A 144,179-nucleotide genomic window follows, 5' to 3' on the forward strand; every position below is an offset into this window, starting at 1 on the left:
ATTCACCTTTAAAACTATAACTATTCTCAAATTAACCTTACATCCCCGATTACCGGCTCCACCCCCCCAATCCAGCAAATTCCATAATCAGCAGACCAGTTATAAACCTGTTAATCCATCCTCATAATCACAACATCACTTTCCCTTCACCCCACCCCCTGTTTACAGTCTTTTGCCATCCAGGCCACCATACAGGACCCCTGAATTTCTTCTCTTCTCTGCATATTTTTTCCTTCTTCCCTGTGGGCGTTCTGGAGTTCCAATAATACCAATCGTGCCCCCCTCAAAGGCAGGGCACTCCATCCAACTTTTTGTAGAGTAAAGTCATCATTTTTTTCGTGGTGTGCTTCATTTTGTGTTGAATCATCACAGTCCTCATCTTCATCTTTTCCTTCCAAATCACAGTCACCATCACTGTCATTCTCACATTCATCTTTTTCAGTGTCAAAAACTTCATCTTCTAAAAAATCATATTCTGCCATCACCATCTGAAATTTTTGCTGTAACTCTTGCCGTCGTGTCTCCTCTTGACATAGCTCTATTCTTGTTTCCCACATTAAAGTCAAAACAGACCGCTGGAACTCAGGGGAACACTTTTTTGTTGACATAATTCAATCCTGCCAAGGTCAAAACTTGTTACGTGGGGTGGAATATGATCACAGTTTATTTTCTCGACTCCATTTTAACAAGCTGGCTGCATTCTTCAAGTCTTATTAACAATAAAGTTCGAACTCACATTTCACAAACATTTAAACCAAAAAAAGAAATTCCACAAAGTCCAGAAATACAAAGTGAAATAAAAATTGACTTATAAATCCTGATCAACTCACTGGGTTGTCTGGGCTGCCGGCTCCCGAGGAAAAGAAAGGTTTTTCTTAGTCTTTACCTCTCATAAACCACAGTCTCTCTCCTCTTTCACCCTGCATCAAAGGGGAGATTCTCTTTGATGCCTTTGAGGGATCCTTTTAAGTTAAGATCTTCTGTTTACGGCTTCGGGTTTCTGTTTACTGTCTCTTATGTTACCGTGGGGGGGGGGGTGGCTTCCTCTTTTCCCCCTCTCTCCCAAATCCAAATTGCCTTAATTTAAATTCCAAACAATCCAAATTACTCACAGTCTATTCATTTGCTAATTATTCTTGGAAGAATTGGCCGCCTCCACTTCCCAGACTCGCAGCTTCGCGCTCTCAGAGCAGCAGTGTCAGCCTGTCCGCCGCGGTTCACCTCCTCGCTCTCGGGGGCTTAAACAAAGCCGATCCGGGGAGGAGAGAGCCCGCTTTTGGCGCCGCCAGGCAAAATCCGTCCCCAAAAAGCTCGATTTGGGGCTTTTAAGGAGGTTTTGCTTCGCTGGAGCAATTCCCTCCACCTCTGAAGCGCCGAGGTCCGCTCCGCTGATCGGACCCCCGTCTGAGCAAAGATGGCGCGGTCAACCGGAAGCCAAGGCAACTGAGATTTTAGACTCAAGGAGAGGGGTGAGAGGGCTGGAGTACCTGATAGCATGGGAGGACACTCCGCCGTCCCACAATGAGTGGATACCAGCCACGGAAGTACCTGAGGAATTTTTAGTAGAAGAGTTCCACGCCCTGTTCCCCCACAGGCCCAAGCCCTGGCACATGGAAAGGGAGGAAGAGGGGGAGGGGCGGGAGGAAGGGATCGCAGGCAGCAGCTCTCCATGGAGATGGGAAGCGGAATTTGAGGATACGGAAGAAGAGGTGTGGGTTTCACCGAGGTCGACGACATCAGAGGCAGGAGAGGACTGGCAGAACATTTTTACGCCCACCAGCTCTGACGCCACTGACTTCTTGGGATTCCCGTCTTCTCAGGGGGAGGGGGAAAGATCGCCGGATTGGGGGGAAATTTTTACACCCACAGGCTCGGATGCCACAGACTTCTTGGGGTTTCACTCGTCCCCAGCAAGCAGAGAGCCCCTAGGGAGGGGGGGGAGGAGCCTGGGAGGGGGGTGGATGTGAGGGACAAGGGATACAGGGAAGTCCCTCCCATCTTAAGTTCCAGCCCATCCCCAAGCGCTGGAGAGAGTAAGGAGAGCTCTGCCTCCAGCGGAGAGTCAGGAAGTGGTGTCCGAGGCTCAGGCAAGGTTGTGGAGCCCATGCCTCAGGTGGGACAGGAAGTTGGACGCACGGGGGGGAGGCCAATCCCCCCAACTCCCGAATTGCGACGCAAACGTAGGGGGAAGAGGTTGGGTCTGCCAAAGCTTTGGTGCTGGAAGAAAACGCGCCAATCGCCATTCGGAGGTTCTGACACCTCACCTTAAGGATGCATTTTTACTGCTCTGAACACTGTAAATAATCAGCACTTAATAAAAGCCTTAAAAGACCATGCTGGAGTCGTTACTCTAGAGTAGCCATATCAGGCCCTCTGACAACTACAATGTGGATGATGACTGGAAGCACAGAGCAGGATATTGGGGAGAGCTAGATGCTTCAAGCATATGAACGTAAGCAGGGCTTGCTGAACTAGTCCAGCGTCCTGTTCTCACAGTGGCAGAACAGATGCCTGCAGAAAGCCTGCAAGCAGGACCTGAGCACAAGAACACTTCCCTGCCAGCCCAAGGTATTCTGAAGCATGAATTTATTCCATCTCCCAGCAACCAGGCAGCAGAAGCTCTCACTGACAGTGGTGACACAGATTAATGAGGTTGCAGGAAAGTCCCATTGCACCAGCACTTTTCTTCCAGATGAGTTCTGCGTGGATACAAATGAAATGTAGGAATACAGCTTACAATCACAGAAATAAGGTAGGTTCTAAAAATGTACATTTCAAGCGTCAAAAGCCAATGTAAAGTGGTGTCTGAGACAGTCTGTAAGGAAAGAGGTGGTCTTTTCAGGTCTTTCAGGGGCCTGTGCCATTTAGGGCTTTGAACGTCAACATGAGCACCTTGAATTGGGCCATAACACAAACCAGCAACCAATGCGGGTATCTTAAAGCAGAAGTTATATGAGAACTAAATGGCACCGCGGTCAGTAATCCAGCTGCTGCATTTTGGTCCAGTTGAAGTTTCTGAGTAATCTTTGAGCACAACACCACATAGAGCACATTGAGGATTAAGCATGCAATGTGGAACCACAGTAATAATAGCGCTTCCACCTACCAGTGTAAGAAGAGGAATGCTTTAGCAGCATTAAAGAGCCCTGAAGCAGCCCAGTTCAGTTAGTTGACACACATAAACCAGCCACAAGAGGGCATAAAAGTACTGGCATCCTAAGCATCACATTAACGTAATACAGTGAATTAAAAAGTCTTCTTTAAGGAGTGCATTACAAGATGCTCAAATTCAGAAAGGAGAACTGGGCTAGTGGGTCTGAAACATATCAAAGCAACCCAATGGCAGGCTTACCTTAAAAAGCAGAGCTGAAGCCTGCGTTGGAGAATACACCAGGCGCTCCCAAATCACTATAAAGGCAATACAAACAGAGGGTTGTTTTTCTAGAGCTGGTGTAGCCTGGAGAACAAAGGGCCCAATGCTCAGAAGGCACTTTTGCTCCATTTCTGTTCCCGCAGGAAGTAATTTTAACTCAGCAAATTGCCAGGATGCCCTAGCTCAAGTTTCTCTCTCCCCCCCCCCACCCCATTTTTGTTTTAAAGGCTGTGATTGCTGGCTAAACCTTCACTCATTAGAAGAAGAAGAAGAAGAAGAAGAAGAAGAAGAAGAAGAAGAAGAAGAAGAAGAAGAAGAAGAAGAAGAAGAAGAAGAAGAAAGCCAGTATCCAGTATCAACAAGAAGTATACCTAAACAAATTCTATTTGGCATATTGCCAGGCCTAGCAATATAGCACAAGAAATATGACCAAAATTTATAAAAATAGGAACACTTGTGAAATGAAAAGGTCAGCAAGAAACTATAGGCCATACACTGATTGCTGCTGCTGACATGTGACCGTCTGGTAAGTTTGAAGAAGGTGCAAATTGACTTGAATGTGGGAGCATGTATTACCATTCCAATTCTATCAAGAGAAAAATAATCATGAAAACACATTAAAAAGATCATCTGTAATTTGCCTGCCCTTGCCGCAATGTGGCCCTCATTGTACTGACTTTCAGAAGTGTTCGTCTTTTCAAATTCTGTTGCCCAAGGTTATATTTCTGAGTAACAAGAGCTGGTGAGAAAACCACCAAAGGTTCAGCCTTTCCTAACTGTAATTTCAGCTATGAAGAAAGGTCATGGTACTGGAGCAAAAGAAGCCTTGGGGTAGGACAGAGGAACAAGACTGATGACAGAGGTCATTTGGACAACCATTTACTTTGGCTTAGAATCATAGAATCGTAGAGTTGGAAGAGACCACAAGGGCCATCCAGTCCAACCCCCTGCCGAGCAGGAAACACCATCAAAGCATTCTTGACATATGCCTGTCAAGCCTCTGCTTAAAGACCTCCAAAGGAGGAGACTCCACCACACTCCTTGGTAGCAAATTCCACTGCCGAACAGCTGTTACTGTCCGGAGGTTCTTCCTAATGTTTAGGTGGAATCTTCTTTCTTGTAGTTTGAATCCATTGCTCCGTGTCCGCTTCTCTGGAGCAGCAGAAAACAACCTTTCTCCCTCCTCTATATGACATCCTTTTATATATTTGAACATGGCTATCATATCACCCCTTAGCCTTCTCTTCTCCAGGCTAAACATACCCAGCTCCCTAAGCCGTTCCTCATAAGGCATCGTTTCCAGGCCTTTGACCATTTTGGTTGCCCTCTTCTGGACACGTTCCAGCTTGTCAGTATCCTTCTTGAACTGTGGTGCCCAGAACTGGACACAGTACTCCAGGTGAGGTCTGACCAGAGCAGAATAAAGTGGTACTATTACTTCCCTTGATCTAGACGCTATACTCCTATTGATGCAGCCCAGAATTGCATTGGCGTTTTTAGCTGCTGTATCACACTGCTGACTCATGTCAAGTTTGTGGTCCACCAAGACTCCCAGATCCTTTTCACATGTACTGCTCTCAAGTCAGGTGTCACCCATCCTGTATTTGTGCCTTTCATTTTTTTTTGCCCAAGTGTAGTACTTTACATTTTTCCCTGTTAAAATTCATCTTGTTTGCTTTGGCCCAGTTGTCTAATCTGTTAAGGTCATTTTGAAGTGTGATCCTGTCCTCTGGGGTATTAGCCACCCCTTCCAATTTGGTGTCATCTGCAAACTTGCTCAGGATGCCCTCAAGCCCATCATCCAAGTCATTGATAAAGATGTTGAATAAGATTGGGCCCAAAACAGAACCCTGTGGCACCCCACTAGTCACTACTCTCCAGGATGAGAAGGAGCCATTGATGAGCACCCTTTGGGTTCGGTCAGTCAGCCAGTTAACAATGCACTGAATGGTAGCATTGTCTAGACCACATTTTACCAGCTTCTTTACAAGACTCTCATGGGGCACCTTGTCAAAGGCCTTGCTGAAATCAAGATAGGCTACATCCACAGCGTTCCCTTCATCTACCAGGCTTGTAATTCTGTCAAAAAATGAGATCAGGTTAGTCTGACATGACTTATTTTTCAGAAACCCATGCTGACTTTTAGTGATCACAGAGTTTCTTTCTAGGTGCTCACAGACCGTTTGCTTAATGATCTGCTCTAGAATCTTTCCTGGTATTGATGTCAGGCTGACTGGGCGGTAATTGTTTGGGTCCTCTCTTTCCCCCTTTTTGAAAATAGGGACAACATTGCCCTCCTCCAGTCTGCTGGAACTTCGCCTGTTCTCCAGGAATTTTCAAAGATTATTGCCAGTGGTTCGGAAATCACCTCTGCCAGTTCTTTTAATACTCTTGGATGTAGTTTATCTGGCCCTGGAGACTTGAATACATCTAAACTAGCCAAGTATTCTTGTACTACCGCCTTTCTTATTCTGGGCTGTGTTCCCCCTGCTGAATCATCTGCTCCATATTCTTCAGGTCGGGTATTGTTTTCTTTTTTGGAGAAGACTGAGGCAAAGAAGGCGTTGAGGAGTTCTGCCCTTTCTCTATCCCCTAAATCAGAATCTTGGTTGTGCCATATCACGGGAAGTAGAGTACGGTATTTTTCTGCCTGCAAGGCTTGAGGGTGCCAGGACACAGCTGTACCTGAGCTTTCAGATGCTGAATGACTGAGGCTGCAAACTATGCACATACAAGGAAGGAAGGAAGCTCCATTTGTCTCAATGGGACTTACTCCCAAGTAAATATGCTTAGGATCATGCTACACATCTTGTTAACTAAAATTGTTTGACCAGATCTGAATGACAGATCTACTCTCTCTGTGTGTTTGTTAATCTTCACCTCTCTTTTCAAAACAGCTTGCGAATCTGTCAGAATGGACTCTGGTACATTAAATCTTATGCCTCATTAAATTATTAGTCATTATTTTTGAATACTAGAAAAAAGAGGATGGTCTAATTTCATGTAGTGATTCATGGTACCTGGTATGATCAAGGAGCCTTTTCTTTTCCCCTGACAGTCAAAGTTGGCATTGGATAGTGCAGAGAATTTGAGAAAGAGAGAGAGAGAGAGAGAGAGAGAGAGAGAGATTCAGTTATTGTCATTTATTTATGTAAGAAGCAAATATGCCAGTGATTTGTTCTCAAATACAAAGTAGTGATAGATGGAGTAATTCCATTTGCATTCCGCCACTCCACCAAAAAGTAGAGGGAGTCAAATGGGTTTTTCTTCATGAAACAATCCTGAGAGACTGCTTAGACAGAGAATTCCTGGCACAAAGTTCCCCACTGAGTTTCATCCTAGTTCCAGATACAGAAATATGTACACAAACAATGCTATGGCCACCCTGACTATAAAAGATCCTTGGCCAACAAACTTGCAGCCAGTCAACTGGTTATATGATTCCCAGACCTCAGTATTAAAACATTTCTTAAATGGAAATGGATACTGCACACTCACACCACCACCCCCTAAAAACTCCCCACAACACTATCTTTCCCCCCATTGTGAAACATGATAACTAAGGCGGGTGACATTTGGCCTTGCACTCTTATGTGCTTTCTTTTTTTGAAAGTGTGCAGATGCATCAATACAGAAATACCTGCATGCATGTCCAGAACAACAACAAAAATAGAGGTAGTGGAGGTTGGAGGAGGAGAGGACGGGGAGGACGGGGGGGGGGGGGAGAGAGAACCAACAACAACAACAACCCAGATACATTTTGCTAAGCTCTTTTCACACAGTGAAATAGCAATGAATCTCCATGACTGAAAAAAGGGTATGTGCGGAAACTAATGCACACAGAGAGAAAAATCTAATTTCCACCCTCTACCCCGCCAGAGGGGAAGTCAAAGCGAGGAGGAAACGGACATTTGCCAAGAGGCTGCTCTGCTATAGAGGTGTCAGCGCTGCTGCCCAGGGGTGAGGCGGCGGCCCTTGAAGGGTGCTGGATCTGACACCCCAGGCAGTCGCTCGCTTCCCATTGCCTGGGTGGGCTGGCCCTGCTCCCGTCCGGGCCTAAACTGCTCCTCACAGGATTTTTTTGGGGGGGGGGGGCAGGAGGCATTGTACGTCAGGATGGACAGACAGACAGAAAATTAACCGGAAAACCGAGTGGCGGGGGTGGGGAGAGAGACAGACAAGGGCAACGAAGACCACAGACCCCGGCCCCGTGCTGAGGCAGCCCCGCTGCCCCCTCAGCTGCCCTTACCCCACTCGCCGCCCGGCTCCCCCAGCTCCCCCGGCTAGGCCCGGGAGAGTAGTAGCGGAGGAGGGACGCCTCAGAACGGAATCCGACGACCCCTTTCAGGCGCTACATCAGGCGGGCTTTACAACACATTTAATAAAAGGCACACCAACAAATCTCCCCTTGAAGGGCCTGTGTTTCGCTCTGCCCTCTTGCAGATCCCCACGCAGCAGCCCCGCGCTTTCAAAACAACAACACATAAAATCCTCCCCCCCCCTCCTCCTCCGTGTCCCAACCTTTCTTATGGCGTCCACCTCTTTCCTGGGAGGTTTTCCAGCAGAGCTTAGATGGCCATCCATCAGGGATCCGTCAGTGGAGATTCCTGCATCAGGTTGGAGGAGGTGACCCCCGAGGCCCCTCTTCCCATTCTACCAATACTTTGAACCGGAACCCTCAACCCATTGTATAGGTTTCTGCATTTTCTGCTGTACCAAACACGTTCTTCCTAGTATATAGGTCTCCTATTTATTTTCTTTTTCAACCTTGTTTAAGCTGTTTATTAGCAGAACACACACTGGGCAGGAACTGAAAGAAACTGGGATGAGGCGGTCTAAGGGTGAAGTCCTGCTCCCGCCCATCATAATACTGGACAGATTAACTACAGGGTGTTGAGAGGGGTTATTTATTTTGAACTATTAAGTGAGAAACAGCAGCCATAGTTTAGGCCAGAAGTGCTTTCCCTTGGTGACCCCGCCATGTTGAAAAGGGCGTGTGTTTGCGAGGTGTTTCCTGTCCTGTCCAGGAGTACACCGCTTAACCCACTGCTTAAACCACTGAAAGATATATTTGAGAAGTAAATGTTAAGGGGAACAATGCCAGTTACTAAGCAAGATAGCTAAAGTAACGGGTCATGTCCTCCATTATGACAGGTCCCCCCTGCTGAGTGACTTGGCTGAGAACTTTGGGAAGAGCAACCATTTGAGTGAGGAGAGCAAGTGAGAGGATATTGTTAGGAAAAATGAAGAGACTCTCTCCGTCTCGAGTGTAAGTAGGATTTCTCCTTCTTTCTGCATTCTGTTTCTTTCACGTTCCCTCAAGATTTAGAAATGGAGGGTAGGGTTACCTGCCAGATGCCCCAAATTCAGCACAGAGATACGTATCTAGAACCCATTTCCTAATTCCCTCCCTCTTCTTTCCTAGGTTCCGAAGTCTGAGAAGGCTCCGTGGGTTGCTGGTCTCCTGCTGCCGTTTGCCCAAGATACATCCCCTGGTCGGTGAGGAGGAGGTGGATGAATGGAAGGAAGAAGTAAAAGTAATGAAAGATGGGAAGGAGGAGGTGTTGAAGATCAGAGAAATTTTTGTAAGACCATTCGACCAGGGGATGGAGTCCACTGATACCAACGTGGAGGGTGAGTGTTGATCTTTCTTCATCAGGAACAGGGAGGCCAGAGACAGGACTGTGGTGCAAAAAACCCTCCGGCACCCCACCCCCATTTCCCTCCCGGTGGGCAGGAGCGTGGCATGGCGGAGGGCAGAGAGCTGTTGCTGGGAGGCGCAGCGTTGAGCCTCGCCTCTTCCTTGGCGCCCTCCAGAACTTGGCGCTGCGGTGCCCAGCGCCACTAGCTCCTATGGGCAAGATGCCCCTGGCCAGAGAAAATCTGGCTGTGGGGCGGGGCGGGGGGAGAAGAAAGATGGGTTATGAATATAATAATAAATTAAATATTAAGAATCTTTTCTCTTCTTTTTTGTTCCAGGCAGCGGCAGCAGTGAGACCAGCAGCTAGAGCGGAGCTCTTATGCCCCCCCCCACGCCCAGTTCCCCGTTCAATTGTTTTGATTCAATTAAAGTTTGTGATACAAATATGCTAGTCTTGATCATGTTTTTATCCCTGGGGGTTTTTTTTTCCAACAGTTGTGAGGATGGGTGCATCTACAGCGGCAAGAAAGTTACTTGCCCAAAAATGGAAAGAAGAAGAATACGTCCCAGCGAAAGAAGAATGGATAGAAAAACTTATAGAATATACAGAAATGGCAAATCTTACTGGAAAATTAATAAATCAAGATAACCAACTTTTTATGAAAGAATGTAAATGGTATATTGAATATTAACAAATAAACTATAAACAGATAAGAACATTTTTACGGCTAAAAATTGGCCGCTGTTTCTTTAATGCTGGGGGGAGCTTGAGTCAGCATGAGTCAGTACTAGTCTGCGTTGACTCATGCAACCTCTCACCTAATTGTATTGTACCTGTATATATAGAGTGGTGTTTTGCTGGGGTTTTGGTTGGTTGGTTGGTTGGTTGGTGAAAGCTGGTGGTGTTGATGTCTGTACAGTTAATCATTTTGCAGTTAAAGACTTTTAAGAATAAAAGCAGTATAAAAGGACACTCTTTTCGTGGAGTCTTTTGTGCCAGGCAAAGCAAGTCAGAAGCTTTGCCATATTTTTTCAAAACACTGACAGAACATTGTAATAACCTGCAGTTTTATAAGAGTTGGAAGCTATCTATATATATATATGAATGTAAACTGGCCATGTCCGTTAGTATCCACTAGGGTGATGACTTTTTTACAACCTCATTTCCCTGTATCATAATTTGATGAGCTTTGATTAAAGATTAGATAAAATCTTACTTTCAAAGAGATTTGATAAAAAAAACCACGCACAAAATTATTTTTTAAAAATTATTTATCAGTTTTTTGACCATTTTTGAAGCCACTGTAAGCAGATATAAAATTGAACCCAAGCTTTAGAGTCACATAACTACATCATTATATAGGGTCATCAAACACACAAGCTGCAGTAACAGTATAGACGCCGCTAGAGGACGATGTTTTGCTACCTCTCCAGTAGGTTCTTTCCCCAGCATGTCTGGCAGGGTCTGCTGGCTGAGTTTTGAGGACCCAAAAAGGGGCTTTTACCTTGCGCAGGTATGACATTTGCATACCCTATGTTGCTAAGAACACTCCCCATTGTGGAATGTGGTGTTGTGTCCAAATTTAGTAGCTTTATATCAACTGAAAACGTTTTGCTGGGTTTCCTCCACATCACCCCGCGCTCTGCCATGCCCTCCTCTGGTTCCTAAGCCATCTTCAGAAGCTATTCTCGGCCATCCTGAGATCTAGGGATGTGCTTAGTTTGAGGATGCCAATTTCTGTATGTATGTATATATATATATATATATATATATATATATATATATATATATATAGTGTGTGTGTGTGTGTGTGTGTGTGTGTGTGTGTGTGTGTTAGATGTCTTGCAGTGGTGTTACACCGAGAAAGACACCCCCCCCCAAAGAAAAATCCCTAAGCTGCCAAGAATCTAGAGTTTTGGTCTTTAAACAACCAGCACCAAGCTGCACTTGGACTGCGCGTGGAGTGTTTTATTCTCATTTTAAACCAATCTTAAAATTTAAAGCAATCCAATAAAGAATGCATCCTCTTGAATTATGGATATTCCAGTGCCATTGTCTCTTGGCTATACTATATAGCCCAGAGGAACATTTTTAATTACAGAGCCCATGGCAGAGTGGATAGGAAATGCTTTGTTTTCTGCTCCATCAATTAACAGAAGTGTGCCTTTCCACTAAAGATTCAGATGAAAAGTCACACACAACAGAGGCTGAGTGCTCAGCCGGTGTGAAATCACTGGAACTCCTCCATTTTGCATGCGGCAGAATGAGGTGGTGGAATAGACTAGAGAATACAGAATATATGGAATATAACGAATGCTCCATCATGTAATAAAACAATTACCTGTGTTATGTATTGGTTTAAACTGTGTGCATGAATCTCACTGTTAAGTTCTGTAACTACCTTTCCCGCTCCAGGAGGATTCAAACGGGTGTGGTGATTGTTGCTATTGGTTAACTTGTTAGTACAATTTGGATCCTTACGGTACTATGATTGGGTCCCGCCAAAATATAAATGTACGGTATCCTTTCCCCAACTCCTGTTCCTGAGAGTATAAAACAAGCTCGTCCTTTCCCTCCACCCCAGTTAAGATTCTACTGTAAATAAAGATTGTTCTTGTTAGACTTGACTCCTAGCATATCCTTGCTAGCATGCTGAATCACTACAGAGAGCTGATCACACAGGAGCTGACATCTGCACCCAAAACTTAACAACCTGCAAGTAAAAAGCTAGCTGATCAGGGGAAAATGGTCTCTCCAGCCTCCTCCTTGCTATGTTAGTTTTTAATTTGACTGGGAGAGTTTTCATTCATCACAATACACATTGCGCCTGGAAAGGGAGGTGCGGAGAGGGGGAAGAGAGTGGCTCAAATCCTGAAGAGGCAGCATTCTGCACTGCAACGTTTTGTTACAAGTTCCACTTGTTCTCATGTATTTGCACACGAGTGAAAAACCCAAAGCTCCGATAGCGCCCCGAGATATTCGGATGAAGGGCGGCATGCAAATTTAATCAATAAAAAACAACACGGCAAACAACCCTCTGGGGGGGAAACTGCTCTTTTTTCAAAAAAATATATGCATCTGGTGCAGTTGTCTCAAGACATAGCTGACATATATACAGCTGCTTGGAGCGATTAGGGGCATTAAATCGCTTTGCAGACGCCCAATGATTTCCTTTGTCCAGTAGCGAAGTGACCTTCTCTATATGGCGGTGCCAATGCGGCCGCCTTACTTTTCCCTTATTTGTAGTGTGTGTAACTAACGTTCCGGCGGCAAGCAGGAATCGCAGCCGGAAGGTTCCGACTAGCTGACGTGGCGGGGAATGCCTGTGGGCGTGGCTATGCTAATAAGCCAGCCAGAATGATGGGATGCAGAGGCATAAGCAAAGACTTTGTTTTAGTGATAGGTGGTGTAAGTAAACCTTTTTTTTAAGCATTAGCAATAAATAAAGAAAGTCATTTCAAAGAATAAGGCAAGCAAGGGGGGGCAATTTCAAAATTTGTAAAGACAGGGAAAAAAGCAGAATGCATGAAAGATTTAGGAAACTTGATCACTCTCTGGAGGTAGGCGGGTAGCCTTTGATTCTAATAATCCTTCTTTTGTATACAGTATTAAAGTCACTTGCAGGCTGGTTTGTGTTTTGTTTCAGCTGCATCCCTAGGAATTAACCCTCGCAGGAATTGTGTAAAACTTTGCTCCAAAATGCTTGAATCAAGTTGGCATGTTGACTGGTAGATTTTTAAGCACAGGAAGGTCTGGCTGGGGGCAGGGTGTGTGTGTGTGTGTGTGTGTGTGTGTGTGTGTAAGCACCAGTTGTTTAAATAATTACATTAGTGAAGATGGGGGGGGAGGATGGAAACTTTTTATGTGACCTCCGGATAAAGGGCAGTATATAAATTAAATTAATAATAATACAACAACTGCAGAATACAACAGAAACAACTGCAAAATACAATGTGGACGACTGTCAAAAAGATGTCAAGGGATGAATGAGCCAAGCATGCATGGTTCAGAGTGTGCTGTTAGTCCTGCAGCAACTTCTCGGAGCAACTTACTTTTCAGTACCAAGAAAGAAAGGCTGAACGTTATTGCTATCCCTATATTGGGTTTTTCAAATTCTCCTGCTCCCTGGTATTTTTACATACGGAAAACTCTTTTGCCTGTTTTGTTTGTTTATTAAGGATCCCCCTCTGCAGTTTACAAACAGCCACAGGTATGTTTGTCTCTGAGCAAGCAGGCCAGGCGCCCTTTGCCCAGCTTAATCAGTGCTATGGAACCGGCTGGGACTTTGGCACAGGAGGAAGCAGGGAGTGTTGACCCAGCACAGGCTGAGTTAGTGAGCCATCAACTGATGTGGCAGGCGGACTTTGACAGCTGCCTTTGGGGACGAGAAGGACTGAGGCCGGCATTTAGAGCTGTAGCTGGTGGTCTCACTTTTAAACAGGTGTGGTGTGTGTGTGTTTGTGGTGTAAACAAGCTCACGTGTTGGTGGGAATATTGTTGCTCACCCCAGGATTTATCCTGGAGCATCCCATTGAAACTCGGTTTGCTCTGCCTAGGATGTGGGTGTGAAACAAAAGCAAAAACAAATTGAGTCAATACCATTTGTGTACAGTCAGATGTTAGGACTTGCCGCAGCTGGGTTGACAAAGATGAGGAGTGCAACATATGGGGGGCATGGGTTACTTTAAAAAATGGGCCAGTGGGGGGAAGAAATACCTTTTGCTCTTACAGAACATGGCACTTAAGATTTCTTCGCAGGTGTGTTTTGAATACAAGGATGTACCATACTAGTTGAGAGAGCAAGTAAGTGTTCAATTCAGTTCTCACTTCAGTTATGAGTTTCTTAGTTGGTTGTATGCCAGCCACAGTTTTACAGGACTGCTGTAAGCTGCTGAAATAGTGTATGTGAAGTTCTCTGAGGACTTAGAAAAAGTGCTTTGTAATTCTTGTTAAATGTTGAGATCAGTCATGTTGAATGCTGTCCATTCAGTGTTCCTAGCTTGTCAAAACTCTGTGTCTAAAATGCCAACCTCTGAACAAACTTCAAAATAAAACAAAGTGAAATACAACATGTTTACATAGACCCATCTTTTGCACCAAGTCATACCATTTTAGTGCATTTATTTAAACACCAGGTATTGAACCGGTGACCTGCCCAGCTACTGAGCTTGTCAAAGGGCTTCCTGCTTTTTACCCGGGAGCCCTCTCTACACCACTGCCCGTGTACTCTAATGCGTGTTTGCAGAGAACTATGAGGCATGGAAACCTTGGGATTTTGTGTATCTCCTTTTGAAGACGGGCTGTTTTTGTTGTGTCACCTCTCTTACAATTATGCTTATCTTTGCAGGAAAGGAAATCTGAATGAAAGCAGGCCCTGCAGAAAGTCCAAGATGGAGCCTTGGGTCCCCCCGCAGCAGCCCCAGCCACAAGGCAGACATGCTCCCCAGATGGAAGGCTATGAGAGGGGCCCATGGAAGGCAGTTCCCCATGGCATTCCACCGCCTCAATCCAGGCACGGCAGCGAGTGGCTGTACCACCATGAACCCTGGGCTAGGCCTCAGCCTTGGCCAGATGCTCGAGTAGAATACCACCATGCTGCCTATCACCCAAGACTCCAGGACTATAGGAGGCCAAACTCCAGAGCAGAGTATTATGAAATTGGCTACCCCAACCGGTCATATTCAAGGTAAGACTTGAGAAAGATAACACGGAAGGATTGGGGGGACCTTGCAGAGAGATCAGCAGAGCCTCTCCTTCCATATAGTCTCTTAGCCCTTCTCTGTTTCATACAGAGGGCCTCAAACGTTCATTTATCACTTCAATTCCAATGGTTTTTTTATATATATTAATGCAGCTGTGTGGAACCCCAAATCATTGCATTTAATCAAAGTAGTTCCAAAGGAGGAGGAGAGGGATAACTATGGTATCTCCTCACTTACAGGATCCCTCTAGTAGCTTTCTCTCTCTGTGTGTGGGAAATCTACTGGATCTGCAGATCTTTTCTGCTGGGGTGAAAGAAAGAGATTGTGTGTGGGTTTTTTTAGTTGGAAAATGCCCAGGGAGAAAGAATTACCCAGCCCCTTTCCTGCTGCACTACTCCAAACTAATTTGGAGCGCCCTATGACCTCAGTAAATAATTTTTAATATTACTGAAAAAACAATGGTCTAATTCAGGCATTGGATAACTATAGGCATTTCCAGCATGGATGATGTTGGGGTGCACACTTGGGTTCCACCCAGCACCATGGGGTACACAGGCTCCTCTTTAGACCTTCGTGTAATTAGCACAAAGGTTGCAGAGCATTTCTTAGCATCTTTTGTTGAATGTGCTGTGACCAGGGTCCCTTCTCTTAGGAGGGTTTCCAATGGCCTGTTCAACCAAATGCATCAGATTTTTGAGCTAATTTGACAGAGATCTAAAGAGGAGCCTGTGCGTCTGCTAGGGGGTGAGGATGGGGCCCTGTTCACATTTAAGACCTTGTGTGTTCAGGCCTTATGTTTTCCCGGTATATAACCAAGCTGTGATGAGTTTTGGCTGTTCTCTCCTCCCCTAATTCATCTGCAGAGAGGTTGGAAGCTTTCACTTTCAGTTTTACACAAACCACAGTTCTCAGTGATCCCCGAATTAGGAAAGTGTTGTTTGTTTAAACTAGGGTTAGCCAACCCCTACAGAAGTTGCTGTGCTACAGCTCCCCTCATCCCTAATCACTGGCCATGTTGGTGTAGAAATTGGAGTCCAACAACATCTAGAGAGCACCATGTTGGCTAACCCTGATTTAAACTATTGTTTCAGAAAACAAACAGGTCCTGAAATCATGGTTTGCTCCCAACTAGTTCTCACTAAACATAGTCTAAAACAAACCACAGTTTCCTGATTTTGGATGCTATGGGGAACCATGGTTAGTTCAGAACTGAAACTGAAAGTTTATGACAATCTCTTCACCGATGTGAAAGAATAGGAGTATATAAACAGTATGCTTGCTGCAGCTTGTTTACATAGTAGAAACCATGATTTCCTGATATATCTGATTTTTGTGTGTGTGTGTGTGTGTGTTCTGATATATCTGATTTGGGCCTACGTATCTCCTATATCACATCTAGTGTTGTGGTCACACTGCTTCTTTATCCTGAAACTTGCTTCTGCTCTCAGGCTAGCTATTCACTGCATCAATGAGGTGAAGTAAGTAATCCACATCAAGGGATTTATTTGTGGTCTGTATTCATATTTTTCAATGATCAGATACAGAGCTGGGAGTGGGAGAGAAGGTCATTTCAATTACCAAGTGGTCATTATAGCCCATTTATTACCTTCCATAGCAGTTTTTGGAACTGTTTCTGACAGCATTTCCCTCCTGAATTTTTATCCTCACAAATAACTAGGATTTTAGACAGTTACCCAAAGCAGCTTCCTCCATCTCCCTTTCTGCTCTCTCTCCTTTGGGCCACGCTTCAGGCAAGGTTATGAAGACCACCATCGGAACTTTGTGGAAGATTATGTGCATAGCGACTCCCAGAGATACCCCCAACCTGGGCAGAGCGAGAGAGGTACTGCTTTCTCCACAGAAACAAAACTGGTTTAAAAATACTTGATGGAACTGGATTGAAGAGGAATTCTAGAACCCATTCTGGTGGTGTGTGCTTGTGTACATTGTGACGATCCCACCTCTGCCACCAAAAATGTGACGATACTCCCTTCTCTATTACTAGCAGTGTGCTGAAGGAATTCAGTTATTGTTCAAACAACCCACTATTCCTTCTTTCTCCCCAAATAAACTCCCTGTTTTTATATGGGTTTGCTAGTACATAGAGTACAGTTCCAGCTTTCCAAATAACATGGCTCTGTATCCTTAAAAACTCCAGGCAAATGTTTCAGGAACAATCTTGTGCCCTCAGTTAAGGTTTCCCTCTCAACTCAGGTTCACCTCAGCAGCTGTTGCCTCAGCCCTTTAGCCACTGCAAGGCACTCTTTCCCTCCACTTGCCTCCCCTGTGTGTGACTTTGAGATGCAAACTATCCACCTGCTCCTCAGGCTTAGTTTTATCTCCCCTCTTCAGTCACCACCCTTTTGAGTTTAGATACGTTGCTGGAATAAGGAGGAACACAACATTTGACACAACATAGATGAAAGCTTTATTTAACTGGAGAACATGTATATTTCTTTATGGTTTCATTTGTTTAAACTCTTAGTTCATCATCTTCTTTTCATATAACACAGACTTGTTAATACACCTCCTGCATCCCTCTCTAACACTCTACTCTCCCCAACTGCCGACTCCCAACTGCCAACCACCATTTAGAATGCCATCAAGCTCCGCCTCCCAAGGAACACCTGCCTATAATGGGAGAGATAGATTAACCCATGATGAACCAGAATCATCATCAGGCACTATTCCGCCACATACATATTCAAAGCCTTCCTTACGCCATGCTTGTTCTCTGCCTCTGCCTATCCTTCATGGCTCTGTGTTACAAAGGGCCATCGGCTGCATACACACCACACACTGAAACAACATTGAATCCCCATTATTTTCCCCACCCCAGAAAATAAATTGTGTGAACTGTGGTTTACCCCTACAATTCCAGGCACCATTAACAAACTACTGTTCCTAGGATTCTTTGGAGGAACTCATGTATTTTAGACGTGCTTTAAATGTACGGAGCCCAACAATTCTCTGTGGTTAGATTTACCATTGTCTCATTTGCTAAGTTCAATGATCCTCCTCATTTGATAACCTTTTTGAAATAAAATTCTGGTTTTTCTTTTAAAAAAGGAAAAAAAGTCCATCTCAGCAAGAATGTGAAATTTTTGTCTCACAGGCTCAAAATTCTCAGTACTTTTCCTGAACTAGTTCTGAGCCTAAATGTCAACCCATTTTGTGAGCCCCATTTACAGGCCTTGAAAGCCCCATATTTATTTATTTACTAATACATTTATACCTTGAGTTGTACAGCAATTCTAAGAAACCAAAAAACCAGCACAGTTTTGAAATCGGTGGATAGACTCTAGAGGTTTTGAAAGGTTCAGCCTGTTATCTTGATTTAAAATGATGTCCAACACCATCCAAATATTCACTTCTTAATCTCAGGAACCATCATGCACAATTTGGATACGATATAGTAAGACAAGGGTTGCCAACCTTTTTGGATTAGTGGGCACATTTCAAATTTTGAGAGAGTGCTGGGGGTGCCAGTCACAAAATGCATACCATGTAGTGGGCATAACACAAAATGGCTGCCACAGTAGAGTTAGAGAGGCAGCTGCCCCTGGCAACCTTATACTTACCATGGGAAATCATCTATGTTATGCTGGTCCTGATTATGGAGATCTCCCTCAGAAAAAATAAATGTAGTAGCCAACACCACTCTAATTTCACAGAAATTGCTTAGAAAGTACCGGCACATTTTGCTGCATAACTTTCTTTCTAGGAGGGCTAGAGGCTGGCCACATGCAAGTGGTAGGCAGAACCAGAGGCAAAAGTGTGAATTTTACCTTTACACAGTAGGTTAGTTTCCACCCACACCCAGCCTTCTCCATCCAGGCAGGCAAGCAAAAGCGTGATCAGAGTCCAAGGACATATTTCAGTCTGGCAAAACACATTCAAGGTGGGCGTATATCGGGGGGTGGTGAGGGGCGAGAGGGTGTGGCTTAGAATGGGGTGTGAACTTGGGCAATATGGAAAGGGAAAGGCCATTTTGCCCCTACCAGGTTTCAATCTTACATAGACCTTTCTTAATCTGAAGGTAGATTTTGAGTGAGCCTTTGACTGAGGCTAACAAATTATACAGTAAATGTTCCTTCGAGCATTTGTGAGTTGATAATACTGGCACCTGGGGTGTAGCTGACTGTTCTACTGTGGATTCTGGCACATTTTAACATGGTTTTATTGGAATTGTTTTGTATTGTAGTGAACAGACCTTGTATCATTGATGAGGGGCAATATAGAAATTTTAAGAATGAACAAACATTTGTAAGTTCCGGTGTGTAAGTATGTGCACACACGTTGCATCTTTGTGCATTCACATGCGTAAAAAAAACCTCTAGTGTATATGACTTTTAATGGCCTCTTGTAATCAGATGTACTTTGTTTCTAAGCAAAGCCCTTTTGACAACAAAAGACTCCAAGGTAGCATTATCAGTTTTTAAATGTTGCGGATGCCTGGAAGTAGAGCTGCTCCTTTTTGTTTTCTCTGAGTATGTAGATCCAAGACAGAGAGATACCTGGGGCGAAGGTACAAATCACTGGGAGCAGAACTATTATGGAGATCATCATCGGGTAGAAAGCAGCGGCTTTGCAGAACATCACAATGGGACTCCAGTTTGGTAAGGAAATCCCCTGAGCTGACCCACCCAACTTGGAAATAACTAAGATCTCCTGTACCCAGTGTCTGTGAAAGACACTCGGTGACTCTCTGCTCTTGCCGTGTGCCTCAGGGAAGCATGTTTCCCCACGGGAGGCCCCTGAGACCTTTGCCAGGTGAGTATAGTCCCGGGATGCCCACTCCTCAGGCTTCTGTGTAGGTCCTGGAGAACTAGATATGTTGCCCTGTAACATTTGCAGCAAACCTGAAATCCAACCACTGCAAACATTTCATTCAATAAAGAAAAGTTAGGAGGTCATCTTTAATTGATCCGTTTTGGTCTTTCACTCAGAGTAAGACCCTGGAACCCAAACAGCCTCAAAATATGCACAAATGTGCCCTTAATGCATAACCATGCTCTCCTGTGGGGAGATGCATGAGCTCTCTGTGAGGGTGCAGCCAACAGAGTTGTAAACAAAACCTCTCTCTCTCTCCCCCACCCACCTTTTGCTACCCTTCTTCAATAAGGTCTAAGAGGCATGAGTCTTATGAAGACAATTACGTTTCAAAGAAAGATGGCTCCTATGATATAAATTACAGTTATCCTTTGCAACAAGGACAGAGTCAGGATGAATTCCAGTGGAAATTCCAGGAGAACACCAGTGTTCCAGAGCATGAGGTGCGAGCTTTGGGACTTGTCGTCCAGGGTATCCTTTCTTCTTCCCTCATCCCAGCTGGCACTACTTTATTAGGCCTGAGAGCCTTAGGAAGCAAATGCCAGCTTTAAAGTTCTTTGTAAAGGGCGTTGCAGTTCCTTTTCCCTTTGCTTTCGTCAAGACCATCGTTCCTTCCATTCCGCCTCTTTCCCGCTCCTTTTCTCCACTGTAGGTTCCAGAGCCAAGCCTGCTCCAAAAGTATAAGGAATCGGGCCTCAGCTCGAGTAGCTATGAGCTTAGCCAGTACATGTACGATCCCGCCAGCCACTACGAAGCAGCTCCCTCCAAGGACTGGAGCCCCATTCAGGCAGGTAAGGTGTTCCAACACCAGAAACATCTGGTGTGCGGGTGACCAAGGCATTTGCCAACACCTGGAGGGCAGCATCAGGGCCCCACTATGCATTCTTTCTTTGCATGGATTTTTTCCATCCCTCTAAATCTGACCCCCTATATTGAATCTGGTGTTGTTATTGTGCATGTCCAGCCCTTTTCTTTTCAACTTTTGCATTGTAAGACGCCTTGTGAGGGCTTGCCCCAAAAGGCAGGGTGGAAATATGTTAAACAAACAAACAAACAAACAAACATTTATTATTTATACCCTGCCCATCTGGCTGGGTTTCCTCAGCCACTTGGGGCGTTTTCCAGAAGGATATTAAAATACTGTACAATAATCTATTAAACATTAAAAGCTTCCCGAAACAGGGCTGCCTTCAGATGCTATTTGTGTGTGTCTAAACATGGGAGTGTTCCTGTCACCTAAAAGAGGGGTGAGGTTTGAGTTTAAAAGCAGAAGGATGGTGCAGGAGACAGATTTGGACAGAACCCTCCATGTGCCTGTGAATTACCTCCAAGTTCTTTTATAACTCTGGTGTCAGAGCTCAGCTGAAGACAAAAACTATGATGGAGAAAAGCTATGGGAAGCTTTGGCAGGAGTAGTGATCTGTACCTCTCATCCATGTACCCCTTTTGCTTGTAAAATCACATCCTCCTGTGAGACCGAGTCAGTTCTTTGTTTAGACACGTCGAACGACAGGCATCCTTCTAGTCTGGGGCTCAGATTCTGGCAGGAGGCATGTCAAACAAAGGCTCACTTCAGCCACTTACTGGGTGGCCACCGTCTTTGTGTGATGGGGGGTCCTGGCTATGCATCTTCCCCCTTCCCCGTGGATCTAAAACAAGGAAGGTATAACCTGTAGCCATCCAGATGTGGTTGAAGGCACAACTCACAACACCACTGATCATCGGACACACTGGCTTGGCCATTGATGGAAGTTGCAGAAGTCCAGCAAGATCTGGAGAGTGCCAGATTCCACAGCCCTGATCTACAATAATGTGTGATACAGGGGCCACACTTGCCTGTAAACACAAAAGCTCCCACCTTCCCAATGCTGCCCAACATGTGTCTGAACTTGGCCAAACTCTTTTTATGCTACCCCATCAGCTTCCTCTATGTCTTTCCTGCTTTCTATTGTTGAGTTGAGTTCTGTTCCCTTCACTGTCACCCCCTATGACAAGGCAGTTATTCTTCCCGCCTGCTTTCAGATTTACAGTTCACCGAGCATCTTATTTGATGTGCATTTTAGCTGGCTTGCTTTCTTGTCAGTCTGGGATCAGCCCCTGGCCTAAGCCAATGACAAGTCGCTAACGGTCCTGGTCTTGTCATTTAGCAGAAGACTTGCCAGTTCCTCTTCACCCTGTGGCACCTCTGAAGTTCCGAGTCCCCCATGTACCTGTGTGCTTTGGAGCTGGGGGGCAGCTGGTCCGAGGATGTCCTAATTACCCAGCAGATGGGCAACCCGCTCTTGTCGAAATGCACAGCCTGGAGGTAAACATTAACTTGCCCCTTGGAAGAGAGATGGATTGTTGCAAATCTGCCCTCCTTTGCTTTGACAGTTCTTTCTCCTGAGTCTTGACTTCACTCTTTCATTCCTGCCTCACCTCTCTCATTGTTTTATTTTGCTGTCAGTCAGCTATGAGCCTATTTTTAACAACTCCTTTATCTATGGATTTGGGAATGTCTTCTTTGTGCTGGCACCTCCAAACATCAGCCTGTCCCCTGATGTTTGCTTAAAGTGTCTTTTAGACACCCTCTGATTTCCAGCTGTTTGGCAGAAACACCCAACATCCATTTCAAGGTTCATCACAATCAGTAGAAACATTCTTTTTAAAAAGAAGAAAGCGGAGATTCTGCAGGCAGCTGGAAGAATTTATATTGCAGACCCTATTCTGTGATCCCTTTAGCCATGGGGATTCCTATGAAATAGCTACTCTAGTTATTAAAGGTAAAGGTAACCCTGACCGTTAGGTCCAGTTGCGGACGACTCTGGGTTTGCGGTGCTCATCTCGCTTTAGTGGCCAAGGGAGCCGGCGTTTGTCTGCAGACAGCTTCTGGGTCATGTGGTCTGGTGAACCAGAGCAGCACATGGAAACGCCGTTTACCTTCCCGCCAGAGTGATACCTATTTATCTACTTGCACTTTGACATGCTTTTGAACTGCTCTGTGGGCAGGAGCAGGGACTGAGCAATGGGAAGTCACCCCATCGCGGGGATTTGAACCGCCGACCTTCCGATTGGCAAGCCCTAGGCTCTGTGGTTTAGACCACAGTTATTAAGTTATTAAGACCCTTAGTTATTAAGAGTTATTAAGTTATTAAGACCCTTAGTTATTAAGGGGTCACAAATATCATTGTTCAAATCTCTCCACCATAAATTTTCTAGGTTGCCCCAGATAACCCTTCAGCTTCAGGCCCCCTAAGACTGTTAGGGCTTGTCTACAGAGACATTTGCTATGTGTTTGTAAATGTTTTTATTTGCATAGCCCACATCCCTCGATGACACCGGTCTCCATGCTTTGCCCCTGTATATTTGTGTTTACCTGATATGGATGGGGACAATTTGATAAATTGGGGGAAACTGGGCTCCAAACAACTCCTCTCGGGATTGCGGATTATTTGTTTTGTTGTTTTGGGGCGGGTGAATCAGTTGTCACTTTCTGGTACTCCTCTTTCCAGGCCTACTACTTCTTTATTTCATTTCTTTTCAGGCTGTGCTTGTAACTATTTCCTGTGTGCTTCTGAATGGAAGAATATATATGTTTTCCTTTTGATCCCTCAGATTAGCACGGACCCAGAAAACTGCACAAGCCAATGGCAGCTTGCACACCACACACACACACACACACACACACACACACACACACACACACACACTCTTCTGATCCATCAGATATGCATAAAACTAGAAAGCTGCACAAGCAAATTTGCAGTTGCCACAGGAAGAGAGACAAGGGCAGGAAGGTGTTCAAAGAGCTTACACAACCCTGGATAACTAAAGCAAGCACACCATGGCATACTTTCTACAACCACCTTAGCTTAAGGTTACCAGATTTTTTTCCAATGAATCCGGGGACACTTTTCAGCTTCCTACTAAATAGATGGATTTTGTCAGGGGGCTGATTTGTAAATCCAGGGACTGTCCCTGGGAAGCGGGGACGTCTGGTAACCTTACTTTAGCTACAGTGAGTGCAGGCAATTATCCGAATCCCACTCCCTGACTCTTTCCTTGTTTTCCAGGTGATCCTACATGATACAGCTGAGCAGGAAGCCTTGAGAGTCTTCCCGGGACCTCTCATCAGGTACATGGCCTCTGAAAGAGTACAACTTAAGTTTTCATTCTCAATTGTAGCCCCGAGGCAGCCCTACTCTGTAGCAAGCTGAGACATCCCAGGCAACAGACTCTGGGTGTTATTGATGGGTAGCCAAATGGAAGTCAGGGGATCTGACTCATGGGGCACTATGTACCAGGGTGTTCAGCTGTGCAAGCCCCACTGAAATGAATGGGAGCTGCTCAAGAGCCCACAAACCCTCCTTTGCAGCTCTTCTTTGTTTTCTTGTGGCAGAAAAAACAGCCCAGTGAATTGTGTTCTTTGTCAATCAGAGGAAGGCTGCTGGTTGGATTTTCTGTTTCAGGCACTTGAGTAGCCTGAAGAAAGTGTTTCATTTCTGCCATTTGGGCTGCAGGAGGCTATTTTAACATGTCGTACAGGTCACAGTGCTCTAACTATATGGGATTAGAATAAAAAGTTGAGGGTGAGGGAAGGTGGAAATAAAAGCCCCCCCCCCCCCCGGTAGTTATCATGGTAAATGCTCTCTTAAACTGTCATTTGATTCTCCTCACACCAGCACCTGGGCAAAAGCCAGAGGGTTTGCTTTTGCATTCCAAATCTTTTTTTTTAAAGCAATTTATTAAATTTTTTGAAATAAACACATTAAACACATTAAACAATAACAAAACATTCAACAACAAACACAACACACACAAATTTTCTCTTTTAAACATCTATCTCTAATTCCCAATGCTCTGCCGAGCTTGACTTCCCTCCTTCCCCTCATTTGGTTTTCTTATCAACTCTTATCTCGCAGTTCCTTTACTTCCTCTACTTAAAGTCATTTCGTAGGATTTATTTCAATCCTGCAAGTGTCTTTAAACTTCTACAGTTCCTCTCCATGTAGTCCACGAATTTACTCCAGTCTTTTTGGAACCTTGCCTCTCCCTGGTTTCGGATCCTGCTAGTCAGTCTTGCTAATTCCGCATAGTCTATCATTTTCGTCTGCCACTTTGCATTCCAAATCTTGGATCGATTGCTGAGTTGTCGGGAAGGGTGCTCTGTCACTGTTTCCAGGACGGATTCAGTCACGTACCTGCACACTCAGGTTGCACGGTTATAGTTGATTAGGAGGTCTTGCGCAGTAAGCCAGCTTACCTGCAGAATTGGACTTTTTGCAGTAAGGAAAGTGATGGGGGGAAATGCCCTGGAGAGTTGTGGGATAATACTTGCTGCAACAAGAGTCACGTCAAAGCCTTTGGAAATGTTATATACTGGTAATAATAATAATAATAATAATAATAATATAATAATATAATTATTTATACCCCGCCCATCTGTCTGGGTTTCCCCAGTCACTCTGGGCGGCTTCCAACAGAAAAATAAAACACAGTAATCTATTAAACATTAAAAGCCTCCCTGAACAGGGCTGCCTTCAGATGTCTTCTAAAAGTCTGGTAGTTGTGTTCCTCTTTGACATCTGTTGGGAGGGCGTTCCACAGGGCAGGCGCCACCACCGAGAAGGCCCTCTGCCTGGTTCCCTGCAACTTGGCTTCTCGCAACGAGGGAACTGCCAGAAGGCCCTCGGTGCTGGACCTCAGTGTCCAGGCTAAACAATGGGGGTGGAGACGCTCCTTCAGGTATACTGGACAGAGGCCATTTAGGGTGGTAGCAGGGATCTTGCCCTCCACAGCCCTCCAAACCTCCAAATCTACCCAGTCCTTGAGATCTGGGCCACCTATGGATCTGAAAGTCATTGCGCCCCTTTCTTCTCTTCCAGGGAGGATCTGCACAAGGTGGACGTGATGACGTTTTGTCAGCACAGAGCAGCTGTGGGCTCTGACCTGGACTCTAGCCAAAGCAGAGATTCAGCCTTGCTTTGGAAACTTCTCCTCCTCCTTTGCCGTCAGAACGGGGTGTGTATCTCCTACGGGGCAAAGTTAGAGAGCCTGGCTAGCATACCCCCTTGTGGTGCAAGTTTTCACCGCCTTCCTCTGCTTAGGCTTCACCTTTATCCCACCCCAATCACTTTTGCAACTGATATCGGATGTCTTCCTTGGTGTTGGAGTCTGTGTGGACCCAGACCTCTGGGAAGTGAGTGCAGGTTCCCATCAATTTTGGGAGGATTTCTCAATGTCTGGTGTCCTTAAAGGTAAAGGTAAAGGGACTCCTGACCGTTAGGTCCAGTCGCGGACGACTCTGGGGTTGCAGTGCTCATCTCGCTTTATTGGCCGAGGGAGCTGGTATGCAGCTTTCGGGTCATGTGGCCAGCATGACTAAGCTGCTTATGGCGAACCAGAAATGCCATTTACTTTCCTGCCAGTGCAGTACCTATTTATCTACTTGCACTTTTACGTGCTTTCGGACTGCTAGGTTAGCAGGAGCAGGGACCAAGCAATGGGAGCTCACCCCGTCACGGGGATTCAAACTGCCGACCTTCTGATCGGCAAGCCCTAGGCTCAGTGGTTTAGACCACAGCGCCACCCGCACCCCTTCTGGTGTCTTTACGTTACCCATATTTCTCCCAAAACCCTAGAAGAAAGGGCATGGTATTTGCTCTTCTTTCTCAAGTGTTCAGCTTTGAGGTCTGGGTATAATACCAGGCAGACCTTTTGGCCTTTTCCGGTAAAAACTGAAATAAATTTGAATCGTGCAGCATGAACCTGAAACTGTCAATCCTATGTTTTATATTCAAAATGTCAGAAGTGTTAAAATGTCACCTTTATTTCCATTTCTTAAGGAGAGGGTTTGACATAATTGGCACCATGCAATATGCATGTCTATTTAACAATCCGCCCTGCTTTTCACCGGTCAAGACCCATAAAACTTTATGCAAATCAATAAAATAAAATAAAGATGCAAGCTGTTAAGAAAAGAACGCATAGCAATTTGAGAATTTGTGTAGTGTCAGTACACAAGTTTCAGGAGTTTGAGCTGTTTGTTGTCCAACTAGGTAAATTTGTAAAATTTGCAATGTTTGCAATTACGTCTGAATCCTGTAGCTGCTGTGCTTTCTCCTCGTCCCTTTGCAGTCTATGGTGGGCTCAGATACGGCTGAGCTGCTGGTGCAAGACAGCCGGCACCGGGAAAGGTACAAAAGGCAAGATCCAGCAGCCAACCTGATCAACCTGACGGATGAGGAGTGGCCAGTGCAGGGCTGTGGGACTCCAGACCTTCTCACAGGGGAGATTGTCCCAAGTGCCGCCACACCAGAGCAAAGAGTGGAGAAGTTCACCAAACTCCTCTTCTACGGCAGGAAAAAAGTAAGCTGAAAGCTCATGTCTTCTGTGTCAGGTTTTGTGGGTTTAGTGCACAGAAAATGGCCTGGATCACACCCATACACATATCCCAGTTGCATCAAATGATTTCTCCTGTGTCTGAGCCATCCAAATTAATCACTGCAACACAGAAGCCACTTCTGCTACACTACAGCAACATTCACACCAGCAAAAACCAGTGCAAGCCCATTACTTTGAGTGGTGGCCTCCCTTACAGCATTGCTTGTAAGTGTCATTGAAAAGCAAAGCACTATGTAAAAACTGTTAACTTTGGTTGAGCTTTGTGTACAGAATGCCCAGGTTCTCCTCTTGGCACCTTTTACAAAGGATTTGGGGTAGAAGAGCTTGGAAAGACCTCTGTCTGAGACCTTGGCTAACTGCTGGCAGTCAAAGCAGACAATCCTGGGCTAGAAATACACAATGGCCTGATGCCCAACGGCATCTTCATAATTTTTTAGCTTGCTTTGTAAATAACTCTTTTGTTAAATTTTAAGAAGCACTTATGTTTTTACATCTATAAAAGTGCATCTGTTCACAATTATGCAATACAGAAATAATAAAGCCAAAAGTTATTAAATGCAGAAAAAAACAAAGGGCACTGGTCAGAGCACATTATACACTTCTTATAAAGAGAAGATTAAAGCATTGTATGTTGAATAGACATATTGGTGTACATAGAAAATAGAGAGGGAGGAGAGGGCAGATACAGGAGTGTCAAATATATTTTATTGAATCATCCATAGTCTTTTGGGTGCTGGGTGTGGATTTAAGTTGTGTGAATCATTGTTAACATACTTAATAAAATTGCACCACATCACAAATAATTTCTGTTTTGCTTTGCCCTCTTGCCACTCTTAATTGGTGTGTAAGATTTTCCAGTAAGGCTATCTCCCACACTTTGTAGTAGCATGATAAAAGGTTAGCCCCAACTAAGTCTTTCCAGTGTCTGGTGATAACGAGCCTGGCTGCTTTTAGCAGATGTGACAACAGCTGTCTACAATGAGAAGGTACATCTCCGTTTTCAAATAAATTTATAAGTGCCATCTGGGGAGAAAGGGTAAATGTATAATTGTCCCTGGAAAAATTAAAATCCAGAATGGTTGTTTTTGGCACAGGGCCACCACAAATGCATGTGGGTACCTGTTTATTGGCATTCGCATTAGTATCTTGCCAAGGAAGAGGGAACCATGTATGCCAGCTTCATAATTTCATATGAAGGAGTGGACATATAATAGAACATTCCAGTCTTTCCCCAGTGCTTCTCTTGGACTTTCTGTTCATCATTGATGCCCCTGCCTCAGGCCGAACAATGCCTTGTCTGTGGAACTCAGTGGTGGCCTCTGACCACTAAGCCAGCCCTTCTCTGCGCAGTCCCTTCTACTGGCTTCTCTTTCTTAGCAATGCTGGAGTGTGGCAGAATATAGGGGAGTTTGATGGCATGTCGAGAGCTGGCTGTTTATTGGTTCTTGCAGGAAGCTCTGGATTGGGCCATGAGAAACCATCTGTGGGGCCATGCTCTCTTTCTGTCAAGCAAGATGGACCCGAGGACCTACAGCTGGGTCGTGAGTGGGTATGTAGCACCCACTACCACAAAATCTCTCAGTGCACTTTTCTCAGGATTTCAGCAGGGCCGGCCCTAACATTAGGCAGCATGGGGCAGCAAATGCTGGTGTGTGCAGAAAACTGTTGGGTCATGTTGGAGGAAAGAGCTTTGTGTGCAATGAGGCCTGCTCTGCATCTTGTAAGCTAGCTGTTGTCCTCAAGTGTGGTGGAAAAGCAATACAAAAGTTCAATGGTCAGTCAACTTCAGTGTGTGTGTGTGTGTGTGTGTGAGAGAGAGAGAGAGAGGGCACCACCTTGTCCGTCAATTCAGGCAACAGGATGTCTTAGACCAGCCAAGCATTTCATCGCTTGCCAAGTCTATTAAAAATGCTTTCTTCCATCTCATTGCAGGTTCACTAGCACTCTGGCCTTCAATGACCCCCTACAAACGCTTTTCCAGCTCATGTCTGGAAGGATACCTCAGGCATCCCTGGTACTGACGTCAGCCGCCTTTTCTGCCTAAGTATCTTGTCTGCATCTAGGATCAACCATCTGAACCTGCCAGGGCTGGTGGTCCGGGATACACAATCCCCGGGGAAGTTTAGACTAAGGAGCCAAGTCCAAAACAGCAGCTTGATAGGACCAGGTGGAAAACTCTTTGGCCCCTTGTGTCGCCTGATCTTTGCTGAACTGGGAGCCAACTACCTACAGTAGCAGCACTCTAGCAAAGCAGAGACCAGGACAGCAGTTCTGGGTGGCTTCCAAGGTGCTGTGTGTTGCTTGTTCCTGTTTGGGTCGCTGCTTTGAGACACGTCCCCCCCCCCCCCCCGGGCACTTTGCAGAGCCCAGTGTCAGCTCTGGGTGAAAACCCATTCCACCCCTAAGGAGGTTTATTCTTGAGAAATTATTGGCCAGTTTTTATTTTCCTCCCGTATGCTCCTCTGCTTTGCCCCTCCTGCTGCCTCTCAAAAGCAAAGGCTTCCATAGTTAGGAGCTGTTATTATTGTTGCCCGCATGCCATTCAGTTAAGTGTCCACAAGACTCTGCTGGCACAAAAGGCTCCTCTTACAGTTTATGAGCTCCAACCTCCCACCATTCACCTTCAGGAAACCTGCATTTTAGCTGTTTGGATAGATGGCATCTAGCTAATTTCCTAGATTCCATGCATTCATCCACCCAAACAGCTAAAATGCAGGTATCTTAAAGGTGAATGGTGGTGAGTTGGAATGTGATGTTCTGTTATGCTGTGAAGAGAAGAGGGAGGGCATGGAAGAGCTCAATGGGCAAATTCAATTAATCCCATGTGCCAAAAACTGACATTCATACAAGGGGAATTGTTTGCTTACTGTTTATAGTTCATGTCCTGGCCAAAGCTTTTAAGAATATCATTTATGCAAAATCATCAGCCCCAAAATGCTGTTCTGTAGATCAGTCAATCAACAGCATCGAGGCAGAGCTACAGCCACCATTTCCCAGCTTCATCCAGCCCAGGTTAGGAATCAGGATGGGGCAAGTTGGCATTTTCCAGGTGTAGGTCCCTGCAGCCAATTACTGGGACTAGGCACTTGAGCAGGTACAAAGCAGCAGGCACTGCTTTGTTGACCCGGCAATTGCAGAAGGGCAGGCTTTTCTGCGTGTTAGAAAAATCTTGGCTAAGAAAAAGAAGCTTTGTTTTGCCTGCCAGTCCTACGATCTGATACTGCACTTCCAGCCCCCTTCTGTGCTTGGGGAGGGGTTCCACGCCGGCATGCACACAGTCTCATGCCAGTCCAAGCTCCAGCATCTGTGGGAGGGTGCCCTGATCCAGATACGTCCGGTACAGCATTCTGCCTGTAGACATCGCCACCTTTCTTTCTGCTGGAATCGGTGGAAAGGAAAGCACAGCACAGTGTTGGCCAGGCTTTGTCTCCTCTCCCATGACAGGGCATGGTTCCACAAAAGCACGGGTAGTCGAGATAGAGACAAACCAGGTAGGCCCAATAACCTTATCCTAAGAGCCAGGATGCCCTGTCCCAAGGTGAAACCTTGATTCAACTTTCTGTAGCTGCCACTTGGTTGCTAGGCATGGAGAGAGCAGCACAGCGTAATGTGAGGGATGACATTTTGCCGTCCCTTCCTGGTTCTCTTGCTTAGGCATAGGCCCATGTGGAACAGGCAGTGGGGGCAAAGGGTTGGCCTTTGTTCTGGCAATGCCTCCTTTTTGCTCCATTGCTCCTGAGCTCCCTGGGGGTGTGGGGTGTGGTGGCGCTGTCATGCACCAGCTCCACTGCCCGATTTGCCTTTGCAAAGTCTAAGGGGAAGATCCAGCTGTTCTTGACAACAAGTTTCCTGGCAGCTTTCTGAAGCTTCTGCCCTAGGCAGATTCTCCCATCTGTCTGATGGCAGGGCCTGTCCTGCAAAAGGAAGTTCCACAGAGGCACAAGTTTAGTAATGAGATGCTGACAGCGTCGCACAAAGTTCTTCATCTGTTGAATTCTAGCATGGAGGCAGCAGTGTTGGTATATATGTTTATAGCTACAATATTCTCCTAAGGACAAAAGCCTTGGATTTGCTCCAGGACTCAAGCATTTCCTTTCTTCTCCATTCTCTGCTGAACTTGTGAACTGAAGCGAGGCAAATCTCCTGAAAGGCAATCTCATGTGGAAACATCTATTCTGTTTCTTAAACGCTGAGCAAAGTTGAATGCATTTTAATGTTTCATGTATTTTGCGTCCTGATTCTTCCCTCCCTTTTTTCCTCCCTCCCCTCTTCGAATGCAGTGCTGCGCCGATGAGAAATGGGGTGACTGGAGGCCACATCTGGCTGCTATCCTGTCCAACCGAGTGGGGGAGGCAGATCTGAACTCCAGAGCCATTGTCACCATGGGAGATACGCTGGGTGAGGAGACCCACCAAGGACCCACAATTCCAGTTCCTCTTCTTAAGCCACGAGAGCAGCGTGGCTGCTTCCCACACCACTCCAGCTTCATAGGAACGGAAGAATCGTGAGGAAGGGGTGGGGCCCACTAGGGAAGAACCACAGGGACAGGGCCCAGGCCTAACTTTGGATACTAGCACCGTTCTTCCAATGGGATCCCACCTACCCCATGTTTTCCCTCTGTTTCTCCCTCTATTGTTCATTTATATAAAAGTTGGTACCTTTGTGGGGCTGGTGTGGCAATTAGCGTTATTGGAGAAACTAATGCAGCAAAACAGGCTATGCAGGCTCAATGATGAAAACCAACAACACTCGCTGGGAGGATTATACCAGGAGACCATTGGTCTCTCAGCTCCATTATTGGACTGACTCAGGACCGCTATAGTCACCTTGGGCAATATTTAGCGTTCACCATGGAGTTTGCGAACTGGGTGTTGGGCTCGTGTTTTATCAGTGTTAGAGATGTAAGGGAGGGAAAACCCTTTTCAAGAACAAAACCCCATATTCCCTGTATTACAGCAGGGGTATGCTGCAGTGCATATGATATAATGCATATCGTAATCTCTTCTTATCCTTCCATGATGCAATATGCTCCTCTTTTTACCTATCCAGCTGGAAAAGGATTAACAGAAGCCGCTCACCTCTGCTACCTGGTGGCAAACGTCCCCTTTGGCCACTACGGAGTCAAAACAGACCGCATGGTGTTGCTGGGCAGTAGCCAGAGGTGAGTGAGAATGGAAAGGTCCAACTTAATTAGCAGCGCTTGGCTTTTCTGTAGCTCACTTCAAGCATTCAAAATGGCACATTAGCTCTGAAGCCAGCCAAGTTTCCTCCTCTGTTGCAGGCTGGGGGTTCAAAAACGGGGGAGCAGGTGTGTCCTTAAGCCCTTCCAGTGAGGGCATGGCTGTGAGATGAGACTGGCTTAGGGCAAGGGGGGCAGACTGGCGAGGCAGAAGGACCTTGCTTGGCCTGCTCTTGTGCCTTTGCCTTGTGCCCCTTGATGTGCAATGTCATGCTGGGTACCGTATAAGGCGAGCTGCTGCTTGTGGAGGCATTATCTGCTATGCTCTTTTGCCAGGCTAACTGATTTTTACTGCATGGTGGCAACTGATATGATAATAGAAGGGATGTAGGAACTAGCTCCAGTAACCCATTTTTTTTAAAGAAAAGAAATCTTTCTGATAGGGTTGAGCGGGAGGGCTAGGGCTATGCATGTATAATTACAGCACTATGCCTGTGCAAACCTGCACCTATTCATTATTTTCCGAGTTTCTGCCCCAAGGCCTAATGAGACATTTCCATCGATAGCCAGATATATGGGCTTGACATGTATTGTGGAAATGCCAGCTGTGGGCATGGAGTGTAATGCCACAACCTGGCCACATGAGGTCACTGTAGCTCTAAACTAATCTTAAGTTTATGGGATGAACTAAAGCTCACTTTGCAGTATTTAGGAGTCTTGGACGGGAAACTAGATTTACAGCATTTAGCTTCTTCCGAAGCTGAGAGATGGCTCTTCAGTAGCCAACCAGCAAATCTTGAGATGCCTGTGGTCTCCTTGCCGTCAACATTCCACAACCGGACCAAAGTTACTCTCGCTGGAGTCAGAGCAGAACCAAACCGAAATTTTGCAATATGCTTAAATTCAGTACCACCCTCTCCCCGAATCTGAACTCAACATTTGGCAATTTAACCTTCATTGCTATTGTGTGCCCTGTTTCTGATACTGTCAAACTGCTGTACAGTGGTGCCTCGCAAGATGAATTTAATTCGTTCCGCGAGTCAATTAGTTTTGCGAAAATTCCGTCTTGCGAATCGCGGTTTCCCATAGGAATGCATTGAAATTTCTTTTTTAGCCCATAGGAACGCATTAATTAAATTTCAATGCATTCCTATGGGAAACCGCGATTTGCAAGATGAATTTTTCGCAAAACGAATTTGTCTTGCGAAAAATTCGTCTTGCAGGGCATTCGTCTTGCGAGGTACCACTGTATGTACAACAGCGCTGACATTATTGCACGTCATGTGTCAAATCTTGTATTTGTTGAGTGTGACACATAAGTCACAGTCCAGTCCTGGCCTCTGCTGCATGTCAGCTGCCCCTCTGCAATTCTATGATTCTCGGTACAAGGGCTTCCATGACCAGTGAGACAGACAGAGGTTTGGGTTTTCTGCATCTTCTCAAGTGCCCCACTGAAGTCGGCTTCTTGTAAGGTGAGACATGCCGGCTGCAAACGATTTAGTCATTCACCTTAAGAGGCTCTGCTAAGGTTAAAAATCCAATTTAAAGAGCCAACAGTTCCACTTATGCTAATGGTGCTCCGGCTAGATAAAAAGGAAAGGATTTTAACGATTCATTTCACCTTTAAACCATTCGCTCCTTATTAGAATTACAGGTCTAAACAAGCCTTGCATCTTCAAGCAACACATGTAACTGACAAATTTGGTGCTGTTGAATGTAGCTCCTTCGGAATCAGGGCACTTGTGGGGGGGGGGACACAACAGTTCTCTAAAAGGAAATCTAATCGGACTTTCTGCCACCTCAAAGCTGAGCCCCAGCTTCTGTTGCCAGAGGGGATCCAGCAGCCGCACAGCTGTTGTGGCACTCCCTGCGTCCCGTGCTGTGCTTTGTACTGGGATTAACTGGTTCAGCTACCTAAGGCAACCCTTGGCTTTGTAGGTGAGAAAATAATAAAGCTGCTTATCGTGGGAAATACATAATTTGGATGGAAAAGTTTCTAGTTGTAGTTTAACTAACTAGTCTGGAGCAGAACAAGGCAGCCGCATTTGCTCATGGTATAAATATATTATTATTATTATTATTATTATTATTATTATTACATTCTCTCAGAGGGTAGCTCCAAGTTGACCTCTCAGCTTGAGGTCTGAGAGAGAAGTATGGGGAGAGAAATAATCTTGGTGTATATTTCAAACCCACACCAACGAACGTCAGTTAGCACTACCACATTTGAAGTAGAAATATATATATATAAAATAAAAATATTGTCCAGTGGCACCTTAGAGACCCAGTAAGTTTGTTCTTGGTATGAGCTTTTGTGTGCATGCCCACTTCTTCAGATACACTGAAAGTGTGCATGCACACGAAAGCTCATGCCAAGAACAAACTTACTTGGTCTCTAAGGTGCCACTGGACTATTATTATTTTTATATAATTCTATTGCGTCAGACCAACACGGCTACCTACCTGGATCTAGAACATTTGAAGTGGAACCATGTAGACTGTTGGACAAATATCTCATAGTTCTGGGAAAGCTGTAAAAAGTTTGTTGAATGGGGCCTCTGTGACTCTGTGCAGTCAATGCGTTCTTAGCTGGAAGAGTTGGGATACAGCTCAGCTTGTACCGGTATTAAGGCCGATGAGGTTTGTAGAGAGGGGGAAATGTCGAGAGGGGGACCTCCAGACGTCCTAGACTGCCTTGCTGAGCGTCCTTCTGGTGTTCAACTGATACCATGCAGGGTTCCTGCTCTCATTTCCTGTTCTTTCTCCTTTCTTATTTGACCCACCACGGGAGAGGAGGCATTTTGTGTGTCTCCGCTGAGATCAACAAGCAAGCGCGGCCTCTTCCTTGCCTTTCCAACATAGTTAAATAAAACTAGGAGCTCTTTACTATCAAACACATATTTGCTATGATAAACTTAGCTTTCTTATTTTCCATACCAAAGGCTTCTTTGTAATTGCTTACAAGGTAAGCGTGTTCCTCCAAGGGATTTCAGTGCAAAGTTCAGACGTCCGCCGACGCATATAAACTCTGAATGCTACCAGTGATGGGGAGCTCAAAGGGAGAAAACAAGGTTCTTTATTATCCCAGCCTTCCCTCTCCCTTGGTCTTCATTCCTTTTTTTCTCCAAGCAAGCTCTATTGTAGCAAGGAAGCCAAGTCCGGCTTGGTTCAGCAGGCACTGAAGGAAGGAAGGGAAGGAGGGAGGGAGGGACGATTTAACCAGCATTGCACCGGAGAAGGGAAAACCAATGTTTAATTTATTGAAAACTTTCAGATACTTCCCTAAATTATCTCTGACTCCAATTCAAAGTTTGAAAGAATACGCCTCTGGTTCCACACACCTTTTTTTAGCTGAGTGAGGAAGAATAAAACAAACCGCAACAGATTCAGCAATAAAACTGCCAGGACATTTGCAAAGCTAAGCATGCTATGGGTACAGGTTCAAACTGGATGGGGGAGATTCTTGCATTGCAGTGGATGGACTAGATAACCCTCGGGATCCCTTCTAATTCTACACTTCTATGATACCATGAGGAGTGGGAGATTTATTTCCAAGCATCTGACTTGAAGTATTAGAACCCCCCCCCCCCCCCGGGCTTGGTATTTTGCACTACATCATAAAGAAGAAGCCAGTTTTAGCTGAGTGGTGTGGCGCCTTAAGACAGTGAAACCTCCTAGCTGCTGAGCTTCATTAGAAAAAGGAAATGCCCGTCTCTGCTTAGAGAACAGCATAGAGAAGGAAGAAAGTGGCAAGGACTCTCTGGTGCTGGCTAACTTTGCATTTACTAGGGCTTTGTGGTTTTTACAATTGGTTTGATTAATAGATTTGTCAACCAGTGCTTTAGTTGATGAACTGATGATGAGGTTCTCAAATAATAATAATAATAATTTTATTTTATTTTACGGTATTTTACGGTATTTTATTTTATTTTTATTACTTATACCCTGCCCATCTGGCTGGGCCTTCCCAGGCACTCTGGACGGCTCCCAACAAAATACTGTATTAAAAACACGACAAAACATCAAACATTAAAAACTTCCCTAAACAGGGCTGCCTTCAGATGTCTTTTAAAAGTAAGATAGTTGCTTATTGCCTTGACATCTGATGGGAGGGCGTTCCACAGGGCAGGCGCTACTACCAAGAAGGCCCTCTGCCTGGAATGTGCATGTGGACTCTATTTCATACAACAAATACTAACACAGATAAAATAAACAAAATAGTAAGTAAGCAAAATTGAAGAGTTAATAATTTAAGAGAGAGAGATAAAAAGTCTATGTAGATCCAGCAGGTAAGAATGACTGATGTATTTTATAGGCTGTCATGCAAAATTTTGCAACTAATGCTGTAATCTCTGGTTTTCCATCTTCTAGAAGCAAACTGGACAGTTCCAAACAAGAACATCTGGGCATTCTTCTAAGCAAGGGGGCAATAATAGTTATACAAGGATCTTGGTAGTAGTAGTAGGGGCAGCATAAAAGGACAAGGTCTGTGGTCTATAGGGGAAGTTGTAGCTCAGGGGTCCCCAGACTTACCCGGCTTTGGGCCAGTGCCCATCGTGCCGATCGCGCGGCGGGCCGGAGGGCAGGGGAGTGAGCGCCCATGCGCATGTGCACACACACTTACTGGTGCGGTGGCGCGCTTCCAAGTTGGAAAAATCGCCGAAAATCGTTTGTGCGCATGCGTATGGGCCTCCCCGACCCGGAAGTGCACCGGAAATGACCTCTTCTGGGTCGGGAGAGGCCCATACGCATGCGCACAAACGATTTTCGGCGCGTTTTTCCGATATGGAAGTGCGCTGCGCGCCGTACGAGCGGGCAGCGGGGGGCGTTGCGGGCCGGATTGGGAGGCCAATTGGGCCGCATCTGGCCCACGGGCCGTAGTCTGGGGACCCCTGCTGTAGCTTCTGCTTCTTCTGCTTCTGAACCAGGGAACAGAAAAGTAAATACACATTCTCTGAGTTGTGCAGACAAACTCCAATTAGCAAGGGCAAACTGGTAGGACTATAAGCCACAGAAACATTTATTTTTAAAGGCCATTTTTTGTTTTGTTTTTAAAAAGCTATTTTGGTTCTTGCGTCTTACTAGCTTTGGTTTATTAAGTGTAGGTTGTGTGACATTTCCTTTCACTTATCCGTAGGGCTGATCTACCGAAGTCTCGGTAATTTGCAGATTTGTTTAAACCTAACGGATTAACCAGTTAACGGGTGGCTGAGTAATGAACTGAACTGAATTCAGTGGCTGCTGCCAGCTCCAGGGGTTGGAAGAAAGGCTTGCAGCACAGCCCTTTCAATGTGCAGTCAGAAACGACTCTGTTGGATGCAGTGTGCTTGGGATGGGGGCATGTGATGAAAAGCTCCGCTGGACCAGAGGTTGGGTGATACAGTGCCTTGGAAATCTACCAGAGGGCTCAGCTTTAGCCTCCTTCTGATTGGCTTCAGGTACCGCTAGCCAGAGTAGGGGGTCGAGTCAGTGCTTTGGGAGGGAGAAAGAAAAAAAGAGTTGAGAGTTGGAGCTCTTGGCGTTCAGCTGCAGAGGAGCATAGCTCTTGAGCTGGGGGTGTGAGATCCACTTGCAGGAAAATATATCTTTCTTCTTCTTCTTTGGTGATCCCTCATAGCCGAGTAAGATTGTCTTCCATAAACACAGTTTTAACAGTGAGTCTGTAAGTGACTGTGGAGGCCAATTCTGGATCCACACGTCCTTCCACAGTGGGGACATTGGTTTCCGGGCGGGAGTTGGTCATTGTGTGGATTTGCCAAGCGTGCCTTCCTTTTAGCACGTTTCTCCCTTGTGTCCTGAGTTCGAGTGTCTTCAAAGCCCATGGCACCTTTGGTAAAGGCTGTTCTCCAACTGGAGCGCTTGCAGGCCAGGGTTTCCAAGTTGTCGGTGTTTCCACTACATTTTTAAAAATTTGCCTTGAGACAGTCTTTAAACCTCTTTTGTTGACCACCAGCATTACGCTTTCCATTTTAAAATTCGGAATAGAGTAGTTGCTTTGGAAGACGATAATCAGGCATCCGCACAACATCCAACCAAGTTGAGGAAGGAAGTCTCTGAGCTCGGTGTGAAAGACAGTGATGAGTGTCTTCTTAGGAGTATACAGACAAGAGAAAAACTGGGAGGCTGAATTGGGAACAGGAAAAGTAGAGTTAGGGAGAACTCTGCTTGGGTCTTCTTCAGTAAGGAGGGGAGAGATCTTCTAGAGAAAGAGAAACATCTCAAACCAGTTAGGAAGGGTGTGGGGGATCCCCTGGTCTGTTATGCTACTAGCGGAGCCTCAGGAGTGTGATTTATAGAAGGTTGGTGTTATGTACTGAGCTGAATCCTAGAACAATAGGATCCAGAATGAAGCGGTCTGATTGGTCTGCAGGAGCCACCCAATCCAGCTCCAGGTGGAAGTGAATCAGCACCCTGATTGGCCTGCAGGAACAACCAATCAGGCTCTTGGATGAAGCGAGTCAGGTCAGCAACCTGATTGGCCTGCAGGAGCAGCCAATCAGGCTGCTGGCAGAAGTGAATCCGCAACCTGATTGGCCTACAGGTGCAGCCCTGAAGTAGCCAATCATGCAAGGCCTATCAGGCATCCCCAAACTTCGGCCCTCAAGATGTTTTGGACTACAATTCCCATCTTCCCCAACCACTGGTCCTGTTGGCTAGGGATCATGGGAGTTGTAGGCCAAAACATCTGGAGGGCCGCAGTTTGGGGATGCCTGGTGTAAATAATGTATATAAGCAGACATTTTGGGGAAAGAGCCATTCTTCTCTTCTTCTTCTGTTGCTACGACAAGCCGAATAAAGAGCATGAAAATCACTCTCGACTCCGAGTATATTTCAGTTGGGAAACTGGCAGAAAGTCCCACCTTGTTTAAGAACCCAAGTATTGAGATTGAAGCTGTAACACCGATACAATATTATTAGCATAAGAAATTGAAGTGAAAAGAAGCTGTGTGTTCAACACCTCGTTCAGAAGTCTGCAACGTCCACTGAATTTAACATATATATAGTTTACTGTTTCTTGAAAAAATTCTGTTTCCTGACACATCCTTTGTTTTGCCAACTTTGTTCTGTAAATTAAATCCTTTTTCTTGTTTTAACTTCCCTAAGTCTCCAAGTACTAGAGTCCCGCCCCCCATCAAATAACCAAACATTTAGCCAGTAGTTACTCAGAAATGAGTCCTGTTTGATTCAATGGATTAAGGATGGGTGGAGAATTTTTTGTTCTTGTTTAAAGACAAAATCTGCCTAGATTTGCATGTTTCAAAACTGAAACGCTGTCATCCTTTGAAATTTGTGGTTTTCCAAATTTTGCAGTGCAGCTCTCCAGCCAAGGAATGTGTACAAAATGCATATGCTAGGGTAAGCTTTCCATAAAAAATGTGTATATCAGTGAAAATAACATACAAAATGGGGGAAATTACTTTGCAAAAATGGGTGTGTTAAGAGAAAGGCCCATTAAAATACTGATGAATTTTCACGAGGGCTTTTTTTAAAAAAACCACCACCAGCACCACAAAGTGACGTGGAAATGTGGAGACGGGAATTTAAGAGGCTGCTTTAGAGAATGCTGTTCACTTTCCATCCCTGACTCTCTGTCCACTTCTTCCTTTCAGCCAGACCTTTGCCCAGTTTGCCAGGACAGAGGGCATCCACAGGACAGAGATCTTTGAGTACTGCCAGTTGCTGAGGAGTCCCCAGGATTTCATTCCCTCTTTCCAGGTAATAGATTCCCTCTGAGTTCAACCAGTCATTTAAGAACACCCAGAGCTCATTGAAGTTTAATGGATCATCTCTGAAAATGCTTTTTAAACAAGAGCTCTTGGGTCTTGAGCCTTGTCAGGGTTAACAAAGCTTCCTCTAGGGGTTGGGCTATAGGGGCCACCTGCAGCCCATGTTTAAAGCTCCTGGTTCAGACACCAGCAACTTTCATTTGGAGGGACCAGGAGGTGTCTTTGGGCGGGTTGCTGCCAATAGGAAATGTGGGCTAATGATCTAGCCCAGAGCTTTCCAAACTGTGTGCTGTGACATGTTAGTGTGTCGGCTGCAGTGTGTAGGTGTGTCGCACGAACGCTCCCCCCGGGGCTGGAAAGGGGTCAGTTTAACCTCTGGCTTGCTAATAAAGCGGAATTACCGTGTCGCAAAATGATGCATGTCTTAAAAAGTGTGTCGCCAACATGGAAAGTTTGGGAAGCTCTGATGTAACCTGACGTTAGGCCAGTTTAGGATATTGATCTGTACTAAGCCAACATTGCACTTTGAGACCTCTCACACCTTTGAGCTTTTCCTGTTCTATCAGTGTGCGATCATTGTTAATGTGGAATATGAAGCAGGAGAGAGGCGTTTGTTATGAGCATCATGTACAGTAGCCAACAAAAGAGGTTTAAAGCCTGTCTCAAGGCAATTCTTTAAAAAATGTAGTATAAACACTGACTACTGGGAAACACTGGCCTGCAAGCGCTCCAGTTGGAGAACAGCCTTTACCAAAGGTGTCATGGGCTTTGAAGACACTCGATCTCAGGACGCAAGGGAGAAACGTGCTAAGAGGAAGGCACGCTTGGCAAATCCACACCGTAATCAACTCCCGCCTGGAAACCAATGTCCCCACTGTGGAAGGACGTGTGGACATAGCTGCCAAGTACCCCGTTTTCCCCAGGAAACCCCCAATTTTTCTTACCTTTTCCCGGCGGTCCCCCGTATCACTTTGTCTCCCGTTATTCTCCCTTATATTCTCCTGCTGGCGGCCATTTTTTTCTGATTTGCCCATCTATGGGCACCAAAAATGGCCGTCGCCGGCTTCGAAAGTCGCGTCTACGCATGTCTACGCATGTCTACGCAACTTCCGGTGTCAAACCTGCCGGTTCCCGGATTCTGCAGTCCGGGACTTGGCAGCTATGCGTGTGGATCCAGAATTGGCCTCCACAGTCACTTACGGACTCATTGTTAAAACCATGTTTATGGAAGACGATTGATCGCCAAAGAAGAAGAAGACAATTGCCACCACAATCTGAATCAAGCAAACCCCACTTAGCACACATTGTGCCGGTGCTATTCTCCCCCCTTCCTTTCACTGGAGTTTCTCCCCACCCCTTATTATCTGGGTTAGCTGTTATGGGAGGGTCAATGTTAATCCCCATTCCTGCCTCCCATAACTGGCAGGGTTTGGGGGAGTAACGCTGAAGAACAGAGCTAAGTTGCTTTGTAGCAGGGCTGGCCCTGGTATACAACCTGTTTCAGCTTGTAGGATAAATGCAATACATCATTACTAGGCCGAAGCCTCATTTGTGGAAGTGCCCTTTAAAATGCATGATTAAAATAGTAAAATAGTCCTGTCTATCACAAGGGCAGGAGGAATCAAACCTCTTTGCCTGGCCTTTGGCAGGATTTTAAAGGACCCAACGATGCTTGATGCTCAATCACATTTAATTTCCCCCTGACATTTTTGACAGATCAAAAGCCGCTGTGGAGGCTGCAATCTTGAGCAGAGGATGAGTGATTGGGGTCGGGAATGGGGAGAGAGGGGCTGCTTATTCTTCACCTCTGGCCATTTTATCTGCTGCAGATCACACTTCACACCCCTTCTGTGGTAGCTGAATCAAGCAGACTGAATCCATAAAGTGAATTTGCCTTGGCAAATTTTGCTGAGTTATTAAGAGCTAGTAAATAAGGGTTTATAGACAAAGCCCTTAGACTAGACTTCACCCCAGGCTGAAGCCCTTTCCTCTAGCTTAGTGTGACGTGCAAACCTGGTTTTTAAGAGGGATCTGCCTTTCTATTGTTGCCCAATCTCCAAGCTGTGCAAGATTCCAGGGGTTCTAGGAACTTACCCAGGATTCGGTTCCCTTGGAATAAGGCACAGGAGAGACTGTGGTGTTTTTATGATATATGGTTTCTTTACACATATAAACAACCTGAGCCTCCAGTGAGCCTCCCAGCCTGCAGCCTGCCAGCTTCTAACTTATAGCTCACACAACTCAACTCTCAACTCTGGCTTTTGGCTTTCTAACTCTCAGTGAGTTGAGGGAGGAAGGCCTAGCCATCTGATATCTGGCACAGAACCACTTCTTAGAGGGCCATTACTTCACCAGGAAGCTAGACTGGCTATTCCGGGAATTGAATTCATGCCGGATTCATGAAATACAAGTGGGCCCAGGCCTCTGCCCCCCACCCCAAACTCATAACACTATCTTCAGGTTAAGAGATAAGAGTTTCTTGTTCCACAGCTGTCTCCTAGCCAGTACACTACAGCGAACTTAACTGTAAACCAGGCATCCCCAAACTGCGGCCCTCCAGATGTTTTGGCCTACAACTCCCATGATCCCTAGCTAACAGGACCAGTGGTCAGGGATGATGGGAATTGTAGTCCAAAACATCTGGAGGGCCGAAGTTTGGGGATGCCTGCTGTAAACACTTTAAAAGAACTTAACATCATGTAAGCCGGCCTTCAGGTGCATGAGCTGTTTTGATGAGGTCTGCCCCAAATCTCTATCCTGCCACTTTTGCGGGACTGCTGCTCTCCTGCAAAAGTGGAAAGAGGGTTATCTGATTACTTTTCGGTGACTCAGCTCTCCACAGCAACCTGAACAGGGTGCCCCCCAATTGCATCTCATTCCTCCTCTCCCCCTGCAATCTGTACACGTTGTTTTTGACCCCAATTCTCTTTTGCAGGTGTACAAGATGATCTATGCCTCTCGCCTGGTGGACTGTGGCCTCCCTGCCCAGGCCTTGCATTACTGCGAAGCAGCAGGGACAGCGCTTCTTGCTCAGAAGCAGAACACGTACCCTGTCCTCCTGGAGCAAGTGATCAAGGTGGGCTTTGAGTTGTGAGGAAAAGCCATGCACTTCATGTCACAAGAGAGCTTGATCCTTATTACAAACTGGTGATGAACTGGCAAGGTGAATGCTCATATCTTTCCACAGCGAGCTAGACATGCCCCGTCCTTCCCGAGCGCAAGCGTCATCGTGTGAGAATGGATTTATTCATGTATAAATTTACCGCCGCAGTGGAGTTTTCTTTTGAAGTGTGACACAACCTCCACTGGTTTCTGACCATTACCGTTTTTAAGGGACGATTTTGTGCCCAACTGTTGCCTCACCTTCCCTTTTAAGCTATGTAAATGGCAGAAGAGCATAGCAAATCTTGGATGAGTTTCTGCTTTATGCCAGCAGTTATTCCAACCCCTAAATCACAGTATTGGTTTTGAATAGAAACCTCCCCTCAATATAGACTGCACCCCTAAAATGAGATCCCTTTGAAATGAATTTTTTTTATATATAGTCAATCTCTGGCACCATCCAGTGTTCCTTGTCTCACAATAAATACAGTAAATCCCTGGGCAAGTGGAGCCAGCTGTCTTCTAGAGTGGGTCATCCGTTTACAAAAACTACCAAAGTACAGTATGTTGAAATTCCACGTGGTTCCCGAGGTCTCGTCTTAAATAACGGTTTCTGTTTCTATAGGAGCACAATTGTAGGCCACACAGGTTTTATGCAAGCCAGATTAAAGGGTGGGATAGCACATGCTATACAGACTAAGACAGTACTGTATATGTGGACACAAGTGTCTTTTGTAGGAACACACCTGTTTATGTGCCTGATTCCTTTAGCTCTGTTTATGGGGAGGGATCTGATTACAGGTGTGCTATTCTCACAATGGCCAGTTCCTGTGAACGACTTGGGTGCCGTGTTTTGAACCAGCCCATGTTTCCAAACACTTCCCTGGGGCAGCCCTGCACAGAAAAGGCTCCAGCAGCCCCACTCAGTTGTGACTTCAAGAAGCCCAAACACTTGTATCCCAAGAAGGGGCGTTACTTGGGAGTCAGCCTCATCGTGGGCTTGTTCAGCAGATGATTGAGGAGGAGACCTGAAATTATGTCAGTCTGTAGCAAACAACCTCCGTTTGCCCTCCATAGAGGATGCAGCTGTATAAATATTCAGAATAAATGGAAGGAAAGATGGCTAAATCAGAAACAGCACAAATTACAGAAATGGCACAGGGCTTAAGTAGCTCAGTTAGTTACAGGCTGAGCTGTTAATTCCTTTCTAATGTTTCATTTGATGATAATCACATTTGCCTAATCTGTGTTTCGCACATACATTAACACGAATGGCTGAAAGCCCTGGAATTTGAGAAGTGGCCTGACATGTTCCCAGAAACACATTTCTTGTGAGGAGCGAATGACATGAATAACCTGCTAATAATTGCTGAATTCGGAGAGAGTTGTCACAGGTGGGATAAGCGCTGCAATTTAGAGAAGTAATTTAAGCAAGCGTAGCTCTTGTGGAGACAAGTCTTGGTTTTCTGTGGCTGCTTTTGATTCTGTGGGGCAAAATCTGGGACAGAAATGTGCCATTTGGGACATTCTGAGATGTTAGGTAGTGGAGTCACCAGGTATAGGCAGGTGGCAGATCCAATTCGCATGTCAGATTTGGGGGGCTGTTGGGTGATGTTCTCTGTGGGCCCAGCTTCTTGGTCCTGCACAAGTGATGTTGCAGCTGTGACACACTCTTTCCCAATCCACACACTCTGGCCCAATCCACACAACTGCTGTGTTTGGGGGTGGGGGGGGAAGGAGAATTATAGAATTGTAGAGTTGGAAGAGACCCTGAGGATCATCTAGTCCAACCCCCTGCAATGCAGGAATATGCAGCTGTCCCATAGGGGAATCGAACCTGCAACCTTGGGGTTACCAGCACCATGTTCTAACCAGCTGAGCTATATCCCAAGGCCAGTGGAGGAAGATGCTGCTACGCTCACATTTTCCCCCACAGCTTGAATGTTTGGAGAAGACAGGTGAGCCTTCTAGAATGCAGTTAAGCACCATGTCAGTGTTATCAAAAAGCAATAGGTTAGGCTAAGCTAGATGGATCAATGATTTCACTCACCATCCCATCTTCTGCTCCCAGTAACCACAACTGGCCTTCTGGAATGGTGCTGAGAGGATCAGTATTTCCCCCTTGGTATTATCAAAAGAAGAGTTTTTGTCCTAGAGACCTCTTGAAGGCAGAATTAACATCTCTTGCTTGGTTTCCCCCCCTCCCCCCTTTAGAAAAATCCTCTTTTGCCACCTAACTTAAAGAGCCCTCTGCTGACTGTTTGGAGCTGTGACTCTGGATCCTGTGAACTAACTGCTCCTCTCCTCGCTTCTTCCCAATCACACAGCTGGCAGAGCGCCTGAAACTCTCTGACCCCTGCCTGCTGGAGAAGCCTGTGCAAGAGGCCACTTGGGAACCGGGTTGGCTTTCAGAGCTGCGAACCAGATGTCGGCAGTGGGAGGTAAGACTGCTTGGGTGGGGTGTAGATGGACTGATTTGTGATCTAGCTCTTTCTGGCCATTTGGATTAAGCTGGAGAGAATCAGGCTGTCCTCGAGGCACATGGCATCCAAAGCCCGTTTTACTATGTGAGGCAGAAAACACAGACTTCCTGCTTCCTGCTCCACCTCCTGCAAGTCTGCCATCTTTGGGAAGACCAGGGAATGTGTCTCCGTTGTCAGGCAATAGTACTCCTCTGAATACCATTCCCCATGACGGACGGGCGAGGCCATGCCTCCATTGTCACTCTGGCGCCAGAATCTTGCCTCTCCTCTGTTAGTTTCCCTCCCTCGGCTTCAGTGATGTGGCTGCTTTCAGTAAAAACTTGTTTTGGCTTCACGTTGTTTTCTCGTGGTTGTATACCACTTCCAGTGCCATCCTGATGTTGGAGAGTGTCGCGTATACATTTTGCATTGATGAGCAGAAGATTTATCTGCAGAGATCTGTGGAACTGCCCCTAAAGGGCAGAAGACGGGTGACCCCCTGGGTGTGCTACTTTGTTCAGGGGATGTAATTGGGATCGCTATGTAGAGTTCTGACAAGCCCTTCCACTTCCACCTCCTCTCAATGGTGGGTGATGGAGACTGTTCACGTTGAGCCCTGGTGGTTTGTCCGTGGCCTCTGTGACTTGTCCCTTGTTGGCACTTCATCTGCCTTCTTGCTTGCTGCCCCAGAACTGCCCCCACTTGGCTCCAAGCTCTGTTTAACCTGTTTTTCTTCTTCTCCTCTCTTGTCTCATTTAAGGAGGAAGGAAGTCTTTGCAATGCCCAAAGCACCCAGCTGGAATTTCCCAGAACCAGTGGATCAACACCAGGTAAAAGAACGAAAGGATGAACAGTGGTGTGTGTTCATAGAAAGGAGCACACAGCTGTACTGGGGCCGGTTAAATGAATCCCTTTTAGATTTATTCTGGCACATCTGAGACTGTTCCTTTCTGCTATTGGATTGGGTTCAAAGACTTACCTGGAAGTATGACTTGCAGAAGCCTATTGGTATCCTTAAAGGATGCCCTGAAATCTGAACACTGGTGGACCCTGTTGCTCAGGCAATAAATGCATCGGAATAGGTTAAAAGGGGCTTGGCTTTGGCTGTTTCTGAGGGTCTCATTCTGTTCTTCCTGTCTCTAGCCTTCATTGGACAAGGGATCTAAAGTCTACAAGCCCTTCAGAAGGCCTGTTTGCTTCCTCTGTATGTATGCTTTTGCATAAAGCCCAGGAGAGTTCAATGAGTCTTATGGGGAGGATTGCAACGTTAGCTGGATCAGTGGTCTGTCAAGCTGGGGGTTTCCACTACTGTCCAAATCTAAAGATTTGGAAGGCTGGGGAAGTGATAATAAAGAGGCATGGAAGGAAGAAAAGGGGGTTGGGGGGATTGGAATGGGTCAGAACAGGGATTGGATGAAAATGTTTTTTGATTAATTCATGGACGGATTATATAGGTTTGAAATCGGAAATTTTAAGGAGCTAGTCGAGGCATCTGGGGGAACCGAAACCAGGGGGGGGGGGTTAGACATAGAGGCAAATGAGGGAAAGAAAATGAGATTTGATAATTAAAGGAAGCATTTTTGAGGAGAAATTAGAGGCTAATGGGGAAATTTAATAGATAAATAAGATTTAAATGTCTATATATAAGAAAAGTTGAATTTTTTGATGTTTTAGAGATGAACAATGAATTTAAAAAGTTTTATTTTTGTAACAATCTGGAAGCTGTATATTTGGGGATAAAATTGGACTCGGAAAGGTTGGGACGGGGAAGTCGGAATTGGTTATAATTGAGGGATATTAATTAGATTGAATTTTTTCTTCCATTTTTTCCTTTTTCCTTTGTATTTTGTTTTTTGGTTTTTCATTTTTATTTTTCATTTTTTCTTATTTCTCTTTTTCCTTCTGTATTCTAAAAACCTTTCAATAAATATATTGGAAAAAATAATCTAAAGATTCTGAGGAGTTTTAACAGGATCCGCTACTAAAGTTCCCAGATATTCGGTCCCAGTCTCTGAAAGTTTTTTTTAAAAAAGTTGAAAATATAACTGAAGCATATTCGTAGAATATAGGCTTTCTAACAGGTAGCTAAATGGAACTTCCATGGTAAGAGGCAGCTAACCTTTGAATACCAGATGCTGTGGACAAATAAAAGGAGAAGCCCTTTTCCTTCATGCTTTATCTGAACTCTAAGAGACTGGCTTCTGATGGAAACAGTAAGTGGGAATAATAAAAGGGTTGGGTTCAGCTCCTCAGACATTCTTATCTAATAGCTATTGGCATTCTTGCTTGAAGTATCTCATTTGTAGCCTTGGAGTAAAATGGGTGAAATATACTGATCTTACCCATCAAATCTTAACATTATCCAGATCTGGCTCCCCGATCTGAGTTTGCACAAAGCCAAGGCTGCTTGAAGGATCTGGAGCCTCATCCTTCGACTTACCTGCCACCCGGGGACTCATCTCAGGACCAGCCAGATGTGGGACAGAGAAGGCATTTCTATCCTGGGCCTCCTGTAGATACAACTGATGTGGCTTTGGAGACTCGTCTTCCAGGAAGTGGCCAGGGTTACGTTTCCCCTCCTGGAGGACATCCAGCTGACTTCTCCTCACACCAACCACCAGGTTAAGAGACGGTTGAAATGATTGCGATGGTGTGTGCATGGTCTCCATCTGGAAAACATATATTGCATTTTTTTAAAAAATTATTGATTTTGGTGGCCTTGGGAGATAAGGCAAGCCATGCCCTTTCCCACTTCCTCTGTCTCCAGTCCTGCTGGGGGGCACAGATATATTTAAGATGACCAGGGCGGAGGGTGGGCAAAAGAACCAGTGATACAACAGGGTTCTATTGCCGATCCTCTTTTGCAGGTAGAGGGGCTCCTAAGCATTTAACAGCTGCCTGACAGTCTATATGATGGAGAACCCTTCACCTGTAAAAATTTCAACCTCTCGGGCTGGTTTTTTTAAAAGGCATAGGAGCCCTGTCCCAACATACAACCAGGCACTATTGAAACCAGTAGGACTTGCTTCCCAGAAGACATGCTTAGGATTGGGCGGTGAGCAGTGAGCAAAGCAGGTCTCTGCTTTTGTGGAACGGCATAAGAGTTCGCTTCCTGCTTCTGCCTTTGTTTGTTTGTACCTGGCAGTGTTTGTGTCCTGGACGCTTTGGCTCCAGAGGCCATTTCCAGGGAACTGAAATGCCTCCTAACAGCTCTTGCCATTTTGAACTCCGGACTTTGGCTGGTGGGTACAATAAAACCTGTTCTGGTGTAATCTGCAGGGGGCACCGCGGAATCCTGTGGCCCGTACCACTTCTTGGGTGATCAGGAGAGCATTCCGGAGCATCAGGTGAGAGTTTGGGGAGGGGGGTAGCAGGAACTATGGAACTCACTGCCACAAGATAGGGTGATAAGGCTTTAAAGTGGGATTAGGCAAATCCACAGAGGATAAGGCTTTCAGTGGCTGTTAGGGGTGGAAGGATCTCTACGTTTCTCATTTTAATCCAATCTTAAATTTAGTTCACCACCTTTCTGAAGCAATTTGTGGATTTCCTTTTAATAGATGCTCACGAACATTCTTCAACATTTTTGTGCAAATTGCTCCTAATAAACACCACTTCATATGCATTGTTGACCTGTTTTTTCAATGCTATTTTCACTAGCATGTTAGGTTTTGATGCACACTTTCACCTAATACAGTCACTTTTGTGAACTTTGGATGGCTGGAGAGCTGCATCACAAAATCTGGATAAAGTATGAATTTCGAAGAACAGTTGTGTTTCAATTGTCATATTGTTTTGGAAAGTCAAAATTCGATAAACCTCTCCTTCCAATGTGAACTGAATTGAATCTCTCCTAGTCATGATGACACAATGGGACTGTGCGTCTGTCTGCTAAGTAGAAGGTTGGTGGTTTGAGCCCACCAGGGAAGGCTGTGGGCAGGATTCCTGCATTATCCCAGGGTGGTGGTGGTGGTGGTTGGACTAGATGACCCTCGGGGTCCCTTCCTACTCTGATTCTTTTTTGTGCCTGCTGAAAACATTCTTGTTTAGACAAGCCAACCCAGATGCTTAGAAAATGGAGGGAATTTTAACCTGTTTCAGTACTTTAACTTTTGTATGTTTTAAAGTAGGGTTGTGAATTTTTCTTGATTGTACTGCATTGCTTTTAATCTTTTTGTAAACTGCTTTGAGGTGTGTGCATGTGTTTTTTTGTTTTTAAACAATCAAGCATTATTTTATTAAATAAACAAACACTGAGCCATGTGGTGTAGTAGAATGCCAGGGGAGAGCTGTTGCTTTTATGGTTATACGACATTTTAATTTTTTCTTTAAACTATACAGCAATTTCAAAAAGAAAGTGGGTTCAGGAAACTTGGGCTCATGTCCCAACTCTGTCACAGCAGGACTTGCTTTGTGACTTGTCCGAGGCTGCCATGTTCCAGCCTCATTTGGTCCTCTCCGCTCCCACGGGAGCGATACTGATCTGTCTCACAGGACCCTTGTGATGGTGAGGAAGAGGCCCTTAGGGGATAAGGTTAGAGTATAAACCGGTCAGATGAAGCCACGCAGTTTTTTTCAGTCAAGAGAACCTGCTCCATGTTTTCTTCTTGATGCCAGAACACTTTAAATGCCCGGACCCGGACCATTTCTGAGAGTTCCACAATATCCATGGCTGAGGATATCCCACAGCTCCCAGAAGCACCAGGGGAGGAAGCCACATCAGAGAAGCTACCACAGGATGAAACAGAACAGAAAGAAGCAAAGGTGAGACATCTGACTGAGAAGGGCATCTGCGGTGTCTGAAAAATATGCCGAGGCCCACAGGATTTCATATCTGCTTTGCAGCAGATTAGGAAGGACAGAATCATGTTCTCTTGGATTTAGAGCCATGATCAAGGTCTAATTCACCTTTCAGGTGGCTGGGAGAATAATAATAATAATAATAATAATAATAATAATAATAATAATAATAATAATTAATATATTATTTATACCCTTCCCATCTGGCCGGGTTCCCCCAGTCACTCTGGGTGGCTTCCAACAAAATATTAAAATACAGAAATCCATCAAACATTAAAAGCTTCCCTAAACAGGGCTGCCTTGAGATGCTTTCTAAAGGTCTGGTAATTGTTATTCTCTTTGATCTCTGGTGGGAGGGCATTCCACAGGGTGGGTGCCACTACCGAGAAGGCCCTCTGCTTGGTTCCCTGTAACTTGGCTTCCCGTAGTGAGGGAACCGCCAGAAGGCCCTCGGCGCTGGACCTCAGTGTCCGGGCAGAACGATGGGGGAGGAGACGCTCCCATCGTGCAATTAATTAATTCATATAGAACTTCACGCAGCATTTAAGTACAGCCCAGTCCTATACATGTTTCCTCAGAAGTGACTCCTGCTGTGTTTTAGTGGGGCTTATGGGCAGGTAAGTATGCATAGGGTTTGTAGTCTTAATGTATGGGGTTCTTTGTCTTGAACATACCAGCAGCAGACGGTGTGGTGAGGGCGTGGGGCAGAAGCACTTACCAGACCTCCCAGCAGCGGAGTCACTGCCACTTACTGGGAGCGGGAGGGGAGAGATGGTGGGGAGGAAAGGGCAGTGTAAATGCGCTGGCAGGAATGCCTGAGTGGCTCACTAGGGCATTTTCACTGGGCTGATCTCATTCCGCCTGGTAAACAGCAGTGGCTCACCAGCTGGGAGGTCAGCTGGGAAGTGTCTCTGCCCCTCAACGGTGTCTCCTGCTGCACGATATGGTGATAGCTGCTAGCTTAGATGGCTTTAAAAGAAGATTTAGATTGCCATTGTCAGGATGAGGCAACAAGATTCTATTAGCCATGGTAGCTAAATGGAATCTCCATGTTGAGAGGCAGCATTGCTCTGAATGGCAGATAGCAGGGCAACAGTTGAAGGCTGCTGAACTTCGCGCCCTGCTTGGAGGCTTCCCGGAGGAAGCACCCGAATGGCATCTGTTGGAAGCTGAATAATGGGCAACACGAACCGTGGTCTGATCCAGTAAGGCATTGCTTATATTCCTGTGTCACCAAGAGGTGTGATTGGGGTTTCCTTCATCTCCTTGATATTCTCTTGCAAAGTCTAAGGGTATTTTCACAGACTTCTGCTTCTATAATAGGAACATAAAATCTATGGCTAGAACTTCACATTCATTTGTCTTCCACATTCTGTCCTGTATTAGGTGTGTGTGTGTGTGTGTGTGTGTGTGTGTGTGAGAGAGAGAGAGAGAGAGAGAGAGAGAGAGAGAGAGAGAGAGAAGGGAGGGAGAGGGAGAACATGCCTCACATGCTCTTCTTGGTGTCATATGTGAAACTGAGTTAAGAATTTGGGACATTTATTGTGTTCAGGCAGAGCAAAACAGGATATTTATTTATTTGTAAAAGTATGTGTGCCTTGCAAAAGAAATGACTGTCTACATAGCTACCGTATTTGTGCCTCTCTGTGTTCTCCACCCTCTTCTGGTGCTTCTTCTTGAAGGAAGAAAAAGCTACCAGCTCTCTTACTCAAGATTTTGGGCAGGATTCGCCTTCCAAACTCTGCCAGCGGAAGCCCTGCAAGAGAGCTTCTCCTTGTGCAACAGGGCTCCCGCACCCCTTTGAAATTGGCTCTGAAGGGACCTGGAGAACCTGCAGAACAGGAGCTCAGGGAAAAGGGTGTGTGTGTGTTGTTCTGTCTGGCAAGCTGATATGCTTGTGCAGATGCAACATTTGCAATAGCACAGTGTTGAATCCCTCCCTTTCTATTTTTCCAGGCCTCTGAGTCTGGCTGGTTCCGTTGGTTCCGATCTAAACCCTCTAAAGAAGCTGAGCCCTCCAAGAAGGTACCATCTGCTGCTGCTCCAGATTCTCAAGTAATGCAGAATCTCTTTAAGAGGAATTTCCTGCTTGCTGCAATAATCAGAAGAACCTGCACCCCACACCCAAAGTTCCTCAGCATTTCCTAACAACTACCATTGTGGTCTGCACACTGATAAACATCCACGGGGGCTCAGGGTTCTCTGGTGCACAGCCTGAAAACGGCTGCCACAGATCCATGCAAGGAGTGTAGTAGTTCATAAGTGCCTGTTGTGTGTTGGTGTCATGAGCTTACCTTCCAAGTCCCGGACTGCAGAATCCGGGACCGGCAGCCGTGTGACACCAGAAGTTGCGTCGACGTAACTTCCGGTGTCGCTTTGCGCTTCTATGGGCACCAAAAATGTCCACCGCCAGCTTCGAAAGTCGCTTGTACGCATGTCAGGAAGTGCGTCGACGCAACTTCCGGTATCGCTCCGCCCATCTATGGGCACCAAAAATGGCCACCGCCGACACCGGAACTCGCTTCCATGCACTTCCAGACATGCGTAGATGCGACTTTGAAGCCGGCGGTGGCCATTTTTGGTGGCAATAGAAGGGCAAATCGGAAAGGGAAAAAATGGCCATCGGCAGGAGAAAATAACGGAGAAAAACGGGAGATGAAGTGATATGGGGGACCACCGGGAAAAGTTAAGTAAAAACGGGGGTTTCCCGGGGAAAACGGGGTACTTGGCAGCTATGGTCATGAGACATTGGTGGACTTAAAATTGCTGTATCAGAAATATAGTGGAAAGGAAAGAAGGGTGTGAGAGCAAACAGGGGCAGAAGTAACGGATAGCAGCTCTCAATCCCAATGTCTACAATTACTTACTTTATTTCATAATTTATATACACCACTTCTGAATGTTTTTTTAAAAAACCTCCAAAGCATTTACAACAAGAACAATAAAATGATCAGTGAAAACCCAGAATTATCAGTAAAAACCATAGAACAACTTTTTAAATCATTCAAAATATAAAATCATCAATAAGCTAAAAACAACTAGGATTATACAGTATGCTCTTGGAATGAAGCAAGGCCAGTCCTGTGCTTTAAAAAGTTAGGCGGAGGAAGATATTTTGCATAGATTTTGTCTGTTCAGTAATTCACATCGCATTTAGAATTCTTTGACAAGGACTGAAACAACAGACCCGGGCTTTTAAACTAACAAAATGAATTTCATTAGAGATAAATGTAAGGGTTTGCACTTAGGAAGGAAGAACCAGCTGCACAAATATAATATGGGAGACACCTGGCGTACTAGCAGTACATGTGAAAATGATCTAGGGGTCTTGGTGGACCACAAGCTTAACATGGGTCAAAGTGTGATGCAGCAGCAAAAAAAGCTAATGCTATTCTAGGCTGCATCAACAGAAGTCTAGTGTCCAGATCAAGGGAAGTAATACTACCACTCTATTCTGCCTTGGTCAGACCACAACTGGAATAATGTATCCAGTTTTGAGCACCACAATTTAAGAAGGATGTTGACAAGCTGGAACATGGGCAGAGGAGGGTAACTAAGGTGATCAAAGGTCTAGAAGCCAAGCGGTATGAGGAACGATTGAAGGAGCTGGGTATGTTTAGCCTGCAAAAGAGGAGACTGAGGAGATATGATAGCCATCTTCAAATATCTCAAGGGCTGTCACACAGAGAAAGGAGCATGGTTGTTTTCTCCTGCTCTGGAGGGTAGGACTCGAACCAATGGCTTCAAGTTGCAAGAAAGGAGATTACAGCTAAAGATCGGGAATAACTTTCTGACAGCAAGAGCTGTTCACCAGTGGAACGGGCTCCTTTGGGAGGTTGTGCACTCTCCTTCCTTGGAGTTTTTAAAGCAGAGGTTGGATGGCCATCTGTCATTGACGCTTTAGCTGATATTCCTGCATCGCAGGGGGTTGGACTAGATGACCCTTGGGTCTATGATTCTATAACAGAATAAAGGAAGAGGAAGGGGCACAGTTCAGGAATGCCAGAGGAGGAGTGAACAGGAGTGATGGAAAAGGATTAGGGAATTGTCCAAGTTACTGACGTTCATCTGCTGGAACTCTGACTTCTCAGTTTTATCAGACCAGGGTTTCCCAAACTGTGGATTTGTGGTTGTAGATGGGAAATGGCACATCCATATGTTAAATATTCACATTGATTTCCAATTGTACTTTTTAAAAATTGCTTCTTGTATTTCCTCCAATGTGTTTTATTGTATTACAGTTTGAATTCTGTGGGATTCAAATTGTAGTAGAGTAAAATACAATATATGAAATAAAAGAGGCATTAAAGACGCAATTAAAAATCATATAGCATTATCACAGTGCATTACAATTGAGCTACAACAGGCTGAATAATCCTTTACCGGCCTGCCAATAACTTCAGCAACACCCAAGTGTTCTGGGGGGTTGGGGGGTTGGGGACATTTGTGAACAGCTTTATTAGACCTTGCTTCATATTTCCAGGGTTGTCTCCCCTGAAAGATGCCTCCTCAAATCCTGTATTCTGTTCCCAATTCCCCATGTCATTATGGTGAGCCTGCAGCCATGTGGCCTGTCATAAGTTTCCTCGATGGTGGTCAAAAAATAATGATCCGCTCCTCTAACAGCAAGCTCAGTTGGCGATTGCCAACAGGGTTGCAGGCAAATGAAGAAACCAGAGGGAGGTATCAGCATGTTTGGGAGTACTACAAGTTTGTGAAAGTACACAACAAAAGTTAGGGAACCCCCTCCCCCCCAAAAAAGGGAAGTACAGGAGCTAGTACTGAGGGATCATTTTAAAAAATGCATTTAAAAAGAAGTAGTGGGGGAATCTGTTGGGATCCTAACAAAGGTAAACTGCGGGTAAATTATACTTTGCTCCATCACTGATATATTATTTCCTTTCTGCAGCAGCAACATTCCCTTCCTCCTGTGAATGAGACGAGGCCTGCAGTACTTCCTCCTCCAGGTGTTCCTCACCTGCCGCCCACAGGTGGCAACCCTCTCCCCCAAAGCTCTCTTGGTAAGTATCTTTCTGTGTTTGTTGCGGAATCTGTTCCTGACAGGTGGTAATAAAGCCTGTTTGTTTATGAACCTTGCTGTGGCCCATAGGAGCCCCGCAAAGTAACTCTGGAGGATACGCCAGTCTTTTGTAGAAGCTTTTGTGGGGAGTGGTAAAAGGCAAAGGGGGCTGCCCCCTTGGACAAACTGAAATAATCTCATTGCACTTTTTTCGTCACAGGGGCCAAAACTCCACTAGGCCACAGCAGTGGGGAAGGCTCCATGTTTCCAGATGCCGGAGGCCAGGTGAGAGAAAGCAGGGGGGAAATAACATGTTCCTTGTGAGGAGAGGCCTCAACTTTGGAAAACTGCTCCTCTGGATCCGTGTTGGCAGAAGTGCAAATCCAGCTGCTTTGAGAGCATTTCTCCAAATATAATGCCCTGCATTTCTTTTTCTTTTTTCAAATGATTTTTGTTATTTTCTCAGATATAAACATAAAAATAAACTTAAAAGGTAAAGGTAAAGGGACCCCTGACCATTAGGTCCAGTCGTGACCGACTCTGGGGTTGCAGCGCTCATCTTGCTTTACTGGCCGAGGGAGCCGGCGTATAGCTTCCAGGTCATGTGGCCAGCATGACAAAGCCGCTTCTGGCAAACCAGAGCAGCACATAGAAACGCCGTTTACCTTCCCGCTGTAGCGGTTCCTATTTATCTACTTGCATTTTGACGTGCTTTCGGACTGCTAGGTTGGCAGGAGCTGGGACCAAGCAATGGGAGCTCACCCCGTCACAGGGATTCGAACCACTGACCTTCTGATCAGCAAGCCTTAGGCTCAGTGGTTTAACCCACAGCGCCACCTGGGTCCCTAAAAAAATAAACTTATCACATACAAAATAACATATACAGACCATCACCAAACAATTATTTGTACATTCCCACTCCCAACTACCTTCATACACTCTGATGGTTCTGCCGAACTCTACTTCTCCTTCTCTTCCCACCCATTTGGTTTTATAGCTTCTATTCTTAAATCATACACTTTCCTTCTCTTTTATTTCCATAATTTTTCTTTTCTGTCCACATCTTAGATATCACACTATATTTACTGTTGTAGGTATTATGTCAAGCCTGTAAGTGTCTTTAATGATTTACAGTGCATTTCTAGATATTCCACAAATTTACTCCACTCTTTTTGAGGTTTCTGATCTCTTTGCTCCCTTAATTTCCCAGTCAACTTGGCCAATTCTACTAATGCCCTGCATTTCAGGTGGTTCTGCTGCCCCTTCCCCCCCCCCCCAGGCAAGGGATCCTGGCATCTTCGCTGGCTTTCACACCTTGGCTCTTCTGCTTCATGTTTCAGGCTACTTTCTCCCCACATTGCATCCCTGATCATGTGCCTCCACCGCCAAGAGGAGGGGCAGTTCCACTTTACCGTCCTGCTGAGGTATGGCTTCTGTGCATGTGCGTTCCTACAATGTTGTAGTGTAGAGAGTAGTGTAGCGTAGAGAGCCAGTGTGGTGTAGTGGTTAAGAGCAGTGGACTTGTAATCTGGTGAACTGGGTTCGATTCCCTGCTCCTCCACATGCAGCTGCTGGGTGACCTTGGGCTAGTCACACTTCTTTGAAGTCTCTCAGCCCCACTCACCTCACAGAGTGTTTGTTGTGGGGGAGGAAGGGAAAGGAGAATGTTAGCCGCTTTGAGACTCCTTCGGGTAGTGATAAAGCGGATATCAAATCCAAACTCTTCTTCTCTTCTTCTTCTGTTGTATACAAATAAACTCTAGTAATGATGGCAACAACCGCAGCAGCAGCAATGTAAGAATTGTTTTCTTGGGTGAGGCCAGGCATCCCTCCTTCTTCAGCCTTCTGCAACCTGGTGTCCTCCCCATGTCTTGGACCATGGGTAGGCAAACTAAGGCCTGGGGGCTGGATTCGGCCCAATTGCCTTCTCAATCCGGCCCGCGGACGGTCCAGGAATAAGCATGTTTTTACATGAGTAGAATGTGTCCTTTTATTTAAAATGCATCTCTGGGTTATTTGTGGGGCCTGCCTGGTGTTTTTACATGAGTAGAATGTGTCCTTTTATTTAAAACGCATCTCTGGGTTATTTGTGGGGCCTGCCTGGTGTTTTTACATGAGTAGAATGTGTCCTTTTATTTAAAACGCATCTCTGGGTTATTTGTGGGGCCTGCCTGGTGTTTTTACATGAGTAGAATGTGTCCTTTTATTTAAAACGCATCTCTGGGTTATTTGTGGGGCCTGCCTGGTGTTTTTGCATGAGTAGAATGTGTGCTTTTATTTAAAATGCATCTCTGGGTTATTTGTGGGGCATAGGAATTCATTCATTTTTGTTTCCAAAATAGTCCGCCCCCCGCCCCCAAGGTCTGAGGGACAGTGGATGCTGAAAAAGTCTGCTGAACCCTGTTTGCACTATCAAGTTCCTTGAGAGCTTGGCTCGTAGTCAGGGGTGATAAGGGATTCAGTCTGGTTTGGGCTGGTTTCATGGACAGTTACCATATTGCAAGAGTCCTTTGTCAAAAGCTCTGATGCAGGTGCCTTGTTCCACTGGTTTGAGTGTAGAGCTGTGCTCAAGGCTGGCCCTGCCATCGTGCCTACTGTAGAGGGAGAGCTAAGACTACCTGAGAGGGTGCGTGTCTAAAATTCTGTTAAGCATCTCAAAATCCATGCCTATAAAATGCATGAAAATGCAGGCTTTGTATCCAAATGGGTTGCATGTGCAAGTGTTTATTTATCTTCCATGTGCTTCTGGGCTGCATTATTTTTGAAGGGTTTGTGTTAGAAATTCAACATAATTATTTCTTTAACAGGTTACCACGCCAACGGCCTCAGGCACCGGCCCAAGGATTTTTCAGCGACGCTACCCACCTCATCCACAATAATACGTGTGTGTGTGTGTGTGTGTGTGTGTGTGTGTGTGTGTGTATTAACTACGAAGATGTTTCTGCCCTCTGGCAGATCAGAAACCATCCACTTGCCTGAAGATAACTAGTCCGATCTGATTTAGGCAGCTGGCTGCCACTTCCTTCACCTCATCCTCTAGTATTGCAGTTCTCTAGCCAAAGAGTATAAGCAAAAGTTTGAGGGTGTGAATGTGTACCTTTCCCCCTTTTTGATCAAAGTGTTGTTTAAGCAGGTGCTATTCAGGTGTAACTCTTTTCATGTGCAACAAGAACAAAACGAAGGCATCCCAGGTCAGCCCTGGGGAGGCCAGAAGTTAATGAAAAGGGAAATAAAGCCGAGAAGACTCCCACTTCCTTTTATAGGAATAGAATGGGACTTTCTCCCATGAAAGTGGGGTTAGGATTGCAAGCCAATTTTTCAAGGAGATGAGAAACTCTGGGAAAAGAAAGCGGAGTTGACTCTCTCCATGGCCAGGAGACATAGCCGCTCATGATCTAGTCATAAGGAAGAATAACTGAGGCTCCTTTTGGGGAATGGGGAACTTCTGCTCCTTTAGGATGGCTGCTGCCATACTTTCAGACCCACTTGACAGTGACATATATTCAGTGTGAATGAATCTTACAAGACATGCAGCTGATCTCTGTGGATATTTCCTTAGAAGTAAGTCCGATGAGGCTTGCTCCCATGAAAGTGTGGGTGCTGAGGCTGCAATCCTACATATACTTACTCGGGACAAAAGCCATTGAACAGTATAGAACTTACTTCTAAGTAAATATGCATAGGATCACACTTTGGGGGTTGCAATTCTATGATCCTTTACTTGGGTGCAAACCACTGGAATCAGTGGAACTTAATTTGGAGCAAATGTTCCTAGGGTTGGACGTACTGCAGGCAGGAGGCTGAACCCCTAAAAGAGCTTAATCACTTGGGAATAAGTCCATTTACGTGTGAATTAAGAGTACACGGACTCGTGTAAAATGATCAGGCTGCAAAAGCTACATTTGGTTGGATGTTATTCCCACTGCCCAATGAATGACTGTGATCCTAAAAAACAGAATAATAGTAAGAAGCCCGTGAGCTGGGAGGAGGCGAAGATGGGAGAAGATTCTGAAGGCCTTTTCTATAAAGAGATGAGATGGTGTCTCCCGAGTCTCCTTTCTGCCCGGTTGAAGTGCTGCTGTCTGAGGACTTGCTGGTCTGTGAGAACTGCTATGAACACACACATGGAGAGGGCTTTGTATTGTGGTGGAACTCATCTTTCTCAGCACTTCTCCAAAACCTCAGTCACCGAGAAGCCTAGCCAACCCAGCATGCCTGAAAAAGGAAGACCTACACGGACCAACTCAGCAGCAACTACAGAACAACGTTACTTGGAGTGGCTTTAGAAGAACTTGAGAAGAGAGCCCTGCTGAATCCGACCAAAGGCTCATCTGCTCCAGCATCCTATTCTTGCAGCTGCCAACCACGTGTGGATGGAAAGCCTGCAAGCAGGGTGCAAGCACAACAGAAATCTTGCAGGGAAAAGTAGGGAAATTTCCACTGTCCATAGAGTTATTTGTAGGATCTCAATAGCCCATGTGACGTATCTCTTTGTCATGTCTGGACTTTAGGGAGTATAGTATATTAGACTACTGGGTTGGCCTTTAACCCTGTGTTATCACCCTTCTTTGTTTTTCCAATACAAATCAGTTGATGCTGCAAGTTATTGTCCCTTTCCCCCCACATTTAAATAAAAAAACAGTTTTGAAATTGAAATCCAGGCTTGTGTGTGTGTGTGTGTTGGTGTGCGTGTGCAGAATTGCCTTGTGAACACTAGTAGACCCCCAGGACCCCAACCTTTCTTTCTGCCAGTGAAGAGGTAAGAAATGTAGCCCTCCCCTGCAACTGATGGATCTCAGATGACACAGATTAGGCCAGGCACCCCCAAACTGCGGCCCTCCAGATGTTTTGGCCTACAACTCCCATGATCCCTAGCCAACAGGACCAGTGGTTGGGGAAGATGGGAATTGTAGTCCAAAACATCTTGAGGGCCGAAGTTTGGGGATGCCTGATAGGCCTTGCATGATTGGCTACTTCAGGGCTGCACCTGTAGGCCAATCAGGTTGCGGATTCACTTCTGCCAGCAGCCTGATTGGCTGCTCCTGCAGGCCAATCAGGTTGCTGACCTGACTCGCTTCATCCAAGAGCCTGATTGGTTGTTCCTGCAGGCCAATCAGGGTGCTGATTCACTTCCACCCCTGAGCCTTCAGATGTTTTCTAAAAGTTATTCTTAGGCTTTAGTTCACACATGAGAATACTTGGTTTTTTTATAGGCTGTTGTTGTTTACAAACATGAGTAATCATAAATTTGTTGAGGGTGAACTTCCTACGCCATGCATGGCACCTCCGAGGACCTGTTCATCTGCTGCATCTAGCTATGCATGGCAAGGGGAAATTTTCACTTGGAAGTTTTCTGGCCACGAGCATAAACCTTGCCTATTTGGGTGAGACTAAGGCATATCAAACAAAGGACTCCATTCTGAGATGTAGTCCGCCAGGTACCCCTGGAAGCTCACAAGCAAGGCATGGAGCGGAAGGCTTTCCCTTATTCCTTTGTTCTCTCCTATTGTTTTATGAGCAATTTGTATGGAAATGGCATACAACATAGAAACCAGCCAAATTATAAACAAATAGTTGTGGTTTTTTGTGTGCCAAGTACCTTTTATAGTTATTTGTTTTTTGGGTGGATGGACTAAAAGAGATTACAGAAGTATCTTTTTGGTTTTGTGGGCATTTTTAAAATGAACCAATCAATACACTGTAGAGGTATCCCTAGAAAACTAACCTGCAGAATTTTGGGATAGCTGCAGGAATTATGGGGTTAGGATAAATTGGGGAGTGGCGGACAGCTTCTGGGTTGTGTTCTACTCAGCTGGCAAATGATGACAAACAAAGGGGAAAGCTCATTTGGCAGAAGTGGATGCGTGGAAAAAAGCCCAAAAAATGGTGAGGAGGGGGGAGACATACAGAGTTAGTACTTTGTTTTACTATTTGGCTATTTTAAAAGTTTACTCGCTCATTGATCCTCAGTTGTGTTGTTGGCCCTAATTGTTTTTTGTTTATTGCTTTGGTGGTGCTGAAAAGCATCACATGTCAGCAGTAATTGCTCAAAGGGTTTGTGAAGCTTTCTTTCTTAACTTTTCCTTTCGAGAAAAACAATTCACTTTGGCTGTAGCTGCATGAATTAATGCTGTACTAGAAGAAGCAAACAGAATGATTATTGCAAAATGCATAAGAAAAAGAAAAATGAAAACAAGTCATTTATTTAAAGAAAGCATTTCTATGGCAAAAGTACATACGATACATTCACATTTTCCAAAGAAACACCTTTGCGTTAACAAAAAAAATCTATTTCTTATAAAGATGCTGTAAGGGGGAGGGCTTATAGGGGACAGCCCCCCCTCATCAGGTCGAGTTCTTCACAGAGCAGCTAGTCCAGTAGCGGATAAGATTACAGGAATCAGGAAGTAGAGAGGGAGGAGAGAGGCTCTGATAGCTTGAGAGAGCCTCAACACCATGTAGAGAAGGAAGCAGCTGGGGAGGAAATGACGGAATTGGCGCATGGCACCCCAAAGGGCAAGGGGGAGGCACTTTGGGGTTCCCAAGCTGTTATGTTGGGCGTGAAACAGAAAGAAGCCATTGCGAGGTTCTGACTTGGACTAAGCAGATATGTTTTCCAGACTCTTTGCACTGTAAATAATATGCACAATAAAGACACCTTAAAGACAAGGAGGTGTGGAGTGTTGTTACTCAAGAGTAGCCGCAAGAACCTCTGACAGATGCTCTTATAAAGATTGCTCAGTTTAAGTAAGAAACATTAAAATATTAAACATTAAAACATATTTTCAGTGAAATCCACATTTCAGGTAATAATACAAAGTAACGGGTGGCGCTGTGGTCTAAACCACTTGGGCTTGCCAATCAGAAGGTCGGCGGTTGGAATCCCCGCGACGGGCTGAGCGCCCGTTGCTCGGTCCCAGCTCCTGCCCACCTGGCAGTTTGAAATCATGCCAAAAAAGTGCAAGTAGATAAACAGGTACTGCTCTGGCGGCAAGGTAAATGGTGTTTCTGTGTGCTGCTCTGGTTTTGCCAGAAGCGTCTTAATCATGCTGGCCACATGACCCAGAAAAATTGTCTGCGGACAAATGTTGGCTCCCTCAGCCAGTAAAGCAAGATGAACGCGCAACCCCAGAGTCGTTCGCGACTGGACTTAACTGTCAGGGGTCCCTTTACCTTTTTAAACTGTCCTTAGAATTTCCAGCTTCTTTTCAATGGAGAAAAGCCTGCATTTTTTTCTTATTCTGTGTGAGAAATAAATGGAAAACATGATAAGCAAGATGAACTGAGGACAACAGTTAAGATGACTAAATAAAACCTGTGTAATTTACAATGACCTTGGTTTTCTTTACAAAGTTGCTTTAGTACCATCAAGCGCCACTATCCCCCTAATCATGTTGTGCAGTTTGAGAGCTGTGTAGGTAGCAGACAGGGTTAGAAAAATAACAATGCATGGCAATGGTTGCCGTCATCACCTCAATAAAACAGAGTTCAAGGGACAGCACATTTCATCAGACATGACAGCAGAACAAGTTGTGCAATTACAATGGCCCGGTTCAGAGAGTTGCAAGTTTGGTTTGTTAACTTTTCACTGCTGCTGAAATCTGTACCACTAAATATCGCCAATACAGTACCACCAGGAAGCGCGATGAAGTATTAGGGAGAGGCGAGAGGGCCATAGCCATGCTTGCTACACCCATGATGATGGACGTGGCATGGGAGAGGTAGGGGGAGGAGGGTGTTTGGGGCCCTCAGTGGACCCTTGGAGGGCCCTTCCATTCCCAGCCAGGTTCCCCTTCCTAGAAGAGGTGGGTTGTTATCCACCCACCTTTTCCAGTAAGCAGAACCGGGCTGGAACCTCATCTAGTCATGTATGACCCATGAATTTGGTTCATTTGGCTGCATCAGAAACTGGAATACACTTGGCGGCCCAGAATGGCTATTGGAAATTTGCTTCTATGGATGTTGCGTGGCGTACTTCATGAACACAATCCAGTCGTGTGTGGCTGGCACAGTTGGATAGCTTGATCATTGTGTTCCGGGGCTGTTTTTCCAGAAGACTGTTTGTGGCCCAGAATGGAAATCGGAACGTGGATTCTGTGGGTGCTTTGACGCTTATTGCAGCAGTGCCATCCAGTCAGGTGTGTCTTGTGCATTTGGTTTGGTTAGGTCAGAAGTTGCCGTTCCATCCTGTTCTGCATGTGAAGTTGTTAATAAAAGTATAACATTGAAATGAGTTGAATTATATGACATTGTCCTAAAGTTTTTCTAATACTTTTTCTGTTCTTGGCATAGTTTATATCACAAAATGGCCATTCTTAACAGAAACTCTTCAAACACAATGGATAAATATTTTCTAGCGGAATGCAATATGTAGCAGGGCATAGGAGTCATTTGCACAATATTAGCACGTTTTTAATTGGGATGCAACTGTTTGTTTGTGAAGTGAAGACATGATCATTTCTCTGGGTTTCGTAGAGCTTGATTGCTGGCTTCCTCCTGGCTGCTGAGATTTGCGGGTTAAACCAATCAGTCAGGGATGGAGAATAAAACCAGTGGAGCATGTGATTGATTTAGGCAGAAGAAGGTGAACGGGTCTTTGAGGTTTTGTAAGTAGCTGGCAAGAATAAACTTGGAGAATTTAAAACCACATTGCCAATGCTTCCCGTTTTCCTTTGCCTTGAATCCCACCCTTTACTGAGTACTCTTGAGAAGCCCCCACCCTCCCATGCCATATTTTGCTTTCAGATATCATCATCATCATCATCATCATCATTTAGTGTATTTATATCCTGTCTTTCTCCCAAATTGGGATTTCCCCACCACATCTCTGGCTCGATCCTTAGCTGTTTCCCCAGGACAGTGATTGCAGTCAATAGATCCATTGAAGTTATTGAGACTTGTAGATTTGGGAAGTCAATTAGGGGGGAGACCATAAAGAAGGCTGATCGCCGAAGAATTGATGCTTTTGAATTATGGTGCTGGAGGAGACTCTTGAGAGTCCCATGGACTGCAAGAAGATCAAACCTATCCATTCTTAAGGAAATCAGCCCTGAGTGCTCCCTGGAAGGACAGATCGTGAAGCTGAGGCTCCAATACTTTGGCCACCTCATGAGAAGAGAAGACTCCCTGGAAAAGACCCTGATGTTGGGAAAGATGGAGGGCACAAGGAGAAGGGGACGACAGAGGACGAGATGGCTGGACAGTGTTCTCGAAGCTACATGAGTCTGACCAAACTGCGGGAGGCAGTGGAAGACAGGAGTGCCTGTCATGCTCTGGTCCACGGGGTCACGAAGAGTTGGAGAGCGGAGTACTTATTATGAGCTTTCCTCTGACTGTTTTGGCAATATGAAATTTGTGAAAATGAGAACAATTGGGAATGCCAAAAACTTCCCAGCAACAACATTGGCTACAGCCATGGTACATTAAAAGCAATAAAAATAATTGCCCATGTTCTGCCCCATTTCCGGGAGGGCCGGGCTACCTAGTGTTCCTAATCATTCATCATGTTCTTCAAGGGCCCCTAATTGGAATAAATTGAAAGATATGAATACATTTACTGAAAATAGATGTAAAAATTGCACCCCCATAGGATCTTCCACCTTCTCTCCATGGAGGAGGTGCAACTCTGCTTGTTTATCAATATGCATTATTGAAATAGTATGGGGCAATCTATCTTGGATGTCATGAACCCTCAAGAGAGCGGGACACTTAGTATGAGCTTTCCTCTGACTGTTTTGGCAATATGAAATTTGTGAAAATGAGAACAATAAAGTAACTTGAGGTAATAACTTCTACCTTTGTATACAAGTTTTTTGAGAATACCGAGGAAGCTGTGGTGTGAGAAACTGGCCTTGGAGGGCCTCTAGAAACTTGATGGTCACTTGCGCTGGGAAGTCCCCATAGAGGTGGGTCAGGGCCAAGGCAGGAAACAGCAGTTGGAGGAATGCCCTGTCCTGAATTGAAGCCCCTTGCAGCCAAACCGTGAGATACTGCCGGGGTCTTAATGGTCAGAACAGAAACCTAGATGTCAGAGATAATATTTTAGCCATTTCCCCGGACATAATAGCAGGTGAGTGTGCAGAAAGAAGTGTGTGGTGGTGGTTTCTCTCTCTCTCTCTCTCTCTCTCTCTCTCTCTCTCTCTCTCTCTCTCTATCTATCTCTATCTCTCTCTCTCTCTCTCCTACCTGAGAACCCTTTTCTAATCTCCATTGGTACGCTCCGGACATAGATATATTGCCTCCATAAGAACTAGGCTTCCAATGTCCCAGTGAGCTGCGTTTAAAGCTTACAGCTAATTAGGAACCCTGCTAAACAAGCAAGGTGGTTGGCCTGACTCTCTTAACATCTCTTAATCTATGCTGATAGTAGGAGGTCCTGGGGGGGAGGAGAAGCCTTTCGCCTGGTAGCTGAGCAGCACTTGATTCCAGTGGATAAAAATTATGGATCACCGGGGCCTTCGCTGATGTAAGTAAGTACTCCATTGCATTATTGATGTGGTACAAATTGAAACTGTGCAGCTTGCAGAAATGCAACACAATGGGCATTTTGCAGCTGCAGGGGGTAGGGAAAAACGGAATTTAGTAGAGTGGGTCCTCTCTTACACCAAATAAGGGGAGGGAAACGAGTCTACTTTTAGCGGTTTTCTTTTTAATCTTAGACTAGGAGCTGTGTCCCTTTGTGCTTTGCTCTTGCCAGCCTACCCCTGCACATTAATTCACTGCAGCTTCCCCTTCCCACCCCATTAAACTACTAAGCTTCCTTTTCACCTTCTGTCAAATTATGAAACCGAGAACCCTCCTATTCTGCAGTCCTGTTTATTTCCCCACTTTCATGTCCATCTCCTATCCCCATGCCCCTGCTCCCTCCTTTTTAAGTGACTGTTTTAACCAACAACGGAAGTTTGAATAAAGGAGGGATTTGGAGAAGAAGGGTGATTTTAAGCACTGGCAGAGATTCGAACCAGTGTGGCATGATGGTTAGAGTGCAGAACTATGACCTGGGAGACCAGGGTTCGAATCCCCACTCAACCATGGAGCTTCCTGGGTGACCTTGGGCCAGTCACCATCTCTTAGCCCAGGGGTCAACAGACTTTTTCAGCAGGGGGCCAGTCCACTGACCCTCAGACCTTGTGGGGGGCTGAACTATATTTTGGAAAAAAAATGAACGAATTCCTATGCCCCACAAATAACCCAGAGATGCATTTTAAATAAAAGGACACATTCTACTCATGTGAAAACACACTGATTCCTGGACCGTCCGCAGGCCGGATTGAGAAAGCAATTGGGCCAGATCCAGTCCCCAGGCCTAAGTTTGCCTACCCATGTCTTAGCCTAACTTACCTCACAGGTTTATTATAAGGATGAAATGGGGAGGAGGAGAAACATTTACACCACTTTGAGCTCCTTGAAAGATAAAGTTGGTGTATAAAGTTGGGATGACTCTGAGGGAGCAGAAAGTTGTGGTTTAAAATGAGGTTTGAGTACAGTGAGAAAGAACTTTAGAAATGCTCTGTTGTGTTAGGTTTTAGCGTTGGCAGAGATGGGTACAAAACAGAAACTATTTCTTCTTGTTAAAACTTTTTATTTTAAAGCCACCAGGGTTCCTCCCTTCCAGTCTAGTCAGACCTCTCCTGATGTTTAATTTAAGCCACCCCTTTTCCCCACTCAGCATTCCTTTCATGGTACGGCCACTTGTATTATATAAGGCAAGCTGTCTTCTCTTTTGCTGTCCTATCTTGCCTTGACTTAATGCAAATGATGTAGCTCTACAAAGCCTTCCATGGGGGCTGTGCAATGGCACTCTTACATTTTAATTCTATGCAAGGTATGTGCGAGGGTCCGTAGCTCAGGGATAGAACATGTGGTTTCTACACTTAAAACCCCAAATTTGAAAAATAGCAGCACCCCTAGTTAAAGGCATCTAAGACCTTTCTGATGCAGCCCCTGAAATGCTAGCTAGATAATATAAGGAAGCTTCTTTTAAGAAAAATCCCATTCAAACTACATAGTTTGAGTTTATTGAACCTAATGTTCCCTTAAAGACAATTTACTGTGTTTTATATTTATTTATGGAAAACGGGTTACTCAAATCTGCTTATTTACTCAGAATGCGGGTGTTGCTGTGGTCTAAACCACTGAGCCACTTGGGCTTGCCGATTGGAAGGTCGGCGGTTCGAATCCCCACGACGGGGTGAGCTCCCGTTGCTCGGTCCTGCTCCTGCCAACCTAGCAGTTTGAAAGCACATAAAAGTGGAAGTAGATAAATAGTTTCCATGCACTGCTCTGGTTTCGCCAGAAGCGGCTTAGTCATGCTGGCCGTGACTGGACTTAACTGTCAGGGGTCCTTTACCTTTTTTTTTTTACACTGAATTTAGTGGGACTTACACACAAGTAAGTGATGACAAGCTGGTCATCACAAACACTCTTTTCCAACAACACAAGAGACGACTCTACACATGGATATCACCAAAAGGGCAGCATTGAAATCAGATTGATTATATTCTCTGCAGCCAAAGATGGAGAAGCTCTATACAGTCAGCAAAAACAAGACCTGGAGCTGACTGTAACTCAGATCATCAGCTTCTTATAGCAAAATTCCAGCTTAAACTAAAGAAAGTAGGAAAAACCACTGGGCCAGTAAGATACATTCTAAATCAAATCCCTTATGAATACACAGTGGAAGTGAGGAACAGGTTTAAGGATTTAAATTTGGTGGACAGAGTGCCACCTCATGAGAAGAGAAGAATCCTTGGAAAAGACCCTGATGTTGGGAAAGATTGAGGGCACTAGGAGAAGGGGATGACAGAGGACAAGATGGTTGGACAGTGTTCTCGAAGCTACAAACATGAGTTTGACCAAACTGCGGGAGGCAGTGCAAGACAGGAGTGCCTGGCGTGCTATGGTCCATGGGGTCACAAAGAGTCGGACATGACTAAACGACTAAACAACAAAACAACAACAACAACAACAACAACAACAACACACAAGTAAGTGGTGTGCACATGACTGCAGCTTTCATTCTAGTGTGTTGAAAAAGAACTTAGGACACTGATATATCGGTCGTTTCAAACTGCAACTAGGGGGTGGGCAACCTCAGTCCTGGGGAGGCCAAATGCAGCCCTCCAGCCCTCTTTCTCTAGTCTAGGCCTTGTGACTCTGCAAGCCACATTTCTCACTGGCGCTGCTATGTGCCTTCCTTGAGTGCTTTTGCCTGGCTGGATTGGGTCCTTCAAGCGCTATTAAAACCTCTAGTTTGTCTTAATGGAGAGAAATGTGGGAGAGAAGTGTGTGTAGAAATCTCTGACTTGTGTGTGGCTGGAATATGGCCTAGTGTTTAGAGGTAAAAGTCACACCTGCTACCCTACCCACCTTTGCCTCTCACCATGTGCATCACTCGCATGTGGTCCCAGACAGGCTGTCCATGAGGACGTGCAGCCCCCAGGCTAGAAAGAAAAGGTTCCCCACTCCTGGCACAGCCCATTCAAAGGGATGTGCCGCCCATAACCCTTTGCAAAAGGCCTGGCGGGGGCAAATATTCCAAGGGTGTGTGTGGAGGAGAAGGAGGGAGTTTGGAGGAAGGTGGTGGGGCTGGCAATGGCAAGAGAGTGACAGTTCGACAAAAGAGGCTGAAGGCATAAAACGGGGTAAGTCGGTTGCCTATTCATTATTTACTATGTTCTTCAAACACATCCCTCCTCAGAGCATAACGGGGCAGCTGAAGCTGTGAGAGAAAAAGACTGCAGGGCTCCTGGAAAGCGTTATCCTTGAGGAGGAGAAAGCCTCGCTGTAATAGCCCTTTCAAGGACCATTCAGACGAGACCCTGCCCATCTCTTCGTCCAACACAAGGTGTCTCTCTTTGCTTTAGAAGACAGCTCAGCTGCCCATTGGGAAAAGTGGATAGGCCTAAGTGTTTGCAAAACAAAAACCAGAAGGTGATACAACGTTGGCTCCGGGGGGGCATACAGCATATACCCCCCCTCCAAATGAAGATCATAGAACAGGGGTCGGCAAACTTTTTCAGCCATGGGCTGGTCCACTTTCCCTCAGACCATGTGGTGGGCCGGAATTTTTTTTTTTGGGGGGGGGGACAAATTCCTTTGCCCCATAAATAACCCAGAGATGCATTTTAAATAAAAGGACACATTCTACTCATGTAAAAATGCACTGATTCCCAGACCGTCCGTGGGCCGGATTGAAATGGCGATTGGGCCGCATCCGGCCCCCAGGCCTTAAGTTGCCTACCCCTGGCATAGAACATTATTTAGACATAGTAAAGGTAAAGGTAAAGGGACCCCTGACCATTAGGTCCAGTCGTGACCGACTCTGGGGTTGCATGCTCATCTCGCATTATTGGCCGAGGGAGCCGGCGTATAGCTTCCAGGTCATGTGGCCAGCATGACAAAGCCGCTTCTGGCAAACCAGAGCAGCACACGGAAATGCCATTTACCTTCCCGCTGTAGCGGTTCCTATTTATCTACTTGCATTTTGACGTGCTTTCGAACTGCTAGCTTGGCAGGAGCTGGGACCAAGCAACGGGAGCTCACCCCGTCACAGGGATTCGAACCGCCGACCTTCTGATCAGCAAGCCCTAGGCTCATTGGTTTAACCACAGCACCACCTGGGTCCCTGGAAGTATTTAGACATACTTCCCACCAAAAGACAATGCCTGAAGGTTCAAATGTTTCTGCTGGTCTGCCTCACCATCGGACAGAGAACTGATGATCAGATGCCTTCCATCTAAACTGGAAAGTTACCATAGTGGTTTTGCGTGTGCATTTTCCTGGAATCCAAAATCTCACGAGGACCAGTGTGAAGGTAATGCTTGTTGCACAAAAATGTTTATTGTGTGGGGCTCCATGTGACGGGCATCACGTTTGACCAAGATCACTGAAGTGTCTGCATATCAACACGCTAGCATGGCGTGCTCCCAGGTCTAGGATTCCAGGCATAGATTCTGGAATCGGATTCAAATGTTACGTTGACCATATGCAACCCTGCAGTTCTGTAGTCAATATTAGGAAGGATAGGCTAAGGTGGGGCTACCTTTGAAGGTGACCCGGAAACTGCAATTAATCCAGAATGCGGCAGCTAGACTGGTGACTGGGAGCGGCCACTGAGACCACATAACCCTGGTCCTAAGAGACCTACATTGGCTCCCAGTACGTTTCCGAGCACAGTTCAAAGTGTTGGTGCTGACCTTGAAAGCAAACGGCCTCGGTCCTATATACCTGAAGGAGCATCTCCACCCCCATTGTTGAGCCCGGACACTGAGATCCAGCGCCGAGGGCCTTTTGGCGGTTCCCTCGTTGCGAGAAGCCAAGTTGCAGGGAACCAGGCAGAGGGCCTTTCTCGGTAGTGGCGCCCTGTGGAACGCCCTTCCATCGGAGGTCAGGGAGATGAACAACTACCTAACATTTAGAAAACACCTAAAGGCAGCCCTGTTTAGGGAAGTTTTTGATCTGTGATATTTTAATGTATTTTTGTATTTGTTGGAAGCTGCCCAGAGTGGCGGGGGAAGCCCAGCCAGATGGGCGTGGTATAAATAATAAATAATAAGGATAGGGAAGCACACCATAAAAAGCTGTGCAGTCTGAAATACCAGTCAGCCCTGAAGCATATCCTTGTGTTTCAGGCCACACTTTCCCCACCCCCTCTTGGGATTTCTTGGATCACTGGCCAGTTCCATGAGTCACTACTGGTATACACCATCACACCAATCTTCCCCAACCTGGTGCCTTCCAAATGTTTTGGGCTGCCACACCCATCTGCCCCAGTAAGCAAGCTGGGGTTCATGACAGTTGTGCTTTCACACAGTTGTATCCTTTCCTCCTTGCCCCCTAAACCTGCCCCCCCCCGTGCATTCAATGAGATCAGCCGTCTGTAACCGCTGATCAATCTCTCTTCGGCACACTTCCGTATCTTACCTGCTGCAATTTGCTGTTGACTTTTAGTAGGATCTTCTTAATCTAAGAGGCTATAAAATTCTCCTTAAGAGCTCACCACTGACCGTTATGATAAGCAAAGGCAGCCTCCCAAAAAACCGAATTGTTGTATCGAGTCAGTGCTCTTTGCAAGAGCTTGTGTGCAAATTTAAAATGAGCAAGCAGGGCCGTCTTAAGCATATCTGGCGCCGTGGTTCAAAGATCCCTCTGGCACCCCCCCTTTCCCAGAGTTGCTCTCCTCCCGCGGAGGCTTGGGAGGCAAGCTGCACGCCCGCCAGCCATATGGTTGATGGGGTGCAGCTGGCGGGCGTGCAGGGAAAAGGGAGGCCGCCGGCAAAGCTTCACAGCTCCCCCACTCGCTGGGGCACCCCTGAGAGGCTGACGCCCTGGTGCAATGCACCAGCAAGCCCAGTAGGAAAGATGGCTCTGTGAGCAAGACAGAAGACTGATATTCAAATCCTAAATCGGCCATGACGATAACTACCTCTCAACCTATCTTCCTTCCTCACAGGGTTATTCTGATGATAAAATGGGGAGGAAACAGGCATGCCACCTTGAACTCTGGGTGCAAGTTGAGATACAAATGTGATAGAAGAAATCTTGTCTCCACAATCTTGAGTGAGGACAATAGCAACACAAATCACAGCTTGGATGCATGCTCATTATAAACCAGGTAACATCAGCACTGTGGCATTGAAAGAACTCTGATTCCACCTTAACAATCCTGGCTTCTACCTAATAATCCTGGGAACTGTAGTTTGTTCAGGGTGCTGAGAGTTCTTAGGAGACCCCTCAGAGAGCTGCGGCTCTCAGCATTCTCAAGAGACTACAGTTTCTGGAATTCTTTAGGGGGAACCATGACTGTTAACATGGGGTAGGAATGCTTTAATGTATGGTTTGGATGTGACCTCAGTTCACATTTGCAGTGTTGCTATGGTAACTTCTCCCAACATCATTATCTGAGGGAGAGGGGAGAATAAAAGGGGGGATGAGCCACGTGAAAATCAGCTTGATAATGCAAGATATTCCTGAGTGGGTAGAAGTGTTGACTGTGTGTGCAGCTCATTGTCTTCAAGGAAACTTGGGTAGTTTCTTTCTATACTTTTGGTGAACTTTGGTGTGTGGTGAATTTAGAAATCAAATGTAATGGTTAGTCCATCCTTCATTCTAATACTGTCAGATTTGTCACCTGAAACCTTAAAACATAGATGATTAAAGTTCACCTCTACACTGTACTATCAGTAAAAACTAATAATTGGCCCAAACTATTAATTGCCCCAAACGTTTCCCTTTTAAATCGATTTCCCCACAAACTGATATGGTATACACATGGATTTATTTATTTTTTCCAAAAAAAGAATGAGTACTGAGAAAGACAAAAGTCAGATGTGACTTGCTAGTATTTAGTATGGGATTAACTGCAAGTATGGATCTTTCTAATTTCTTGTGGTGTGTTCCAACGGGCATAGACTCAGGGAGGACTCATTGACATAGACTTAAATTCTCCCACCTTCTCTCCACCCCGCTCTGTGTACTGGCATTTTGGTTTGACCCCTGCTGAAATCTCTTGCCCTGACTCACTGAAACTTGGCATTGTCAAGTGTCAGGGAAGTCTCACCTATCCACTTAATATTACTGCCTTGGGCTTGGTATGAGGCATTTTGTTCAATAAAGCAGATACTTTGATTTGTGGGAATTTTTGTATATCTCCCCCTTTTGATCACACACCCCGATCCTCTCCCTCTCTCATGCTTTTGGGATCTGCTGTTAAGATAAGGAGGGGCAGGCTGCACTCAGCCTGGAGTCACAGACTGTAAAAATATTCAGTTGACAAAAACCTTTGGGGCTAAAAGTTTTCTGTGTAGCTCCAAAATGCAGGGAAATTACAGCTGTTTAAACGCCGTGCCCTCAACAGATGCATTATTTAGGCAATGACATACACCCCGAGTATTAATGCACGTGTGGCTCACACAGATCTGATTTCTCTCTATGCACTTTTGTGCAAATTTGTCCACACGGGTGATTTAAATTGAAGTGTTTCCCTTCCACATGATGAGGAGGAGTCGCACTGTGTGCTGTTGCCCCTTGATTCAATTACTACATGTGGGAATGTTCGGGTTGTGGATTAGGATATATTATTAGATAGATCCTATCCAAGCTTGTGTTAGCAAGCTTCCAATATCAGCAGAGTGACATTCTCCTTTTGTGCGCAGCAAAGCGTGAGCGTTAGGTTTGCTACAACCTCTACAACAAATATACTTCAATATTATACTTCCTGGCAAATCCCCTTTGTCCCTCTTAAAAGAAATACACGACACAATAGTATTAAAATTAGATAGAGTTTACTCACATGACATCCTGAGTTAACAGCGTAATCTCAGAAAGGCAGGCTTACGTAGAAAAGTTACAAGTATATACATCTGGAGTCTACTTAGTAAAGTGAGGCTCCATCTGGTCTCTCTCTTGGCAGCAGGCCAAGAGGGAGAACCATCCTAACTGGAGATTCTCTGGAGATGTGTTCCCGTTGAAGGAGAAAAGGCTAAGAGAGAGAATGGATGCTGGCTAGCGGCTTTGGTCTGCCAGCTAATCCATCTCATCTGCATATCTGGAGCAACAGGAACTGAGTCAGGTGTTCCCCCAGGTGAGTCCCTCTTAGTGGACACTCTAGGAACTGTTGTGACTTGTCTGCCCCAGTGTTCCATCCCACACTACATCCCCACCCTCTCTGAATTCCCAAAACCTGAGGTCCATTGTGGGCATACACAAAGGTGTTGGTTTACCTGTGTGCTTGGCGAACTTGTTTTTATTTTTATTTTTGAGATATATGTTTTCCAGTATACCACACTTGCACAAAACAGTGGGTTAAAAAATCTAAAACATGTGTCCCCCCCCCCCAAGATCTACCCTACTAACAGAAGTAGGGGATGCACACTGATGGATGGCACCTGGATCCGCACCAAAATTTAAAGCACATGCACTGCACATTTTAAAGCACATGGCTTCCCTGGAAGAATCCTGGGAACTGTAGTTTGTTAAGAGTGCTGGGAATTGTAGCTTGGTGAGAGGGGAAACTATAGCCCTGGCATGGTGCTTTAAATTTTGGATGGCAGGAACTTTGTTCAGAGCTTTCCTTGCATAGCTGTTTGTTAGAAATGCCGTCTGGCTCATCGAACTTGCTATTGGGCATTGAGCGGCTCTGTGAAACTGGAGTTGGGGAATGGTTTTAATCTCCAGCACGTCCTGTTCAGTCAGCCTGCTTACTCGGGCAGGCGAATGCACATCGGCAGTAAAAAATAATAATAAATCCTTTAGTGTTCCATGGTTGACAAATATTCTCTGAACTGCAGATCTTATTTGCGCTGTTTTTAAATAGTAATTGCAGATTCTTACTTTTTGGCATAAACCCAGCCATGGAGATAGCTGATGATTTGTTGGTTTGGCTGTGTGTCTGAAATGTGCTTAAAGGTAAAGGGACCGCTGACCATTAGGTCCAGTCGTGGCCGACTCTGGGGTTGTGGCGCTCATCTCACATTATTGGCCGAGGGAGCCGGCGTACAGTTTCCAGGTCATGTGGCCAGCATGACAAAGCCGCTTCTGGCGAACCAGAGCAGCAGACAGAAACACCGTTTACCTTCCCGCTGTAGCGGGAACTATTTATCTACTTGCACTTTGACGTGCTTTCGAACTGCTAGGTTGGCAGGAGCTGGGACCGAGCAATGGGAACTCACCCCGTCGCATGGATTCGAACCGCCGACCTTCCAATCGGCAAGCCCTAGGCTCAGTGGTTTAACCCACAGCGCCACCTGCGTCCCTGAAATGTGCTGTACAGGTTGCAAACAAGCTGTGCAGTTCCTTCCAAGTGAGTACTCCTTCTGATCCGGATAGTTACAGTTCATTTTTTGTGCATGAATAAACTTTGGGATGAGACTTGACCATCATATGACCCACCAGGAATAACACAGAGAGCTTCATGCAGTATTCTCTTTTGTTGTTGTTGATGCTGTTCTCTTTCTCTTCCTTTGTTTCTTATATCTATTTCATCTGTAACTGAAAATCAATATAAGTTGGGTTTTTTAAAAAAAAAAAATAAAAAGGAATAACACAGAGAACCAGTGGTGTGTTGTGACCAGCCAAGTTCTCTATGCTCCCCCCTCCCCCTTTTTGTTTTTGCAGGCCTCCAAATATAGAATAAGCAGTGGCATTATAGAGGCTCTGGCAGGGCAAACCTCAAATTTTTGGTGACCCCAGACCCAGAGACCTGAGCAGTAGTGGGGGGCGGGGAGATGGTGCCTGTTGGAGGGCTTGGTCCACACTGGGCTTCACCATGAGTTTGAGTCCAAGATTTCTGGGCATTGTTCCCATGACAATGCCCACTACTCCACATTTTGTTGTTGAGTGAGGCCGGATTGCCCCCATCTCAGGGAATTCAAAAAAGAATAGCAAAACCCCAAGTAAATCTGCTTCTGACTGGCTGGCTACTGCTGTTTGCGTTCTCTTCTGTTAATTTGGCCCAAGAAAGATCTGTACGATCTGAGTGAAGACGTGGAGAGATAAGCTGGAATTTGTTTACAGAGCGAAGGGAAAAGAAGGACCCTGTTCGGCTTCCTCAATCCAATCCAATCACTGAAGACTGGGAAAGGGACACATAGAAATATTTCCCTGGGGGATGGAGGTTTTTGGAACCACTTTGCAACCCCATTGGAGCTCTGCGTGTCCCACAAGCAGAGGCTTAGGTCGGGGGCAGAATTTGGTCTTTCAAATTTCAGCAGCACCCTGGGTGAGCCCCAAAATTGGTGCTTCTTGCCTCCCTTTCTGCTCAATTGACCATGCCATAGTTGTGAGGCCCTAGAATCATAGAATTGTAGAGTTGGAAGAGACCACAAGGGCCATCCAGTCCAACCCCCTGCCAAGCAGGAAACACCTTCAAAGCATTCTTGACATATGGCTGTCAAGCCTCCGCTTAAAGATCTCCAAAGAAGGAGACTCCACCACACTTCTTGGCAGCAAATTCCACTGTCGAACAGCTCTTACTGTCAGGAAGTTCTTCCTAATGTTTAGGTGGAATCTTCTTTCTTGTAGTTTGAATCCATTGCTCCGTGTCCGCTTCTCTGGAGCAGCAGAAAACAACCTTTCTCCCTCCTCTATATGACATGCTTTTATATATTTGAACATGGCTATCATATCACCCCTTAACCTTCTCTTCTCCAGGCTAAACATACCCAGCTCCCTAAGCCGTTCCTCATAAGGCATCATTTCCAGGCCTTTGACCATTTTGGTTGCCCTCTTCTGGACATGTTCCAGCTTGTCAGTATCCTTGAACTCAGTATCCTTCTTGAACTGTGGTGCCCAGAACGGGACACAGTACTCCAGGTGAGGTCTGACCAGACCGGAATACAGTGGTACTATTACTTCCCTGCTATACTTGATCTAGATGCTATAGTTTGTGGTCTACCAGGACTCCTAGATCCTTTTCACATGTACTGCTCTCAAGCCAGGTGACTCCCATCCTGTATTTGTGCCTTTCATTATTTTTTTGCCCAAGTGTAGTACTTTACATTTCTCCTTGTTAAAATTCATCTTGTTTGCTTTGGCCCAGTTGTCTAATCTGCCCAGTTCCAAAATGTCTGCAGCGCGACTTCTGGTGCGGCGGCCATTTTAGAACTGGGCAGAGCAGCATCAAAAGTCACTTCTGAGCATGCTCCGCCCAGTTCCAAAATGGCGGCAGCGCTACTTCCGGTCCGATCCCTTATTTTTCAGAGAGGAACTTAGCAGGAACTTGGCAGGTGTGACCAGGTTAGAGAAGGTTGTTCCCGTGTTAAGACAGCAGAGAGCAACATGTTGCATTAGATGGACCTTGGTGTGATCTAGCAAGGCTTTTCTCGTAGTCTTAAAATGACAGAGTCAGTTCCTTTTGTTAGGACATGTCTCAAGACAAAGCCATGAGTCCTCAGCAACTTCCTCCTTTTTTCTGGTTCGTACTCCCCAAATTCCCCTTTGATCTGTGTGGGAAGGATTCCAAAGCTTGTTGAAGTCAATGAGCATTTGTCCTTTGTCAAGGTGCTCCTCCGCTGTCGCCTCGCAGAATAATATATGATTGGCTTCTGCTGTTTGGTACAATGCACATAATATCCCCGGGCCACGGAGCTCTGTGATGCAAAAGGAGGGGCCTCTGCTCAGTAAAAAGCGCACGCTGCTCTTGCCGTGCCAGAGAATAATAGCCCTTTGCCACGGAAAGCTTGACACATAAAAGTTTATGCCTGCCAGTTGTCAAGGCCACTGAACTCCTTTCGGCTCGGCTGTGTGTGCTGTACTTCAGTTAGATACGTGCAGAGCAGTCTGTTAGCGGGGCAGCTTTGAAATGCGAGCAAGCATTGTTTGCTGTGCGGCAAGCCGAGGCCTGATCGTGACCCTTCTTTGGAGAGTGGACTCTGAGCTAATCACGCTGATTAGCAGCAAAACTTTCTCAAAAGCTCGGCTTGAAGGGTTGTGGTTCCCCATCAAGAAGGAAGAAATTGCGGCATATTGTTCAAACCGAGTCTCCGAAGCAAGAGCACGAAATCCTGAACAACGGAGATGGAGGGGGTGTAAGGACGAAGGCAAGAAAAACAACCTTGTTAAACAAGGGAGCCTGCAAGACAGTTGCCCTGGTGCTGGGAGGTTTGCGTTCATTGTGTAGGAGCCTTTTGCTTGTCTCCAGGCAGGCGTGCCTCCACACAAGGGCAGAATTCCAAGTTCAATCCACAGTTTAGCAAAACAAAAAGCCATTTCAGTGTTACTTCTTTAAGTCACAAGAGATCCAAGTCACTGCTTTGTGTGGGGCAAGATTGGACCTCCAAACAAACCTCCACCCTCCAGCAAAGCCATTCTCCCCCCCCAATCCCTACCAATGTTTTCACGTGGGTTCCTTCATGCTGTTGCTTGTTGTTTAGTCATTTAGTTGTGTCCGACTCTTCGTGACCCCATGGACAAGAGCACGCCAGGCACACCTGTCTTGCACTGCCTCCCGCAGTTTGGTCAAACTCATGTTTGTAGCTTCGAGAACACTGTCCAACCATCTCGTCCTCTGTCGTCCCCTTCTCCTAGTGCCCTCCATCTTTCCCAACATCAGGGTCTTTTCCAGGGAGTCTTCTCTTCTCATGAGGTGGCCAAAGTATTGGAGCCTCAGCTTCAGGATCTGTCCTACCAGTGAGCACTCAGGGCTGATTTCCTTCAGAATGGATAGGTTTGATCTTCTCGCAGTCCATGGGACTCTCAAGAGTCTCCTCCAGCACCATAATTCAAAAGCATCAATTCTTCGGCGATCAGCCTTCTTTATGGTCCAGCTCTCACTTCCATACATCACTACTGGGAAAACCATAGCTTTAACTACACGGACCTTTGTAGGCAAGGTGATGTCTCTGCTTTTTAAGATGCTGTCTAGGTTTGTCATTGCTTTTCTCCCAAGAAGCAGGCGTCTTTTAATTTCGTGATTGCTGTCACCATCTGCAGTGATCAAGGATCAAGTGATCAAGTGATCCTTCATGTAAGGGACTAGAAATTGGGGAAAGAGGAAAAAGGCTCCTCATTTCTTTCCATTCTGCAAACAAACACAAACTCTGGATTTCTGAATGCATTCTCACAGATTGCATAGATGTTGCTGGTGCCACATCTAACTAAATTGATGTTGCTGGTTCCCTAACTAAAATGAGGGCAAGCAGCAGCAGTGTACCTCGTAGCTGGGCCTAAGTGGATTGTGCTTGCATTTTGCTTTGTTTTCAGATATTCCCAGGATTGGTGAAACCTGAATTCACTCTAGGAAAAAAAAAGAGGGATGGGCTGTGGTCAAGGGCAACGTCATGTGAACAATGCCCAGAAATCTCAGAAAGCCTCAGACTAACAATAAAGCCCCATGTGGACAAGCCCTCTGTTCCACCACTGCTACTACCCTCCTGTTAGCTGATCATCCTGCCTGTTTTGAGTGAAAGGAAGCACTCCACTCAAAAGAAGAATCGCCCAAGAATCGTATGAACTCAGAAGTGGGCCGGATTCCATCTTGCAGCAGTTGGCAGTGCAGTCTCTCCCTCTCTCTTGCACTTTGGACAGAAAACCACCTTATTTATTTATTTATTTATTTATTTATTTATTTGATGATAATAAAGTTGTCACACTCTGGAACTCTCTTGGAGGAGGCACACAAAAATGGGCCTCAGATGATGATTGCAGGGTTCAGGTCCGTTCCTATGGGGAGAGGCAGCATACCTGCCAAGTTGTTGTCGGAGAAATAAGGGACCGGGCCGTAAGTAGCAGACCGGAAGTAGCGCTGCCACCATTTTGGAACTGGGCGGAGCATGCTCAGAAGTGACTTTTGATGCTGCTTTGCCCAGTTCCAAAATGGCCATTGCGCCAGAAGTCGCACTGCAGCCATTTTGGAACTGGGCAGAGCAGCATCTAAAGTCGCTTCCGAGCATGCCCCGCCCAGTTCCAAAATGGCCGCCGCGCCAGAATAAACCGGGAAAAAACAAAAAACCCCGTTTTTTCAGCTAGGGAACAGCTGGAAAAATGGGGATTTCCCGGGGAATACGGGAGACTTGGCAGCTATGAGAGGCAGTCCTTGAGTTATTACACCATGTGTAGTGGAAAAGGCTGAGCCTGTGCAGAAAGCAATGGATGAGGAAAAATGCCAGTGCTTGGTTCCTGGCCTTCCCCATCATGCCTCCCGACTGCTGGAGCCACTGCTGGAGCCACTGACTGCTGGAGCCACTCCTCGAAGCTAAGCTGTGCGGTATCTAGAAATTTAGATGTACTTAACTCAAGTTGATGGCACTAGCCCAAGAAACAGATGCTCTAGCAGTAAGCAGTTTCGCCACGGACAGCTCTTGCGGAGGTAAAATACATGGAAAATGAGAATTTATAGCATTTTTGAGCGTCAGGAGCACTTTGCATACATTATTTCAATATTTATTATCATTTATTTACAATGCTTTTCTCTCAAGTCCCTCTGCACTCAGGGCAGCTTTTAGTTGAAGATAACCACTGTGTCTTAAATCAAGTCTGTAAAGCAGGCCATTACTATTGACCCCGTGGTTTGCAGTGTGGTGGGGACTGTGGCCAAGACAGCAGCTTGCCCACGGCCCCTTCATGGGCTTGTGGGTGGAGTGCAATGAAAAGGTGTGGCGTCCCGGCTCACAACTCACCTGCTTCCTAATATTTCATTCATGACCTTTGTCTTCTGCCCTCCTACCAAGGATCTCAGGGGGTGGGTGGGGAGTTATCCCCTTTATTTATAGTATTCATATTATTAGTGTTATTATCTTATTTTAAAATTTATATCCTGCCCTTCCTCCCGAAAGAGCCCAGGTTGGCAAACACATAACAATAGAAACAGCCCCAATAGAAACAGCCCCAAAGCATCTTAAAACTCATGTGTGTTCATACACACACTGCTGAGAGGTTTAGGATCTTTTGCTGGAGAGTTATGATGTGCAGTCTTATCTTCCAAGTCCCGGACTGCAGAATCCGGGACCGGCAGCCGTGTGGCACCGAAAGTTGCGTCGACGTAACTTCTGGTGTCGCTTTGCCCTTCTATGGGCACCAAAAATGGCTGCCGCCGGCTTCAAAAGTAGCTTCTATGCATGACCGGAAGTGCGTCGACGCAACTTCCGGTGTTGCCCCGCCCATCTATGGGCACCAAAATGGCCGCCGCCGACACCGGAAGTCGCGTATACGCACTTTCGGTCATGCGTAGATGTGACTTTTGAAGCCGGCAGCGGCCATTTTTTGTGCCCATAGAAGGGCAAATCGGGGGGGGGGGGATGGCTGCTGGCAGGAGAAAATAATGGAGAAAAACGGGAGACGAAGTGATACGGGGGACCACCGGGAAAAGGTAAGTAAAAACGGGGGTTTCCCGGGGAAAACGGGGTACTTGGCAGCTATGCGTGCAGTGGTTATGCATGTATTATTCTTATGCCCACAAGAAGCTCTCACATGAAGAAATAAAAAAGCTTGGTTTATTATATGAAATAGGAGCGAGAGAATAGGGTATACAAAGGTTGCTTTGGACAGGAAAGCTACAGTCTAAAGTAGGTAGCAAATCACAATGCATACACACCTTGATTAAAGGTTCCCTAACTAATCTAAAAAGCCTACAAAAACATGAGCAGAAACTAGAAGTGCAAAGAAGGAAGTGGGGGGGGAGTATACCTATTAAAGCAAATGTGCTGAGTCCTGGGGAGTGCTGGGTAAGTGCTGCCCTGATGGAGCTCGGAGAGCTAACCAACCTTTGAATCCATAATGGGGTTTTATACCTTTTGGCCAAGCATACCAGTGGAGAAGGGAGGGGACTGAGTGATTTCTACAATGTCCATAATTCCTTCCAGGATAGTGAGAAATGGTTAAAAATGGCCATCCTGTTTGCTTAACAAAAGACTTGTGATAGTGAACCAGGCATATCTATCTGCCTTCAAATCCCCCTACTGTTGTGTGAATGGATCCCCCTGGAGAGCTGAATACCCTCTACTTAACAACTAAATTTGCATGTGTTAGATTCTAAAAGATTAGGTCAGGTGCGCATTAACTCAGGATATGCCCAAATGCCTTTCAGCAGGGGGCTGGATTCTGGCTTGATCCAGGGTCACCAAAGCTTATCATGGAGGGTCTCATGTCCTTTTAGTTATGTCAATATTATACTTTTGGCATGATCTACAAAGATAAGCCATATACATTCAGCGTTAAATGTGAAGTGAATCAAATCCTTCAAACGTCCCTAGTCCCTCCCTCCAAACACTAAACACCTGTAGACAGACAAGGTGGAAATCTCTTCAGTTGTCTCAAGCCAAAAAGACATTTCAGAGAGTGGAGGGAAAGTGCTGTTAGATTTGTTGTGTAAGAGGGAAAAGGAACACACACTAATTGGCATTAATTACATAGCAAAACAAATGAGTGCAAGTTCTAGATGGGAGTGCATTGCATTTGGTATTCCCGGTGCGGGAGTCTTGAGCGCATCTCATTAGCTTAATACTCTGATGGAGATAATTCAATATCGAATGGGTAATTGATGTGACATTGAAGCATGCAAGAGGATTAGGCTCCTTGCCCATGAAAGGAGTCCAATGGAGCTTCTCATGAAAATGCGCAAACATTGTAGCTCCGTGAGACAAGATAGGCAGTTAATTAAAGCTCCTGGGAGTAACACGCTAGTCTACCAAGGACAATGGAGTGTCCCTCCCCCCCCCCAGTGCCGGATTTCGTTTCAGCCTTGTAAGAGAAACAAAACATCGCTTGGAAAATGTTCTTCCAGATGTGGTACCCATGACCTTCCTGGCCATCGAGCATTCGGAGGGTGGACAAAACAGCTGCACATATCGTTCCAATTCATGACAGTCCCATCAAACTCACAACCTCTGGGCAGCAAGCAGCAGGTCAGAAATGTACTCTGGCACCCCCTCCACTCCCTGGGTGTTTGGTAAGCCCCTCCGTTTCTGCAGACTCACATAAGCAGGATATCTGTCAGAAGGCTGGGAAGGATTAGTATGCTGCGCACAGCCCGGGTGAGCTTTTATGACAAGCCTATAATGCTAAGGCAGGCCAAGTTCAGCCCTGTCGAAGTTTCCTTCTATACAGTACTGCCATTAATAAGTGAAGAGGAGCTGTCCTGTGCTACTTTGCTTTCTGTCTCACTGTAAATGAGCTAAAGCCTTCAGCCTGTGGGGCAATTCTTACATATACAATGAGTACGTAACTAGGAGGCAACTTCTTTTGCTGCTGAGTCGCCTGGGAATTGTTCATAGCCAAATAAGCAGGCGGCTTGTGTGTGTGTGTGTTAGTAGCATTCTTTATCCATTAGTCAGTTGTCCAGAGTAGAGGCACCAAGTTTAATTGGTACATTTATCAACTAATGCTTTCATCGATTATTCAGTGGGGAGCTGTTTTAGCTGGTGGGGCACATGTGTTTTTAATTGGTGAGGCTATTTTGGATCCTCTGTGTTTCTCTGATAGGGAATGAAAAATAAAATATTGGCAACAGCCTCTCCTTCTGACAGTGAGTGTCAGTCTTGTTCAACTTGTTCAATATCTCAAAGGCATCTAGAGTGGAGTTCTGATAAAATGCAAAATTTTATTTACATGTATTGATTGGTTAAAAAAGGAGATGATCTATCAGTTAAAACATCTGAAATGGTGGACAGCTCTGTTCTAAAGGGACATGTCAGAAGAGTTGTTATAACTCCATCCTATTCACAAGATGCATGGCATGAAAGAGAGCCAGAAGCTTACCTGTTAATGGAGCAATGAAAATGGCCTGGCTGTCTTGTCCTTGACTGTCATTTGAGCTGCGGTCATTGCTCCCCTTCACCTGGAAAGGTCCCTGCCAGATGGCTGAGGGGTCGCCTTCTGTTTCTTGGGCTTGGCAGGAGGAGAACTCTGTGTGATAATGACCCTAAGTGGTGCTGGACTCCAGGCTTCCCAAAGGTGAGAGGCCTGGGCAAAGACCTTGTGGTCTCAACATTAATAATGTTAATTATACTTGGCTTAGCAAAGGTGTCAGGCGATCTAGAGCCAAATAGAATTCATTAAGGCTCCCCCTCCTTCTCCACATTAGCTCTTTGCCAAGGGCTTGGATACTACCTCTTTGTCATGCCTTGTGTTTTCTTGAAGTCCCTTCTTCAAGCTGGGCTCTCAGCTTCTCATATGTCCTCCATCTCATTCTCTTGAATGCATTCTTTGGCTCATGCTGATCTTCATTCCCTGCACTGACTTCAGCGCTAAGCTTCCTTTGCTTTGGCACCTTCCTTTTCCAAGAGGAGCAGCAGGGGCAGAAGAAGGACCAGATAGGTTGATGGCAAGTGATGATCTGTAGAGGCCCATTGCATGCCCATGGCAGGAGTAGCTGACGTGCACAGAAAGGGATGCTGTGGAAGAAAGGAGGGATACCTCTGAGTTTATCATTGGTCCTCAGTCTCAAGCTGGGACCTCCTGTGGTTCACTTTCGTTTCTGACCTAGAGAACCAACCTTGGCTACAATGGGTTCTCCAGACCTGACTCTCTTTCTCAAGGGAATGCACAGCCGGGCAACTACCAGAAGCCATCCTTCATGTAGCAACACTTCACATTCATAGAGTGCTATTCCAAGGCTGGATCGAGACACATCAAAAACACGTAAACTTTGTATGAGAAATCGTGCTGGCAAAAAAATGGAACTCCACATCTGGTGTCACAGTGTTATAATGCATATTCAACACATATAAATGCTTTTTCTTTACCAATCTAGTAACCCAATAAAAATGGGGGGGGGGTGATGTGGAAGGCTGCTGAGGAGAGATAACGACTCACTCTGGACCACTCAGTGAATTCATTTTATCTCCAATTTCCCACCCCACCCCTTTTTTTCTACTTTACAGCCCAGGCTTTCAAAGTGGCTAAAAATTCAAAATCCAATATGCAAATAAGATGGACTCCAATTAAAAATCGCTACAGTAAACACGGCAACTATACAATGCTAGCAAATGCTAACGCAATCATCCAAGGAGCTGCCCCCCTATTCATTATTTAATATGTATTTCATTTCATGACTGACCAGAGATTACATTTGGGGGGCCTTCTCTGCTATGCTCTGTCCTAACTCCTATGATGAACCAGGTTGGATCCTGTCCCTGTCCTGTAGACTGTAGTCTGTAGACTGACGCTCTAGTGGGTTGCTTCTATGGAACCTCACTCACCCGCCCCCAATGCACATACTGTACACCAGGGGTCCCCAAACTAAGGCCCGGGGCCCGGATGCTGCCCAATCACCTTCTCAATTCGGCCCGCGGACAGTCCGGGAATCAGCATGTTTTTACATGAGTAGAATGTGTCCTTTTATTTAAAATGCATCTCTGGGTTATTTGTGAGGCATAGGAATTCGTTCATACTTCCCCCCCAAAAAAAATATTGTCCGGCCCCCCACAAGGTCTGAGGGACAGTGGACTGGCCCCCTGCTGAAAAAGTTTGCTAACCCCTGCTGTACACTTTGGTGTCCTGCTACCAACCCCTGTACTTCTCCTCCCTCCTGGCAGCACCACCTGTTGCTCCCCCCCCCATATTTCTTCTCTGGGGTTGAATGTTGCCTGAATGCTGGATTGTGAGTTGGACAATCCTCACATTTCTTTGCATTTTTAGGCCAGATCCTAAAGCAAGGTTGCCAAGTTTTGAAGTAGCAGGGTTTTTGTTTTTTTTAAGCTTACCTCCTTGGGGTCTTGGAAGGTGTTTAAAATCAAGGTGAGGAATCGGAAGCCAGGGAGGAAAGCTGTACTTTTTTATGGTTCATTCATTTCTTATTCATTGCACTAATACCCCACCTTTCCTCCAAGGAGCTCAAGGTGGCATAGAACATTCTCCTCCTCCTCCTCCTCCTCCTCCTCCTCCTCCTCCTCCTCCTCCTCCTCCTCCTCCTCCTCCTCCTCCTCCCCCTCCTCCTCCTCCTCCCCCCCCATTTTATCCTCACGACAACCCTATGAGATAGATTAAGCTGGAAGTGAGCGATTGGCTCAAGGTCACCCAGTGGATTTCAGGGCTGAAATGGGATTTGAACCCTGGTCTCCCAGGCCAGCACTCTAACCACTGTATTGTGCTGGTTCTGGTTAAAGAGGCATTTGAAAACCATCGCTGTCCAGACAGGTGTTTATTGTGGGCTTGGTGCTCCTCTCCTATGTGCAAGATTCCTCCCCCACCCCAGCACCCCCATGATTTGACGGGCAGCCTGTACTACCCCTTTACTGGTAAAATCTGGTAAGTTGGGGAAAGAACCCAGACAACCCTGTTTCTAGCAATCCATTTGCAATGTCTCAGTGACCCCTTTGCATATTAAGCCCCTGTCTGGAAGCAAACAGGGGACTCTGTTGGTTAATAACAGGCATGTCCAACAGGTAGATCGTGATCTACTGGTAGATCACTGGACGTCTGCAGTAGATCACTGGTAGATCATTGGCTCCCCCCAAAGAAGCTGAACAACTGTGGCTTCCCTAAAAAAAGCTCAACATTTTACCCCTTCCCCCTGAAAAAACTCAACAACTTTGACCCGAACCCCCCCAAAACGGGCCTGTCTCCTTCCTAAAAAAAAGCTCAACAACTAACTTTGACCTGAACCCCCCAAAAGGGGGTAGATCACTGCCAGTTTTTTTTATTCTGTGAGTAGATCACAGTCTCTTGGGAGTTGGCCACCCCTGGTTAATGATATCAAACAGTTCAAACTGAATCTCCTTGGCCGGTAGCTGTAGTGTCTCAAATGGTGACATGCTAGAGCTCATGTGTGCATCCGCACAGAGACAATGTGTCACAGCCTTCTGGAAGATTTAACTCCTAAAGACTCTGGGGCTGGGATTTGAAACTTGAAGCTAGTACACATGTATGCAGAGAGAGACAGTGTAGTGTTGTGTCAGACTAGGACCTGGGACACCAGGGTTCGAATCCCTCCTCAGCCATGAAGCTCTCTAGGTGATGTTGGGTCAGCCACTGCTTTTTGGCCTTATCCTACCTCAGAGAGTTGTTATGAGGATAAAACAAGGAGGAAGAAAAGTATGTAAGCCACCTCGCACTCCTTGGAGGAAAGATGGGACAGAAATGCAATAAACAAATAATATATTTTTAAAGGCATTTGCAAAAGAAGAATCGGAGGCAGTGATTTTCTAGGAACAGCAAGCCGAAAATAGGGGCCATCGCTTATGCTGCGAAAAGAGGCCTTGCACAGGCCCTAGAAATGTCAGGGGAATGTGGCTGAGGAGAAAACGGGTTGTTGGCGCTTCTGTTTTAAAAGTTTACCCAGTTTAGCCATTTGCCAATGTCTGGTGAGACCTCTTCCTTTCTGCCTCATGCAGCAACTCTTTTCTTCCCAACACAGTTTCCTCCCCCCCACCCCGGCTTCTGAGGGAAAGACTGGCCCTGGCTTTGCGAGATAACAAATCAAAGTGTCATCTGTCTGGGCACTGCAGCCAGAGGAGATAAATATTCCAGCAGTGCAGAGAGCAACCCCTTGCGCCCCAGCACGAGCTGACCCCATGACAGATGAGCTTGCAAGCAACACTGACACAATGGGGGCAGTAGGATCGTCAGAGGGCAAATGCAAGGTCTCTCTCAGCCACCTTCACCCCATGGCATTCCAGTTTAAACCTTCAGCAAGATCTCAGGTGGAAAAGCTTTTCTGGACTGGGGCGATGCAAACGGCAACCAGGGTCCGGCATGTTCAACTGCTCTGTCAACCAAAACCCTCCGCCACACCACCTCAAAAAAAGCACTGCACTTAGGAAACTCGCACACCAGGGAGTAAGATGCAATCTAGTCATCTTGCCGCTATACAATTTTTCTGCATGCGGGGGAATCACACCCCACACCCCCACCCTCACGGCAAAGCCTTCAGAAATGCAATTCTCCAACCTGCACCTCAAAGTGGCGCAGTCCAGGAAAACTACTAGGAATTGTTTCTACTGAAGTATGACCTGGCAGAAATGGCTCCTTCGTAACTCCACCAGTGGAACCATTGTTAGAAGGTTGGAGGAAGGAGGATTACTTGTCATGCATTGGTAGTATGTATGATTGACAGAAGAAACCTCCTAGGAGGTGAAGTGGGGAAGATAACTGACAGCGCATGGCTTTTATACTCATTTTGCATATGTGTGTGTGTGTGTTTGCGTGTATGAGAATTTGGATGTGGAGGTGAAACTAAATAAAACCCTTGGCACACAAAAAAGCAGATTTTAAAAATATATTTTCCCATTTAATGGACCCTTTTAAAAATCTGCAGAACTCTTCTGTTTCTTTTAGCAAAATGACAACTCATAGAACATTCAATAATAGTAGTACATGTATTGTACTTTAACATGCAGAGTGCTTTTCAATTGACACACCAACCCTTGATAGGGAGATTATTGCCTCCAGTTCCAGATAAGGAATTAAGCCTGAAAGTAGTGACATTGGTGCAAACATTTTCAAGAGGATGCTTAGGGTCTAGGAGGCAGCACCTTCTGGGCACACACAGCACCTTCATGTTGTTGGGAATTATAAATCTCTGAGTGGTAAGCTACAGTTCCCAGAATTTTTTGAGGGAAAGAATGTGCTTTGACTGTACAGTGGTACCTCGGTTTATGAACACAATTGGTTCCGGAAGTCCGTTCATAAACTGAAGCGAACTTTCCCATTGAAAGTAATGGAAAGTGGCTTAATCTGTTCCAGACGGTCCGCAGAGTACTTAAACTGAAGCATTCATAAACTGAAGCGAACTTTCCCATTGAAAGTAATGGAAAGTGGATTACTTCGTTCCAGGTGGGTCCGTGGAGTACTCAACCTGAAGCATACTTAACTCGAAGCATGGGTGTAATTGGTTCCGGAAGTCTGTTCATAAACTGAAGCGTTCATAAACTGAAGTGAACTTTCCCATTGAAAGTAATGGAAAGTGAATTAATCCGTTCCAGATGGGTCCGCGGTGTTCGTAAACCGAAAATTCATAAACCGAGGTGTTCAAAAACCGAGGTTCCACTGTACAGTGTATTGATAATAGGCACACACACATCTCGTTTTCTCTAGTCAAACAGCACTGGTGGCAAGTGTTTTTTACTACACACAACACTACACACAACAGCAGTGCCTCTGTCACACTGCCTTCGCCTTCAGCACTTTGAAAAATTCCATCATCGGGATTCAGATTTCCTGGAAACCATAGCTGGGATTTGAATTAGGTGCAGCTACTGATCCAGGTGGCGCTGTGGATAAACCACTGAGCCTAGGGCTTGCTGATCAGAAGGTCGGCGGTTCGAATCCCTGTGACGGGGTGAGCTCCCGTTGCTCGGTCCCAGCTCCTGCCAACCTAGCAGTTCGAAAGCACGTCAAAGTGCAAGTAGATAAATAGGAACCGCTACAGCGGGAAGGTAAACGGCGTTTCCGTGTGCTGCTCTGATTTGCCAGAAGCGGCTTTGTCATGCTGGCCACATGACCTGGAAGCTGTACGCCGGCTCCCTCAGCCAATAATGCGAGATGAGCGTGCAACCCCAGAGTCGGTCACGACTGGACGTAATGGTCAGGGGTCCCTTTACCTTTACTGATCCACTTTGGCTGTTGCTTCTGCTTCACAACTGTAGGCAGTGCCAGATTTACATACAAGCTAAACAAGCTACCGTATAGCTTAGGGCCCCACTCTCTTGGGGCCCCCTAAAAAAACTAAAGAAAAAACCCCCTGTATGTACATTTCCAAAATATAAGATAAAAAACAAATAAAACCTACATACAGCAACAGTGTTTGTGTGTTGTGTAGGCTCCTATGATGTAAGTAATGGGCCCTGCCTGCTAGCCTGCTCCCCAAAATATCACTGGTTTGCTCATTTCTATATAGAGGGTGCCTACATTCTGCATGTGCAAATGGCTTTGGATACCTATTAGGTCCATAAATTACCATATAGCATATATTCAACACAAAAAACAGCAACAATTTGATGTCGACAAAGGACAGCTGGACATATAAAGGGCCCCATTACCTTCAGTACCTCATCAAACCTAAATCTGGCCCTGACTGTAGGGAAGACGTAACCAAGCATGACCTCAGCCATAATTGGTCCAGCTAGTCAAGCACTTACCAAAGTCCCCCCCCCCCCCGCCAACCTGTGTGAGCTTAGCTAGCTTGCGAACATTTCCAGTTCAGATTTTGTTTTTTGCCTAGACTTTTGCACATCTCTTTCTTTTTCTCTCACTCTCTCTTTCAGAGCTGAAAAGCCAAACACTGATCAACTGCCTGTAGCTGATGTAGGAAAGCAGGAATTGGGCTCAACAAGAGCTGATCTCTGGCTGAAGAACTGAACTCCCCCTGCCTTGTCCCATAAGAATCCCCTATTAGTGATTTTTCTTGGTCTAAACCACCTGTAGAAGCTGCTATTTTCACATCCTCCAAGCTCTAATGGCTTTTCGCATTCCAGAAGAGCTATTCTTCATATATCTCCCAACCATTACCTCCCATTAAGGAAACACCTGTCATTCTGGTCTAATAGCAGGCAATTTCCCTAACAAAGGAAAATTGCCCCTTTGCTCAATGCCAGGGGTCCTTCTTGCTCTGCATGGGCGTCTCTGCCAGCAACGCTCCAGGGACTGGCAAGAATTCTTAATACTCCTGTAGCACTTTTTCAGAGGGATTGCAAAGTTCATGTCATGCATTTTATTGCAGTAATCGGCAGAAAGGCCCCCTCAAGGTTCCCCCAACCTTTGAGATGAGGGAGACTCTCCTGGAACTCACTCTAATGCCCCTTCATCACCAAAGACCTTTTTATTTTCCCAAAGTTTTTCATTTTTGCTTTATTTAGATTGTTTCCAAGGTGCTTTCCTAGGATTGCTGCTTTTAGCTTAATTTTACTGTGTTATTGAGTGGTATTTATAATGCTTTATTGTAAGCTGCTTGATAACATATTTGAAGTGTGCTGTAAAGGTAAAGGTAAAGGGCCCCCTGACCATCAGGTCCAGTTGTGTCCAACTCTGGGGTTGCGGCGCTCATCTCGCTCTATAGGCCGAGGGAGCTGGCGTTTGTCCGCAGACAGCTTCCGGGTCATGTGGCCAGCATGACAAAGCTGCTTCTGGCAAACCAGAGCAGCGCACGGAAACGCCGTTTACCTTCCCGCCGGAGCGATCCCTATTTATCTACTTGCATTTTGACGTGCTTTCGAACTGCTAGGTGGGCAGGAGCTGGGACTGAGCAACGGGAGCTCACCCTGTTGCAGGGATTCGAACCACTGACCTTCTGATCAGCAAGCCCTAGACTCTGTGGTTTAACCCACAGCGCCACCTGTGCTGTATAAAATCCAAATAGACAGCAACTTGGTAAAGGTGGACAGCTTTACTGCCCACATACCCTTCCAAATACTGCATAGCGGATGTAGCATCTTCTAAGAGATACCGGCTTGTGTGAAGCAGAGCTGAACCAGGAGCTGCCTGGCTTTCTGAAGCACACCTTCCACTTTCCTCTCATCTCGCAGCTCCCGATCCACCTGCTCGCTGGTCACTGGCCAAGGTATCAAAAGGACGCGCCACTTTGTCACGGGAAAGTGGCTGCTAAGAAGGCATTGCTTAAGGACTTGAATGGCTGGGAGACTTTTAACAAGATCAATACCACCTCTAGAAAAGATTACATGCTATGCTAGGCAGCAAATAAACCGTTGCTGCTGGATTTGGAAAACATTTATAAAGCCTATTAGGGATAATAAAGCAGACCGGCAAAGAAAAGAGAGAAAGCCCCTATCTACTCCCCGCAGGCTCCTGGCTTCCCTCCCCCCCCTCCATTGTAGTAAGTTATTGAATTAAAAGCCAGATAAATCAAAAGATAGCAAGGTTTTGCTGTGATCATTGGTGGCAGCAGCGGCAATGTGGAAGTGGGGTCACACGGACTATTCCAACAAGATTGCTTTATCCCTGCTTGGACTCACTGGCCAATTGCCCCCAGCCCCTGCTCCTGCAAGACTAAGCCAAGATCCATGGCGCATTGCCTCTTGTTGCCTTTGAAATCCTCCAGGGGCACACAACCCACCAGGAAGGGCCCCTGTGAAAACAAACCCCGCTGGAGTGAATTGGAGTAGCACGAGAACACAGCAGTAATTTTGCAAGACGCCTGTTCATTTCGGCGAAGCTAGCACAGGGGGAGCTACCTGTGGATTATGCTCCAGATTAGCCATGGCCAGTAGGAGCTAATGGGATTACATGGCAGTGAGTGCCAGACGAATGGCTCCCTGCTGCCTACACAGCCAAGTGCAGCTAGATATTTGGGCCTGAACACTGTAAGAAAAAGAAAAGAAAGCAAATAAAGTCCCCATCTTTTCTCTGTATGCATGCTATATTGTCATAGCCAGTTTATTTATATCCATATTTAGCACAAATAGGTTGTACTCAAGGTGATTTATAAAAAAGAGAGAGTGTTTAATACATTAATAGCACAATAGTCATAATTCAATGCCACTATGATGTAGACCCAGGGACCCAGGTGGCTCTGTGGGTTAAACCGCTGAGCCTAGGGCTTGCTGATCAGAAGGTCAGCAGTTCGAATCCCTGTGGCGGGGTGACCTCCCGTTGCTCAGTCCCAGCTCCTGCCAACCTAGCAGTTCAAAAGCACATCAAAAATGCAAGTGGATAAATAGGAACCGCTACAGCGGGAAGGTAAACGGCGTTTCCATGTGCTGCTCTGGTTTGCCAGAAGCGGCTTAGTCATGCTGGCCACATGACCTGGAAACTATACGCCGGCTCCCTCGGCCAATAATGCGAGATGAGCGCGCAACCCCAGAGTCGGTCACGACTGGACCTAATGATCAGGGGTCTCTTTACCTTTACCTTATGATATAGACTGAATAAGTGACCATATATTCAATAAATATATTTATGCTTCAAGGTGCTATGAGAGCCTTTGCTGCAACAGCCAGATTATCATGTCAGCCCCTCCTCACAATTTGGCTTTTATGGCTCGATACCAATGGCTTGATAAGTCTCCTCTTTTTCTTCCATGCTGAGGGCGGGGGTGGCATCCCTGAACAGATCTAATGATGACCTGATGCCAATTGGCCAAGGCTTCTGCGTCTTAGGCATGTTTACTCAGAAGTAAATCCCATTGTATTGAGTGGTAATGGGTATAAGAAGCTTGATAGATTTTGATTTTAAAAAATAAAATAAAACAAACCATGCATGCATCCAAAAATGGGCCCCAGGGAAGTATACATAGGATATGATATTAAAACAGAACACATTAAACCACAATGCAATAAAATTGAGAGGAGTAAAACCATTCGTTCAAATGAAAATATTATTTTAATAGTAAAAATGTTTTAACCTGGTTCCAGAAAGAATACAGTGTCTGTGCCAGGTCTGCCTCCCTTGGGAGAACATTCCAAAACCAGGGTGCCACCACAGAGAAGACTACCTGTTTGGGACATGCGTAGTGTATTTCTCCTATAGAGGAGGAGCGAGGCGGTAAAATCCAGTGAGGGGCAGGGTGGTAGGACTTGGGTGTGGGAGAAGTTGTCGGTTGCTTGTGTGCACTCAGTCAGATATCTGACTTAAGCCCAGGGAAGGGGCATGGGCCTACTGTTGCTCCAACTGTTCAGTTGGAGCCCAAACTTGGAAAAGTTAATGCCAGCTTCATAGCCACTGGAAGTGTGTGTGTGTGTGTGTGTGTGTGTGTGTGTGTGTGTGTGTGTGTGTTCTGTACACCACAGGAGCTGCTGTAAGGATGAACTTTTGTCACTAAAGAGTTCGTCCTCCTTGGCTGGGTGTGCTCAGGACACTAGTTACCTCCAAGCAGAAGGTGAGCAAGGTTGCCATATTTTGAAGAGCAAAAAAAGAGGACATGCTTTCCGACTTCTACTTTTAACTATGGATCTCTATGATGACTCTACCCATGAAAAGGAGGACATGTCCTGGGAAAAGAGGACATATGGCAACCTTGTCATGGGTCCTTCTACTTTGCAGCACCGGAAAGCTGCTGTCTAAAACTTGAGAAACAAAAGGCCTGGTGTAAGCTGATATATTAGCCTCTTAAATTTCATAGATAGATTCAGTTGGCCTGTGATCCTATTTTGCACATTGCCTCTGAGCACTCTTATTCATCCTCTGAGACATTTAAAAATTAGGCTGGACACAATACAGCAGGATATATTGCGGGAAAATGTCCTGCATTGTCCCCTGGGGGTATGGACTGGGTGACTTAATGTGTTTAATCCCATCTCTAATTTATTACCTAACTTTATAATTCATAGAAGGCTACAGGTAGAGAGATGGCACTTTCCCAACAGTTTCATATTGTTCAAAAATTGGAAAGCAAAAGGACACAGACCACTTAGAAGTTCTCCTGGGTGAGCTGCAAGAGAGGATGTTAAATGGCTGCAAAGACTGGGGTGCTGTCCTGCACAAACCCCATTGAAGCCAACGGGGGCTATGCAAAAGCACAGCAATGCTCTTTCATTCATGTCAATAGTGCTTTCATTAGAGAATTTCCCAATGGATTGTGGGGCCACATTGGGCAGACATGAAATCACAGAATCATAGAATAGTAGAGTTGGGAGTGACATACAGGGCCATCTAGTCCAGCCCTCTGCAAAGCAGGAATCTCAGCACATGGCCCCCTATCCAACTTGAAACTATACCAGACCCTGCTTAGCTTTGCAGATATGCTAGAAGTTTTATTGCTGCACCACTAGGAGCAGGCATGGGTGGCATGCACTGGTGACACTGTGTGTCAGAGAGAATGAATTATATCTGTGGCTGCTCATAATGGGATTTTTTGTGTGCAATTTGACATTCTCTTGGTCATGTTGGCAAGAATTCTAGATCTCTAGGTAAGATCTCTTCAGGATGTAGAGGCATGATGGTCCGCAGATTCCTTGGCCCTTACAAGGCCCTCAAAAAACATCTTGCTTGGAAGCAGATCTGAAGGGATGTCCTCCTTGCCTAGGTTTCGATACTCCTGCCACATCCCGTAGATTGATTCCTCTACCCTACGGTCTTATGATGCCTCCTTGTTCCATGAAACCTCATTTTCTATTGTGTGTTCTGCTGGTCTTCGGGGCAGGGATTTTGCAGTTGTGGTGCACACTTGGCTCAGCTTTAGGTCTCACCTTATTTCAGCATAAGACAGACATCATTAAAAAAGAGAGAGAGAGAATCATTCCTAGCAGGATAATTTAAAAACAGCACGAAAACCAAACACTGCATTTTAAATTGATTTATAGTGGGCTGTGTTGGACTTTCTATTCTGTGTTTCATATCAGGTTTATGTGTTATTTCAGTGGTTTTTATTTTGTAGTTTTTGATTTTCCTTTAATTGGCTGTTGATTTTTCTTTCTTTTTCACTTTGCAGTGTAAGTCAATATGAACATTTTTTAAAAGAAAAGCAACCAATACATGTATACATAAATAAATGATTCATCCCCAACCTCGATTGTTCAGGGTTAGGTGCAACCAGCCTTGTTGAGACACTGCTGTGTTTCCAGCTGAGACATTTATCCCTGCACCGAACCACCTGCTCCTTCCCTTCTCATGAGCCACTTCTTCTTTTGCAGACTCGCCCTGTGTCACTCTTTGTTCCAGCCAGCACAGCAGCCCCTCAGCCTGCCCTGGGCAGTTCCAGTTCTTCTTTCTCCACGCTGTTCCCTCCTTCCCTCTATCTCTCTCTGAAAATCTGTCTGTTTGGAACTTGAACCATTCACAGGCATGTAAACCCTAAATACTGCTTGCTGCCACTTGGACCCGGTTGTGCTGAAACCTCCTCCCAACATATGGACCAGTGACGAGGCTCGCTGTGTTCCAACTTCCAGCTAGCCATCGGGCAAATCTCCCAGTGAGTTGAGAGATGCGATAGCTGCTGCTTTCCATGTTCACTCTGTCCCTACGCCCTGTTATCGCCACCCTCTTGCAGCAAGAGTGGCCCATTCAGCAAGCGAGAGTAGCTAAAGTCCATGCTTTAAAGCTCTGTGTCCAAACTCTCTCTCTCTCTTGCTCTGGAGCGTCCCCTGTGAAATCCCACTCTTTACTGCTGAATCAGAGCAAACAGCAGTCCTAAAAAAACCCTGAATTTCTGTTTGTTGCTCTTCAGCTTCAAAGAGCAAGTCAAGTGCTGGATTCCGGGCACTTCCCCTGCACAGGGTGCCGAGCCAATGGAGTACAAAATTGAGAAGATCCAAGTGGGAGCACCAACGTTTGGCCTCGCATATAGCAAAATGATTACCAAAGCCCGCCCCTGAGCAGGTTTTTGTATAGAAAGCTCTGGAGCAAAAAACAAACAGGGGGGGATGCTTGGAAATTGAGCTTTGATGCCTTGGAAGAGTAGAACAAAATTAGCACATGGAGCTTTTGTCAGAACAAGGCATCTCTTTTCCATGGGAACTGTCCAGAGTGCTGTGATCTCTGATCACCCTTGTTCCAGACTCCAGGCCTGTCGGTCCCATTGCTCTTGCTACCTTCTCCAGACCACTGCCCAACTGGCTTCCTCTAGGCCCGAGTGTGGGACAACACATTAAGTTCACAGCCTGATTACCCTACAAAAATAGGGCTGAAGTTTATACTTCTGAGAAGTGGCGTGTTTTTCTCACTGTGCAGGACTTTGATAGCTCTCTTGCTCCTGGCATGCTAAGATAACTGGAAGCCTCTGCTTCACTCCATCCAGGCAGAGAAAACTGCTTGCTTTCCTTGGGAACAGAGCTAATTTGTGTTGTGGGTGCAAAAACAGAACAAGGGGAAAACTCTGTGATGTGTCCTGTTCGCTTAGCTTGGCTTTGTATTTAGCATTAAAGTTCCCCTTGCCTTTCCCAATCTGTGCCCGAGGGAAAGGGAAATGAGTTAAAACCATCTTCAGACACGTTTGTATTGATTCTGTCACATTTTTTTGCTGCTTGCTGACAGGTGATGGATGGCTCATAATACAGCCAGCACAGTACATTACGTTTCCCATCCAGGGACTCCTAAATCATTTCAAATTTTCAAATTCCACAATCAATATTTTAGCAGTAGCAGAAGAAAGCAGAGTGGGCCCATTTCTCTGGAGAAATGAGAGCAGAGTGTGCGTGCGCACGCAGGCTTGGAAGACAAGAGATATGTGAATATGTCTATTCAACAAAGTCCTGAATTTGCAGTGCTGGTAATTCTGTGGTTGTGTCCAGAGTGCTAGGTTTCTAATCTACGCTAACATAATGACTAGTTAAACCTCACCTAGAAACAAGCAACCAGCTTCCAGTAGCCTCTCCACCTTCAGGCAAATTTGCTTTATTGTGTTATATGAAGAAATCACCTGTTGGGTCCTCTGCATCGCTCTCTCCTTTCATATCTATATCTAGAAAAAATATATATAGATATGTCTCCCTATGACCTTTTTTTTACCTTAAGGTTAATTTGATCCTATATGAACCACCCTGTTTTTTGAGATTTTCTTCAGAGGCATGGCTGGTGCCAATTGAGGTTAGGGCCTTTTCTGTTGCGGCTCCCTGCTAATGGAGCATGCTCCTTAGGAACGTATTTTGACGCCAACTTGTCATATGTTAGGAGCCAGACCAAAGCTGATTTAGTTTCCTGAGCATTTAAGGGATGATTGCTTGTTGCTCTTTTATTGCTGCTCTTTATAATCTGGATTTTATAGCTGGATTTTTCTTTTTCTTTTTTGAGGTGGTGGAGACAGTGTTATTTGATTTTGCTATTTATAGTTAGCCATCTTGATTGTCTCAAAAGTGAAAATAAAATGTGTGACAAAGTATTTCTGATAATTGCTTCTGAAGCCAATTCACATGATTACTCCGACATGTTGTGACTTCCAAATGCTAACGTAACTCTGACATTTAAGTGCGGAACTCTGCAGACATTTCAGCTGGCCTGCAACTTGTTCTGATCGATTCTGGTCCCAGAAATATCTATATTTCTTAGGGAAGGAAGCAGGTGGGATGAAAGCCCAGATAGTGAGTGAGACAAAGAAGATTCCTGAAATGATTTTTCTGTGTATTTAACACACACACACACACACACACACACACGTTCCAGATATTGCAACTCTGTATCTATCAATTATATGCCCCAATGAGCACTTGAGAGCAGGTGTCACATTGTGGTTGATCACATGAGTTGTGAGCCAGGAAGTTCATGATTCAAATCTTGCATCAGCTTTAGTGTTCACAATGCTGCCTTAGGCAAGCCCCTTCTGTCTTGGCAATATGAGGTTAGTAATATTGGACCCAGGTGGCGCTGTGGGTTAAACCACTGAGCCTAGGGTTTGCTGATCAGAAGGTCAGTGGTTCGAATCCCTGTATGCCGGCTCCCTCGGCCAATAACGTGAGATGAGTGCGCAACCCCAGAGTCGGTCATGAGTGGACCTAATGGTCAGGTGTCCCTTTACCTTTACTTTTATATTCGTTTATTATAAGCCCACTCTTGTATTGGGAAAATATATATATATGATAAGAATAATATTGGAGAAAACTGGATATTGACACCTGCTTAACCTAAATTTTACAGCGGCCCTTTAAAGTACGTTTCACGCAGAGTATACGCAGTCAGAAGTTGACCTGGCTAAGAAAACACCACCAAGAGCGTAGGGAATTATCTCCCTTATATGAAACCCCTTACTAGCTGCACACTTGTAAAAGTATGCAGATGAAAATACAAACGGTTGGGTTTCTTTAACTGAAAAACAAACTGACTCTAAAGAGACTTTAAACTAAAGATAAACGCTTTCTCTCTTAGCAATGTTATCTACCGGTACCCACTTTCCAAACCTCCCACAAACCTCCCATTAAACTACCCGAGAATTAACAGCAAACTAGCATTATAACTAAGCAATCATACTAAGATTCAACTAAGGAATCTCTTAAACTGAGAACAACTGAGAGAGTGATCTACTATGAGATGAATCAAACTGAAAGATCTAACTAAGAGATACTTCTGGCTTTCTGGCAGAGCCTTATATACAAGGAGCAGAGCCCACGCCTGTGGGCAATTAACAGAAATCACCTGCACCTGTTTCTCTTAAACAGACAGTATTTACATTAGACCGGCTCTAAAGTAACTTGACTATTCAAAAAATCCAACATCTTGTATCCCTATTGTTAAGGGTGAATCACCTGAATTGCATTCCACTATTGTTATGATAAATCAGAGGTTCAGTAGGTTCTATGGCTTACAGGTTGAAGATGACAATACAGGAAAAGAAGGTTTGATAAATAACGTGTTGAATTGATAGAAAGGATAAGAAATGGCTCATTTTGAAAAGTTAAATGCTTGATGAGAAACTCTGGTGTGTTGATAGGCATTCTGTGTTTTTTCTTCTGTAGAGTTTGCTGGGGTGTTTTGTTGGAAAGATCTCTCTCTCTCTCTCTCTCTCTCTCTCTCTCTGTTTTTTGGCATGTTTTGCTAATTGGGTTGTTGTTTTAGGTCGAGGGAATTGTCTAGGATAGGTTTGCTTCAGTTGCACAGGCTCCTCGTGTCTGTTCTCACGAACAGACAAATTTGGGACTTAGATCCAGTGCTCTGCTGAAAGCCAGCCAGCTCCAAGGTAGTGGTGAAGCTGGAACCAACCATTGGAAATTATCGCCTGAATGATGTGTCTTTAAACGTGTGGCCCTTAACAGCTGCAGTTTCCCAGAATTTTGGAGCTTGAGTGAAGATAGAAGACACATGTTAAAACAAAAGCATTGTTGCTACTCATATATTGACTTTTGATGCCAGTTTTGTGTCCCTTTTAAGATTGTGTCCATGGTAGGTACCTCAATGCCCTGCTCTAGTTCAGAGGTAGTCAGTGTGTTGCCCCCAGATGTTGCTGGACTGCAACTTCCATCTTCTCCTACCATTGGCCAGTTGTTGCTGACCATTCCAGAAGGCCAGTTGTTGGCCGGGACTGATAGGATTTTTTAGTCCAATAACATCTGAAGAGCACCATGCTGGCGATTCCTGCTAGGCACACCAGTGAAACAGAGATGTTGGCAGGCTAAAGTTAAAATCTTGTACCTCAAACAAGACATCTGTCCACTCCCATGAAGCCACAAACCAATTCTTTTCCTTTCCACTGTAAAGTTGTATCTTTTGCAGCATTACCAAAATAAAGTAGGAAATCGATGCCAGTCAATTTCCTTCACAATAGCTAAGCTAAAGGGAAACTACTCTTTATCAGGCTGTCCCTCAGGAGATATGAAGGAAGGAGGGTGTAGGGATGAGCAGGACCTGGAGGCAATTTCTCAATTTTTTATCAGATGCCTTCAAAAACCCCAGTCCCTAGCCACCTACGATGTTTGCCTCAGGCCAAAAATAACTTGCCGGAGCCAGCATGCCATAGCAACATTTCTAATTCAAAAGTTAATAACCTTTGAAATTGGATTTTAATCAACTCGTCTTTAGTTCTCAGCACTAGATCCCCGTTTGGGGAATCCAATAAACTCGACCGTATTTCTCTCTTGTCTGCTGTCTGCCTCTTTTGTAATGATATGGGGAAAAGAATAATGTACCTTCCTTTTTGGTTCCACTCTCCTATCTTTTTATTTAGGACTTCTTCCATCCCTGATTTTTAAATCTCAGTTGACAAACACAAATTATCCCAAGCCTAAGAAGCCCTGTTTTATGTGCATTGCTGAATATTTGTGGAGAAGGTGTTAAGGAAAGTAGTTTTATAGTTACCTTGAAAATAAGTCTGTAAAAAGTTACTAGTCCATGTGTTTTACTAGGTTTCTATATGAACATACTGTGATATTTATTTGTGGCCTATAAGAAAACAGAACCAATTTGCTAACATGTCCCTGCCTGGTCGCTTGGAGAAAAATCTTACTTGCTACAGGGGATCAGGTAGTGTGTGTTTGCAAGCTCCTACTTCATTTTACACCAGACATTCTACAAAACCACTCAGAGAGTTTTTGAACATCAAGAGTAAGTTACCATGTGGGAGGCCAAGTACAAGCATGCCAGCTTATCTGAGAATTCAGTGGATCTAATCATATCATGGACTTATTAATGGTGCAGCCATTAATAATGCACTCAAACCTATATAGTATACACAGGCTATAGTCCCCCTTGATAATGCAAGCCACCCCTAGTCTATTTGGCTTTATCATTGCCATAATAGTTGTTGGAAGACAAGCCGGCATTCTCATCAATAAAGGATTGCTGATAAGCTTCTAAAAAACACCAGGATTTCCCAGAATTTGCTTTGAAAATGTGTGATCTGAAAATGAACTGTGCAAGAGGTGTTGGCTTTGAGTTCTCTTACATGTCACAGACTTGCCTCAATTCTTCTTCTTCTTCTTCTTCTTCTTCTTCTTCTTCTTCTTCTTCTTCTTCTTCTTCTTCTTCTTCTTCTTCTTCTTCTTCTTCTTCTTCTTCTTCTTCTTCTTCTTCTTCTTCCCCAATCCTCCTTGGCTTTCTTTTGCATTCTGTCTGGAAAGAGAAAACAAAATTACAACCCCATCCAGAATATAAGGCACAGAGTGTATTTTAGAGTTCATGGTTATGACAAGTTGGTCGATGCTGAAGTACAAGCCTGTCAACATTAACTGCTGCTCTTGTCTCCTGGAAAGCAGGTGAAATAACTTCTGGGCAGAAGGGTGCAGCGTACTAATGTATTAATGATGCTACACTGGGACTGCTCTACTGATGTATTACCAGAAGTGCAAATGGGGAATGATCGTTGGTCTAGGACTTGGCACACGTCCAGATTACACAAAAATATTAATTAGACACATAGCTTAAAGGTAATAGGCAGACCATCTGATTTATTGCCTTGTTGAAGACACAGATATTCCTGTAGCTTATGGTAGTGAGTTTCTAGTATTCATGGGAATGTGCTATGGCCCACCCTTTATCTGGTTTTTGGTTTTGCTCAGCCTGTTTCTTAGGACCATTGCATAGCAGGAATATTATTGGCCTGAACATCATTTTATCCTTTGGGTTAGTTGCCAAAACTGGAGGGCAGAAAGCCATGTGGGGGAATTCCAGATAATAATCCTTTCTTCTTTTAATGCACAAGCAGGCAGGAGCTGGTGGGCTTGTGTTTTTATCATCTTTGATTTGATATTATTTGATATTATATGATATTATTTGATTTGATATTATTCCAGTCTCTGAGCTGGAAGAGAACCCAGAGGTTCCACCGCTTACTGAGGGGTCAGTTTCCTTGGAATGAAGGTCACGGAAGACTGTTATGTCATTCTGATCTATGGCTTTATTTACACATGAAGAACCTGAACATAGGATGGAAGATCTCGCAGCATTTATGTATTTATTTCACAAAAGTTTATACACTGCTTGATTGTGGAAAAACCTCAAAGCAGCATACAAAGGATAAAACACTAAAATCCAGAAGCATTAACGCTTCAACAGATCTTGCTTCTCCATTAGGTTTCTAGGGAGGGTTTTCAGAACTTTGGCACCCAAGATGTGTGTTTTCAGGATCCACCCTTTTCTTACGACTGTAGTATATTTTAACTCTCATTCATTCTGGATTTTAAACAATTGTAAGTTACTCTGGGACTGGCTGGTAAAGGGTAGATGAAAAAGTATATTTAACAATAATAATTCAGCACACAGAACAAGTCAAACTTGTTTGTCTTTTAAGAGCACAGCTCCAGAGCAGCCTAGAACAAATGTTAGCTTCTGGGCTGTTCTTCTTCTGCTTGCAGGGTGATGTGGCCTCCACCCAGGTGATGGGGGCGCGGGGGGGGGGTCTTTCTTCATCCTGAAGGAGCATCACTTGCCAGTTGTCTCTATGGCAAAACGTCTGTACTTGACCAGCTATTTAGACAGGGAAATGGATGCCTAAAAGACCCGGGCAGTTCAGCAGTTCCTTCTGACACAAACTCTCATCTTACAGATAGCCAACCACGGGCTTGGAGGCAAACCACAGGAAACCCCTGCCCCAAATCCCATTAAAATATATTAGGAAAGATGTAATTGTCTCATGATATGTTAGCATATTTCACTGCTCCAAATGAATCTCACCGGTTCTGCGGTAGAAAATGTGCTTCACATGGTGCCTTAGTTTCACACACACATAGAACCTAGAGCTAAGATGTGTTTGCTTCCCACACAGAACAGCTTCTAGAGAGCAAGGGGAGTGGATTTAAACTCCATCCATGGGAACTCTAGTTTTACCAGGGGTGGGTATCAGAAAACAGGGGATATAGTATCCTCCCTCTTTCACACAAGAGATGGGCACATGTCAGGCTTGGTTGTTCTTGTTTTTATTTTATTTTTTATTAGATCCCCGAGAACCAGCCAATTGTACAAAGCTTAGCAAGACAGACATTCACAAAATTGTTGTTGTTTAGTCGTTTAGTTGTGTCCGACTCTTCGTGACCCCGTGGACCAGAGCACGCCAGGCACTCCCGCAGTTTGGTCAGACTCATGTTGGTAGCTTCGAGAACACTGTCCAACCATCTCGCCCTCTGTCGTCCCCTTCTCCTAGTGCCCCCAATCTTTCACAAAATTAAAGAAAGGGTAAAATATACTTTTGAGCACATGCTCGGCCCAGGATACTCTTTTCATTACCAGAACTGGGTTCTCATCCTTTTTGCACTCATCCTTTAGCCCTTTGTACCACCCACAGCCCTCTGAGCACTGGAAGCCACAGACACACTTACAGCTTTAACTTACAACCACAAAATGCCAAATCCCAGTCATAATGATGTGAGAAATGCTAAATTCATTGTTAGGCATCCACTAAAATCCTCTAAATTTTGTGATGCACAAGGCATTAGTCACACATTTAAAGCAGTGTCCAAAAAATAAACCCAGGGTAGTTTATGAAATATTATTTTTTGCTGGCAACAGGACAAGAAATAATTGGACATTAAATCAAGAAAATGGGAAGGATGGAACAGCAAATCAAGGCAAGTGGGGGGAAATTAGGTCTTAGTGTAGAGAAATGTATCTACATTGATCCTTGACAGTTCCAGCATAAACTAGCTATATATCTTCACCTTTACCCCTTTTAGCAGTGTGCCCAGTCAAGTGCAGGTCTGGAATGATCAGGCATTCACAAGACTGGCAAAGGACCTATTGCCCCAAGAGGGTTCCCATTCTCACCTGTTTGCATAAAGCATTCAAGAAGGTCAGAGGCAGCGCAAGAAAATCCTCTGTTTTTGCATGCCAAATCTTCCACGCTAAGCCACCCTCCTCCCCCGGTGCCTTGCCTAAGAATCTCTGAAATCCCAATTGACGTGACAGGAGCATGTGACAGGGTAGAGGTAGGGTTCCTTCTGTCAAGAGACTTTCAGGTAACCAGTCTATTTTCATGCAACCAGAACCAAAATCTACCAACAACATTGAGAAAAGCATACAGAAATGAAACAGAATCACCCCCCTGTCCTGACAAAGACATCCCAGTCTCTTTTAAATGCCTCAATCCCTGATCCAAAGGCAGTGCTGTAGCTACAGGGGTGGGAGGTGGGGGTGGGCTAGCCAGGTATTTTGCCCCAGGAGTGTGTGGGAGGGGTGTGAAACTGGGTCTTTGACCCCTATGAAATAAAGCCTAGTTTCACTGCTGCCAAAGGTAGTAATCTTTAAGCCTATTTTCTTTTTCTTTTTAAAATCTGTTTTTATTGGTTTTTATACATACTGTATATTCCTGTGTATAAGACTACTTTTTAACCCAGGAAAATCTTCTCAAAAGTCGGGGGTTGTCTTATATGCCAGGTTGTATTTCTTATACGGTGAGTATATCCCAAACTCTATATTTTAACTGGAAAAGTTGGGGGTCGTCTTATGCGCCCAGTCGTCTTATACATTATTCAACGTAACCAAACAATCGTTTTATAAATTCCCCTCTCCCCCTTGGCTTCCCCCCATTTCCATATCTGGTTTGTTAAACCACTTGTTGCATTCTGCTGCTTATATATAGTAGTATATTATCACATTGTTATATTTCTTGTTCTCTCTAATTACATTATGTATGTTTATTTAAACCCTGCCAAAGAATCCAAACTTTTGCATTGTTTCTGCAAATATGTTACAAAAGGTTCCCATTCTTTTCCAAAGTCACTATTATCTTTTTCACACAGTTTATCTGTCAAATTTGCTAATTCTGCATATTCCATCAACTTTTCATGCCATTGTTCTATGGATGGTATTACTCCCGTCTTCCAGTTTTGTGCTATTAAAATTCTTGCTGCTGTTGTCGCATACATAAATAGTGTCCTCAATTCTTTCTTCACATCTTGTCCTAAAACACCCAACAGAAAAGCCTCTGGTTCTTTAGGCCTATTTTCAGAGTCACTAGGCACAATCTACCAGGAAGTTCTCCTGCAAATTGAAATGAATGGGAGCTATGTGAGAGTTGATTGTAGAGACCTGGCCTCAGTCTATTTTAGCTTTTTGGTGAGAAAGAAAAATGTTTTCATTCTACTGGACATTCAGGTCAGTTTGATTCCCCCAGATGTTTCATTATGTTTCAATGGCTCAGCTTTAACCTGTCACATTCTGGTTTGATTCTTGATCCCTCAGAGCCTCCAGTACCACGGACAGCTCCCAGGGAGCCACTTGCTCCAATAAAGGTCGAGAGCAGACTGAGCCTTTTAGAGCTTCTGCCAGGTTACCTCTTCCAGGTCCCCCCCCCTCATTGTTTCTAACTTTAAATTCTTAAAAGGACAACCCTCTGGGCCAAAGATGAGCTCTCCTCCTCCATCCCATAGCTTCCCACCTGCTGCGTTCTCTGCACCATTGGACTGGTGAGGTCCTGTGGGAGGCATTTAGTTCCTCAGGAGAAGGTGTCTGTGATGGCCCAGCCTCTGGGACCATAGGCATAGGAGGTTCTTCTGGCGGCTCATGTCCATCAGGACTCGGTGGTCTCCTGATCTCCAGAGGCAGACTCAGAGCCCTGCACCTCAACTGGCTCCTTAGCTGGAGACTCTGCAGCCCCCAATTCATCATCTTCATCCCTGCTGAGCTTGGGGGTCATGACATAACTTGTCTGCTGGTTGCTTTTGTGTTAGTGGCTCTGATTTTAAAATGGTCTGGTTTTTGTTTCTGTTTTACAATACTGTTTATTGTAGCTGTATAAGTTGCCTTGGGAACCAACAATTGTATAAATGAATAAAGAAAGTTAAGCATTGAGGGTGTGAGGGCAAAGTGTGCCTCCAGTATTAATTCAGAAAAAGTGTGCCTCAACTATTAGAAGTCTGGGAAATGCTGCCCTGCAGTTTAGACAGTGAAGTCTTCTCAGCAGCTCCATCATTCAATCTCCCACTAGGTTTAGACCTCATCAAACTGCCAGCATTTGGGTGAAGAGCCGCGCATGCCCTCAGGGGTTTGAATTCCAAATGGATCTCAGGGAAAAAAGCATCTTGAAAAGTGTTTGGATGGTGCTTTTCTTTCCGTTTTAACCTTTAGTTTGTCTCCACGTCGCTGTCAAACCTTCTGCTTGAATTCCATTCCTCAACTGTTATTGTGCAGTAACTGAAAAAGGCGAGTTGCAGAGGGTTAAGGAACAGCTGCAAGAAGATAATTAATGCTCTCTAACATTTTCGTGCAGCCTTTAGCACCTTGCCGCGATACAGCCGGCAACATCTGTGCTTCTCAGCAGCTAAGCCATAAAAAATTAAATAAATAGAAATGGCACCCTCCCCCTGATCTTCACCAAGCAATTGTCACCCATCCAGGCACAATCAAGGCAAAAACATTTAAAATAGCTTGGAAAAAAGGATAAGGACTTTGAAGACGCAGATGCTGGGTCCTCCAGAGTTGCAAAGTGGCGCTTGTTGAATCCTTTCCCACTTATATAACTGATTCTTCTTGCCATGCAAGGCTCACAGAGGATCTTTTGGGATGCTCTGGCAGGGGAAAGAAGTTCCGGCCAGATCTCACATTCAGCTCCTGCTGAAACAGGCTTGGTTCTGATCCAGATCTTGGCTGCTCTACTCTCTCCCTGTAAAACAGAACCACTGATGCAGCCAGCAACCCTCTGAACAGCTGGGCTGCTTGATCCTGCACATTTTTACTTGGACGGCAACCCCACCGAGTTCAATGAGGGAATAAAGCCCTTAATTTGCTTGAAGCTCTGCTTTGAATGGTCAGGAAAATAAGTGGCTGAGGGAAGTGAAAAGCACAGAGGAGGAGGCAAACTTACACCGTTTTACCTTCAGGTAAGTGAGTGAGTAAATCAAGTGAGCAACTTGCCTCTCAATGAAGGCCATTAATTTATTCCCAATGCTTCAGGTGATATATGCCTAACCTTGTAATAGCCTCCTCACTTTCTGTGGCACGCAGGGGAAGTCCCTAACTTACTGAGGGTTTTAAGGTTCACTAACTCACTGAGGGTTTGAGACCCATCAGCTCTCCTCACCTGGTTTGGGGAAACAATTGTGTAAATCCAGACTGTCCTCCTCCCCCGCCAGAAACATATTGGCTCCTATCTTTGTTAAGCATTTTTAAGCTTTCCCCTTCTCCTCCTTCTATGCTCAGCACTTTGCCCTATGCTATTTTGCTGCTTGATCTAAGAACCTTCTGCTTTCTCCTCCTTCTCCTTGTTTGGGTGGTCTAGGAGGTGGCTTTGGGGACACTGGTATCATTATCTGACTGCTTATATTAAAAATATTAACAGGGAAAAACAACACATATTTTGAGAAGGTGGTTCAAAATTCTGGGCTACTTTAAAATAGTATTTCATTTTCCATGAGAAATTGTAGTGTTGGCTCTGACAGCAGAATGGCTCTCCACCTCCCTGCCTTCTCTTTCGCTGTATCTTTCCCTCGCCCCTTTAACATGGTCACAAGGAGGCGACCGAAGACTTTCTTTGTACAATCCCTTATCCCCTCTCCTCTGCTGCCATGGCCACAAGGAGATTACAAACTTTTCCTTCTGTTTTCATCTAGCTGCTGTGCTTGTGTCCAAATAAAGAACTGTTGTTGTTTAGTCGTTTAGTCGTGTCCGACTCTTCGTGACCCTATGGACCAGAGCACGCCAGGCACTCCTGTCTTCCACTGCCTCCCGCAGTTTGGTCAGACTTATGTTGGAAGCTTCGAGAACACAGTCCAACCATCTTGTTCTGCTGTGAGCCTTTGAAGGTAGAGGTTGTGGAGGTACTGTGCTACTATCTAGACTCAATAATGGGCTGAATGGGAGCTGTATACCTGTATATGGGTATACCTGAGCCAAAGGCTTGCTGCTGCTTGTGTACATAATGCTATATTTGTGAATGCAGCCATTGACTTCATGGAACTTTTAGCACTGTATGTCCTAGTGCAAGTCTGCAATGTATTTTCACATTACCTTATACAGCTAAGGCTGCACCTGTGGTACTCAGTTTCCCTTCACATTTAAGTTTATACCATGTTGTGATGACATAGGACATTTAAGCTCTATCTTGGGAGGGGGGCACTGGAACCACCCATCACTCATGAATGACATAAAGCAACATCTAATTTAGTAGCTACCAGCTTTTTACACTGCATTGTTTTGTCTAACATGCTTAAGATTTGTGATTAGCTTGGTATTTATCTCGGAAGGGACGAAATAGATCTATAGTAGCAAATATCCTTGCTCTCTCTGGTAGGGAAGTTTTTAATGTTTGATGCTGTATTGTTTTTAATATTTGGTTATTATTATTATTATTATTATTATTATTATTGAATTAGCAAACTTCTGAACCAGAATTTAAAACTCTAGCTCAGCCTTCCCCATCCTGCTGCCCTTCAGATGCTCTGGATGACAACCTCCAGCAGCCCTGGCCCTGAAGGACATGTTGTTGTTGTTGTCGTTTCTTCTTCTTCTTCTTCTTCTTCTTCTTCTTCTTCTTCTTCTTCTTCTTCTTCTTCTTCTTCTTCTTCTTCTTCTTCATTTCTAGTCATTATCAGTATTTATGACACTGTTAATGTGTTTGCCTTATAACAAAATTCCCAGTGTTGTGTGCACTGGTGGCACTCATCTTCATCATTGCAATAATGACTGACAGCTGGTATAATGGACTAGCCAAGATCCTGCTCTCAAATCTCACCTCTGACTTGAACTTATTAGGTGTGGCTATCTGGCAACCTCAGCCAACCGTCTGCAGAGTGAGTGTAGCAATACTAACCTAATTTACAGAAATATTGTGGGATTCCACAAACTGTTTGTTCAGTGCTTTGGAGAATATTAAGCACCATTTAAAGGCTGAACATCATTATCCAAAGATGTTATTATTGTGCATGCAAACAGGCAAGCTATTTTTCAAGTATATGCCAGGGTGCTTAAGAAAAGAGTGAGTGCACATACATTTTGCTGCTACAAGAGGGGAATAGAATTACACAGATTTGCTGCTGTAAGGGGAACACAATCCCTTGAAAAAGGCTGAGCATGTAAAAAGGGTAATTAGCCAATATCCAGCTGTTTTGCATCTGTTATGCCATTGAGTGAAGTGATACACTGGCTCAAATCCTCTCTGAAGGGTCATATGGCAGATATTAAGCTATAGAGATGACACACACACACACACCCTTCCTGAAGTGCAGCTTTGCATCTTTGAATTTCTTTCCCCAAGGCCACGGTGCCCATTGGCCTGTTCTTCAAGTAGAAAATCTTTAATTAGGAAGATTCATTGATCCAGAGAAGGGCCAGAAGATGCTGAACATCTTCTCCAAAGGGATATTTTCCCATTGTCCTTTTAAATTAGAATTGCTTTGGTATGGGGTAGATGGAAGAGCTCTTTTCTACTCTAAGGACCCTGTGATATATGTATATTTTTTTCTACTCAGCTTGGTAACTAATGGAGAAAAACTCAGATCCTTGGTACAGTGTTACCTCTCTTTAAGAACTTAATTCATTCCAGAGGTCCGTTCTTAACCTGAAACTGTTCTTAACCTGAAGCACCACTTTAGCTAATGGGGCCTCCTGCTGCCGTCGGGCCGCCGGAGCATGATTTCTGCTCTCATTCTGAAGCAAAGTTCTTAACCTGAGGTACTATTTCTGGGTTAGCGGAGTTTGTAACCTGAAGCGTTTGTAACCAGAGGTACCACTGTACAATCTTGCTAAATTGCCTTGATGGTAAGGCTCAAGCTAGACATCAGGCTATAGATGTGCTGGACCTGGGATTTTTATTTCCACAGCTTCTGTGCATGTGGGGCTCCTGTGCTCCCCGCCCCAAGCAGTATGTACAAGTTACTGTTGGCATCCATCTGTCTCAGGAGACAATGGAGGAGGGTGCCTTTTGGGGTGAAGTCAAACTGTTGGAAGGTTGCAGCGCCTGCTGTGGCTGTAGAGGCCAATATGGGAGAGACATGTTTTGTTGCAACTCGGGAAGCTGAAGGCACCTGGTTGTGCTGCTGCAGATGCTTTTCTCTGCGCTCCTCTCAGTGGTCATTCCTCCTCTGGTCACTGCTATGGATACCCAACCTGATTGTCTGTCTCCATGCCCTGCAGTCATCTGCAAGGGATTCCCACAAAATGGGGCTGATGCTGCCAGCCTTCATTTCACATTTGAAGGCATCTTTATAATGCCGAGTTGGTTTGCCAACAGGCCCGGTGCTTGGAGACAACTCCCCGTAGAGCACCTCCTTGGGGATCCTGCCATCTTCCATTCTGTGGATGTGACCGAGCCAGCATGAACGTCATGGAGACAGGAGTGTGAACATGCTGGAAATGTGGGCTTGGGAGAGCACATATTTGTCTGAGACTCTGCGATGCCCCAAATCTTCCTGGTGTAGCACATGTGGATAGCGCTGAGGCGTTGCTTTTGGCAGGTGCAAGTTGCCCACATCTCCCTACTGTAAAGCAGCTTGCTCAACACTCAAGCCTGGTAGACTCTCGTCTTGGTATTGGTGGTTAGCATCACATTCTCCTATACCCTTTTGGAGAGGTGAGCCATTGCCATAGCTGCCTTGCCAATGCGTTTGTCCAGCTTAGTACTGATGGAGACATTGCTGGTTATGGCGGAACCCAGGTAGACAAAATCTCACATGTGTGATCACCAATGCTCCTGCATCTTCTTTCTTTGGCGATCCCTCATAGCCGAGTAAGATGGTCTTCCACAAACACGGTTTTAACAATGAGTCCATGCTCCGTAAGTGACTGTGGAGGCCAATTCTGGATCCACACGTCCTTCCACAGTGGGGACATTGGTTTCTGGGCAGAGGAGTGCTGGCAATGTTGGTCTTTGTCAGGCTGATGCTAAGGCCAAAGAAGGGGAAAGAGCAAGAGAGAGTGATGACAGAGAAGGGGCTGCCCCGCCCACATTTGGCTTCCCTTGCCGTCCCAGCACTGACATCAGCCCCTCTCGCTACCACCATGGTAAAGCAGTCCTCTGCAGAAAAAAAGATCCTGCCTCTATAGTCCAAAGGGAAATGTTCAGTTATGTTCTTAAGCCTTGGGAGAAAGAAGCTGCTCAGCCCCAGAGTTAGACAAAGGAAGCTCAGAGGAACCTGCTTAAACTGAACCTTAAAACAGAAGCAAAGCCTATTACAGCTAAGACGGGCCCCACCCCATGTTTTATTGAATTATTCAGCCTCTTCCCAGATGCACTGACTGGGTGCTCTGTGTTACTGTTGTCATTCATTGAGCACCCTGGAGGTATCTTTAGGAGTCTTATTTTGTCTGCCCATCTAACCATAAGCTAAAGAGGTGAAGACAGCACAGAGGAGACCTAATCAGAAGAATCTATGTGTGGCAGCTTTTATTTTTATATTGGGCTAGGTTGAATTCAATGCTTTTGAATTCTGGTGCTGGAGGAGACTTTTGAGAGTCCCATGGACTGCAAGAAGATCAAACCTATCCATTCTGAAGGGAAATCAGCCCTGTGTGCTCACTGGAAGGACAGATCGTGAAGCTGAGGCTCCAATACTTTGGCCACCTCATGAGAAGAAAAGACTCCCTGGAAAAGACCCTGATGTTGGGAAAGATGGAGGGCACTAGGAGAAGGGGACAACAGAGGACGAGATGGTTGGACAGTGTTCTCGAAGCTATGAACATGAGTTTGACCAAACTGCTGGAGGCAGTGCAAGACAGGAGTGCCTGGCGTGCTATGGTCCATGGGGTCACGAAGAGTCGGACACGACTAAACGACTAAACAACAACAAAGGTTACCTAGAGCTTGGTTTTAGAAACTCTGGGGCTGAGAAGCTCCTTTATCCCAAAACCTCAGTAGCATAATATGTTTGCTGTCTGGTCTTTAGACCTGTAAAAATCCCCATGAGATTCCCCCCCCCCCACTTTTGTGAGCAGTAGTTGATATCCAGGACTTTGGCTTTAAACACATTTAACTAAAAGTGCACTTTCTCCTCCTACTCCTCCTCTCTGTAATCTTCACCTGATCTATTTTAGCTGCCAGAAGAAAACAAATGAATAGCACCATTTGGAGCTCATTTATTACTCTGGCATCCACTTCATAACAAATGAGCTCCATTCCTTTCTGTTTTTCACTTGTTACAAAACAAATGTGCACCCTTTACATTGGACATAAGGAAGATTTGGGATAATTGTGTGTGCTAGTGGAGCGGCAAGATTCATGTCAGATCCGGCACAGTTCCTAGGCATCCTTATGTGATGCTTCTCAATGCCATGGAGATCACACACCCACATGAGAAACTGAAGTCACAATTTCAGCTATTGAATTCAAGTCCCGCCTAGCAAAACCTAAACCTCCTGAAATTCCAGTTTCAAATGAGATTTACGAGTTCAAACCATTTCCAGATCTAATGCAATGCAACTAATAAAACTTCAGCAGGTGGCATTCAGCAAGAGAGTTCAGTGGTGCCCCTGTTAATGGAATGCTCTCCCCAGTGAGACTCACCTGGCGCCGCCACATCAACATTGTTTCACACTAGGCAAAGACTTTGCTCTTCTCTTGGGCATTGTTGGTGTTGTGCAGTAGTGGTGAGGGAAACTTTGACTAATTTTAATGGTGATCATGCTTAGGTGGGTTCGATTATTTATGTGATTACTTGTAGTAATTTAGCTGATTATTGTTTTTAATAGGTAAACCATTGTATTTAGATTGTATTGTCTGTTTTTATTGATGAGTAACCTTGAACTCAGATGATGAATACGTTGAATAAATAAATAACAACCAAAATGTCAAGGGTACAGTGGTTACACAGACACTTCAGGTTATAGACGCTTCAGGTTACAGACTCCGCTAACCCAGAAATAGTACCTCAGGTTAAGAACTTTGCTTCAGGATGAGAACAGAAATTGCGCAGCGGCGGCAGCGGGGGACCCCATTAGCTAAAGTGGTACCTCAGGTTAAGAACAGTTTCAGGTTAAGAAAGGACCTCCAGAACAAATTAAGTTCTGGGGAGTTGTGATGGGTGTGTGTGTGTGTGTGTGTGTGTGTGTGTGTGTGTGTGTGTCTGTAATGTGTTTTTATTTTGTTTTTTTATGGGATGGCATTCAATTTCGTTGTACTATGTACAATGACAATAAAGTATTCTATTCTATTCTATTCTATTCTAACCTATTCTAACCTGAGGTACCACTGTACATGGATTCTGCAATGGAAACTGCTAATAACTTGTTGGCATGGTTAGCCAATGCAGATTACAACTCGCATTATCCCTGAACGTTAGCCTTGCTGACTGTGGCTGATGAGATTCAGGAGTTCATGAGATCTGGAAGGCTCTACACTGGCTACCCCCAAGGATGGGGAATTATGCGCATTAAATGATGGGTTAAGAAGCAAGCACAACATAAAATGCTGAACAACATATAGCTGAAGTTAGGCATTTCTAAGGGCTGGTGCAAATGTTCCCTGTGATACCCACTTAAGCACTGCTTCAACTAGGAAACTGAGATGCCAGGTGGCACATGAATATTTGACCTGTTGAAGCACACACACCCCCAACCATACCCATGTGTGACTTCATATGTTACAATGTATCTTGGCCAATTTTTCTCAAGTTGATTGATTACACTGGACTGGGAATTGAGTATATTGATCCCTGACCAGGGGCTGGTTCAGGGGTCAGCAAACCTTTTCAGCAGGGGGCTGGTCCACTGTCCCTCAGACCTTGGGGGGGGGGGCTGAACTATACATATATATTCCTATGCCCCACAAATAACCCAGAGATGCATTTTAAATAAAAGGACACGTTCTACTCATGTAAACACACGCTGATTCCCGGACTGTCCGCGGGCCAGATTGAGAAGGCGATTGGGCTGGATCTGACCCCTGGGCCTTAGTTTGCCTACCCATGGGCTAGTTCCATCCCAAAGACCTTGATCTCTGTCCACTTCAGAGCTGTCTTGCGAGCTTCTTCTTGAGATGGCCAGAGCTGTGTTCTCCTGCTGTACATTTTTCAGTTACAAGAGCCTTTGCTCTACTATTTTGAGTAGGTAAGCGTTTTAGCTGGTGAACAGCTCCTCTGCAAGCTGAAGCAGCAGCAGGTGATACTATCCGCACCACAACTCTAATGTCCTTCCCACCTTTGTAGAACATGGCCACAGATTGCACCACCCACGTGTGGAAACAGTTAATGCTCAGTTGATTAAGGAGTGGGTGGCAAAACCTGGATGAAGCTTGTTATTCACATTGGTGGTAGCTGTGTACTCTTGATTTAACTGCCTGTTCTAGCAACACAAGATGAAAAGCTAGCTTGATTGGCCACTCAGCTCTTATCTATGTTACTATCTTCCCTAAGTGCTTCCCTTGCTGGATAGCTTGGTGAATGCTAATGGCAGTAGAGACATTTTCTGATCAGCCTTAGAAGGAGGGCTTCCTGGTAGACTGGTTTGATTTAAATCAATTGAATTTGAATCAGTCACTCATTTCAATCAACTTTCTAATTTCAAAATTCCTGTATTTCCTGACCATGCCTGTATAGTAACCGGTTGCCTTAACGATTAAAATACATTGGGTTGCAATTAAATCGAGCCTTTCGACAAATGAGGAGCATAATCCTAAAGTCTTGGCGATGCATCCTGCATGCCTTTTGGTAGTGCAGAATTATGTCTGCTTAAAGACAAACGACACAGTCTCAATTTCTGGGTACATGCAAGGATACTAAGCAAGATCACTTACTTGAAGACCCAGGCAATCATTCATTTGGCAATTAGTTTTTATTGAGCAGAGGAGGAACCCAGAAAACGCTTCAGGCCAGGGCAAACTATTTGTCCACCTAGCCCAGTACTGTCTTAGAGAAGTGGCAGCAGCGCTATAGGGTGTCAGGCAGAGAGAGGGCCCCTTGCCCACCACCTGTTACCAAGAAATTAGTCCTGAGACATACTCAAAGTTCTAGTTGAACCTATGTGCTTATTTGGGTATCATACTACTGCAAAGAATCAAGGGATGTGATGATAGTTCAAGCCAAGAATCGGGGTGCCCCAGTGGCTCACAGAAAATATCCTCCTCATGGTAGTTGCTGGGCGGGGGAATTTCCTTGCTCTTGCCAGTATGCATAATGGACTTTGTAAGTGCAAGTTTAATTAGTCCCTGGAACTTCTACCATATCCAATATGTGCAGGTGTCCTTACTTAGCATTAAATAACTATGGACAGTAATGGAGGCAGCCTCCAGCAAGCACCTTCCTCTGGTAATTGGATTAAGTCTCAATGTACATTTCCTGGGAAATAGCTCCACTTTTCCCTCTGAGGGAAATCTCAACCACATAGCAGCAAGTTCTGACTGAGCAGAGACCCCTTGTGACCCCTTGTGGCAAAAGCATATTGGGATATACTGACAGCTGTGCCTGTTGTCTCTAAATGTCCCTAACAGCTAGCCATGACCTTCATAAGTCTGTGGCTTTCGGGAAGGCCTTATAATGAACTAGATACCTCTTCGTTCCCACCATTGTCAGCCATCTGCCCAGGTTTCTGCACCAGCTCAGTCTTTCCCTACCAGGGCTATACCACACTCTTCTCCAAAATAGTCTTTTGTCCAGGAGATGGCTCCTCTGTGGTCAGCTTTTTGGGAATCTTCCAGGAGGCTGTTCTATGGTATGTTGCTCTTTCCCATGCCTGTTTGACCCTATGGATGCTTGCAGGAACCAATCTTCTTCAGCTTGACCTTGCCTCTTTTTCCTACCTGTTTTTCAGCTATGTTATTGTTTTTCTTTCAAATTAGTCAGGATTGCGGCAGCAAGCATGTCACCGCTTCTGCCTGCCACCACTTCTTTGGGACAGCTAATTATTATTAGCAGCTTTTCCTGCTGTGCCTCTGCCCCATATAGAGGCATTATCTCCCACGCCTATCTCTGCCTCTGCAAAGGGACCAGTTTCACTTTATGGTCCACATATGGTCCTTCAGATAACGTGTGCATAATTTCTAAAAATGAGCCACTGTGCTGTTTTATATTTCTGTACCAGTGCTTCAAGTTGCAAAGCCGTCAAGGGTGAATAAATGTTTTAATTGTAGTAAATTGTGTGGTTCTTGCTAACCCTACTAGGCAGGCAAGGCAATACAGTATCAGCATCTTAAAGTAATTGGGTCCATTGCAATAACATCTGTGTTGCACAATTCCCTCCTGTAAAGATCCCTGAAGTGATACTTACATGAACAAGTGCATAAGACATGGGTTGAGGCGCATCAGTGTATAGACACATGAGTTGATCTGTAAGACACCTGCTGCCTGACCCTTTTAACTATAGGTGCCAAAGATTGAACCTGTGTGCTACCAATGAGTGATGGTCCTTCCCCTCAATATTCCTGGCCTTGGGCTGTAAGGAGGGGTGGAAGGACCTGTCAATTTCGATTCTCCCGGTTTCTCATTTTCCCAATCCTAAATTAAGTTCTCCACATTTCTCTAGCCATTTGATTTAGAGAGAGAGAGAGAGAGAGAGAGAGAGAGAGAGAGAGAGAGAGAGAGAGAGAAGCAAAGCAAATTCTTCAGCATATTAGTGGAAATTTCTCATAAAAAGCAAATTTTTGACTGAAGTCTACTAGGAAAATTTCATTGCAAGAATGTTTGCTTTTTTGTATATTATCTTCACTAATATATTCATTTTGATGCACCTTTACCCCAATATTTCCATTTTTACAAAACCATGGGGAATTGCAAATTATAAAGGACGGCTGTGTTTTGCTTCTCATATTGCTTAGGAAGTGTGGATTTGATAGATTAAGCTTTAAATGTAAACTGAATCAGATTTCCGCCGCATCCCTAGCTGTAACAAGCATTCAGAGCTTTCCAGGTGCAGGGAATGCTAGTTACCAGACACAATAGAAGTTTTCTCCATGAGACAGGGAGAAAGTAAATTTCTATGCTATTTGGTAGGTAAAGTAATAAATATTCAGCATTTTTCTATGCTATTTGGTAGGTAAAGTAATAAATATTCAGAATTTGAGAACATGACCCCATTCAAAGCTCCAGTCATCCGAAGGCTTAATGAAGAAATACAAGATATTTCATATGAGCTCAGTGGCTGATCCTAGTGAGATATGGAATGGCATCTCCTGGATTTGAGAGCCTCTGGTGACTTGATAGTCTCCAGATCCAGTAGGAAGCCTACAGTAATAAATTTGATGCCTGCCATTTAAAATGCTTAACTTCAGAAGTCATATAATTTTTCCATGTGGTTCATTTGTCTACACAGAAAACCAGATTTTAACTCTGTGTATGATGATTCAGTTTCAAGAGCTATATATCCAGAGCCTAGGTGTGCTTACTCATAAGTGCCACTGAGTTTAGTGGGGCTCCCTTCCTTGTAAATATTAATAGGATTTCAGCCTAAATGTAGGCTTCTGCATGCTTATTCGTATTAAATTTAGACTTCCTTTCAAACCAGGTTTTTAAAGGGTGCTTAATGTATGTATAATTATATATATTATATATAATTTCACTTCATTTCATTTATTAGAGTCTATGCTGCTTTTCACTCACACAAGTCACAAAGTGGCTTACAAATAATAAATTACAGTAACATAATAGAACGTCATAATTACAACATGCATCATATAGGATTAATAACAAACCATCTTCATTTTAATGCACACTTTCCCTTAATAAATGCATTTTTGTAAACGTTTGTTTGGAGAACTGCATTGCAAAATCCAGATAATGCAAATTTCAAAGGAGATCTGTTTCAATTTGCATATTATTTTGGAAACTTTAAATGCATACGGAATCATATTTCACTTCCCTCCCCAATCTCAAGATGTGGGGTTTACCTTGCAGAGTTAATATTTTTTTAAAAAAACCATACATATGCATGTTCAGTGCTATTTTTATAGAAAAAGAGATGCCAGAGCTCACCGTGATCTTCTCCCTTGTTCTCTAGAATGACAATGGCGACCACTTGAGAGGTGCTGGAGCTAAGCTCCAGTGAGCTGTGGCTGAAAAAAAAAGGCCCTGTTTATGGCGCAGGACATAAAAATATCCATCTTGCGCAAGATCTGGAATTCTGTGTGTACACAGATATTTTTTTAAAAAAACTTGTGTACATTCCCAGAACAGGAAAAGGGACAGAAAACATAGCAAAGAAACATTCTATCAAGAATTAACTAATAAGTGGAGTCTGAAGATGGTAAACTTCACCCAATTGTGCACACCGAAAAATTGGAACTTAGTGACCTGTTTGTAACACCCCCCCCCCCAAGAACCCAAAGACAGCTTCACATGTGGATGATATTATGTAGGACTGAGATTTCCCCCCTTATATCCAGGCTTCCTTTACTCAGCTAAGCTTGCGTCCACAGCTACATCCTGCGAGTAAAGTGACTAGCTTTTATTGCAAAAAAAGATCTTTGAGAGCCTTTCCTTTTATTCTTCATACTGCTTCCTTGGCAAAAAGTGACAGCATTTGCCTCTGCCAATTATCTGTAGATATATAGCTGTTGAAAAGGCGGGGATTTCTGAATTATTTTGCAAATTATCTCAAATCCTAGCTTTACTTCATTTTGTTCCCTTTTAAAGGCACAAAGACCTGACTCAATTGTGCATGGCTCTCAGCTGAAAGGCATCGACGCCATGTAGGTATTGTTCATCCCTTGTTCCAACTGGGGCTCGTTTCAATTTCCTGTCTGCTGATTGGCTTGTTACTGCACATCCTTCCTTATTTCGTGCAATTAGGTTGATTGTGAAACACCTTGAAGAACCTTTCAATAATCTGGGGAAGAGTCTGATGTCTTCTAGGTATCTGAAAAATTGTCTGAAATTCTGACCGAGTCTGAAGCGCAGGTGCAATCTAAGTATAGGTATGCATAGCTTCTAGTTATGGAGGGTTCTTCATCAGACACCAGGGGAATGCAGCTGATTCTCTGCTGTGCCAAGATAAAAACTGGATATGTATTTCCAGACACCATGAAATTGCATCTATATACAGTATATAAAAATGTAGGATGAAACAGCCTTTCTCCATAACTGCTGAACCGTAATGTAACAAATTTGGCCACAACGTTCCATCCCCATCCCTCCCAAAAAACCCACACCTTTCACACCTAAAATAATGATTAAACACAAAAAAGTGGCGCCCAAATTAGACGTCACCACCAGAAGCTCTGAAGACTCCAGCAGCTGCGCTGCCAGATGACATCACAAAATTCCACAGCAACCAACTGAAAAAAGTCCTTTTGCAGCACCAATGCCCAGCTTTTCCAATAGGCCGCAGCATTGCCAAGCAGGGAAAAACAAACAGAACAGGGCCTTTCACAAAGGCCTTTCACAGGGATGAGGCACAACAAAGGGAGGGGGGGACATAGCCATGGGGGGGGGGAGGACCCTGAGTCAGCCAAAGCAGTGGGGGGCGGGTTGGAACAGGGAAAACTGAGTAGGCCGACCACCAAAATGGCCATTCCACACCTCCAAAGCTCAAGCCCAAAGCCTCTCCTGGCGGCTGCATTAATAAATGCCTGGCAGCATTAGGCAGTCGTTCATCATTTCCCCTAACACGCACTTGGGGGCACAGCGAGGGGTTTTTGCTTTTAAATTTAGTGGGTGCTGTGTCACATGCGAGGCTACGGTGGCCATTTTAAGTATGGGCAGTCGTGCCCCTTTTAACCTAGGCTTTATATTATGACTGATTGCCAGCCTCTGCGTCTTAAACCCCCCCCAACAACCATGCACTTTCTCTCCCCAGTTTAAGCCCTCACATCCTACATTCAAAACACCTACTCCAAAATTAGAAAATCCAAATAACCAAAACCAACCAACCAACCACAAAACACACAACAGTGCCCAAATCATACAATACCCACCAAAATAAATGACAACCCCAAAAATAAAATTAAACAATAGTAACTTCTGCTTCTCATGTTCTTATTTTAAAAAATAATAATCTATATATATATACATAAATGTTCGTGATGCGTGCGCAGTAGCCAATGTATGGAGATACAGGGGGGAGGGGACAACACTCCCCGGGGACAACAGAGGGCTCAGACAAAAGTGCATGCTGGGAAATAGAACCCAAAAGCTGACAGTTCCTTCTCCAAGGGTGGGGGCCAATGTATGGAGAAACAGGGGGAGGGGCCAACACTCCCCGGAGACAACAGAAGGCTCAGAGGGGGTGGGGGTAGGAGGGGGCTCGATAGCTCATGAGTCAGGACAGGGTGGGGCCAGTCACAGGGATGTGCCGGAGGGATGGGGTGGGGAGAAGGGGACTCAATAGCTCATGGGTCGGGACAGGGTGGGGGCAGTCACAGGGATGAACCAGGGGGGTAGGGGAGGAGGGGGCAGGATAAGTCATGTGTCTGGACAGAGTGGGGGAAATCACAGGAAAGAACCACAGCAACACGTGGCCGGGCCAGCTAGTATCTTTATAAAGGTAAGCATACTTCATTGAACATCTCTTGTTTACAAATAGCTGTAAAGGTAATTCTGCTTCCACCAACACTGTCAGGAATGAATATTCCATTAATGATGTGTTTACTAACTGCCTACAATTCTAGAGCATTTTGAAGTGCTTCATTATAGAGTCTTTGTTTTGCTGAATTGTACTACAGTAGCTGCCTGAGCTTCTGCAGTGTTAAATAGGCTGGCAGATTCCAGTCTGCATTAATTTATTTCGGGCTGTGAAAGGCATAGTATCCATATTGGGGCTAAGACTTACTATATCGCACCACCTGATGCATATTTGTGCATGCAGTTATGAAACAGGAAAAAGGAAATTCTCTGCCCAGAGGAGCTTCCAATCTAAACTTCAAGGAGGAGATGAACAGAGATAGGAAGGCAGGGGATAAAAGAGGCAAGAACAAAGGTGGGTCTGAATGTGTAGAAAGGTTGTTAGGCGGCAAGGATTTATGGCCATGACTGTGCAAGTCTGACATTAAAAGGTAAAGGCAAAGGAACCCTGACCATTAGGTCCATCGCGGACGACTCTGGGGTTGCGGTGCTCATCTCGGTTTAGTGGCTGAGGGAGCCGATGTACAGCTTCCGGGTCATGACTAACTATTTATCTACTTGCACTTCGTGCTTTCGAACTGCTAGGTTGGCAGGAGCAGGGACCAAGCAATGGGAGCGCACCTCATCAAGGGATTCGAACCACCAACCTTCTGATCGGCAAGCCCTAGGCTCTGTGGTTTAACCCACAGCGCCACCCGTGTCCCATTAGTCTGACATTACTGGCTTCCATGTTTGTGGGGGGGGGGAGAACTCTCACACAACTCCATTGAGGTAGGCTGCTAGTAAAGCAAAATCAGTCTCGCTGGGCATACTGTATCTTGCATTTCCTTTGTCTATGTACAATGCGCGGCCTGTTGTAACTTTTCCATCAGCAGCAGCAGCAACCCCCCCCCCACCAGAGGTATCCACACATTGATTCTGTCTAACCTGCTTGTCCCTCCTAGAAGTTGTCATTTAAATTTCTGTAGTACATGCCGTCATTCATGACTTGCCCAGGTCCAGTTTGCTGAGAAACAGGGAGGCACAGAGGTACCCTGTTTCTCTGAAAATAAGCTGTAGCCATAAAATAAGCCGTAGCAGGATTTTTACGCATTCAAGGAATATAAGCCATACCCCGAAAATAAGACATAGTGATAGGCGCAGCAGCAATGCCGGCCGCGACAGGAGAAGGAGGGGGAAAAAAAGACATCCCCTGAAAATAAGCCATAGTGGGTTTTTTTTTTAAGGAAAAATAAATATAAGACAGTGTCTTATTTTCGGAGAAATATGGTACGACCTTGCAACCATGGTGGGATACTTAAAAGGAGGGAAGAAGGAGCTCTTTCTTCAGGGCTGTCTTAAGCATATGCGGCGCCGGGGTGCAAAGATCCGGGCAGGAGGGCGGAGCAGGCCGGCCGCCTCAGTGTCTCACTGGCTCGGTCGCCCCCAAACTCGTGGCGCAGAGCCGCCCACATGGCGCTCCGACCAATGAGCGGGCTCTTCTCTGGACTCAACTCTTGGGCCCCAGATGCTCGGCCTGGCGCCACTGAGAGCCCAGCGTCCGGGTGCCCCGCACCCCTAACGCCTATGGGTAAGGTGGCCCTGTCTTTCTTCTCTCTCTCTCTCTCCTTCTGATGCTTGGGTGGTAAGGAACACATGATTTGACTGGAGTGGAGTCAAATGCAGCCAAAAGCCATTGCACTAATCCATCTGTTTAGTCAGTACCACCTTGAACCTTTTTTTGGGGGGAAAGCATTAACAGGGGACTTTCAGAACCATTTAACTCAAGCAATTATAGACCTACCCATAGGAACAGAACTTTTGAGAAATACTTTCTGTGTTTTGAATTTGCCACTGGTGTTGAACCCACTATGTTTAAATGTTTTCTGTTGTACACCATGCTACTGAAAAACATTTTTAAAAATCTGATGCACCTCCAAATGTCTAGATGTTTACAGGGAAACTATTAGTTATTAAAGTATGAAGTACCTACTGTTAATGGCAGCCAGGAGAGCTATTAGTTATAAATGGAAGGGAAAAAATACCCCCACCAAATCTCCTTTTAATGGACTGAGATAGGGCATATATGTTAATGTTGATAAATATCAGCGTTAGGACAGGAATGTAGAGAACAATATAAATCTTATTAAAAGTGTTCATTTGGTTTTGGAGTAAGGTGCAACCGTAAAAAATATTGGGAAATCATTGAAAGATAATAGTGTAACCTGGTGTGTTTAAATGAGATTACTGCTCTCTGCCATCCTGTGTTATAAGCTGTGGGTAGTATGATGTTTGATTGTCAGGTGTGGACAGTGGGCAGCAGTCTGAAGTGAGCCAGGATCTGGGAGCAAGGAGTGTGGGAATGTTAGGGATGTGGATTAGGATATATTATTAGATAGATCTTATCCAAGCTTGTGTTATCAAACTTCCAGTATCAGCAGAGTGACATTCCCCTTTTGTGCGCAGCAAAAGTGTGTGTTTAGGTTTGTTAAAACCTCTACAACATTATACTTCCTGGCAAATCCCCCTTTCCCCTCTTAAAAGAAATATACGACACAATAGTATTAAAATAAGATAGAGTTTACTCACATGACATCCTGAGTTAACAGCGTAATCTCAGAAAGGCAGGCTTACGTAGAAAAGTTACAAATATGTACATCTGGAGTCTACTTAGTAGAGTAAGGCTCCATCTGGTCTCTCTCTTGGCAGCAGGCCGAGAGGGAGAACCATCCTAACTGGAGATTCTCTGGAGATGTGTTCCCATTGAAGAAGAGATGGCTAAGAGAGAGAATGGCTGCTGGCTAGGGGCTTTTATCTGCCAGCTAATCCATCTCATCTGCATGTCTGGAGGAACAGGAAACTGAACTTAGTCAGGTGTTCCTCCAGGTGAGTTCCTCTTAGTGGACACTCTAGAAACTGTTGTGACTTGTCTGCCCCAGTGTTCCATCCCACAAGGAGCTGTGGGGCAAGCCAGTAACCAGCACCCAAGAGCGAGTCTGGAGCAGAGGCCAAGCCAGGAGTAGGACCGAGCAGCAAAGCAGAAGTTGGAACAATGAGAACAATTCTGCACTTAAGGGTGGAGCCACGTGGAGAGATTGGTCCTCGCCCCAGGTCCTGAGGGTCCTTTACTGAGAAGCTGCCACCTGCAGTTCAGCTCCCGTCCAATTGCAGCAGCTTCTGGCAATGCTTGAATTTGAATTTGCTGAGCAAGGCAACTGAAATGCCTTGTGCTAGAAAGCAAAGATACTTCTGCTATATGTGTCTCCCTCTGTTAACAACCCCACCGCTCCTCTTTCTGGTTTCCCCTAAATCCACAGCAGAGGAGTCTCTGGCGGTGATACGATGCTCAGCAAGACTCGCTCAGAGACTCTTCCCTCGTACGTGGAGGAATTTGGTCTGTAGCATTTGGTGTCATGATTTCCTCAGGGATTCTTAGAATAATGATTTCTGTAAATAAAGGCTGGAGTCAAGAATCTGTCTTGTAATAGGATTGTGTTTGCCCAAAGGCTGGACCCATGATCCCTTGACTCTGCTGTGTAATAGGATTTTTGTCTGTCTAACAAATGCTGCAAGTAGTAGGATAAAAATGCAATTTGGTCAGAGAGCTTGCTCCATGGTAATAGGGCCACAGATTTAGAAAGGTGTGTTTCTTACTAGTCAGTGTTGATATATGTAGCCTAACCCCCACCCCCATCCAAGTGGCTTACCATAGAATCCTATATAATAAAGTGCAAGTGTCTCTGCGTCCAGTACCTGTGTCTGCGCTACTGCGCATGTGCCCCACGGACACAGGGATTGGACGCAGAGACTGGACACACACACACTCTCTCCCCACTCCCACCTACCATTTCCCTGCGTTGGCGCGGGGGGGGGGGGGGGAGAGCGCGCACGCGCGTGCGTCCAACAAGGACAGGTCCTGGGGTTCGGAGAAGCGCTGCGCAAGCTGCTTTCTCCTCCTTCGTTCCTGTCCCCCTGCCGCCGACAGGAAGGACAGGTCCTGGGAGCACCGGATCAAGGAGCCGGTCTGCAGAGTCAGCGCCCAGCAACGCCGTGCTGGATTGAGGAGGCGATGCTCCGTGTGGCGCTGCTGGGCACTGACTCTGCAGACCGGTGCTCCGTGCAGCGCTGCTGGGTGCCAACCCGGCAGGCCGCTTCCTTGATCCGGTGGCCTGCTGGGTCGGCGCGGAGCACTGGATCGAAGAGCCGGTCTGCACTCAGCGCCCAGCAGCGCCGCACGGAGCATCGCCTCTTCAATCCAGCACGCCGTTGCTGGGCACTGACTCTGCAGACCGGCTCCTCGATCCGGTGCTCCGCGCAGCGCTCACATATGTTCTAGCGCCCGTTTATTTAACGGGCTGAACAACACTAGTCATAGAATATAGTTGGAAGGGAACATGAAGATCATCTAATCCAGCCCCTGGAAATGGAGGAATCTTTCATCCAATGTGGCGCTCAAACCCACATTTGGAAAATCTGAGCAGTTACTGGCCAGTTGCCTTCTTGGACAAGGTTCTTGAATGGGTGGTCACAGACCAGATCTGGGTGCTCTGGGATGAAACTGATTTTTAAAGTCCATTTCAGTTGGGGTTTAGACTCAGATTTGGCACAGGAGCTGTTTGGGTTGCCCTGAATGATGATCTCCGATGGAAGAGACCTCTCAGTGGAATCCACCATGGTGTCCTTCTGGAGTAGCTGCCTGAGTTAGGGGTGGGTGGCACTGCTTTGCAGTGGTTATGGTCCTACTTAGATGGTCGTATCCAGAGGAGTCTTCAGTGTAGGGTTCCTCAGGGTTTGATTTTATCCCCCATGTTTGGGGTCATCTGGAGTTTTGGAGCATTGGTGTGTTTAGTCTGGAAAAGAGGAGAGAGAAGAGATATGATAGTCATCTTCCAATATCTAAAGGGCTGTCACATGGAAGATGGAGCAAACTTGTTTTCTCCTGCTCTGGAGAGTAGGGCCTGAACCAATGGGGTCAAGTTACAAGAATGGGGATTCCATGAAGTCAGGAAGTCAGGAAAAGCTGCGCTGGCAAATAGACAGTTGGAAAAATACCTATCGACAAATAAAGCTGTATTCGATGGATGAAAGGATATATGATTTCTGACATGATTGAGAATCACATAGCCACGGACAGAGAAATTTAAAGCCTTAAGATCGGAATGTGGAAAATATGAGAGGAACAAGAAGGAGGCAGGAACGAAGATATTGGAGATATACTTCAAGAGGTCCAGACTATGGGGAGCCCGGAAAAATTAATAATTAATCATTTGGACTGCCATTTTTAAATTTTAGTTTATTGTTTTTAATTGGATTATGATTATGGGTATGTTAATTGGTTGTTTTTATTGGAAAATTAATAAAAATGATTTTTTTTAAAAAAGAATGGGAATTCCGGGAAAAAACTTTCTGACAGTAAGACTGACAGTAGAATGGACTCCCTCAGAAGGTGGTGGACTCTCCTTCCTTGGAAATTTTTAAGCAGAGCTTGGATGGTCACCTGTCATGGATGCTATAGTTTAGATTCCTGCATTGAAGGGGGTTGGACTAGATGACCCTCGGGATCCTTTCCAACTCTATTATTCTTTCATTCTATGAGACAGTGTTACAGGTACAAGGAAAATTACTGAAACTAAAAAATATGTATGGTACGGGGCTTCAGACACATATTGAAAAGATGTGCTTGGGAATTAAAATGTGTCTTCTTAAATACAAATAGTTTGAACAGAGCTCTTAAGTCATTACAAGGACCTATCAATCCCTTCTGGGCAATGCCTTGTACTACATAGGGCGGGTGCCTGCAGCACTCTTCTGTAGTTTGTGTGTTGGGCTTGGGCAGAAGGCAGGGGGAACTCTTGTTCGAAACTCAGCTCAGCTGTGGCCTTAGGCTATCCCTCAGCTTCAGACTCTCATCTAGAATAATTCTAGGGTCTGCGTCTCAATTTGTTCCTTTAAAAATGCATATACTGCTTTGTCACATTCATTTCAAAGAGGCTGGCAGGATTCATATTCAGAGGCAAAGAATGGTCTGAATTCAACTGTTGAACTGCTGCTGCTGCTGCTACTGAGCAGGTGTGGGGCTTTTGTGAACTGGTGTGATAGGAGGCTGGAAGCCATATGTATCTGATAAATATCAGAAGACAAACCCAAATTGCACAATAAGAGCATTACCTATCAGCAGTGGCGATGCATCCCATTTTGCTGCCTGAGGTGGAACAGGAAAGGGCTGGTGTCTCTGCCTGGTGTCGCCTACCAAGATTTTGTGAGATCTTGTGAGATACTACTGGAAGACGCCACTGTTTCTCCTCACTTCTTGGGTTGCAGCAGTGGTGGGCAGGTGGCTGACTCAATTCACCCTGCCTATAAGCCCAGGACAGGGACGCAGGTGGCGCTGTGGGTTAAACTGCAGAGCCTAGGGCTTGCTGATCAGAAGGTCGGCGGTTCAAATCCCTGCGACGGGGTGAGCTCCCGTTGCTCGGTCCCAGCTCCTGCCAACCTAGCAGTTCGAAAGCACATCAAAGTGCAAGTAGATAAATAGGGACCGCTACAGTGGGAAGGTAAACGGCGTTTCCGTGTGCTGCTCTGGTTCGCCAGAAGCGTCTTTGTCATGGTTGCCACATGACCTGGAAGCTATACGCCGGCTCCCTTGGCCAATAATGCGAGATGAGCGCGCAACCCCAGAGTCGGTCATGACTGGACTTAATGGTCAGGGGTCCCTTTACATTTTATAAGCCCAGGACAAGCAGCAAGAAATCGAAGGTATATCAGTAAAAGCAGATTACTACACAGTGACCTGAAGCCTGCAGTTCAAATCTTCTATTAAATTCACGTGATAGTGTAGATCAAATCACCATCTCTTAGCATAGTCCACAACTCAGAATTGTTGTGAGAATAAAATAGGGTGGTCCCACTATCTTGAGTTCCTTGGAAGAAAGAGCAGAATAAAAATGCAACAGATAAATAAAGCCAGGGTTGTTTTACTTCTTCATTTCTACAATTTGTACACTGCTTAATTGTGGTGTTCAAGCAATCCAAGACAATGGGACTAAAAACGAGTTAGGACTATAAAATCAGAGTTCAATATAAAAGCCTGCTGCAATTAAAAAAAGTATTCAGTAAGTACCAGAAATTCAAAAATGAGTGGGCCTGTCTGGCCTCTAATGGAAGGCAGTTCTACAAAACTGGGCCTGAAATATCGAACACATGGCTCCTTAGGGATACAAGCCATGCATCCAAGCCATGGGAACCGCTAACAGTGACTCACCCAAAGACCACAGGGAGAAAAGGGATCAGGTGATCCTAGAGAGGTATCCTGGACCCAAGGTATAGATTGATACAAGAGCCTTGAACCTGGCCCAAGGGTGTAAGGGCAGCCAGTGCAAGATTTGGAACACCAGTTGCATACTGGGAATAGTCTGTCCCCACCAGCAGCCTAGCTGCAATGCTTTGCACCAGCTGGGGCTTCCAACCAGGACCAAGGGTAGCTCTCTATAAGGCAGGCACCCCCAAACTGCGGCCCTCCAGATGTTTTGGCCTACAACTCCCATGATCCCTAGCTAACAGGACCAGTGGTCAGGGAAGATGGGAATTGTAGTCCAAAACATCTGGAGGGCCGAAGTTTGGGGATGCCTGCTATAAGGTATATTGCAATAACTGAATCTGCTAGCCCATCAAGAACAAGCAACTGGCCAATCTCCTGGGCATGGGTACCACCAACCCACAGGGTCTCCATCTCTCCTGGGTTCAAGCTCACCCCCAGCTCCCATGTCCCCCCCCCTGCTTCCTCCTCAGTCTGAGTCTGCCAATCCATACACGTCCCAATGAACTCATGACACTACCATAGCTTTCCCCTTGACATGCTAGTTTTCTATATGAGGGATCTGATTATTTTAATTTATTTTTTTGCACACCTGGTTACCGAGGCTGCAGCTGATGTAACCGAGGTTTAGGTTTCTTACTTCACTGAGAATTAGGCTTAGGGTACCATAAGATCTCAAAAGATTCTTGGAGACAGCAGGATGTTAATCAAGCAAAGCCCCAAGCCCAAGCCAGCCCTTTTGTCCCTGAGCAAGAGAGAACTAAGGCAAGTGATATTCAAATTGCAATTAGGAGTACATTAGGTGATTGTTGCTCTTCCCCTTTTGCCTTCCAACAGGACACAGAACTCTTTCTGGTTATCTCAGGCTATTAGCACCATTGAGCCCTTAACCAAAGCCCTGACACTTTTTTTCAGGTGGCCTTTTGTCAAAGCCAATTACTGCTGGACAGATGTGATGGGATCTCCATTATTAGGTTTTTATTGTTCTTACCTAGCACTGATTAGTAATCTGCAGCTCCAGGCTCCTTTCCTCTGCCTTTGAGCTGAGTGTTTGTGAATGTGTCAAGGCCATTTTCCAGCCAAGGGCAGTGGATCTTTCACTTGGTGCCCTTTCCTGGTGCCTGCTTTTATTTCTTTGGTGGTGGGGAGGGTTGGAATATTTAAACCAGAAACCTCAACCAGGTGATGGAAAACCTAGGACCCTCCCTTAAGCTGATACAGTCCAGTTTTATACTGAGAATATAGAGATGCACTCCAGCCTTGCCTTACCTTAGGAATCAACAACCAATGTCCCGATGGCCAAATTTAGCCCCCAGAAATTCCCCCAGGGGTCTTTTAGAAAGCGTCTCAGCTGCTTTCTCTCAAGCTGAAACAAGAGGCATGGTGCTCTTCAGTTCCCACCTTCCAATATTAAATAGCAAAAAAGTTTTCTTGCTTTGTTATGCATCTCAGTTGCTGACTCCTGCACCATGTGAGCCAACATAGGGCAAATGAGAAGAAGTAGCTGCCAAGTCATCTATTGCTCTTCAGGCTGAAAAGCCAGGCCAGGGGACCAGCTGCCCTCCAGATGTTGTTGAATAACAACTTCCGTGGTCCTTGATCATTGGCCATGCTTGCTGGAGCAGATGGGAATTGGAGTGCCGCATCTAGAGGGCTGGCCTCCATCTCTGCCAAAGAGCAGGGGGTGAAATAGCCCTTTGTGTCTTAGCTTGAGTTGGCAGAGCCAGTGTTGTTGGCCCACGAGTCCTTGCTCATTTCAAAATATGGTCCCTGTAAAATGAGTTGCTGGGCAGAACCTTACATACCAGTAAATCGAATATGGATCATTGTCAAACCCACCCCACCCCGTGGGCATGTGCCAAAAAGCTGAAATTAGATTGGAGGTTTTTATTTCTTTGTACCTGTGGTCCCATTTAATGATAGCCAACTTTTAGGATAATACGTTGTTAAAATGGCAGGGGTCATACATATATTTGCCTCATACAATTGGACTGTGTGTGGCGTGTCACATAAGACATGAAGGAAACAATCTGACCATCAGTTTTCCTTTGTGAGTTTACTAGAACTGTACACCAAGACAAAATGCACCAAAACTTAACCATCTAAGCAAGTTTAACACAGTGTCACCTGTGTAATTAGAATATGATATCTACTGTATTTCTCATGGTGGGAGTGGAAGGCTGAGCTACATAACACATGGATGATCCATTAATTGCATTGCCTAATATTTCTAATTTTTCTTTAAAGCAGATGTTGTCCCACCTTCCATTTAATTGGGGACCGGTTTAAAAACCCTCACCTGCACCATTTTCCTGATCTAAATCATCCTCATGATGCTGATGTTTGCCCTGCCACTTGGGGGAAAAGGTTATATGACCAACCCACAATACTACGGTTTGTGAGCCGCCATGGCTGCTTTTAAGAAAAGACGGGAAGACTGGGCGATCTGGTCACGGATCTCTTCACTCTTACCTAATTTGATCCAGAGCCTGTTTCAGGTCAAAAGGATCAAAATAACCGAAGTTCATAGGCTGCCCGGTGTTAAATAACTGAAGGGAAGTGGTTAATGTTAAGGAAAAGTTTTGGTAGTTTTTTGGGGACTCCTGTGTAGATGAATGAAAGGAAGGGAAATCTTTATTGGCTGAAAGAAAAATACTGAATTAATGCCAAAGCAGAAGATAAGAATGGGGAACACTGAAAGTGTCTTTAAGGGGGTGGGAAAACCAGTTACAATTAGAAACACTTTGCTGCAAGAGTAAGTCTCTGGGGAGAATGATTGCAACCCTCTTACTAACAAGAAACACAATTTGAGTAGGTGGGAGAGGGGGGATAGCCTAATGAACTGCTGAATTGTCAGCATAATGATAAAGACATCCCATGAAGGCAACTAAACATTTGAAAGCATCCAGCCCTTAATTGAGGAACTGACCTTTGATGAAGTCGTGCGAAGTGTGGAACTGATGAAAAAGAAACAAAGCTCCAGGGATGGACTACAACTTGGTGGAGCTGACAAGAAAATGGCATATGAAAGAGAGTTCCATATGAAAAATAGATAATGTAATAAGGGGGGGGGAAATGAACTGAACACCAAATCCCAAGCACATGGGTTGTATCTATTCATCCAGCCTGGGTATGATAATGGAGGGCCAAAAATGTTCAAGCAGCAGAGCACAGGGAGGTTAAGGCGGGGGGTGGGGGTGGGGGTGTGCATTTCACTCAGCTGCCATTGGGTAATAAATTAAACCCAACTCCCCACTTTCTAGTCAAAATCACAAGCACATTTTTGCAAACATTCCAACATCTGGATTGACCCTTACCTTAGAGGCATGCAGCCCAATATTTGGCTGATTTCAGATAAATTTTCAAGTGTCAGCCTTCCTTTCAGCATCACCATCTGTTGTTTGTTTGTTTGTTTGTTTGTTTGTTTGTTTTAAAATTTATTACTCACCCACCACCAAAAGGTCCCAGGGCAGATTAAAATTCAGAACCAAAAACATTTAATATGATTTACAGTCACAGAAATAGGGTGGGTCCTTTGGTATAGAAGGCCAGGGTAAGGAGGTACACCTGCAGCTCCTAGGTTTCTGCACTATTCTATTCTTCTCTTCCCATTCTCTCTCCCACTTTGTCTTCCCAGTGGCCATCTCTACTTTCCAGCACTTCCCTCTTTTAGTCCTACCTTTGTTGCCCACCTTACTGGGCTTGCTGTCAGAGTTCTAATCCTGCTTTCCACCTGTTAATATCAGAGATGTCCTGGCACACTATGGTAACCCCCCCCCCTTTTACTGTGTCACATGGTCTTTGTTCATTCTTGCCACTTCTGAAGTTTGCAATTCCTCCTCCTCCTCCTCCTCCTCCTCCTCCTCCTCCTCCTCCTCCTCCTCCTCCTCCTCCTCCTCCTCCTCCTCCTCCTCTTCTTCTTCTTCCAGTTGCTTAGTATTAAAAATCTTCAAGAAGCTTGCAATTAATTGTGTATAATTTTGCCCCATTGTGTATAATTTTGTGCACAAATGGCAAGAATTAAAAAAGGCTAGTTTATCAGAGGAAGGGCCCTGTAATGAACTGCATGTGAGTGTAGATTAAAGCCTACACAAGTTATTCTTCTGATCCATCCAGGGATTCTATCATCCCACAGGTGCAATGGCTCATGTGAGAAGGGTAGCTGGTGCTGATCTAGGCCAGGGCATGTTCAGGACTCAAGACAATACTGCAGGCAGGCCCAGCAAAATTATTGACATTCATTCAGGACCATGGCTAGCACTCTTGCAGATAAGACACAAGGCAAGTTATCTCAGCACCAGCCTTGCACAACTTCCAGAATTTTAAAGCCTGGTCATGATAGTTCTGCTGGAGGCTCTATCCCCTCAAGTGCTGCATCTGGCTATTTCAAAGCCCCCCCCCCAATATTGCCCTGATTTCACTGACACCTCCTTGGAGATGAAGGTCTGAAAAGTGGTGATTTGGTTTGGGAAGGTTCCCCAGGGCCTTCCTCCTTCCAGTAATACATTCCAAACTGGCCAGTTTAAGCACATCTCCCCCAAAGTGTGCTTACTGTCGCATGGAGTATGGCCCTCAGAGATGCATTGCCTGAAGGGCTGTTGTGCTTAGATGCTGATGCACAGCATATATATAGTTTCCCCTAACATAACCAGGAAGTCTCCTAACATACCCTTTTGATGTAAGTATGGTGGGCAGCTGAGAATTGCCCACTCGATCAGCCCATCTAGCCCCACATTCTGTTTCTGGTGGTAACCAGTCAGACGCTCCCAGAATCTCACAAGGAGAGGGTGAGAAGGTGGCAACCATCTTGTTGCTTGTCCCAAGCCTATGGCACCATGCTGACGCTGCACCATGGAGGTTTCACATAGCTTTCTTGGCCAGTGCCATTAATAAGCCTACCTTCTGTGAATTTGCCTGACAATGGATTCCTAATTACTGTATTTTAATATTTTATTGGAAGCTGCCCAGAGTGGTTGGGGAAGCCCAGCCAGATGGGCGGGCTCTAAATAATAAATTGTTGTTGTTATTCCTAAATCTGCCTGCCACACACACTCTCGATGACGGAGAGGGTTCGGATACTGCACAGTCCCCTCTTTGCTGGCTCCATTTGGCAGAAGGTATTCCTTCTGTGTTCCACCACAGCAGAGGCCTTAGTGTCACCCAGTTGGGCAGGAAGCTGTAACCAGCAGCTCTCCTGCCAGCGGTAACATGCAGAGACCCCCAAAATGGGGCACTGTGGGTCAGGGTGCTGGTGGCTTTCGATCCAGGTATGCTATCTAGCCTAGTGAAAAATCTGAATCTCATCCCACCCCCCACCCCTGCAATTCTGCTCTGTCTGGGCTGAGCCAACACAGGACAGTCAACATGTTGCTTTACTCTGCCATCCTTCTACCCACTTAGAGTTAGGATTGCCGGGTAAAATGTGTTTTTAAAGCTAGGGGCCACTACCACCCCACTCCATTTTTTTTATAGTTAAGTACTGTGAAGGTTGAAGCTTGTATCCCTCTGCTGCTAGTAAAACATGTGTTTGCCTCCCTTTATCTCTTTTCCCTACTTAAGGGTCCCACTTTGGGTTTTTGCAGCGACAGTGATTCACAGCCAGCTTCAAAGGCCTGCCCTTGGATGGTTTCTAGAAGTTGCAAAAACAACACCACATTAATATTTTTTGCTTCATTCTTTACAATTAACATTTTGAAAATATACCCAGGACTTGCCCAAGAGATCTTGCTGCCCGAGGCAGAGGATCAAATGGCACCTTACTCCTCCAAGTCAAATCCGGTTGAATTATTTTGGCACCTGAGGCGGAAAATCCCACAAGTGCCTGACCCCACTCCCTGGCAGTAAAAATACAGTAAATAAATGATGGCGATCATTTATAATTTATCATTTTCATTAACCATTTGCTGTCTTTACATGACCCCCCCCAAATCAGCTTGCCTGAAGTCTCAGTCTGTTTAATTATAAGGCCAGCCCTGAACATACTATTTACACAGATATGTTAGGTGATTATAGATGTTAGACATGAGAGAATAGAAATACATCTTGTGGATAAATGCACCAAGATAGAATAGACCAGGCATCCCCAAACTATGGCCCTCCAGATGTTTTGGCCTACAACTCCCATGATCCCTAGCTAACAGGACCAGTGGTCGGGGAAGATGGGAATTGTAGTCCAAAACATCTGGAGGGCCAAAGTTTGGGGATGCCTGGAATAGACCCTGAAAGAAATAAAAGAAGCTTATTTTAAGTACAGTTTTGTTACTTCAAAACAACTGCCAATATAGGTACAGTGGAACCTCGGTTTATGAACACCTCGGTTTATGAATTTTCGGTTTATGAACGCTGCAGACCCATCTGAAACGGATTAATTCATTTTCCATTACTTTCAATGGGAAAGTTTGCTTCAGTTTATGAACGCTTCAGTTTATGAACAGACTTCCGGAACCAATTACACCCATGCTTCAATTTATAAACGCTTCAGTTTAAGTACTCCGCGGACCTGTCTGGAACGGATTAATCCACTTTCCATTACTTTCAATGGGAAAGTTCGCTTCAGTTTATGAACGCATCAGTTTAAGTACTCCGCGGACCCGTCTGGAATGGATTAATCCACTTTCCATTACTTTCAATGGGAAAGTTCGCTTCAGTTTATGAACGCTTCAGTTTATGAACAGACTTCCGGAACCAATTGTGTTCATAAACCGAGGTACCACTGTACTCCAGAAAAACAACCACATGTGGCCCGAAGCCCCTCACCCCCTCCATCACCTGGAGAGGCCTGCATTGGTGGGGGTCCCTCCTCTATGTATCAGTGCCCAGTGCATGGGCCAATATTTAGAATCAGCTTCCTGTCTGCTACTTGGCTTTGTGTTTTGTTGTTTTGTTTTGAATAAAAATCTCTGTGCCTGGGGAAGAGCTCCTCTCGTTGAATTTTATCTGGATTGAGTCTGTTCTCTGTCATGCCTGACATGCTTGAGATGACATGCTGCAGGCACGTTGGGGCAACACAGAGAAGGCTGCAGCAATAGATTCAGGACTCTGGTGGAAAAGCAAGAGGAGAGGAAGCTGTTCCAGGGAGGTCTCTGCTCTCCCTGGGGCGAGTGACACCCAGAAAGATAAGAGCCACTTCACACAGTCTAAGGAAGGGGTGGGAAATCTTTTCCACCATGAAGGCCCCATTCCCTCAGAAGAAAGTGGTCAGAGGCTAAAATCAGATGGCAGTGGCCCAGTGGACAAGGCCAAAACATACCGTACACACCTATTTATTTATCTCTCTCTCTCACACACACACTCATATATACAGGACCAGATTGGGAACCATCCCTGTTCTAGAGTGACCAAGAAAAAGAACCGAAGGCAGGACAATACCAAATGAAGGTTCAGGCCTATGCAAGCCGGTCTAATGTAAATACTGTCTGTTTAAGAGAAACAGGTGCAGGTGATTTCTGTTAATTGCCCACAGGCGTGGGCTCTGCTGCTTGTATATAAGGCTCTGCCAGAAAGCCTTCTGCATCTCTTAGTTAGATCTTTCAGTTTGATTAATCTCTTAGTAGATCACTCTCTCAGTTGTTCTCAGTTTAAGAGATTCCTTAGTTGAATCTTAGTATGAGAGTTGCTTAGTTATAATGCTAGTTTGCTGTTAATTCTCGGGTAGTTTAATGGGAGTTTTGTGGGAGGTTTGGAAAGTGGGTAGATAACATTGCTAAGAGAGAAAGCATTTATCTTTAGTTTAAAGTCTCTTTAGAATCAGTATGTTTTTCAGTTAAAGAAACCCAACCGTTTGTATTTTCATCTGCATGCTTTTACAAGTGTGCAACTAGTAAGGGGTTTCATATAAGGGAGATAATACCCTACGCTCTTGGTGGTGTTTTCTTAGCCAGGTCAACTTCCGACTGTGTATACTCTGCGTGAAGCGTACTTTAAAGGGCCACTGGAAACTGGGATATATGATTTAGGTTAAGCAGGTTTCAATATCCAGTTTTCTCCAATATTATTCTTATCATATATATTATTTCTCAATAGTCTGATGCTCGGCGATTCGGGTCAGCAAGGAAGGGATCAACGCCGAGTAGACAACACAGTGTCCTCTCAGATATGGGAATGTTTGCTATTCAGTCCCATGGCGGCGGGGGGGGGGGGGGGAGTAGAGCACGCCACTTGGAGACGTTGTTCTCCAGGTGTTATGACTCCAGCTCCCATCAGCCCCAGCTAACATGGCCAGTGGTTGTGGGTGATGGGAATTGTAGTCCAGAACAACCAGACAACCAGTGGGAGTCATGTTAGCAGCCTGTGGTTTAGAATAACCCCACATCTCCCATAAGTATGCACTGTAAATATCCCTTTTTTCATATCAGTCTTTTACCAACTGCTTGGAGAATATTAGGACATGGGAGAGGCTTGGCATCTTGCTCGTGTCGTTGCTGGTATGTAGAGCAGCCCCTTCTGATGGCAGGCATTTATTATTTGCCATAGGTTAGAACAGAAAGGGTGAGGAATCATACCTTTACAATGCCTTTAGAACAGGCTTCACCAACTGGGTGCCCTCCCAGTGAGTGTGATATATGAGTATGGTATCAGCTGGGGTTGATGGAAGTTGTAGTCCAAAAACATCAGGATAGCACCAGGTTCGGGAATCATGCTTTAGAATATTTTGGAAGTTAGGAATTGCTCTTCTGTGCCTGTACTTTTTTTTTTACTCTCCCCTCCCCTCTCTTTCTTCTTTCTTTTTGATTTGTTAATCTGGTGAACTGACAGCGGTTTTTAGCTGATTATCCTGTTTTAATTCTGAGTTTGTTTTTTCCACTACATCCTGAGTCTTTGTGAGCTGCTTGGAGTTGCTTTGGAAACCTGAAGGATTTTGATTAATAAATAAGTATAGTTTATAATCAATAAGATAAGGTATGCAAGTCTGGGATGTGGCAAGGTTCCACAAATGGGAGCAGCAGCAACCTCGTTGAATCTGTCCTAAGGTTAAGCATATTGCTCATGAGTCTTTCTATCACATATACAGTACCTAGGGCTGAAAACGAAGTTTCTGTAGCTCTGTGAACGTTTTCGCCATACCAATTTAGCATAATGCCTGTAGGTGGCGGTATTACTGTTCTGAAGGATAGAGTGGGACCCACTGTGAGGCAATGTCATTTAGTATAAGGTACTCTCTGAAGTCAGGGGGAGATTAACATTCAGCACTCAGACAGGCGGACAGCATCTTGCAGGTTCTCCCGGTTCTGCTTTAAGCAAGTCAGATGACAGCTGTGGTGTAAGGGAAGAAAGCTAACCCTCTGGTCTTACATTCATATTCTAAGGGTGAGCCAAACATGGGTGTAACCATGGGGGGGGGGCAGGCGGGCAGCTGCTCCCCTAAATCAAGTACGTGTCCAGAAGAGGGCAACCAAAATGGTCAAAGGCCTGGAAACGATGCTTTATGAGGAACGGCTTAGGGAGCTGGGTATGTTTAGCCTGGAGAACAGAAGGTTAAGGGGTGATATGATAGCCATGTTCAAATATATAAAAGGATGTCATATAGAGGAGGGAGAAAGGTTGTTTTCTGCTGCTCCAGAGCAATGGATTCAAACTACAAGAAAGAAGATTCCACCTAAACATTAGGAAGAACTTCCTGACAGTAAGAGCTGTTCGGCAGTGGAATTTGCTACCAAGGAGTGTGGTGGAGTCTCCTTCTTTGGAGGTCCTTAAGCAGAGACTTGACAGGCATATGTCAAGAATGTTTTGATGGTGTTTCCTGCTCGGCAAGGGGTTGGACTGGATGGCCCTTGTGGTCTCTTCCAACTCTATGATTCTAAGTAAAACAATGGAAATACTTAACAAACTGACCAATCACGTGGGTTCTGCCCCCCTAACTAAAGTCCTGCCTATGCCCATGGAGCCAAACTATCACTGAGATCATAGTTTTCCTCACACTTCCAGTGAAGCAGAGAGTGAAGTACAACTCACACACCCTCCTTAAAATCCTACACATCTGGTTGGCTGTGGTGACCACGCTGGCCTGGTTAATCTTCAGGACTTTTAATGCCTGTCCCCTTCAGCTCCCAGAACAATTCTGCAAGGTAAGTTACGAACATGAGTTTGACCAAACTGCGGGAGGCAGTGGAAGACGGGAGTGCCTGGCGTACTCTGGTCCATGGGGTCACGAAGAGTCGGACATGACTAAACGACAACAACAACAACAACAACAACAACAACAACAACAACAACAACAACAACAAGTTGTATTAGTAACTGCTCCCATTACCTTCTATGGGACCCAGGTGGCGCTGTGGGTTAAACGACAGAGTCTAGGGCTTGCTGATCAGAAGGTCGGCAGTTCGAATCCCTGCAACAGGGTGAGCTCCCGTTGTTCGGTCCCAGCTCCTGCCAACCTAGCAGTTCGAAAGCACATCAAAGTGCAAGTAGATAAATAGGGACCGCTCCGGCGGGAAGGTAAACGGTGTTTCTGTGCGCTGCTCTGGTTCGCCAGAAGCAGCTTTGTCATGCTGGCCACATGACCCGGAAGCTGTCTGCGGACAAACACCGGCTCCCTTGTCCTATAGAGCGAGATGAGCACCGCAACGCCAGAGTCGGACACGACTGGACCTGATGGTCAGGGGCCTCTTTACCTTTCCTTTCCATTACCTTCTAGCAAAGTGCTGGGAGGTATGCATTGCACAAGAAGGCCTTGGTCCCTCATGGGGGGGAGGTCTTCCTTCCCCCTCCCTCTCCACCCTTTTTGTTGGTTCCCTGAAAAAAATGTTAGAGGAATGTGTGGCTTTGCAACCACTCAGAAAAATGTGGAACCATTTTTTGTTTTTTTATTTTTAGCTCAGTCCTTAAATTGCATTTTGTTCCACTTATCTACCTCAAACTACATGGTTATATCTATATAGCGATATATAACAATCAGTTACAGGGAGCAAAGGAATCAGAGTTCAAGCTATGCTCCCCATAAAATACCAGTTGCTGACCCTGGGAAATGTAGAAAAACAAGAATAAGGAGGGCAGGAGTGTGCCACATAATCTGTCGGAAGGGTGAAGAGGCTCTTTTTAGGGTTTTGCTATACAGAAAGCATTTCCATGTAGGAAATAAGATGCAAGGTATTTGTAGATTGTCACCCATGACGATCTGTACTCAGGCTATTCCTCACAGGGAAGTGCCATCCATATCCGAGAAGGAAAAGGACTGTCTGCAGCAGTTGCAATACAGAACTTTGTTTAAAAGGAAATGGCGGAGGAAAAGGAGCCACCCCATATCAAACACCGTAGCAAAATCAAACAGCAAGTATGTGTTTGACTCCCTTTTCCTGTAATTCCTGCCTCTCCCTTTTCTTCTTTTTGAGTGGCCTCCTTCAATCAAGAACTAGACCCAAATTTCCCAAGCTACATTTGCTGCTCTGATCCTCAAAGACAGAGAGCGAGAGGGCCCCATTTGCAGTCACCCACCTGCCTGTCAGATTGCCCTGCTTTGACATAGAAATGGCATATAAAATCTAAAAATTGGTTTTGTTTCTGATTGAAGAGATTTCAATGCACTCCCATCACTCTGAATTTGCTTCACCCAGTTGATAGACAGCTACATATTTGGCTGCGATGAATCTGCTAGCTCAAAACACATTTTGTGCAGAGCAGTGAGAAGTGGTCTAAGCAGCTGGTTGTGTGGTTGACTGGTTCAGGAATGGGTTGGTGGGTGGGTAGGTAGGTAGGTTGTGTGACACAGACTTGAATGTTCCCCATGAAACTATCTCCTGTAAACAGACAAGCACCACTGGCCTGAGGGCACTAGAGGGTTGCTCAGAAGGGAATTTGGCCCCTGGGTGGAAAAATCTTTCCCTGCTGCCTTAAAATAATAATGAAAAAACAAACAAACATTGTGTGTGTGTGTTTAGTCGTTTAGTCGTGTCCGACTCTTCGTGACCCCATGGACCAGAGCACACCAGGCACTCCTGTCTTGCACTGCCTCCCGCAGTTTGGTCAAACTCATGTTCGTAGCTTCGAGAACACTGTCCAACTGTCTCATCTTCTGTCGTCCTCTTCTCCTAGTGCCCTCAATCTTTCCCAACATCAATGTCTTTTCCAGGGAGTCTTCTCTTCTCATGAGGTGGCCAAAGTATTGGAGCCTCAGCTTCAGGATCTGTCCTTCCAGGGAGCACTCAGGGCTGATTTCCTTCAGAATGGATAGGTTTGATCTTCTTGCAGTCCATGGGACTCTCAAGAGTCTCCTCCAGCACCATAATTCAAAAGCATCCATTCTTCGGCGATCAGCCTTCTTTGTGGTCCAGCTCTCACTTCCATACATCACTACTGGGAAAACCATAGCTTTAACTATACGGACCTTTGTAGGCAAGGTGATGTTTCTGCTTTTTAAGATGCTGTCTAGGTTTGTCATTGCTTTTCTCTCAAGAAGCAGGCGTCTTTTAATTTTGTGACTAAATACAGATAAAATAAAACCCAATGTCAAATCAGTATAAAAGCACAGGACTATATCCAGGGCTATGTTACCAGTTGCCTGCAACTAGTTTAGGATCTGCATGTGAGGCATTGCATAAACTCAACAGTCCTCTTTGTAGCATATTACATTTTGTAAAATGTACATTTAAAAAGTGCCCTTGTTGAAAATAAGCAGTTTCCCATTTTGCACATTCCTCTCTTCTTAGCTGTGGATGGAATGGCTGAAGATAACCCTGGGTGACCATTAAAATTTAGGAAAATGGTTGCAAGCTACTCGGAGCTTTCAAGAAAGAGCAGAATATAAATCAAATAAATGACCCCAAACGGGCCCTCAGAGTGGCCCAAATGATACTCCATTGGAGCTCAGTCACCTGTCACTGACAGTGACCAATGAGCACAGCTGTGACAACATTGAAAAATAATGGTCTGGTACTATTTTCATGATGGTTTGCTTTCAGCAGCCTTGCTCAGAGAGGGACATTCTCCTTCACCGATACCTTTTCTGCAACGAAGCTGTTTCAAAGGCCTTTATGGCAAAAATGCAGCCTTCCTTTCTAGGGACAGAAGCAGCTGAGTTTGTACCATTGATCCCTTTCCTAATGTTGATCTTTACAGCTTGTGTTCACACCTTAAGAGAAACAGGAATCTCAGTTTGTGTCTTAAAAGTACACACCTGCAGAGTTATTCCCTTGGAGAGAAGGTGGGAGTGGCAGGGGAATCTTCCAATGGGTTTATAAACATCTGTGAGATGGAGCAGGCAGATGTATTGCAGCTCCCCGAGGCTTCATGAATCTAGCCTCCACTCTCATCTTCGAGGACAGGTTCTCTTCTGTGAGCCAAAAGAGGCAAATAAAAATCCCTGCAAGGTATGGCTGCCTGCTGGACAAGCCATGGGTGTTGGCTCTGTTCTTCCCAATCTGCAGTCATTCGTGTTTCACCTAAACCACTGTCTGCTCTAATCCTTGAATAAGCATCCTTCAGGCCCTCTCACATCCCCTCTGGTTTGCAGCTAATCTGGGAACAGGTCCATTTAATAAACTGTTTTGGAAGGCTGTGCTCCTATTTTGATGGCTGTTGTCAGAAACGGCAGCTGGGTTTAGGAAGGTTCTGCAATGGGGCCTGAAATATTTATATAGTAATGGTTAATGCCATGAAAATGCTGTTTGTACTAGGTTTTTTTTGTGTGTGTCCAGTTCTGGAGGTCTGGCAAAAAAAAAGAGCCCATTTCAGATCAGACCCCATTCCATCTGGCATCTTCTGCCCGTTTTAAAATGGGTCTGCATTGAGGCAGGGTCTCCCTGTGGGCCTGTAGACTTTTGTCACCTAGGCTGGTGATCACTGATCACAAGGTGCACCAAGCCCCAGGCCATTCTGCAGCATTCAAAACATGAATTGGCCATGCTCGTCGCCAGCTCCTTTGCCTCTGGTAAGTAATAAGAAATGTAGGGAGGCCAAGAGCACATGATTTGTGGTGTAAATGCTGCAATGTTGTCGGAGTCCTGTGCTGCTTCTCTCTTCCATTGATTTCATCTTGACCCGGACTAAATTCAGAGTTTGGAGTAGTTCTTGTCAGAACTGTGGGATGGAAGGCCAACTGGATAGGCCCCAGGCGGAGCGTCTCCCTTCTCAGCATTTCCGTTGCGGAGATCCATCAGTCATCCTCCGACGTGTGTCTGCGACTCATCCTGCATATGTTACTCAGCAGAGTAAACACACAACAGATCTGGTTCAAGGAATGGATACTAGGCTAAGTTTATTGTACATAGATCAGGACAAAGAAAACATGGCATCTCTTCTTGTTGTTCTTCTCGGAGAGAGAGAACACATAAGCAATACAGAGCGGATGTTCCGCTCATGAGACTCCAACAATCTGTGCTGGAATGTAAACAGACATGTGACATGTAACAATCCCACACATCTGCAGCACAGGAGGAATGGAATTCCCAACAGTTCTTTGGACATCTTGGAAATAAATCTGGCCATTCAAACATAATACCAAATGTTATTGACAGCTCTCCTACACAATGGATTAATCATTACATTATGTATGCTACATGTGGCGCATGTTATGATGAAACTGCCACATGGGTTACAGTGTGTATGTTCATTGTATTTTCTTGCAATGCTCCCTGTTTTGGAATACACATCCATCAATTCATTGGCATTGCATCATGAGGTTTCATTATGGGTATCGCATAACGAGGGTGTTGAAACATTTGTTTTCATCCCTTATAAGGTGCCCTGGTTTTTTTTTCCATTTGCTTTGCAAAATTAAATTCACTCTTCTAAATTCCTTATAGCTCACAGATGAAATGCCCGAAGCAATCATCAGTATTCAAAAGGTATGTGGTTTTATTTATTTAGAACATATACTGTGTTTTTTGTGCTTTCTTGGTTGAAGGGCAATCAGGTTTAATCAAGTCTCCCACTTGCACACTTGTGACTCAGGCAGTCATGAATCCTCAGGCCCAGTGAAAGGCATGTTCCACATAAAGGTGTTTTTTTTGCTTTTTTTTTTTTTAAAAAAAAAAACATTGTGGAAGGATGTGTTCTTTAATTTTTTTTAAAAAATCTAGACATCTTTATTGGAAGTTTAAAAGTACATAATTATACGTGCACTAAACATAAAAGGTAAAAGTAAAGGACCCCTGACAGTTACCGGTAAGTCTAGTCACAGATGACTCTGGGTGAGATGTAAATAAAAGAGAGAGAAAGAAAAAGAGAAACAGCCCCCGTGCAGAAGAGAAAGAAGAGAAAGTAAAATGGGGAGGAGAAAAAACCCCCCAAACTGTCTATTACAGTATTTGTAAGGATGGATTCCAAATATCGTTGAATTTGTCCATGGCAAATCTGAGTTGTGAGTCTGTATAAGTTTTCAATCCAATCATAGAAGGGAGCCTCATTTTTATTTTTCCAGTTCATCAGTAGCAGTCTTTTTGCCATGGTAAGGGTGCAGAGAGTCCGCGCATATTGTCATTTTGTAAGGTTCCATGTGCTGGGCATATAATTTGAAAGGATATTTGCTCTGTAAATGTAAGGTTGTTCCATACAGTTCTGTTGATAGTTTCACTTACCTTCTGCCACAAATCTTTCAATATAGGACAATGAAAAAACATGTTGTAGAGAAGCATAACATCTCCTATTGCATCTCCAACAGTTAGATACCTTAGATAGCCCTTTTTTAAAACAAACACAATGGAGTCCAGTATATTCTAAATATTTAAGGTCCAGAGATGCCCTTGTTATAGCACTTAAAACAGTTTCCCACTGTGCGGTTGAAACTGAGATTCTTTATTCCATTCCTACCGCAATACCTGTCTATTTACTTTGCTAGTAACAAAGATTTATATATGTTGATGGCCAGGTTTTTTGTTGCACAAGAATAAATTAACTGCTTCTTTATCTCTGGGGTCTCTGAGGCTATAAAAGCTGCTGGTCCGTAGATGGTGGTTAGCGAGTGTTTTATCTGGAGATATTGTCATTGAGCATTTGTAGGTAATCTGTATTTGTCTCTTAATATGGAATATTTATAAATTTCATCCTCTTCGTTTATCAGCTGGTCTAACGTTAATATATCCAAATTCATCTACCTCTTCCATACAACCATTTCTTTCCCAATTTTTAGAGACGTCTAATAGTACTTTTTCCATATATTGTTTGTCGAGTTAATCAAAAGCTTTTTCTGTATCTAGAGATAGTATAGCTAAATTTTCAATGTTCCTGTTCAAATTGGTCAAATCCACTATCAGCCTGATGTTATCTGCAGCTTGTGTCATCTTTATAAACCCTGTTTGATCTTTTTAAATAATTGTTGGTATTATTCTTTTGAGCATAGCTGCCAAGTTTTCCCTTTTCTCGTGAGGAAGCCTATTCAGCATAAGGGAAAATCCCTTAAAAAAAGGGATAACTTGGCAGCTATGTTTTTGAGTATATTTGCCAATATAGCTGTTAAGATTTTTGTATCAATGTTTATCAAAGATATTGGGCGATAGTAGGCACATTGCATTAGGTCCTTGCTGGGCTTTGGAATAACAGTAGGATAAATTATTTCATTGAAATCACCTCCTATTATAAGTTTACCATATGCACTTTGATTCAGATGACTAAAACATTGATAAAACATATCTGGGGAAT

At 45.1% G+C, this 144,179-nt stretch overlaps 1 protein-coding gene and 1 long non-coding RNA gene across 6 annotated transcripts; one reads left to right on the forward strand and one right to left on the reverse strand.

Moving 5' to 3' along the window:
* Positions 1 to 2,385: 2,385 nt before the first annotated feature.
* LOC132592500 (uncharacterized) lies at positions 2,386 to 6,420 on the reverse strand. Its single transcript, XR_009557970.1, has 3 exons — positions 6,394 to 6,420; positions 3,353 to 3,408; positions 2,386 to 2,699 (listed from the first exon to the last, which is right to left on the reverse strand). It is a non-coding gene; the product is annotated as an uncharacterized LOC132592500 (long non-coding RNA).
* Positions 6,421 to 12,308: 5,888 nt separating this feature from the next.
* SEC16B (SEC16 homolog B, endoplasmic reticulum export factor) lies at positions 12,309 to 65,353 on the forward strand. 5 transcript variants are annotated; one of them, XM_035122580.2, is made up of 26 exons: positions 12,309 to 12,423; positions 14,363 to 14,701; positions 16,469 to 16,560; positions 19,216 to 19,336; positions 19,843 to 19,993; positions 20,203 to 20,341; positions 21,698 to 21,855; positions 23,603 to 23,664; positions 25,415 to 25,550; positions 26,667 to 26,897; positions 28,385 to 28,482; positions 28,866 to 28,947; positions 31,214 to 31,331; positions 31,983 to 32,094; positions 39,723 to 39,828; positions 42,775 to 42,915; positions 45,269 to 45,382; positions 46,164 to 46,233; positions 47,770 to 48,024; positions 48,683 to 48,750; positions 50,021 to 50,167; positions 52,160 to 52,228; positions 55,113 to 55,224; positions 55,444 to 55,508; positions 56,564 to 56,647; positions 58,031 to 65,350. In XM_035122580.2, the coding sequence occupies exons 2-26, from the start codon at positions 14,406 to 14,408 to the stop codon at positions 58,100 to 58,102; spliced, it is 3,099 nt and encodes a 1,032-aa protein (XP_034978471.1). In that variant the 5' UTR covers positions 12,309 to 12,423; positions 14,363 to 14,405; the 3' UTR covers positions 58,103 to 65,350. The 5 variants fall into 5 exon arrangements, with proteins under 5 accessions (XP_034978471.1, XP_034978470.1, XP_034978472.1 ...); XM_035122579.2 differs by lacking the exon at positions 12,309 to 12,423 and adding an exon at positions 13,330 to 13,456 and having other exon boundaries at positions 58,031 to 65,349; XM_035122581.2 differs by lacking the exon at positions 12,309 to 12,423 and adding an exon at positions 13,476 to 13,818.
* The last annotated feature ends 78,826 nt before the right edge of the window (positions 65,354 to 144,179 follow it).

This window comes from Zootoca vivipara, chromosome 7, assembly GCF_963506605.1.
Source record: "Zootoca vivipara chromosome 7, rZooViv1.1, whole genome shotgun sequence".
In the NCBI taxonomy this organism is placed as follows: Eukaryota; Metazoa; Chordata; class Lepidosauria; order Squamata; family Lacertidae; genus Zootoca; species Zootoca vivipara.

Bases quoted from the DNA above. Each gene is read 5' to 3' on its own strand.
- SEC16B (XM_035122580.2), top strand. From the start codon at position 14,406: ATGGAGCCTTGGGTCCCCCCGCAGCAGCCCCAGCCACAAGGCAGACAT. The intron at 28,948-31,213 runs GTACTGACGTCA...CTTCGAATGCAG, and splicing joins GGATACCTCAGGCATCCCTG to TGCTGCGCCGATGAGAAATG. The intron at 45,383-46,163 runs GTAAGACTGCTT...GTCTCATTTAAG, and splicing joins CCAGATGTCGGCAGTGGGAG to GAGGAAGGAAGTCTTTGCAA.